Genomic DNA, 104,299 nt, shown 5'->3' on the forward strand with positions numbered 1-104,299 from the left:
ATTTTGGACCCCCTCAGGCTGAGGTGAGGGCAGGTGGGCACCGTGCTGGGGCACTGCCCCACGCTGGCATCACCACCACGGCCTCAACCTGCGGGTGAGCCCTCCTGCCTCGTCAGCAGAGCGTGCAGAGGGAGTGTTTCTAATTAAAAAACCCTCAGAATGCTGCTTCAGAAAGAAATAATTTAAAGAAAAAAAAATAATTAGGGAAAAAAAAAAAAAAAAAAACAACCATATCTCAATTGCAAAGTTCCTGCCTGAGCCTTTCATTTCCATTTTGCACCACAATAGGAAGAGAGCAAACAATGGCTGAGGGGAAGCAGCCTGATTGTGAGGAGGCAAAAAGTGCCACCACCACGCTCATTTTTCATCAAACATGGGTGAAGTCGATTTAAAAAAAAATTAAAATATAAATATATATATTAGAAATTAAATCTAAATAGATATTATAAATTATATCTAAATATATATTATAATTTTTATATATATATATATATATATATATAAATATCTATGTAATATATATAATATTTAAATATTTTCTCACTTCATTATCTCCCCCCTACCAAAAAAAAACCCCAGACCCTCAGGACAGCTCATTGCAGCTCCTTCCCAGCCCTGCTGCCCTCACCCACAGCCTCAGACCCGCTCAGGCTTCTTCTCTCCCACCTTCCTCCCCAGACTGGGAGATGTGGGGAGGAAAGGGCCATTCCAGGGCCACCATTCCCGGTGCCACCAAAGGGTCAGGCTGTGAGCCGGGGACACGAGCTCAGAGAGGAGGAGGAGAAGGAAGAAAATCCCGCCAGCATCACTTCCAGGAGGGCCGGGAGGCAGCAGGGCACCTGTCCGGGGTGACAGCTCCGGGTGACAGCGGTCCAGGGGTGCCACCACCGCCGCTTCCAGCGTTCCCATGGCGACGGCGCTCGGCGCAGCGTGTGAAACACTCCATTCGCTTATTGATTGAGCCGCCGTCAAATTCAATCACAAGTGAAAATGGATTTTTTAATGCGACTATTAGCTGCTTTTGAAAGGCAAATTGAGTTCAGTTATACCGAGTCAGCCATCAAAAAACAATTTGCCGTCAGCCAGACGGGCCGGAGAGGAGCCCGGCCGGGAGCAGCAGTCGGATCGGGAGATCCGACACGGGAGCAGTGGGGAAATCCGGCTTTTCCTCCTCAAAAATGCACTGGATGAGGAAGGTGAGGCGCAAGGCTGGGCTGTGAGGGGCTGGCACGGACACGGCTGCTTGTGGGATCCACGGCTGGAGAGCAGCAGGGGGTTCAAGGAGAAATTTTGGTGGGGTTCACCCCAAAAACCCAAGCAGGGCTTATGGGCAAGCACAATGGACGCTGTCCCCAAATTCTGGGGTGCACAAGGGGAGCCAAGAGAGAAGGACACACGAGCCACGGTGCTGTGGTGGAGCCCAGGCAGTGTCACCCCCTCCCTGTGCCACCCCACAGCCACCAGAACCCAACAAAGCTCATTTCCTTCCAGCCGCTGGAAAATAAGATTTTTCCCTCGCTGATTAGGGACGCAGATTCTCATTACTATGTTAAGTGAGGATCAATATCGCAGCCAAGTCTGAAATCAGCCCTGTCTGGCAAGGTGCTGAGCGCACCAGTTCCCCCAGTTTGGGGTTGAGCAGCATCTCTGGGGGGCTCTGGGATGGGGATGGAGGAAGGAGGTGGGACAGGACAGGGCGGTTTTGAACTGAATTTGAAGTTCAGATAAAACTCTGCCAGATGTAGGAGGACTTGCCTGTACACATATATTTATAAATAAAACCCTCTGTATGTTAAAAAATCCACATAAGAATAAATACATTTCCCCCCCATAGAGCTCAGGGATTGTAATAGAGCCCGTTAATTAAAAACCCATTGGTTTCAGCCCCCCTGAGAACCCTCCAATAAATAATTAAAAATCCAGCTTCACTTTGGGGTGCCACCCTTGCAGATCCTCCTCTCAATCCCACGAGTGAACTCACAGGCCTTATTAAACACTTGCAGGAGCAGTCCAGGAATTTCTATAGCAGCATAATCCAAAGATCTGCTTTCAAAGAGCCTCTGCTTCCCGCAAAGCTCCAGCCTTGGCTAATGAGAGCTTAACCACATGTTTGTGGTGGATGAAATAGTATCATTTTGCAATTATTATCATTCAAACATTATTTATTTAACCCGCAGCCACATTATATTGACTGCAGAATTGCTGTCATTTTTACTTTTGATGGCTCTCTCACTGAGCTGAGTGTGAGGAATTGTGTTCCGTGTTCCCGGTGTGGGGGAGGCTTTCCCTGCTCCCTCAGCCTCTCCTCAGCCAGGTCCAAGTCTCTGCCCCAGAGCTGGTGGCGTTTGGTACCAGAATCCCCAAAAATGGGCATTTTCCCATCTTTTCCTCTGCTTCACCTTCCCTCACTGGTCATATTTGGGGAATTAATCCGTTCTGACCATCAACACAAGGCCCTGTGCACCAAAGAGTTCCAGGTAAGGTCAGAAGTGGATTTGGTGTCACCCTTGTACCCCCCACAGCAGCTCTGAAAGCTCCTTTGTAAGAGCTGGAGGGTAAAGCAGCAGCTGAGGAGCTCGGTGCATCCCAGAAAGTCCAAATGTGGGGATAACAGAGAGCCTTGGGCTCAAAACCCTTCTCCAAGGAAGCAGCAGGATGAGCCCCAGCCAGCATCCCTGGGGTTTGCAGCAAAATCAATACCAAGAGATGCACGAAGATCTGAATGTCAGCAGGATAAAAAAAAAAAAAGCCTGGCCTGCCTCTCCCTCCTGGCCCTGGTTCTTCTCTCACACGTCACTCTCCCGAAGCCTTGCAAGATGTATTCACACAACAGGAAATCCAACATTCCCCTTCGCCTTCTTCTTTCTTCCTCTCCTTTAATTTTCCCCAAATGTAAATGAGGAAGTCATCTCTCCTCCGGTGATGAAACATCTGCCTGGAGAAGCTTGCAGTGCAATGCAACATATTTTGATCACTGCTCCATCTAATTACAGAGAAGAGAAGAGAAAAATCACAAAGCAGGGTTTGGGACTTTTTTTTTTTTTCCCCAAAACACAAGGCATCTGAAAAATAATAGAAAAACAGCAGCACTGACAATCAGAGCAGAGGCAGCTTCCCCATCAGCCTTGAAAAACAGCGCTGGAATACAGAACCTGCCTGGGAGGAGAGGGATCTCAGGGTGAGATAGGGAAAGATTAATTGCTGGCGCCAAGGACACGTGGGAATGCAATTGGAATCTCGGGATCCTCAAAGCCAGAGGCTGCTCCAGCCGGGCCACAGCGATCTGGCTGCACATCCATCCCCTGGGGCTCAGCAGCTCCCTCGCACCTACTGCAGAGCACAAGGGAAGGAGGGACTCGGGGGAAGAGCCTCAAAGAGCAGCTGACCGTCATCAAGACCCACCAAACCCTTGATGTTCAGGAGCCAAGATGCAGAGGGAGAAAGGCTGAAGCTCAAAACTGGGATGCAGTGGCTCACCCAAGACAGGAACAACAATTCTTCTCCAGGAGCAAGGCCAGGTTCTTCCAGGGAAGCTCGGCAGACACTCAGACACAGCTTCAACCTGGCACCAGCAGGGGCAGAGCCCTCGCGTTGGCCTCGGCTCCTGAAGTGACAACGGGAGAGGTCTCAAAGGCCCAGCAGGCAGCACCACCCACACCCTCGGCATTCCAGAGGGGCTGATTGCTTCCCTTGTTTATCTCAGAAAAAAATTCACCGTGAAGCACCGGTGGGGCCCAGCCTCCAGCCGCTCGAGGATGTTGTTCACCGCGGGGAAACGGAGCGTTCAGGAGTTCCAAATAAAACCCTAATCATAATCGTTGCTGTTTCCCTGTCTTGCTCTTCAAGCTCAAAGGGAGTCCATGGCTAAGCAGCAGCAAACAGCACCTCTAACGAGACCTTGCATGGCAAGGAACCAAGCCCAGCACCAGGGGAGCCTGTTCAGCAGCCTCACTGGAGGAACGCTGACAGGTTGTTTATAGCAGCTTACAGAAAAGCAGTGCAAAATAAACAGGAGGCTACCTGCCTTCCACCCCTCTCCCACCTGCATTTCCAAGGGAAAACTTGATTTCCTTTCTAAGTGTTTCAAATTTTCAGAAGGGGAAAACAAAACGCTGCCTGTGATGAATGGGGGTTGGCAGCTGGTGGGGACAGGTACGGCACTTCAAGCCGCGGGAAGCCAGCCCAAAACGTTCAGGCACCACAAGGAAACAAAAAAGCTGATGGGAAGGATGCCCACAGACAGGCAGGGGGGTCCCAAGCCCCCGTTTTTCTTCACAGAGGTTTGTCAGCAGCGTTCTGTTGGCAAACAGGCCCCCGTCCATCCTGCCTGCCAGCTCTGTTCCAAAACAAGGATTGTCCTCACCGTTTGTTATCCTGCCTGAGCAGGAAGACACACAAGTGAGCAGCAGGTGCCTGTCTGGAGCCAACGGAGCACAATGGTTTAATCCAAGTCCATCTGCACGTGGAGAACAGGGGGGAAGAGCTGGAGCTTACAGAGCTCGTCACTACCACGGGGAAAACAAATGGATCCACTTCAAAATCATGCCTGCCGCAGACACCCCGAGCTAGCTGCTCCTGAAAGGTCACATCTCTCCTCAGTGTGGGTTTAATCCAAGTCTTGGCTGTCAGGGAGAGAGAAAAACACAGGCCTGGGGCTCTCCAAGATGGAATTAGTCCTCAGAATTCTCCCCTGTGGGCACAAGCACGTGTGTGTGTGGAGGAAGTGCGTTGTCACCTTGGCGGAGCGCCGTGTGCTCCCTCCGCGGGTACAGCTGGTGCTGACAAGGTCAGCAGCAAGAAGAAAACTCACCCTGGGCTAACGGGAGGCAGAGAGTTGGAAGATTAGTCACCATCCAGAGATCCACGTTTCCTGGGAAATAAACCAGCTGACAAGGGGTGGAGGACAGGAGAGACGCAGGACGGTGTGGGATTCCACGCTGGAATTCAGCCCCTGGCTCTGCCCCAAATCCACACAGCCTCTGCTTCCCTCTCTGCATGTCCTGATTCACCTCCCGCTCCCCGGCTGCTCTCGGGGCACCCGAAGCTCTCTGGGCTTTGCCAAGGGCAAGTTCTTGCGAGCACAACCAAAATCCCCGAGTCCCCTCGGGGTCAAAGGCAGAAGTGGCCCTAACCCCAGCCAGGACAGACAGAGAGGGGCTCCTGCCCAGCTATTTCTGCTGTCTCGCAGGACACAGGAGTGTTCCCAAGCGGATCTGTCGGTCTATTTGGAGCACCAATGTTTGCCTAAGCAAATAGCTCGGAAAGCTCCACAAATAGCAGGAGGGCTGCTTAACTGGGGAGAAGGCAGAGAACCACAGAGCAAAACACATGCAGGCAGCACCAAAGGCAGGGAAGAGCACGGCTGAGGGGATCTGCCCACCCCAAGGGCACGTTTGCCCTCGATCCATTGTTTTCTCGGTCCCAGCACCACTGTCAACAACACTTTCTGCATATGCAAATAGGACCATACTCCCGCAATTACACGGCAATCAGAGGCAAATTACATTCTTGCTGTTTACTTTCAGTGTCCTTAATTAATCCGGTTATTAGACGATTAATGAAGCTTGTTTGGTGAAAAACTCATAGCATTTACAGCGTGAGCTCACGCGTGCAGCCGGCTGGCATCTCCAGCACGTGGGGCTGGGGGCAGCGCGTCCTGCGCCTGTCCCCAAGGCCAGCAGAGCAGGGTGACACTGACACCGGCCCCGCAGGGCTCGGGCTGGGGTGGGGGGCTCAGGGCTTGGCTTTTCCAGCTGTGCCTCCTCTCCAGGAGCTCAGTCCTGCAGCTCGAGCCAAGCTGCACTTTCCCAGCTCCCTGTCTGGAGACTCAGCCCCCGCCTGCCTGCTCCTCTCCAAAGGCAGCAGGACCCACACCGGCGGCTCCCACCGGTCTGGAAGCTGCTGGAGAAGGTTCCCAGGCCCGTGCAGCCGCCGGGCCCCGTCATCCCTCTCCTCAGCCGGCTCCCGAGGCACCCTGCCCTCCCCAAAGGTCACCCCAGCTCGTGTTTGGTTAAGCTGCCGATAATGAAGTGGCATGTTCATCTAATGATCAAATTGCTGCACCACGAGCATGAAAGGCTGAGGAGAACTAATTAAGAAGCTCATTTGCATACTCCAGCGTTTCCGGTGCACGTATGGGGTTCCCATAGCAACCGGTACAAAAGCTGGCGATGGTGTGTGGATTTTAGGGGGGTTTAAGCGCTGTTCCATCCCTTTGTCATCCCCTGCAGATCACAAAGCCTCTGCGAGGAAGGTGCGGTGACAGCGAGCTGGGGAGGGACATTTCTGCACAGCAAGGGTGGGGGACAAACGAGCTGCGAGCGTGGCAGGGGGCTGAGCCTGCTCCCAATGCCACCAACTCAGGTGTCCGAGAGGGGATCAGGGATTTGGGGGCTGAGGACGCACTTGAACAGAAATCCCTGGCCTGGTACTGCTCTATCCAAAACTTTCCTGGGTGACTTTGGCCTCAGCTCCGTGAGGAGGCGGCAGCTCCCGAGGGAAGTTTTGCAGGGGACTGCAGCAAATCCCGCAGCACCCCAGAGCCCTGAGCGGGACTGGCTGCAGGGAGCTCGGGGTGACACCGGCAGCACCCGGGACGTGGGGACACTGGAGGATGGGACCCTAAACGCCGCACCCCAGTGTGGGAAGGAGGAATCCAGGACTGGCCAGGGGAGGGTGTCAGCTCAAGTCCCAGCAGGTTCCCGCAGTGCGGCGCAGTCCAGCCCCGGCTCCTTCCATCATGTCACTTTTCCTAAGCACCAAGATTTCTTTTCTGCTTTGTATTTCTGGCAAGAAACCTTTGCATTTAGATAAGGAATAAAGCCTGGAATCAGATCTGAACTCTGCAGCAGAGATCAACATTTTAATGAATTAAATATATTCCAAACTAAATGTAACCTCTTAGCGCTCACATTTTTGAGTGAGTCTAACTTAAAGAAAAAGCCAACAATCCAACTCATTTCAGCTCTCCCCGGCTGTGAACTGGCCACAGGCCAATCAATTATCTCGAATTTATTCGCTATTCAACTTCCTTCCAACAGCCAGTTTCCAGGCTGTGAATTGCAGGTGAGCGGCTCCTGCGGCCGCGGCTGCGCTCTCTTTCCAGACCAGTTCGAGGCACTGGTTTCACTGGGCTGCCCAGGAGCAGCGCCTGGCCCGGGGCCACCAGCGAGGCGGGACACTCGGGCTGGCACGTTCGGCGTCACACAGCCCCGGGGGGACTGGAGGGACAGCGGCTGTTTGACATCCACAGCAGCGTTTAGAGATTCAAATGGAGCCCGAGCATCCCCCGAGGGCTGCGCAGCGCTGTCAGGCCTGGGAAGAGACTTTTAATTCCTCGCTGTTCATTCGTGGCTGCGCAGGGAGGGCAGTGCTGCTCCAGCATCGCGCGTTCGGTCGCTGCGGGAAGATGCTGCAGCTGCAGAAAGCCCTGCAGGTGTTTGCTGGGCTGGGAAAAGCAATTTTGGGACTGGGGAGGGCAGGGATGAGACCTCGGGCAGTTTTGGGACTGGGGAGGGCAGGGATGAGACCTCGGGCAGTTTTGGGACTGGGGAGGGCAGGGATGAGACCTCGGGCAGTTTTGGGACTGGGGAGGGCAGGGATGAGACCTCGGGCAGGTTTGGGACTGGGGAGGGCAGGGATGAGACCTCGTCTGTGCTGCCCCAGGCTCAGCCAACCCCAGTTGCAGAGCCTGGCGTTTGGGGGGCAGGTGAGGAAGCCCAGCTGGCCCTTCCTGCAGCCCCCACCACACTCAGGGCTTGGGGAGCCCCAGAGCTCTCAGCCCTCCACTTCAAACACCTCATCTCACTGTTTCCCACTCCAGCCAGGGGCTTCTCCTCTGTCCCCAGCCTACCCATCCTGGAACGAGCTCCAAACCCGTCAGGCTGGAAGAAGTCCCCTTGCCCATCCAAAGCTTTCTCCTCCCCTAACATTGTTTTCGTTTCCCCCTCCCCCCCCCTCTCGTTTTTTATTCTCAATAAAAACATAATTACAGGCTTTTAAAAAAAGCAAATTATAGTGACATACTTTAATTATCTCCAAGCAATGGAGGACTAAATTACACAGTCAGGGAATCGGAGGTTACCTAAAAATAAAAGCAAGAAGCTTCATTAAATGCTAATTGCAGCTTTCACCACCGAAGTGAGATTTCAACACAGACCACCATTGACTCACTGGGCCCTACAAGAGAACACTGGGGCAGGGGAGAAGCCCTCGGATCCACAGCTCATGCCTCCATCCGTGGCTCCAGCCACAGGGATTGCTCCAAAGGGAGCTCCAAGGGCTCCGCTGCTGCTGGGCCTTCCCCAGCCACAGGGCTGGGTGCTGCCACCTCCCTCCAGGGCACCCACTGTCCCCTCGACCCATCTCAGAGGCACTGCCCACCTTCCCAGCAGCACTGAGGGGCTCATCGCAGCTCCTCCAATGCTTTTCTCAGAGCTCCAGTTTTTCCCAGAGCTGCTCCTGCACCATGGATGGAAGCACAGCAGCCACCTCAGCTTTGCTGCCCCCTGCTCTGACCTTGAGTCCCACCTTGCTCTGAGCACCCCTCGGCTCTCCTGGGCTGAAAATGGGGGCTCTCCTCGTGGGAGAGGAGCTGCACGGAGCCCTGCCCTCCTGTCCTGCCCAAACTAAGCTCTGCTCCAGCCCTGTTCTTCCCATTCCCTTCCTCCAGATTTCCTCCCCAAGGAGGAACCAGAGATCTCCAACCCCACAGGGGCTGATTTCCCCCAAGACACGGGAAGGGAGGCACGAGGTGGCAGGCAGGCTGGAAAATTCGCAGGGAAATTATCTTGTTTTTCCATTTCCCATCGAGTTGGCCTAATTATGCCACCGAAGTCTGTAATTTGCCTCTCACAGAAGAGAGTTAATGACTGGTTCCAGGCTGCTGCTGCTCCAGGCGGGGGCACAGCTCCCACTCCAGCCCCCAGCTGTGCCCTGGGACCCCGAAAGTCCTGCTTGTCCCCGGAGAAGGGAGCTCAGGAGAGGAGCTGGCGATGGGCAACAGCAGCCAAGGACAACAGAAAGTTCCAGGAGGCAGGAAGATACGAGCAGGGCATGGAGGGAGCTGGCACCAGCCCAGGATTTTTCCTCATCACTTCTCAAAGTCCCAGAAAAAGTGAAAAATCTGCAGGTCAAGCACTCGGGGAACTCAGGCAATTATCATTGTTTAAATTCAACAGCCCTTCACAGAAATAAGAGGAAAATCAGACAAGTGCTTTCAAAGCTCTAAGGGAGGCGAGGAGGAGAAACAATGGCAACGATTCCCAGCTACCTCATTAAAAGAAAAAAAATACCCAAAATACCCAAAACTAGGAGTCTGATATCCAGGAATCGGTATCCACTCTGCTCTTCTCCCCAGCCACAGGCAGAGCTACCCTCAAAAACACTAAGCAAAGCAGAAAAGCAGAATCTGGATGCTCATAAGGTCCCTGCTGCAACATCCAGAGCAGAGCCTGGCTGGATCCCCGTCCACCTCAGAGGCTCACAGGCTGCTCCCTTTTAATCATCAAAGAGGTGGTTAGAATTAAACAGCACTGTAGCATGAGGTGCTGGATAAAACCCACCAGCTGTGCTCGGAGGTCACTGCATCCACCACTGGAATGGGTGGGGAGGGACAGGGCTCCTCCAGCAGCTCAGGTTTGGGGGTGACAAAAATGGGGCATTTCTGCAGGGCTTGGAACACCCCCTCACAGGCACGGCGAGGGGAGGCAGGCGGAGGCTGTAATTAAGTCAGAGTCAGCCTTTCCAGTCGTTATCGGGCAGAATTCAGGGTGAAAGCTGCTCGTGACACCATGAGAGCAGAATCCCCGAGCCAGAAGCTGCACCAGAGACATCGACTCGGGTTTTCTCGGGGCCCTCTGAACCAGGCAGGGCCTCACTGAACCGACAGTGATGGATGCGCTGGGAACGGAGCAGTTTCTTCTCCTGAGAAGCTCTTTTGACAAGTATGATCTTATCAAAGTTTCCAGCTTTTCATTACGCTGCTTTTTTCCCCCTTTTTTAACTCCTGCCTTCAAGGCAGGCTCTGTCCTCTGTGCACAGGCAGCGAGCAGCTGCATTTCCCTCTGGCACCAATTCCTGGCTGAGGCTGCCGTGGGGCTCAGGGCATCCAGGTGCCCCCCACACACCCCAGGGGGAGAGCAGAGCTGTGATTAACACACAAACAGCTCTAGAAATGTGCAAAATACAGGGGTGACACCACACAGGCTCAGAGAGAGGGAAATAGCAGCATTTTGGGGTTGGGGGAACAGGCACAAAGGGACAGGGAGCCATCCCAGCACCCCCTCCCAGGCCAGGTCACCACCAGCTCCAGCATTTTATTGGGCTTTTGATTGAAACAAAGCTTGTCCAGAAGCTGGAGGTGCCCAGCACCTCTCTGCCCCATTTCCCAAAAAAGAGCCAGGTTTGGACCCTCCTCTCCTGATCCAGCAGCCAACAAGCACAGCCAGCCCCAATCCAAGAGGGAAACACTTGGAATGCCCGGGCCAGAGACAGAAACAGCAGCAGCCAATGCACCAAAGTGCCCCAAAAAGGCACAGCCCAGGCTCTGGGCACAGCCACGTCCCTCACCCACGGCTGTGCCATCCCAAGGACAGGCTGGAGCCTGAGGAGGAGCCCTCCCCACGAGGCAGAGCTGCTTTTGTTGCTCTCTGTTAACCCAGGATCTTTTAGGTTGGAAAAGCCCTCTGAGGTCCTCCAGTCCACCCCTTTACCCAGCAATGCCACCATGTCCCCAAGGGCCACAGCTGCACACTTTTTAAACAGATCCCTCCAGGCATGGGGACTCCAGCGCTTCCCTGGCAGCCTGAAGGTGTGGGAAGCCCTGGGAAATCTCCTCCCCTCTGCTCCATCCTCTCACAGCTCAGGGAAGAGAAAACAAGGAGGAATCAGCCCTTTCCACCCCAAAGCTGCCCCAGTGCCCCGTGCCAGGGACGTGCCAAGCTCCCCTCTCCCTGTGTCATCCTCTCTCGCATGGTTTGCAGCTGCCTGGAATCTCCAGGAATGCCTGCAGAGGAAGGACAGCAAGCTGAGCTCTCCCAGAGGGTTTGCCCACCCAAAACCTTCCCCGGCACCTCCTGAAACCAAGTCACCAAGAGACAGCAAACGCCGAGTGCAAAACCAGGGTCTTTTATTAGAAATCGCCTCGTATAAAAATGATCATGCTCTACACAGTCATCGAATAATTCATAAACATCCAGGCACTGAACTTTGTTTTTTTGTGTGTTTTTGTTTTTTGACTGGTCAGTACATAAAGCAGACATATTTCAATCCATATGGTCATCACATACATTAAGGAACCACCTATAGAAATCAGCACTTTGAACACAGTCTAGGTTTTATTTTATTTTATTTTATTTTATTTTATTTTGCTGTCTGTTTTTTTTTTTAATGTAAATTTTAAGTATTTTTATTTATTATTCCTTTTTGCAACATATAGAATTTGGTAGGATATGGGGTAGAGAGTGAAGAGGGACGGAGGAAGACAGGAACAAAAGAAAACGGAGGATTAAAAAAAATAAAAAGAGAAAACAGAAGGTTCTGCACAACCACAAACAATCTCACAAATTCCAGAAAAGGGAAAATGTTTGGGCTCCTATTTTTTTTTTTTTTACTCTTTTTTTTTTTATTTTTTGCCAAAATACAGGAAAAAAAAAAAACCCAAAGACTTGCTGAAGTCCGTGCCCTCTTGCCCGTGCTCCGTCCCCGCGCTCCGGCGTCCCTCCGTGGGAGCCATGCATCGCCGCCGTGGGCGCTGGAAGAGTTTTAGTGTTTCTTTATGGATTTTTTTGCTGCTGTTGATGGCATTTTCCCCCAGGATTCTGCCCTGGGGCGTGTCCCCCAGCTGCCACCTGCCTGTCCTGTGCCGCTGTCCCTGCGAGGAGTTCGGCTCCCTCCCGGTCCCCGCTCCTGGAGCTAAATGGCGTGGTTGCTGTAGCTGACGTAGGTCTGCTTGGTGGCCAGCGCTGGAAGGAGACACAGAGCTCACGTGGGTCATTAGCAGAGGCCACCTTCCCCTCCTGGCTCCTGTCCCATCCCCCTGACCCGGCCATCGTGCCAGGAGGTGCCGGCAGGGATGTGGCAGGGTTTGCTCAGGGATCTGGGCAGTGCTGGCACCTGGGGTCCTGCCCTGAGCCCCGCAGCAGCTGTGGGTGCTCCCGAAGGACACTGCACCCCGAAGAGAGCCCCAGGATGTGCCATGAGCAGCGGGAATGTGGTCTCAGGCTCCCGTCCACTCCCCTCAGCAACCTCCTACAGACAGACCCAGAGGTGCTGCACCTTCCCAAAGCTCAGCCTGTTCCAGCCAGCCCTGCCTGGGACAAATCGTGGGGTCCCAGGGGGTTTTGGGATCCCAGCTGGGTGTCCCACACAGCTGGTCACCACTCCATAGCAGCTGGGAGTGGAGCAGCAGGGCACAAAATCAACCACCCTGGCTGTCCCCTCATCCAGAGGGTGCCACAGGGACACAACCCTGCTGCCACCCCCAGCTTCCCCTGCCCTCAGACGCACCAGGAGAGGAGGCAGCGATGGCTCCAAAGCCACCACACGTCCCAGGGTGGCACTGGGGGGCACAGCAAAAGCCACAGAGCAATGAAGCCTCCCACCCCCTGCAGCGCTGTGCCACTGCCCTGGGTGGGGACAACGCTCTGCCGAGACCCAGGAGGTCCCCAGGCACCACGGGGTCAGCAGGCACAGCAACACCCTGCAGCCAAGGGCACGGGCAGGTGCTGGCACAGATGGCACAGCCTGGGACACCCTGAGGAGCACAAAGGTGTCCCCACAGGGAGGGGACACCAGCAGCTCGCAGTGCCTGGCTGGCAGTGGAACCTTGCTGCAGGTTTCCAGCTGGTGTTCCCAGATAACAATTAGATAGAGCAGAAGGAATTGGAGCTGACAGAGCTATTTGTTAGCTGCGATGTTTTCGTAGCTGATCTGCCCGTATCAAAGCCCTGTGAATTATTTATTCTGTTGTTTATTTAAGGATACGTGACCCGGCGGTGACAGAGTGAAAAATGTCCCCTCGGTGCTGCGCTGACGTCCCCCTGCGCCTCCCGCCCCCAGCGCTGCTGCCGTGCCCGTTCCCTCCTGGGCACCACAGGAGCTGCCAGCCCTGCTCACTGTGAGCTCCCCCAGCCCTGCGTGACTCCTGCTGGACTCAGGGATGTGCAGATGGAGCTCGGCTCTCCCCGTTCCCGTTTATGATCCTCAGAGGATCCCGCTGCGAGCCCCCGCGGGAGCCGCCTCACCTTGCGTTTCCAGGTTCTCGCAGAGCTCCGACTTGGCCTCTCCGTTGGGGCGGAACCCTCCCTTCTGAGAGAACTTGTTGGACATGGTGGCTGCTGTCACCACCGCCTTGAGGCTCCGCTTGCGCTTGGGGACGTTCTGCTCCGGGTGGAAGAGGATGATGTACACCTTGGGCATGTAGAGCATGCCCAGGGACACCGAGGCACTCAGACTCACCGAGATGGTGAGCGTCGTGGTCTGGATGTACATCTGCAAGACACAAGGCCACCAGCTGAGAGCCCAAGCCCCTGTGGGATCCAAAAGGGAAAGGAGGAAACGGGGAAACGAGGGAAAGTTGGGGTTGAATGAAAGGAGTGGGGAGGCAGCGCTGCAATGTTGGCAGTGCTGGGTGTTCAAGGGGAGCTTTGATGCTCCGCCAGCCTCAGGGCAGGAGCTGCAAGGCTGGTGCTGGGCACAGCAAGGGCCCCCAATGCCAGGGCACGCCCCACTGCCCTTCTCCCTTCAACAGGTAATTCCCATTCCCCAGCTGACTCCTGGGCTCTTGTCATGTAAGTCACATATTACACACCGACGCTGCCTTTTTGCAGTCAAAACTAATTTCACGCTCACTGTCCAGGACTAACAGTGACAGATGTTTTCCAAAATGAAAGCCCATTAATCTGACTGTAGAATAATCCATTTTTCTATGGAGAGCAGTTGGCAGGCTCCTCTCAAGCCGGGGCATCTGAAGCAGGTGGCAACTGGAAGCAGAGACCCCCTCCTCTGCCCATCCCACCTCTCAGGGAGGCCAGGAGGACAAGTCCCTGCTCCATGGGCATCCCTGCTCTGCCAGCATCTGGCTCCTTCCTCTCCAGCATCCCCTTCTCCACCAGGCAGTTCTGAGGCTCTGGGGAGGAGCAGGGAGGGGGCTCTGGGTCTCCAGATGCCTTTGCACACACCTGTGTGCAGGTAACCCACGAGGCTTTAGAAGGAGCCTTAAAGCAATTCCTGAACTTCACCCGATTCCATGTCCAGGGGTTCACAGGTGGGATTTCACACCCTCTGAGGAGGCAGCACCTGGAGGAGCCAGGGAAGCCTGGGGGCCACAGCAGCAGCCAGAGCAGGGGTCCCCATGTGCCCAGGGGCACACATTTCACCTGAGGGTTTCTGAAGTGAAGAGGTGCTGGAGAGCACACGCGAGGCAGAGACTCTGCACAGCTCCTGAGAGCGAGAGCTGGTGGGACACATCTGCTCCAGGAGCCCCCCAGGACCCACAGGTCCCACCTGTGACCCTGCAAAGCCAACCAGCACCTGGCCCCGAGCGTTCCAACTCAGCCCCAGAGGGAAAATGCCACCAAGCTGGTTCTGAGTCAACTGAAAAACTTTGGTTTGTCCCCAGAATAAAACCTCCTGCTGTCACACGCGCCGGTTTGTTTGTTCCACCTTCTCTCTCTAGGCAGTTTTTGGAAATAAAAATGTCATTTCATCAAGCAAAGTCAAAACATATCTCTGTGCCAGAATATGTGCACTTTTTTATTTCTTCCTTTTTTTTTTTATCCACTCCAACTCTCCAAATTCTGCCACGGGTGTCCTGGACTGGCCAGGAATGAGGGAAACACTGAGACCCCCAACTCCAGGCACCCCAAGCCCTGCCTGGGAACCAGCACAGCGTGACCCTGCTGGGGCACGGCTCAGCTCAGCACCCCTCATCTCCCTGGCTCCCTGCCTTCCCTTGCCAATCCAGCAATTTCTGTATTTTGTGCCTCTGCAGAGAGTCCCCCCTCCCTGTGCCTTGGGGCTTGGAGGCGTTTCAGCACGGAGGGAGAGAGCAGCTGAGCTGAGCTGAGCCGAGCTGAGCTGAGCTCAGACATCTCCCCCCTCGCTCCTGGGCCAGTTCTCCCAGTGCTGCCGGGGACTCCCCTGTGCTGGGACCCCGCTGGCCCCAGCCCCATCTCCCCACCCCGCTCTCTGCCTCCTGCAGCACTTTTGGGGTCTCCCAGAGCCACTGTGGCAACCTTCCCCCCACGATGTGTTTGCAGGAAGCGTTTTCCTGCCCGCTCCAGCCTCCGCAGCCGTGCCTCGCCGCAGCAAACCCCTCACCAGCTCAGACAGGAATATTTTTAGCCTGGAGCCTCCACACAGCCGTGCAACTCTGCTCAGTTAACCTTTTGCCACTGCAAAAAATGACCATTTCTCACAGTTTCACTTCCCACTCTCTTAATTGGCTTCCAGCCCAGGACCTCGCTTTGCCCCTCCGTTAACAACACTGGAGCTTCCTCCGGAGCCCTGGGAGGTGTGAGCTGTGCTTATTGAGCAAGTTCCAGCTCCTGCTGCCTCGTGGGCTGGATCAAAGGGCCCAGGCAGCCCCGGCTCAGGGCGATGACGCTGAGGGACAGCAGTAACCCAAAATGACCCCACAGCAGCCCCCAAACCCTTTGCTGTGCTCAGCTTTGCCCAGGGCTGAGCTGAGCTCAGTCCTGCCCGAGGAAGCAGCCCAGGCTTGAGGCACAGCCCAGGCTTGTGCCTGTCCCACAGCAAATCTCTGCATTAATGGGAAGCTGCCCCCACACTAAATCCACGCCTGGCCCCACTACAAGGGGTTTTGCACCGTGGTGGGTGCTGGGGAAGGGCAAACCTGCTCAGCACTCCGAACACCACGGGACAGTCCCTCTCACTCCTTCCCTTCTCTCTTTTCCCTGGCTAAAAGCGAATGTGATAAACAGGGAAGCAGACAATGACTCCACTGTTCTGCTGCCACCTTATCAGCACAGGAAATTGTCTCTTTCTTTAGATGCTCTGTTACTGCTATTTCTGTAATCCGCCGGGATCGGCGGGGATGAGAGCTTCTTTTCAGAAAAGGCTTGGGGGACTTGTTACAATAATGTGCCACCTCCATGCAAAGTTGTGGGCACGAGGTAAAGCAAATAAAAGTAAAACTGGGGATTGTAATCCAACTCCTCCAGACCACGAGGAAGGCTTTGCTGCAGCCCTGCAGCCTCAGCTGGGGTCAGGGCAGGAGTCCCAGGGGTTCACGGGTGAGGGTTTGCCCTGTGACATCCTCAGGACTTCAGCCATGAGAGGACAGCCCAGACAATACTCCTGGATTTCCTGTTCTCAAGGGTGCAGACACTCCACGGAGCCCAGGAGGCCCTCAGTCCCAGCAGCAGTGGGGTGAAGGGGATGGGATCCCTCCCCACGAGCTGGGGGTGCCCCGTGGAGCATCCCCAGAGCACCACGTGGGTGATGCCAATGCCAGTGCCCCCAGCTGTCACCCCAAGGACACGTCAGAGCCACACCCTCCGTGCAGGCTGTGCAACAGCTCCTTTTCCACCTTTTTCTCCCCAAGAGGGCAAACCAACAACTAAAGCACTGAGGGAGCCCCAATCACCTGCTGCTCTCTCCAGCCTCATTTGAGCACATCCATCATCCCTCAGCTGTGGCCCAGGGACACTCAGAGCTCATTCCCATGGCCTGGAGATACTCAGAGCCCATTCCCACATCGGCAGAGCAGAACTCCAACCTGGAATCCCAAAGCCCCTCGAGGATTGGCTCAGCAGGCTCGAGGCAGGGCCGGGCTGTGAGACAGAGCTCCACTTCCGAGGGGAGTTGGGAACATCACTTTTTCCACCTCTAATCAGCTTGTTAGCAGCCTAATAACAGAGCAGGCCTGTGCATTACAACCCCCAACGAGAGGCACAGCCTATTGTGGAGCTGCTGCCTGACAGGCAGCGTTCAGCAGCCCTAAATTATCCCGTGACAAGCTGCAGTGAAGAGGTGAGCAACCTTGCGCATAATCTACAATCATTATCATTTCCATCTTTATTACCCACAGTATGCCAAGCACATTAAGGAGGCTTTCAGGGAGCTTTTGTTTTGCAATAATTTCTTTAAAAACCTGCTTTCTTGTTAGTATCTCCCCTGCCATCTCATCAAAATGGAAATGGCGCAAAAGGCTCCATTTATTTCCCCTAATTCTCCTTCACACTTCCAGCCAGAGAAGGCCTGGTGGGACCTTCTGGTTGAGCCAAGGTCAGAGGTGGCCGGGCAGACTCAGCCTCCTCGAGGGAGGGATGCTCTGAGAAAAGATGCTCCAGGACACAACAAACTCAGGTGTCCACAGCAAAAGCTCCCTCAGCAAACCTTGGCAACAGGTGTGTCCTAAAGCCACGGTGTCAGCAGCATGGGGACACACTCGGGGGATCCAGAGAGGGATCTGGGTGCTGGGACACCCCAGGGATTTCCAGGGAACAGCAGCTCCAAGGTTTGTTCATCAGAGCAGCGCTGGGCTGGCAGGCGGGAGCTGTTTGCGTTTGACAGAAACGCGATGATTCCTGTTTTGGCTGGCAGGCAAAGGGATTTGGGTCTCATTCATGAGATTTTTATTCTTTGTTCTTAATCCCTCGCACTTCAGCACGGAGCCTCATCCAGGCTGGCCTCGGTCCCATGGGAACTCAGCACTGGGAACAGGGGCCAGCTGGGCAGCACCGGGTCCCTTTCTGTGCAGAAACTGTGCCCATGATAGCTGGGACCTGCCCCGGGGGCTCATCCTCCCCCAGCCCACGCAGCAGCAGCCTGTGCTGCCCACTGCCCCCACCCACGAGGGGCAGTGGGGCCAACAGAGCACGGAAAACTTCCCACCCTAATTCCCAAGCTGACCAAGCTGCAGGGAAGGTCTCCTCTTGCTCAAAACACCACAGCCTCTCCCAGCCCTGCAAACCCACACCAGCCAGGCCTCTCCCCTCCTCCCTTACCTTTTCCGCCGACTGCGACGTCCCAAAAAATATCGGGATGAAGGCTAACCACACAATGCAAGTCGTGTACATGGTGAACCCAATGGGCTTGGCTTCGTTAAAGGTCTCCGGGACCCCGCGGGTCTTAATGGCGTACACAGTGCAGGTGACCATGAGGAGCATGCTGTACCCGAGCAAACAGATGAGGGACAGGTCCGAAATGTCACATTTGAGGATGCCCCGGGCAAAGTGGGGGTTTGTAGTCCGCTGGTCCTCGTAGTCAATGACAGAGTGGGACGGGTCCACGATGAACCAGATGCAGACGCCGACGAGCTGCAGGGAGATGAGGCTGAAGGTGATGACCAGCTGCGACGCGGGGCTGATGAAGCGCGGGGCGCTCACCGACTTCTTGCCCTGCTCGAAGATGCGGTAGATGCGGTTGGTCTTGGTGAGCAGCGCGGCGTAGCTGATGCTCATGCCCAGCCCCAGGAAGATGCGCCGCAGGGAGCAGGTGCTGAGGTCGGGCTCGGCGATCATCAGGAAGGTGGTGGCGTAGCAGAGGAAGATGCCCGTGAGCAGGACGTAGCTGAGCTCCCGCCCCGACGCCTTGACGATGGGCGTGTCGTTGTAGCGCACGAAGGTGATCACCACGAACAGGGTGGCGATGATGCCCACGATGGCGATGAACACGGGCACCACGGCCCAGGGCGAGCTCCACTCCAGCTTGATGATGGGGATGGGCGTGCAGCTGGTGTGGTTCTCGTTGGGCCGCTCGTTGAAGTGGCAGCGCTTGCAGTGGAACTCGTCCAGCTGGTACTGGTAGCCGTCGCAGCGCTCGCAGTGCCAGCAGCAGGGGATGCCCTTCACCAGCTTCTTCCTCTCGCCCGGCTTGCAGGGCAGGCTGCAGATGGAGCTGGGCTGCTGGCTCCCGCCCCCCGGCCACAGCATGTTCTCCACCTGCGGGGCAGATGGCACCAGCCATGCTGAGGGCACAGCGGGCACCTGCCGGGCACACCTGGGCACAGGGGATGCCCTGCCCTGCTTGGATCTGGACCCTCAACCCGTCAGCACATCCCACAAAGGGTCAGTCCCAGCCCAGCCTGGCATGGGTGAAGCCTTTTGGGAAGATTCAACAACAGGAACCCAAAATGAAGCCCCTCCTTCCCTGAGGAAATCCCATCTGCTCTGGTCTGGCTCTGTCTCCTGTCCCATAGCCAGAGTCCCTAGGGTGTGGTCACACGTGCTGAAGCACCAGTGTGTACCTGGGGGACACCTTCCCCTCTGTCCCCACCACCTTTGGCTGCCTGGCTTTGCACCCAGGGGCTCCCAGACTCTTCGTGGTGAGAAGAGAAACCTGCAGGACCTTCCCCTTGGACCACACCCTTACCTTGAGGTGCAGGTGATCTGTCCACTGCCCGATGACTTTGTACTCAGGGGTGGAGTTCCTGATCTGGTACTGGTAGATGTCGTAACGCCCCGGAGCATCTCCGTTCTCATTGAATGTCACAGGAGTCCCGGCAATGCCTGTGGGAAAGGGGGGGGCTCAGCACCCACAGCACCCCCAGCAACCCCCACCCTGCTGATGGGCTCCAAGGGGGCTCTGGCCCCCTCGCTGCTTCTTCTAAGACAGGGGGAAAAGCAGCTTTAAAAGTTAAATCAAGTGAATTTTGGAGATAAACACTAATGAAAGGGAGGAAGAGAAGAATCAAGTGAGAGAGGAAAATAAATAAAAGAGACACTGTGGAGGAGATCAGAGGGTGGAGATAAATAGAAATAATAAGGGGACCAGACAGAAAATGTTTATTAAGGAGAAAGGGCAAAGATGTGCTTCCAGAGATCTGAGACAGACAAGGGCAGAGCAGCGGGAGGCAGTGGGACCTCTGCCAGCCGGGAGGGAGGAGCTGGCAGGGGGAGAGGCTGGGCAGGACAGCAGGTGAGGGCAGGGCAGCAGGTGAGGGCAGGATTGCTGCCAGATTTAACCTCCAAAGGCTCTCAGGAGATGTGGAAGCTCAGACCCGCTGCCCCCCCCTTCACGCTGCATTCGCAGTGCAGCCGCTGCCAAATGGTACCACAAATTAACTGTGGGTGCTGCTGCGTGACCCACACTGGGGACAAGCAGAGACCCCCCGGGTCCCAGGGCTGCTCCTGCCACCGCCCCAGGGCACAGCAGACCTGAGAAGTTGACGTTGCGGATGTACTTGAGCAGCTCCACGCCGTCCACCGGGTCCATGCGGGGGCACAGCCCCACCTTGCCGGGGCACAGGTTCTTGTGCATGTTGTGCAGGGCGTGTCCCATGGCGTAGACGGCGTCGATGACGAACTGCACCTTCCCCTCCTGCTCGTACGAGGAGTCCTGGCCGATCCTCTCCCGGTCTGCGGGGACAGGGGAAGGGGGTTCCACCTCCTGTGCCCCAGCCGTGCCCCCCAGGATGTGTCTGCTGCACCCCAAACCCTTGGCAACGAGCCCACCCTGGACTGGAGCAGCTGGAAATTCCAACCCCGCTCCCAAACCTGCACAGCCAGGGGACACGCAGCCAAGGAACATTCCCTGGGGAATACCCAGCCAACCTCCTCGTTGGGAGGCTCTGAAAATGTGGGTGCTGCACCCTGCTGTGCTTCCAAGAGCCCTCGGGATGTCAGGATGTCACGTCCCCGTGCCGTGGGACAGCCCTGAACTCCCAACAGGATGCAGGCTGGGCTGTGACCGGCATCCCACCCTCACCCCTGCATGCTTCATCCCTCCTTCATCTCCCAGGGGTTTCCACCAACTCAGGCTCCACCAGCGGTGTCAAGGACTGCCCAGGAAGCATCCATCACTGCCTGCCGGTCCCCCGCTCACTCCCAAAGCCTCCGGCCACGCCACTCCCCTTGTCACCCCCTGTCACCCCCCCTGCCTTGCTGACCCCACAGCCTCCCCGGCTGGCAGGATCCTGCAAGGATCTGGCAATTACCAGTGACAGCTGCCTTCCCCCCTGTCATAACCGCCCTTAATGGGCCCACAAACATGTTAATCACTTAGCAGAAGACACCGATTAACGCAGCACGCCGTTAATTACAGCTAAGAGAGCATCTCCCAAGGGACACCACGGCTATGGAGAGCTCCGGCCTCTGCCCCTCCATGCCTGCCCCGAGGCACGGCCGGGCATCCTGCCAGGCCTCCAGTGGGAAGGAGGGCTTGTCAGGGAGCCGAGGGCACGAAAGCCACGCCAGGGTGCTCAAAATTAACTCCAGCTCCACCACGCAGGGACCCACCCAATGCGAGGTGGCATTCACGGGGACGGCAGGGGACCAAGCACCAGGTGCTGACCCCTTCCTTCCCTGCTGTGGGGGAGTGGGATGAAGCTCCAGCAAGAGGGGACAGTCCCGTGAGCCCTGCTGGAGGTCCCTGTGCCGGGACCTGTGCCACTGATGTGACACTAAAGCAAACTGATAACAAACTGACCGACAGGAAAAGATGATATCACGGAGGTGAATTCATAGCCCATCCTTCAAAGTTATAAAAACGCTTTTGGAATGTGGAGATTACTCATGCAAAGCCCGGCAGGTGATCCCTCCTTCCACATTATTGACAGGAGTCATTAATCTTCTCCCTCAACTTCAGGCCCTTCCCCATATTCATCTCCGAAGGCGCAGACAGGCCACTCTGTCTTGTCAAGATAATTACCCATTAAAAGAGGAGCTGTAATAGACTGTCCAGGGAGCTGAGCCCATGGGGATGTCACAGCCCTGCCACCATCCACAGCACCGTCCTGCCCAGGGCACACACAGGGCCCGGGGCCGGTCCCTTACAGCTTCTCAGCTTCCCTCAGTCACCTCATCCCAAAATCCAACCCACTGCAATAGCACAGGCTGTGGAGGCTGCCTTTTCATCCCTGTGCCAAGGCTGAGCAGTGCAGATAAGGACACATCCCTGGGGCTGTCCCTCTGTCTGTCAGCACCTTGCCCCCGGCCCCAGCTGCTTTTTTCCAGACGGGAATTAGGCCGGTGCACAGAGGGGCAATGAGGAGCAGACAGCCGAGGCTTGTTCCCAACCTGGAGACAATAAATCTCTGCCACGCTCCAATAGATGAGGGCCACGGAAGGGAGGTGACCTGCTGATTATAATAGCAGGGTCGTGCATCATTCTACAGGGCTGGTAATTAATTTTCAAGAGCGTGACGAGGCTCGGCGGCCCCCTCGGAGGAGGGACGCAGCTCTTCCCCGGCGGCAGATGAGACGGGATTAGAATCAATTCCCAGCACACCACTGGTCCTGCCTTTTGGCAGGAGTTAATCAAAATCACTCCCAGCACATCTGTGGGGAGCTGGGGATGGAGAATCTCCAAATCTTGTGGGTGCTGGCGGCAGCACCCAGCACCCCTTGCCTCGTTTTTGGGCTGGGTGAGCCCATCCAGGAGCAGGGACTGTCCCTCCACGTGGGAGGCTTGTGGCAAACATGTGATGGGTGCTAGGGCTGGTCTCAGGGGTAACACAGGCAGCTGCCATCAGGAATTCCATCAGCTCAGCCCTCACCTTCCTCCCAGCCCTCCCATCCAGGAACGGGAGCCAGGAGCTGTCTGGTTCAGAGTGGGATCCTTTGGTTTGGTTTTTGGGGTGGAATAAACTAACCAAGCTGGCATTTCTTGGCCACGTTGGGCTCTACCCAAACCTGAGAGAAACAGCCCCAAACCGGGTGTTTGCATCAGCCCTGCAAGGAAGGAGCTCGTGGATCTGCAGGGGCAGGTGATTTGCTTCAGCAGGCGTTAGTTCCCTGCTCTATCTGCCAAGCAATCACTCGGGAGATGGTTTATTTGCTGACAAATTCCGATGATTTACAGACAGCTCCTAGGACATTTGCCACATCGTAGTTTCAGCTGCTTCCACTGACACCTTGGCTCTGAAATATCACCTGTTTAAAAGCTGCATCACGGTGGAGATGAGGAGATCAGCACTCGCAGGGCCTGCTCATGCATCTCCTGGTGCCGAGGGTTCCGTGATGCTCTGGAGAAGGATGAGGAGCTCTTGGCTACCCAAGGCCATGGCCACGGGCCAGTTTCCTGGCGTGCTCTTGCTGCTTGCTCAGCTCCCACCCACCCAGATCACCAGATGAACCCTTGGGGAATGCCTGCAAGGACAAGGATGTGGAAGCACCATCTCACCCATCCTCAGTGGTGAAAGCAGGGGGAAAACAAAACCTTCACCATCCAACTTCGCAGGCACAGCCAGGTCTCTCTGTCTGACGGCACACGATGGCTTCCAAAGACATCCCTCCCAAGGGGACGAAGGGACGCGCCAATGTCCCCAAGTCCTGCCACGTCGCAGCCCGCGAGCCACGGCGCCGTCATCTGTCTTCAGGCGGTGCCAGGCAGGCAGTAAATCTCTCCCATCTCTCAGTAAACATGTCACCTCCCCAAGCCTCCAACCATCACCTGACAGCAGCGCTGTCAGCAAGACAGATCCCCGGCTGCCTTGTTTACTGCACTCGTCCCTAAAGCCTCTTTTGGCTGGAAATGACTCAAAATGCACAGAGGGGCTTGGGGAAGGAGCTGGGAACCTCGAATCGGGATCCCCACCAGGATCAGAAAAACTCCATGCTCACAAGCAGAACCACACCCCCCATGAGCCGCCACCTCCCACAGCAGCCCCCCAAGCTCTTACTGGTGCATTTCTTGATGCTGCTGCCCTTCCTGAGCGCATGCCGGCTCAGCTTGCAGTGGAAATTCTCCTCCCAGAACTCGGCAAACCAGATGTTCCTGCGGTTGTTGTCCAGGGTCCTGCTGGAGAAGTAGCGGTCGAAACCTGCCCGGGGAGAAAGCGGATGGAGGGGATAAATCCCGAGGATGACTGAGGGATGCATCACTCATTGCCAAGTTCCCCAGGCAGAGGGGAAGGGAGCTGTTGTGAGCGATGGGGACACACCAGAGTGTGGTGGGATTGTGTCCGAAGTGTCCCTTGTGCAGAGATGCGAGTGGAAAATCCACTCAGGGAAGATCCTCTGCAAAGCAGAGACTTTCTGGGACTTTGAGAGCAACAGGAAATGCCTCCCTAGGAACATTGGTGACAGAGGGCGAGCAGGGAAAACATGGCACGTGGGAAATAAGGAGGCGATTGGTGGGCAAACCAGGAGGTCTTTAAAGTCCCTTCCAACCCAAATGATGGTGATTCCACGGCGGTGTCACAGCCAAAACCTGCGGTTAAGGAGGGCAATCTCAGGGGACACAGGGAGCACAGCCCATACCTCTGACCGAGACCCGCTTGGGCAGGATGGTGACAGAGCCCTCGGCCACCTCCTCCAGGTGCAGGACCGGGGCAATTTTGGAGCCCCAGCTGTCCGAGCCCATCCAGATGAAGTGCCCCGTCTGGTTCGCCCTCTTGGCCGCCTCCAGCACCCTTCTGTGGAAAGAAGCAGCAGAGGCTTGGCCACCAACTCCTTTGTCTGACCCCAGGGCAGTGGGGACGCTGGCACAGTGCTGGTGGCATCTCCTGCTCCAGGCACAAGTTTAGCACCAGGCACAACCCGGTGTACATGGACACACAAAATCCAGCGGTGCCACTCAGCTCCTGCACCCTCTGTCCTCCCAGCCTGGGCACACAGGCTGCTTCTCCCACTTCATTTGCATATTTGCTGACTGGTAATTGAAATTCCCCTTAATTACCCAACATTAAGAAGGAAAAAAAATAAAGAATCAGGTTATGCCGCAGCAGGCAGGGAAAGCAGCAGCGTGGAGAGCGCGTACTCCAGCATGGCCAGCCCTGGGAGAGGAGCAGCCAGTGCTGCCAGCGCCCAGAATGGAGCTAAACTGGGCTGTGATGGGCCCAACTGGGCTGTGCTGGGCTCAGCTGGGCTGTGCTGGGCCCAACTGGGCTGTGCTGGGCCCAACTGGGCTGTGCTGGGCTCAACTGGGCAGCTGAGCAGCAGCTGGGAGCGGAGATGCCATCGGCCCTGCTGAGCATCCCTCCTGGTGCAGACACTCAGACGTGCCTGCGCACTCCTCCAGCGCCAGCCAGGCCAGAAAGTCAGTGGGAGGATGGGAGCAGAGCGTTCCTGGATCTGACCCTGCGGGCTCTGTCTCCCGGGGCTCACTGTCCCCTCGGGGGCTCCTGTGGGTCCCCAGCCATGTGGGAGCGGGGCCCAGGGCAGCTCCATCTCCCCGTGCAGAGCCAAGGCAGGTTGTGACTCAGCCCCCGCGTCGGAGCGGATCATTTCAAGTCCAGATGGTGTTTGAAACGTGTAATAAGGAAAAAAAAAAAAAACCCACAGAAATGCAGCAGAGTGCAAACGAGATGGGAAGAGGCAGGCGTGCAGTGGGAGCCGTGCAGGCTGCTCCGAGCTCAGCCCAGGCTGCCCTGGGCTCCGGGCTCATCCCTCCCCAGGACAGTCACAGCCCGTGTCCCACTCTGAGACAGCAGCACCTCCAGCTGCCCCTGCTCCCTGTGCGGGGCAGGATCTCCCCAGGGCAAGCCCAGGAAATTCCGTGGGATCAGTGATTGACACCCGAACTGAGCTAGGCAAGAATTCCAGCTACAACCTTCCCATTCTGTCCTTCCCATCTTCCAGGCTCCACAATGCAGGATCAGGATCATGGAGAACCCCACTCCTGGGCTAAAGCAGGCTGCAGAACCCCCTGCCCAGAGCTGCAATTCCATTTGGATGTTTCCAGAGCCCTGATAACAGGACCTGCCATTTATCCTGCAAGGTAAATCCCTTTTCCCTCTCACCCCCACCCGATGTCAGCTCCGCAGACATTTCTATTAAGGATGGAAAAAAGAAACTGGGAGAGTTTGCACATCTGATGTAAACTGATTTAAACTTGCAGTTTACCCACATTTACATAATGTTTGCTGATTAATAAATTAGACACTTAGGAAATCAGGGGTAGCTCCATGTGAATCATTCTGCTCCATAAACAACGGAGCCTCAGCCGCCGCTTCGCCTGCAGAGCAGCTCATCACCCTCGAGTGCGGCCACATCCCCGGCCCTGCTGGGCACAGAGTGCTGGGAAGGTCCCCAAAATGTCCCTGAAAGGTCCCCTAGATCTGTTCCTCTGCCACGCTGGGGCTGGGGCTGCTCTGCAAAGCAGAACCAGTGCCTGGGTCCTGCCCTGGCCAGCTGGGAGCAGCCCCTGCGTGGTGTGAAGCAGCAGCTCATGATATCCAGGGCTGCCAAAACCGATGGGAAGTGGGATTTTCCTCCGTGGGCTCTGTGTGGCTGTGGTTGGATGGCAGCCACTTGCCAGGTGGCCGCTCTGAGTGGGTCCCCAGTGCAGACATTCCCTGCCACGCCACACAGTGCATCCTCTCCCCACTGCAGACACGTCCCAGTGCATCCCAGTGCATCCCAGTGCATCCCAGTGCATCCCTGCCCAGACCCCCCTCCACACCTGATGTCGTCCTCGTTGGCAAAGATGATGACGGCGCGGGCGTGGGAGGTCTCCAGGAGCCGGCGGATGATCTTGTCAAACTCCCCTGGCTTGGGCTCCCTCGGGATCTTCACGGACTGGGCCACGCAGACCCCGCCTGCAGCAGAGAGAGCCCTGGCACTGAGACACCCCACGAGTCCCTGTCCCCTGGGGATGGCCCCTCTCGCAGGACAGGCCAAGCTGGGTCTCTCCAGCAGTCCCACCAAGGGGCTGAGCACTTCACCATCTCCTCAGACCAGACCTCGTGGCCACCACCCAACCCCTGGGACAGGCCCCCAGCTCTCCCCTTACCCCTCTTCTCCCAGGTCACTGCCTTCACCCCTCCTCTTCCCCCAGCTCAGCCCTTCTGCACCACATTCCCTCCCACCCTGTATCTCCACAGCTTCTCTCTGCCTCCCACCCACTCCTCTGGTACCTGTCACCTTCAACCACCACCACATCACACTCCAGATGTCCCCAGGACAGACACACAGTCCATCCCAGCGGCTCAGTGAGGATTTCCCAGCCAGTTCCAAGCAGCAGCCCCTCCCCAGCCCAGGATTTGGAAAGGGTTCTGCACACAGAATGGTCAAACTCCAGCAGAACCATCCCATGGGAAGAGCAGACAAGCCCTTCAGTGCCGAGCAGCCAGGCCCTGCAGAGGGGTTTGTTCCCATCCCAATGGCACTGGCCAAGTTCCAGACCAGCTTTCCGAGGAGCCATTGCAAAAAGCAGGCAATGAAAATTAGAGACAATTGGAAGAGCCCCCACACTTCACTGCTGGGCTCCCACCTCCAGCTCCAAAAAAACCACAGCCCTCCTGCTCCTGCATTTCTGCAGATGTCAATAAAGAGAGAGATGGGAGAGAGAATTAAACATTGCGGGACCTTCTGGATGTAATTGATGGTCTCAATTTGCATAGTAAATGACATGCCTGATGCCTCCTGCCACTAACAGAGCACAGCTTAAGCAAAGGTCAGCGTAATTACCACCCAGGGCTGGGAGAGACTCCCAGAGCACGGCCCTGGAGAGGAGCAGGACAGGACAGGCTCCAGGAGACTTTGCTCCCTACTGGGGCTGCAGGAAAACTGGGAAAATTTGGCCCCTTGCAGCCAAAACCCAAGAGGAGAGCGATGCGCTGGGTGCCGAGCAGGCAGGGAGAGCTGCAGGGATGGGGCACAGCGTGCCCACCCTGGACCCACTGGTCAGGGCTTTCCAGGGACTTTCTGGGGGTTTGTTTTCCTGTGGTAAGAAATTGGGCCAATTTGCTGCTTGTTCCCCATATGGGGAGCCAGATGGATGGAGAGGAGGGAGTTGGATAAACAGACAGATCAGCCAGGCGAGGCGGGCAGCAGCTGGCAGCGCCAGCAGCACAGGAATGTCCCAGCCTGGGGACACTCACCCTGGCCACCACAGAGCCCCCGGCCAGGCCAGGGTGTCACAGCACACTGCCAGGGGCCACCGTGCAGTTTAATTACAGTTTCCATGGCAATCAATGGAGAAAATCCAACAAAAGCAGCAGTTTGCAAACACTGAGAGCCTTCCAAAAGCCCTGGCACGGCCAGGCGGGAGCTCACACACACGAGTGGCAGCTGGGGGCTGGCACGGGCACACACCTGCGTGCCACCAGCCACTCGTGCTAGGGAACATCTCCCTGCACACGTGGCAGAGGAGATGGGCCCATAATAAACGAGGCTAAATCGATGGCAGCTCAGAAATGACCATGACGTGACTCGGCTGCTTCGTTAAATCAAACTAACGAGGAACACAGCTCCTCCAGGTGACAGCCTGCAGGGCCAGGGAGCCCCTGCTTCCCACAGCAGATGCTGACAATGTTTTGATCCTCTTAATTAATGAAAACGTAATCACCAACAGCAAGAAGTCCAGGGTGTCAGAGGGGCAGTGGCTGTGTGGTTTGGGAAGGGGATTTGCCAAGTGATGCTCCCACTGTCTTCGCACAAAAATCCATTTAGTCAAAACACTCCTCTAAAGCCAGAAATCAAAGTGAGGAGGTGGCAGTGATGGCGAGGAGGTGACCACTCTCCCTACACCAGTAGGATGGCACAGCACTGCTGCCTGACTTGGGACGAGGTGTGACTCTGGGAGAAGGCAGCAGGTGAGGCATGGGGACCCCTGTCCTCCTCCCCCAGCTTGGGAAAGGAACAAAGAGGAGCAGGGATGGGGGGAACAGGCCCACACTTCCCACGGGCAGCTGCTGGAGGCAGCTTGGGGCCAGGCAGTCGGAGGAGATCCCACGAGTCACTGGTGCCACAGGACTCGGGGCACTCGCCGCAACAAACAGCCTGGAAAACCCAGCCTGAGCCACATCCAAACCTCCCCTTCCAACGCTGCCTGCGCCATCCTCAGGCACGCGGCCGAATCCCTCGGTCCCGGTGGGATCCCGCCTCCCCCGGCACCGCCGGGGCCGCGGGGACTCTGCTGGTGCCGCTGGGGGTAGCGCCTGTTGTCAAACACGGGTCAGGGTTTAATCTCCACCATTACGGCTCCGTGGGAGCGCAGCCACTCCGGCTTCCCCTCTTGATTGCCGGTGCTTAATTAGCTCCTGGCTCAGGGGGCTCAGCCAGCGCTCCCGCAGAGCCCGCCGAGCTTGCAGCAAGCAGGGAGCTGCCTGAGGGGGTAAAGCAGGGACCGGCTCAGCCCTGCTGGAGCAGCCACGTGGATGTTCCCCCCCACCCCGGGCAGTCCTGGTCACCCCGGGGAGGGATCAGGCTCTGCACAGCCCGGCAGCGATGGCATTCCCACTCCCAGCTCCCCTCCTAACTCCAGCCTTCCCAGGAGATTCCCGAGCCCAGAGCCTTCACTGGGAGCGCTGCGCTGCTCCCCTGCCCCGCGACTCATTGTTTGTGTCGCTCCAAAGCCTCCAGGAAGCAAATGATTACAGAAAAAGCCCTCAGGGACAGAGATCTGCCCCCTGTCCTGCACGTGGTGAGAGCGAAAGGCTGCGGTCAGAGCTCCTGCCTCAAGATTTGGGAGTGGCTTTTTGGGGGCGATCTCCTGGTGCAGCCACCGCGAGTAATGAACCCGGCTGGAACCAGAGAGAGACAGCCAGGGATGTCACATGGGGATGAGCAAACGCATCACAGTTATACATCAGGCTCCTAACTAAAAAACTTAGTGAAGGATGAAACAATACAGGGGGGGAACGGCAGCAAGATTGATCCAGGTACGTGACTAAGGGGTTGGGCTGGGAATATTCCCCTCTTCACAGACCCAAGGTGTGGCACACACCTGCTCCAGCACACAAACATCCATCCCAGCCCTCATCTCCAAGAGCTTGGAGAGAGAGCAGAGACCTCAACGACGCAGAGCCAGAGGGTCCTGGGTGGGTCTGCCCGACCACCAAAGTGATGCCACAGGTCAGGGGCATGGGGAAATGCTGGACAGAGGGGCTGGAGGTGAGGACACCAGGGACACCCCGATGCTGGCCCTGCCATGCAGTGGAAATCCAGCTGGCAGCCACTGCCAGTGCAGGATGCTCTGGGGGAGCAGGAGGGATGTTGGGAGCAGAATGCACTTAAAACACTTTAAAATGGCTGAAGAAAACACATCCCTTGCAGACTGAACATCTCTGCAGTGCTAAAACCCAAAAAGCAGAGCTCTAGTGAACAAGGACTCTCCAGCCACCAGTGCAGCCACCAGCAACCACCAGGGGCCAACAGCATCATCGCCAGAGCCACCGCAAACACGGATAAAGAGAAAAAGATAAATGAATAAAGATGTAACAGCCACCCAGGTCAGCCTGTTGTGGTAGCCCAGGGCCAGCCCCAGCTGCAAGAATAACCCATCTCCAGGGCGAGTTTCCTCCCTGCATGGCTGTCGGAGGTCGCTTTGTGCCTCAAGCAGAACCGTTTTCCACTGCGCTGCGAAGCTTCAGCGTGAGGCTCTGCTAAAAATTGAAACTGAAGGTCAAGTTGATAATGCATCAGAAAGCAAACAGCTTGAGTGCGAGCTGCTAACGACAGCAATGAGCATTATTGCCTGATGGAAATAAAACCCGACTCTGAAGGCTCAGGCTTGGCATGAGAAATGAAGCAGAGCGCTGTGGGGAGGAGAGCGGGAGCTGCTCACCCTGAGCCGGGTGGGTGAGGAACCCCCAGGCAGAGCCAGCACGGGGGGATGGGGATGGGGCTGGGGTTGTTCCCCTGGCATAAACACCCCCACGGGGAATCTCCACTTGACTAACAGCCAGCCAGAGCCTGGCACAGGCCAGATCCTCACTCAGCTGGCAGCGCTGTCCGTCCCTCTGACAGGCTGCAGGCCCCTGCAAGCAGTGACAAATCACAGGGTCCTTTAGGCTGCTGGAGAAATGCAACTGAGAGCCAGGAATATCCCAGAGATCCTTCACCCCTTCCCAATGGATCTGTGCTTGTGTTTGGTGCCAGCAGAGCCCTTCGCACAGGGGAAGACAGAGAGGTGAAGTGGGCAGAGCCTGGCTCTTCCTCCAGCCTGGCATTGCCACCACAGATGGCACGGCTGGGGGGGTTTAAATACATAAAATAAAGGGAAAAAAAATAAAAGAAAAAGCACGTTTTTGGTCCAGCCTCACCATTATTCATGGGCAAGCAGTGTGGCTGACACCCCACATCGCTCCCAAGGGAGATGCTCCAGGGAGCAGCTCAGAGCCCACCCCATGCCCCACGGACAGCTCCCACAAATCTCCACGTTCCTGCAGTGTGTCAGGGCCGCAGCGTCACTGCTGGCACCACACGGGCTGCCCTCACGCTGCAGGCACCGTGGAAATCTGCTTTTTGATAACTAAATTATCACTAATGCACATAATCGCCAGGTTATGTGGATCCCCAAATTACAGGACTGCCACAGCCCCGGATTAACACGTGGCTGCTCTGGCTCTGCGTGCACTCCTTTACTCTGCAATTACGCCGTCGGATCGTTAACATCTGGTCAGAGGAGCTCGTGGTAACCACAGGTATCTCAAAGGAGAAGAGCTCACGCCGCAGCAGGACCACCAGTCACAACCACCACTCCTTACTGGTGCTTAGTGGAGGAGGAGCGTGGGTTTGAATCGTGCCTGTGCAGACCCTCGGCTGCCCCACAGATCCCCCCATGGATGGGGCAGCAGAACATCCCCCAAACCTGCCAGGCACTGTCACACACAGCCAGCACAGCCCCTTTGCACCTGCAGCTCCACACGTCCCCTGCAGCCACCGCTCCGCAGCATCCCCACACGCTGCTCCTCCAGAAGGCACAGCCCCGTGAAAAATATTCCACTTTTCAAGTGAAAATCCTGAAGAGCAGCTCCCAAGTTGGATCCCCAGATGGGTTCCTCTGCATACTAAAAGCACAGCCGGCTGCGGTGCCAGGGATGGAATTAACGCTGCTCCTATTTATAGGGCTTTGATTAGGAGCTCGTCACCTCGAAGTTTTTATTCCCTTTATCCATTTATAAGGCCATAACGCAGTTTGACTGGCTCCAGATAGGCCGGTGTCCCACTGACTTTGCCAGAACCTAATGTGCCATTCAGACACACTTAAGCCTGTAATAAGCAGCAGCCTGTGCCCTGCAGGGGTTTAACTGGCTCAAAGAACATCCTTCAGCTCCTGTCCCACCCCGTGCTGGGGGGCTGAGGTGATGCCAGAGCCAGGAGGGACCCCAGTGCTGTGCCAGCCCCTCCCTGGGGTCCTGGGACAGCTCCGCGTTTGTGGTAGCAGCACCCACAGCAGCGATTCCCAGGGCTCCTCACCCATCCTGGGGTTGGTGTTCAGGTCCCCACAAGCTCCTGCGCTGCTCCCAAGGCTGCTAATCCCCTCTAAGCATCCCAGAGCTCCTGTCAGCAAAACGCTTTCTGCCTCCAGACAAATCCTCCCAAAGAGTTTTGCTGAGCACGGACTTTCCGCCCGTCCAAAGCCCATAGACAAATTAAAGCACCTGCCCTGGGGGATAATTCCACTAAAATTGGGTGCAGCTCATGGTGGTGCCAACTTGATTTCCTGTTAAAACCTGGGAGTATTTGTAAAAGTCTTGTCTTCTGGAAGGCGCTCAGCGCCGTGGCTCAGGCGCAGAGGGAGGGGTGAGAGCAGCTCAGTGGAGCTGGGGAGCAAGGAGTGGGATCCCAAAAGCAGCCTGCCCTGCAGCGTGGAGGCAGCCCAGGATTGCTGGTCCCAAGCCTTGCTGGAAAACCTGGATCCTTGTTTGGGCAGCCCCAAAACCCACACTGCTCCAGGGCCATCCCCCAAAACACACCACCCATGCCAGCTCAGCCCGAAGAGTCCAACCAGACACATCCCTCCATCCCATCCTTTTCTCCTCCTGTCTCAGCTGCTCCCATCCCAGGAGAGATCCACTCACCATCCTCCCTGGACTTCTGGATGAAGGCCTCCACGCCGCTTTCACCGTAGCTGCCCTCGGAGGCCAAGGTGGAGACATAATTCCACTTGAGGGCTTTGACAATGTCCACCATGGCCTGGGCCTGGTAGGTGTCCGAGGGGACGACGCGGGAGAAGAAGTCGTAGCGGCTGTTGTCGCTCAGGTCTGGCGCCGTGGAGGCATAGCTGATCTGGGGGATCTGGGATGCAGGAGGGAAAGGCACAGAATCAGGGGAAGGAGGTGATGATCTCCACCCCACAGCCATGCCCGTGGTCCCAAAGCCTTGCTCTGGAGCAGAGGGAGGTGGGAACTGAGGATGAGCATGGGGTAGGTGCCACCATCGGGTGCTCCAGGGGACATCAGGGCTTGAGGACCACCTGCAGCTCAGGAACACCCAGCAGGACCCCAAAAGGGTTTCTGGAAAATCCAGTGTGGGAAAGACCAAAGGAAAAAAAACATAATTCTGCCCTGGCCAGCACTGCCAGGGTCTCCCTTTGGCTTCTTCCCCAGGAAGAACAGATCCAACCCATCCTGCATTCCCCAGCCCTAAAAAAACCCTTTAAATTAACCAGAGCCACCGCACCTCTCCTGGCACACTGGAATGATTTAGCACCGTGGGACCAGGCAATGTTTAACACTAACACAGCACTTTCCATCTCCAAAATACACCACACATCCTCGTTTATCTTAAAGATGGAAAAGGCTTATTAAATCATCAAGCCCAGGTTCTCCCCACCAGCTGTGGGAATCCGAGCTGGTGTAATAAGTCCCAGCCACCTCGCTGGGAGCCCAGCTGGGAGCTGCAGCCCAGGGATGAGATGTGCACCAGGGCTGGGTGTCCCAACCCTCCTGGCCCCACTCCATTCTCCTCCAGTCCTGCATTTCCCAGTTCCTCCTTTGTTTCTCTGTGATTTCCCCTCTCCCACTCCTGCCTCTCTCTATTAAATGCGATTCTGGTGTTATAAACCCACGACTCCACCTGAATGCTAAAAGGCCCCTGGAAAGGAGCAGCCACCCTTCTACCTGCCTGCGAAACAGGAGATGAAAAAAGGGAGAGATGGAGCAGGGGTGGGAGAGGGAGAGGAAGGAATCTTTATCAAGGCACAAATAGGATTACTCCCCGTGACAATCTGCTTTGTGCTCCGTTCCGAGGGGCTCTGATCTGCTCGTTGGGGATCTCTGACTGGAGCCGGTGCATGAGACTCCATTAAAATTCTGCTCAGCAGGTGAGGCGCTCGCCTGGCAATCGCTCATCCCGGGGGGAGCAGGGGCCCTGCTCCCAGCACAACCCCTCCCCTTCCCTGCAGGATGGACACGGGCTCAGGATGGAGGCAGTGCCCACAGCGTGCCCACGAGGGCACAGGCAGCAGCAATGCCCACGTCAAAGGCGATCTGGGGGCAGGGATGCACCCCTGCCCTTCCAGAGGGTCCTTTCCCAGTGATTTTTCCCCTGCCAAGCGTTTTGGTTTCACCTCTTCCACCAGGCACTGGAGATGGAGACGTCCCACCTACTCCCCGTGCCACGGCCATCCCACCCAAGCTCCAACAGCCTGGGATTAACCCCTGGCCTGCCCATCCTGCTCCAGCCTCAGCTGGAAAACAAAGCCCAGAAAATACCTGTTGATCCACGGGCTATGGACTGGAAGCTGTATTTTAATAAACAAAAGGAAAGGGCTTTTTTCCTCTCGCTCCTCTGCCTTGGATGAAAGTGAAAATAAAATACCGGTTCCCAAATGACCATTTCATAGATTTCTTCTGCCTTTTTCCCCCCTCTGCCTTTTTGATAGCCCAACTCCTGGCACCAGCTATTTTCTCAGATAAAAGACAAAAGTCCTTTTAGATACATAAAAGCAAAATGCAGGCAGGGAATTCAAGGTTCTTAGAAAGAAGGATGCAGTGGGAAGAGGGAGCTGGAAACATCTCTCAGCTGCAAATTTGCTGCACTGGTGGTCCCTTGTCTGGCTCATCTCCAGCCTGGGACAAACATTGTGTTGAGGAAATTAACAGGACCAGCTCTCCTGCACCCCAAGAACTCCTTGGGGTTCTTCTTAGGGTTCTTCTCCCACCAAGAGTAGAGGGTAAAACCTCCTTCCTTCTCTTGTTTTGAATCAAAAATCATCACCCAGAAGCACGCTGAGCCTGGAGAAACACCCCTTGGGGTAAGAAGGATAGCAGGAACCGGGGCTGGAGATGTCATCCTGCTCCTCCAGGGTCAATGGTCTGGTGTGACTGACCTCAAATGCACTGGGAAAGCTGCATTTGGTACCCTCCTTTATCACCCATCATTAACGTGGCTCAGGAGCTGCTGTGGCGTTTTCTCCACCAGCAGGAGACAGAATCCCCCCAGGTTGGGGAGAATTAGGCAAAGGTGGCAATTTCAGCACATCCCAGCTCAGGCTTAAACAACTGATGCCAATATCACCCTGAGCAGGCAGGAAGGAAGAACCAAAAACCAACCAAAAACCAACCAAAAACCAACCAAAAACCAACCAAAAACCAACCAAAAACCAACCAAAAACCAACCAAAAACCAACCAAAACCACTGCAGAGCCAGAGCTGAGCACACTGGTCAGGAGCACCCCACAAGCAGAGGCTCCTGCACCAACCCCCCCATGCCAGATCCAGGGTCAGGAGCAGCTAATTCCCTCCCCATAATTATTAATTTCATGCATATCTTATGCAAAGCCCTGGTTTGCCGACAAGATGGAATTGATTTAATTAGAATTTCCATCATCGAGCCATTTGGATGGCAGCTTTTAATTAGGGAGAGCGTAAAGCACCGCAGGGGCTGGGGCAGGGAGGGGCTGAGCGGGGCTGCTCGGAACTCAGTGCCGGCATGGAATGAGCTGCAGCCCCATCCTGCTGCCCCTCCCCTGGGCACGGGGTCAGGCCCAGGATGCAGCCCTTGGCATCTCCCTGGAGAAGGAAACGGCAGAACTAAAACTGCAGCAAGCACAGCAGGCACAGGAGGATGCCGTCCCTGATCCCTGCCAGACCTGTACCACTCCTCCTCAACAAGCCATGCCCAGGGACCCCTCAGGGCTGGGGGCAGCCCAGGGGAGCCAGGCAGCTGCAATTTGTTTCAATAAGCCCAGTGAAGAGCAAGGAAATGAAGTGGCAGCAGCGGGTGATTAATCAGAGCGTCCCTGGCCGCTGCCACCTTCCCGGTGAAGGTTGTTTACCCGCTAAGTGGGGAAGCGTGTCCTGAATCGCTCCAGCCCTCTGCCCCCACAGCCTCGGGGCACCCTGACCCGAGCCAGGGGGCTCAGCACTGCCAGGAGGGGCTCAGAGCCAGGGGCTGGCCCAGCTCTGCACCTGCCAGCCCCAGGCAGCGCAGCCCGGTGGGGCTGCAGGTGCCGAGTGCCCGGCTGCAGCGCGGGCAGCGCCGTCCTCAGGTGAATTATTCATGCTGTACAACAGCCCAGCGCTGCAGAGAGCGCCTGCACCCGCTGCCACGGAGAGGAAACAGCCACCTCAAAGTGCCTGGCACGTGTCAAACCCGTCCTCTGGCTGCTCACCCCACGCTGGGCGCTTGGGCTCCACCTTGTCACAGCTCTTTCTGGACAGGGACGAAAAATGCACCTCAGATCCCTTTCAGGGGATCCCAGCTGCAGGAGAAGGGCCTGGTTTCCTTGACACCATCACCGCTGTGGTGGTTCAGGAGCCTGTGGGTAGAGCTGGGGCTGGAGAGGCAGCAGCAAGGGGTGGGAAGGAGCTGGAAGGTGCCAGAGCGCTCTGGCAGTGACGCCAGGGAGATGCCATCACACGGAGCCCAGAGCACAGATTTGGGGAAAGGGTTTTCTGCAGGCAGAGCGACGAGGAGTGATGAAACCAGCTTGGACAGAGGATGCCACATCTGCAAGTTGTTCCACTGATGTACAGCTTTAATTAGGAGGCGGCAGCTAACGAAGGACCCGTTATTTATTTATGTAGTGCAGGAGCGACAAAAGCCCTGGCAGGGAGGAGCAAGGCCGGCCTAGCAGGGAGGGCTGGGGGCTGTGCAGGGATGGAGCAGGGAGAGGTGCACAGGAGGGAGTGTGGGATGGGACAAGGGGACCACAGCAGGGAGAGCATCATTTCGAGACAGGAACAGCCACCTGCAGGGTGCTCATGGCTACAGGAGAGAAGGGGGAAAGCTGGGGGGGCTGCTGCGCTGGACTGGTGTGGACTCCTCACCTTGGTGGACTCTGATTCACTCTCTGCTGCTTGCTGGATATCCTGGAGCCCTCCCAGATGTGTTGGAGCCCTCCCAGATGTGCTGGAGCCCTCCCCAAGAACCACTTGAGCACTCCAGAAACCGGAGCGCTCAGGGGGCACTTGGAACACCCTGCAGGGAGGGTCCCCTTGTGCCACCCCCCAGCACTTTCTGCCAACGTCCCCATGCTGGGGGAGCACTGAGGGCGACAGGAGGGACACAGCAACACGGGGCCAAGCGGGAGCAGAGCTCCAGCAAGTGCCATGCCCCAGGGAATGGGCAGAGGCAGCTGCCTGTGCCCGAGGCAGCCAGCGCTTTGCTGAACCTCGGAGCAGAGTCACCCACGCTTAAAGGTCAGCGGCGGCGTGAAATGGAAGTCGCCTTATTCTCATTTTAAGCATGTCCCCGCCATAAAAGCAGTGTTTGAATAACAAAAGAGCAGCAGCAGCACTCGGGTCATGGCGGGGGGAAGAGCCGCCAGAGCCCCCAAACCCCCAGCCCCTGCCTGCTGCAGGAATGGCTGTGCCCAGACACGACCCCAATCCCGTGGGAATGGTGTCCCTCTGCTGGGACCACTGAGGAGGGCACCAACCCCCACACTGGGATTCACTGCTGTCTAGGAAAGGCTGAGATTTTCCTTATTCTCCTCTCCCAAGAGGTTTTGAGGTCTTCATCCTCTACCTGCTCATTCCCCCATTTGCATTTCTTCCCTGCCCCACTGGGCTGGGATCAGCTCTGGATTAAAGTTCCTGGGGCTCAGGATGCAGCAGCAGCAGCACCAGCGCCTGGCTGCTCAGCTGGGGCAGGGCTGCACCTGAGCTCAGTGACGTCCTTCTGAACAGGTCACAGCTCTTTGCCAAGGACCAAAACTGGAGGAGAAGGGTGAGGGGAAAAAAACAAAAGAACCTAGAAAGACTTCAGTTGCCTCAGAGTATTCTGACTGTCACTCTCCTGCCTCCTTCCCCACTGCCATCCTCCCTCCTCCTCTCCAGAGCAAGTATTCAATCTTTTTTGTCTTGGCAAATAGCTTTTAAGTTCCTCCCACTCTCTCTAATTTATATTATTTTAATTATTGAATAGCCCTCTCACTCGTCGCCTGGAACATTAACACGTTTTTAAAAAAAAAGAGACCCAGAAAAATCAAACTCCATCAGCGATCTGGTTCTTCCGTCCTCACTAACAGCTTCCAGCCCTCCCAGGAGGGGACCCGGCTCAGCACGCTGGGCTGGCAGAGGAAGAGGAGGGGAAAGACAGAGGGGGAAACAGCACCAACCCTGCAGAACACAGGGGTTTCAGGGTGCTGGGAGAAGGCCAAGATGGGATGGGGCCCCCATTGCCACTGGAGGTGCAGAATATTTACTTTTCTCCCTCATTTCTGCAGAGGGATTCTTGTTCACACACGCTGCAGCCCAGGGACGTGGTTGTGGATAAATAAGTGTACATCAAGGGGGAAAGGAATTATCAACTCCTCGGCATTCCTGCGGCTGGCACAGAGCAGGAGGAAGAGCCCTACTCACCCCACCACAGCCTGAGCACCTCTGGGGCTGGTGGCACAGGACAAGCGTCCCCAGCCTGGCTGATGTCCCCTTGGACTGGAGCAGAGCAGCCCCAGCTGTCCCCTGCCATCGGCCATCGCTGCCTGCAGCCCTCTGGCTCAGGTGGGATTTCCATTTTGGGGTATAACCCACACCCCTGAAGGAGCATCCCCCAGAACCAAACCCACCCTCAGCCCACCTCCCATCCAGCCCCCGCCACGGGGCGGGAGCACCAGCGCCACAAAGCCGGGGGAGATGAGACAAAGATCCTCCTGCTCCAAGTGTCGTCACCGGAGAGGGAAGGAGGAAGGGATCCCCGGGGACCTGGGGGAGGCAGGAGAAGCATTTTAACAGCACCATCTCTGCCTCCCCCCAGCTGTGGAGGAAGAGACACACAGGAGAAACACCGCCAGAGCGCCCGCGGGGGTTTTGCCGAGGAGTTCTCTTCACCTGGCCAAGCCCTACCTTGAAGAGCCGCAGGATGTTGGCCACCATGATGGACACGGAGCTGCCCGAGGCGCCGATGACGCCGACCACCCGCTCCGGCTTGGTGATGATGGGGGGCCCCCCGCTGACACAGCGCACCTCGGTGCTGTCCTTCTCGATGAGGGCCTGCACGAAGGTCAGCGACTGCTCCAGGGCGTGCGTGTCCCGCGAGCACGTGTCCAGGATGCGCGCGCCCAGCGTGATGTTGGGCAGCAGGTCGGGGTCGTTGTTGATGCGGTCCAGGGCGAAGAGCATGGCCTCCAGGCGATGGATGCCCTTCTCCTTCTTCAGCTCCCCGCAGGCTTTGCCCTCGGCGCCCCGGCCGTGCACGGGGAAGAGCCCCCCGAGCGTGATGTCCCCGTCGATGCGGATGGAGTTCATGTGCGGGTAGCCCTGGCCTTTGGGCTTGGCAGCACCCCCGGGCGCCCACCCCCAGCTCCAGGCACTCAGGAGGAGGCAGAAGGACAAACGCTCCATGCAAAAGTGACCCCCGCTCATCGCCAAGGCCGTGCTGGGGCAGAGCTCGGGCCGGGAACGCGGCGCTCAGGGGGCCGGGCCGGGCCGGGCGGGCGGCATGGCTCCAGAGGGATCCCGCTGCGGCTCCGTCAGCGGCTCCCGACGGTGCTGCCGGCCCCGGGGGAGCAGCGGGAGGTCGGGATGCAGGAGGGCGCCGGGGTCTGCATGGCTACACCAGAGAGGAGAGACAGCGGCAGAGACACGAGCCCACGCAAAGCTTCGGGTCCTTCCTCCAGGGACCTTGGAGGGACGGAGAAAAGGGGAGAGAGAAAATTAGGCAGGAGCAGGAAGAGGACATTGGCTATTCTGGGATTTCATCAGGGAGATGGTGGAAATAAGCACCGGGGGTTATTGCAAAAAATAGATTCGGGATTCACTGGGTCTTTGATTCATGCCAGGGGTTTTGGCTCAGCCAAACTGCATCCGGGCAGAGGGGCTGGTCAGGGCCTCGGGGACACTGCGCCACAGAGCAGCACAGGTCAGCGACCAGCTCAGAGGGGGCCCTGAGACCCTGTCCCAGCCTGTCCCTTCTTAAGGGAACTGAGAGGGTGGGACAAGTCCCAAGACAGTGTCGGAGTGGGCAAACCCCACACACACTCCCAGCCTGGTCCCTGCCTATCCTAAAACACCCCTACTTTTTCCCAGCGGGTTTTTCAGTCCCCTTCCACAAGCTCACTTGTCTTAAGCCCCACAAACTGAGGTCTGCATCCTCAGCTAGAGCCAGGCACTGGCAAAACCCAGCGTTCCGGATCCGAGTCACAACCCAGAGCACTGCGCTCCTGCTGCTCTCCCTTCAGGCCACTGATTCCTGAGCCAGCAGCTGCTTCCGTTATCAACGGCTTCCAGCAGCTGATATCGACAGCACCTGAGCTGCCCCCACCCCAGCAGCACAGCCCCTGCCTCAGTTTCCCCCCCAGGCAGGCTCGCCCTCATGCCCATCCCCGCCGTGGTCTCCCAGCAGCCGCTGATGGATGCTGAGGGCAGTGCATGATTAATGCAGGCACCAAAAGCAGCGAGGAGCCGAGCAGGCAAATGCATTCCCCAGGCAGGACGAGCAGCAGCAGTGAGACCAAGGAAACAGCTTAAATTAATCTCAGCTCGAGCCCAGAGCCGGCACCCAAGCCCATGGCTGCTGGACAGAGTCTCACCAGCCCCAAGGGTGCTCCTGCTCCGCAGCCATCCCAGCCAGGAGGACCCTGGCTTCAACTCACCTCCATAAATTATGCACCTCCCCGCCCGCCGCAGCCTTGCTTGAAGGCCCATCTCCAAAGCGATTCTGACAGCCGGGGCTTTTAAGGAACCAGAATTACCCGCTGCCCAGCGCTGTGCTTCCAAAGGCAGGAGGTTGGGAATGCTGCAGCAAAACCCCCGCCCCAACCTGCCAGGAGAGCCCCTGGGAGCGCAGCCCCGCTCGGATGGGGGTCAGGGACAGGGATCAGGCCCCTGCATGGTGCTGGCCCCTCTGCAAGGACCACCCCACGCATCACCAGTGGGCACGGAGCAGGGGAATGTGGCTCCTGCACAGCCTGGGAGCAGGTCAGGCTCTGCCCGTGCTGGGGAGGAGGAGGATGGGGAGATGAAGGATGCTCAGACACCACAGCCAGCTTCAGAGTCCCGCACCAGCCAAAAGCAGGTCACCTCTCCCACCCTCATCCCCGGAGCTGCAACATTTCTGCCCATCAAAGGTGGGATGCTCACACCATGGACTGGCTCCCAGGGAAACCCTCAGAGCCCACGGCAGCTCCCGCAGAGCTGGCAGTGCCCCCAGAGCCCACTGCCTTTCCCTTTCTTCTTTTAAGCTTTTTCCCTCTCTGTTCTCTCCCCTTTGTGGCTCCTTTGATCATATAATCTGAACGAACTGAAGGTAAAAATATCACGGCAGGCAAGAAGAAAGCACAAATAATGGGGAGAGGAGGAGGGAGCTGGTTCGGATCCCTCACGGAATCATCGGGGGAGATGGAACCCGTGCTGCAAACGGCCCAGGAAGGGGTGACAGATGAGCACCCCTGTCCCCTCCACCTGCCCCCAGCAGCTCCTCAGCCACACACAGGTCACTGCTTCCACACAGCCCAGACCTTGGTTCCACCATGCCTGAGCCTCTCCAAAGCAGCTGCTCCACCAGGGGCACATCTGGAGGGAGGTGCACATCTGGAAGAAGACACCTGCCTACAGCAGGTGCTCACGGAGCAGGGAACAGCCTTACCCACACACACCAGGCAGTGAGGGGCCACACCTGCCCTCCTGCCCCACCTGCACAGCTCCACAGGGGCACCCCGAGGGTGGCAGTAACAGGGTGGGATCATCACTCAGCATGGTGCTTAACCCAGCCCCGAAGGAAGGAACAATTCTGCTTTCTCCTACTTCCACCAGCACAGCATCGGTGAGGACAGAGCCTTCCCATCGCCCTCATCCCGGCTGTGCCGCAGCCCGACCCGCATCTGGGAGGTGGCACAAGCACCAGCCAAACCGGGATCTCCAGAGCCCGGGCGTGGGTCATGCCCTGCCCGAGCCAGGGTGGGCTGAGCAGCGCCCGGGCAGAGGGAGCTGCTGCCCCGGGACAGGCAGAGCCCTGCGGGTGCCGGCACCCCGGACATGGGGCCGGGCAGCACGGTGGCATCCTGCCCCCCTCTAGTGGTGGCCAGCGGGCCACCGGCATCGCCAGCCACCGAGGGCCCTGGAAGGAACAGGAGAGGGCTCAGCTGGGCAGGCGAGCCCCTCTTGGGGCGACCTGGTCTAGTGAGAAGTGTCCCTGCCCATTTCAAGGGCTGGAACTGGATGAGCGTTAAGGTCCCTTCCAACCCGAACCATTCTGTGATTCAATTAAATCAAACTCTGATTAAAAATTCCCCCACATCTCCTGCTGCAAAACCCTCTCCAGTGCCCGGAGGAGCAACCGGCCACCCCAGGCATCACCTCTGTGGCTCCTTCCCGCAGCTCCTCCTGCACGTCCCCGCAAGCACTGCCCGAGCTGGACTGTGGTGGACACACTCCGGACAGACCCCTCTCCCCAGAGCTCTGCCTGCAGCAGAATCCATCATCTCCCAGTTCAAAGCCAGAGGGTTTTCTGGGGCTTATCAAACCCAGGTTACAGCCCGGGAGATGCAGCAATAATCAGCCAAGAGCACCCAGCACTCACCTGCACCCATCCCCAGCTGCCAGAGCCCAGTTCCACCAGCACCAGAGACTCCAGCCCAGCCCTGGCACTGGGAGGGCTGTGCCAGCTTAAGCCACACTGGTTCCTACCAGCTCCACAGCATCTTTTTGAAAATCAAGGCTATTTCTTTCCCCACCTGCTCTTCTTCCAGCAAGCAGGGCCAGCCAGCAGGCAGCACAATATCCCAATTAGTGTACACTCACTCTTCCCGCTTGCAAGCAGCCACAGGGTACTTCGCTTGGCTCCTGGTCTTTTTAATTGCAAAAGCTCCATGAAGTAGAGCAGAATTGAGACGTGGACAGAGGGAGGGGACGCCAGGTTAAGTTCTCTCCTGACAGACAAAACCTTAAGCATTCAGGTCCAGTACCCCGGCGTTCGCTCGGAGAAGCAAGGCCACGGCTCAGCAGGCAGCAGTGAGCAGAGACCCCGGATTGTGCCATCCAAACCCCCCCAGCGAGCTCCAAAACACAGCCCCTGCCCAGCAACCTCTCGAATGATGCATGAACCGATAGCACAACGCTCGCACAAGCCCAAGCCCATCACCAAGGGGCCAACTCGTCCTCTCTGCAACCAGGTCCTGCCAGCAGCCGGCTCAGAGCCCCACGGTGGGGAAAAGCTGGGTATGACCACCCACCTCAGTGCCCCGGAGCATCTCCTGAAGGACGCTGAAGTCCAGCCAAAAGTGCTCCCGTAGGGCGCAGATGAGATCCAGGGAATATTTATCACACCATATTTATATATGTCCTTAACTGCAGCAAGCCCTCTCCTTCCGCCTCCTTCCTGCTGCCAAGCAGGTCAGGGCTAATCCCTCACTTTGAAGGATGGGATGGCGCGGCAGGGGGGGAAGGCGAGCAGGATCCAGCCCCGGAGCAAGCGGAGAGAGAACAGCAGCTCACCTTGCGGGCAGGCGGCGCGAGGTGTCCGCGGGCAGCCAGCGCAGAGCTCCAGCGGCAGCGGCTGGAAGGGAGGGAGGGAAGGAGCCGCCGCTGGTCCCCGCTCCTGCCACGTGCAGCAGAATCCCGCAATTAATTTTTTATCGCCATCTGCAATTTGGGACGGCGCTGGCTCCGAGCGAGAGCGCGGCCTGACTGCCGGTGCCCGGCAGCGCCCGCGGCAGCGCGCGGTGTCCCCGCTCCCCATCACACCCACGCCCCGACACTGCGGTCTGGCAGTGCCAGCCCCTGCCCACACCCCCCCGGCGGTGACTCCAGAGACCCCCATCCTGAGCCAGGCTCGGTGCGGGGCCATCCAGGGAACTGCAGGGAGGAAAACCCTCCGTGAGACGCAGCGCCCGGGAGGAAGAGCCGGTGCCCGCAGCGGGCGCGAAGCCGGGGAGGGCGACGGGCGCAGGTTCACGTATGTTATAATTAGGACCTGCCACTTCTTCAAGCCGTTGCCTTTCTGGGAAGAGCTGGAAGGGGGTGGCTGAGCTGACAAATCCATCCTCCTCCTGCCTGATGCCAAAGTTGAAGCACGTGATGCTCTTTTTCGGGGAGCCGTTAGGCTCCTCCGCAGGGCGATGGTGGCCCCTGGGATGTGGGGCCAGAACATGGCTCCGCTCGAGCTTGGATTCCCATGGGAAAATCCCCTTGATGCTGCTCCGACACCCCGGGGTGCAGCTCAGCACACCTAAGCCAGTGCCTGATGCCATCCTCAGGAGTGTTTTGCCTGTAGCCCCCCAGCCTGGGGCAGCTGGAGCCATCACTGCCCGTGGGGACCCTCTGCTGTCACAGAGAGGGACCACCCCCACCAGCAGCACTGCCCCTCCAGCCCGGCCAGGCTGGCCACAATCAGGCGGGATCTCTGCACATCGCATCGGATGATGCGAGCTCCCGGCGCAGAGGTGGCAGGTCCCAGGGAAAAGGGTCTTGTCCCAGCTCTCCCCCTGCCACAGCCTTGCCCGGCTCATCCCCGAGCGCATCCCCCGCTGCCTGGTGGCGGATAGCGCTGCTTACAGGGCACAACCGCGGGGAAGGAAACCTGCTTTTTCTTTCGGCAGTTGTCGTGGTGTTTTCCCGAGCTCCTCGCTGCATTCAACAGATCAGCTCTGCTCCTTCTCTTCGTCCTTCCATCCCTCCCCTCCTCCCCGAGCCCTGCCCGGGGCACACGGCCACTGCCGGTGGGCTCCTGCGGTGACCGCCAGCCCTGCCTCGTGCCACCCCCGCCGAGCCCCGAGCCACAGGTCACCTGCAGCGCGATGGCGATGGCAAAGGCGGTGACTCACCCGCAGCCTCTCCGTCGCAGCCGCCGCCGAAGGCAGCGGGCATCCCCCAGCGCCGGAGCAGCCCACGGAAAATCACCCGGCTGGCAGAGCACGGCAAACTCATCACACCGCGGGGAGGAGGGGGAGGAGGAGGAGGAGGAGGAGGGCTGGCGGGGCTGCACCCGGGCAGGCAGTGGGAGAGTTCTCCGTTTTTTTCTCACGGTTGCCAACTTCCCCAGCGGCTCCCGACGCCTCAGATCCGCTCGCCCGGAGAGCGCCAAGGAGCGGGAGAACGCTCGGGAGAGGAACCCGACCCCGCGCCGGAGCGGGGCTCTGCCCGGCCCAGGGGTGCCTCCGAGGGGTCGCTCCGGCGCCGGGGAAGGGTCGTACCCCCCATAGCCCCTCCGAGCTGACAAGGGAAGCGCCTTCAGCCCTTCGCCGCTCTCCTGTCCCCCCTGCCCTGCCCTGCGGCGGCTCTGCGGGCGCTGCCCGCTGCGGCGAGGCGAGGGCAGCCCCCGCCGGCGGCTCGGCCGCGGTCACGGCCACCCGCCCCTGCCCGCTGCCTCCTGCCCCAACCCCTGCCAGCCCCCTCCGTCCGGACGAGCCCCCCAGCTCCCCTCCCGGAGCCCTCGCCGGGCAGTGGTCACCTCTGGGGACAAAGGTGGCAGGTTGGGGACCGGGGCAAGGGGTGCCCTCCGTGCCCCCCTCGCGGAGGGGAGCAGCGGGGCGAGGAGGGGGCAGCGCTCCGCAGTCCCCACCAATGAATAATGCGATGAGTGGGAGAGGGGGGAGCGCTGGGGGTTCCGGGCTGCAGCCCCCGCTGTCGCAGCCCCCCCAACCCAAAAATAGAAGGAAAGGCGGAAAATTCGCCGGAGCGTTGTGGTGGGGGGGAGCGGCGAGGCTGCAGGGAGGGGGAGCTGGGGGCACTCCATCCCCGGGGGAAGGTGCGGGGGCACCGGGAGTCCCGGGGATGCTCCCCCCGCGCCGCCCGCACTTACCCGCGGGCAGTGCCAAGTTGGCGGCGCCGCCGGCCCCGTCTCCGCCCGGTGCCCGGCGCCGCGATCCGCCCCCGGCCCGGGGGCGCGGGCAGCCCGGGGGGGGCCCTGCGGCGTGCGGCGGGGGCGGCCCCGGCCCCCCCAGCCCCGGCCCGGCCCGGGAGCCGAGCGAGCCGCAGCCGGGCGGGACCCGCCGCGCTCCGCGCACCGCAGCCGCGGCGAGGAGGAGGAGGAGGAGGAGGAAGAGGTGGAGAAGGGGGAGGAGGAGGGGGAAAAGGAGGAGGAGGAGGAGAGCCGGGGCCGGGGAAGTTTTGCATGAAGAGGAGCTGGGAAGCCCGCCGCCGGCTTTGCCAGCCTCTTAAAGCACTAGCGCAGCGCGGGGACCCCCGCCCCGGCGGACCCCCGGCTCCTGGAGGAAGGGTCTCCCCGCCAGGCTGCTGAGCGTCTCCGGCTCCCTGCAGCCACAGCCATCCTCATATTCCCTTTTCCAGGTGGGAGCAGCTCCCGCAAGCAGCGACGAGGGAGGATGCTGTCACCCCAAGCCCTTCTCTTCTCCCTCCCGTAAAACGCTGCCAAGCCCCCCCGCCCCGCGGAGCTCGGCTCCTGCCTCGCCTGCTTTCCCCATCAATCCCCCCCGCCGGTCCCCGCGGCTCCGAGGAGCCCGGCGTGCGGTGTCGATTCATTAATCCAGAGAAAACACAACCCCCTGGTAATGGCCATTGACACATTAACTGCTGCGATCCATCACGGTAATGACACGGTGGTGATTGCTCGGTCACCGGAGCAATTAGGGCACACCCTGGCGCTCACCTGCGGGCACGCGGGGCTGCCGGAGCTCCCAGCTCCTCCTGGGGGGACCCATCCGCGCACACGAAGCGGGGTCCGGCTGTGGGCACCAAAGAACCAAGCACGGACCACAAACCCACAATTCCGGCCTCATCTTCCCTCAGGGGCGACTGGTAACAGCGAAATCCCAGCCCTGGTGAGGGTCAGCCAGGGCCCAGGCGGGCTGGTTGCCCTCGGAAAAGGCTCCTTTTCACCCAAATCCTGGTTAGGAGGGTGGAGAGGAGCCGGTTTTGCCGAAGCACTCGGGATTGCCCAGCTCCAGTGCTGGGATTTGAAAGAGCCCTGGCCTCCCCAGTGAGATGCAGCTCCTGAAAAGCTGCCCAGCCGCCCTCCTGCCACTGGAATGTTCCCGTGGATCCAGGTGCCCAGAGCTGCAGAGCCACCAGGCTGTTGCAGTGGTTTTGTTTACAGCAAGAGCAAGAGTGGTTGTTTGTTGTTACTCTGCTCTAGAGGGACGGGGGGGGCACAGCCCCACCACCCCACCCCGTGTGAGCATCCTCAGCCGTGGCAGCGCTGATGCCAGGAGTCGAAGCAAAAGGAAATCTGCACTGTGCTCGATGGGGAGGGGACACAGAGACCAAGCCCCTGGGAGGACAGGACCCCCTGCCTGCCCCAAGCCAGGGCTGAGGGGGCTCCTGACACCACAGGATAAGCCAGGCACAAATCCCTTGCCAAAAGTAGCTTTTAGAGGCATCCTAAGGTCAAGGTCCCTGCTCCAAATCGGAAACCCTCAGCTCCTGGGGATTTCTTTGCCTTCAAGGAGAAACAAGGGTGCTCTCCTCACAGCCTGGGGTCATGAGGACTCCAGGCCACCCTGCTCTGATCTTCCCAGGTCCCAAAGAATCCCTGGGGGAAGTTGTTTGGGATAAATTGTGGAGAATTTTGGCCGAAGCACCACCTGAGCTGCTCTGGCAGCTGGCTCATTCAGGAGTGCCTCACTGCTGCCCTGACTGCAGTGGAAAATCATAACCCAACCCTCCCAAAATCTTGAGAACCTGAATCCCTGGGATTGCAGGATGCTCTTCCCACCATGGCTGAGCTGGCAGTGCCTCTCTTCTCCTCTCCGAGCCTCACGGCCTGCACGTCTCCCCTGCTCACAGCCCTCTGCCAGCCAGAACCCAAAATACCAGCACAGCACTCGAGTCACCACCGGGAACGTCAGAACCCAATTAACATTTGGAAATCCAGCCGAGGCCAATGATTCCCCAGCACAACGGGAAAGGCCACGGCGTGGGGCTGAGAGGATGGGAGACACCCCGGTGATTCCAGGGGTGCAGCTCTGCAAACCCCACAAAGGTCTCTGCGAGGGCTCCTGCTCAGTGCCGGGGTCAGAGCTGATCAAATCCTCCAGGAGAGTTCGATGCCATCAGCAAATGGACACGGAGAAGTCGGCCAGGATCGATATCTGCTCTGCAGGCACGGAGCCAGAGGAGCTGAGCGAGTTCCTCGTCCCGAGGGCAGGGCTGGGGCCCGAGCCGGTTCCCAGCTCCGTGCTCCTGTCCATCCAGGCTGCCCCAGCACCTCCAGCAGCCTTTCCCTGAACTCCCAGGCTCACAGGATCCATGCAGGAGGCTCTGGGTGCCCTCACCCCACTCATCCCATGGCTGTCCCCAGGCAGGCACAGCTCTGGGTGCCCTGACCCCGCTCATCCCACGGCTGTCCCCAGGCAGGCACAGCTCTGGGTGCCCTCACCCCACTCATCCCACGGCTGTCCCCAGGCAGGCACAGCTCTGGGTGCCCTCACCCTGCTCATCCCACGGCTGTCCCCAGGCAGGCACAGCTCTGGGTGCCCTCACCCCGCTCATCCCACGGCTGTCCCCAGGCAGGCACAGCTCTGGGTGCCCTCACCCCACTCATCCCATGGCTGTCCCCAGGCAGGCACAGCTCTGGGCTCGCAGCTTCCCGCTGCCCTGGCCCCCAGCCAGCCAGGAAGGTCACCATGTCCACTGCTGAGGCCACCAAGCGCCATCCAGGAGACACAACTGCTTGCAATTTGATTTTTTTTTTTTTTTTTTTTTTTTTTTTAATATAGGAAAACTTGAAACCGCATCTTATGGACTGGACATTCCGGCTTAGCTCTGCAAAAGGGCTTTGAATAATTTATGGCCGAGCCACCACCTCCTCCTTCCTCCTCATGGGTCACTCCTGTCAAAGAGATGGAGGCTCAGGAATCACACCCTGCCCTTTTCATCTGGGGGCTGCATTGCCAGTGCCTGCAATTGCTTTGGGTGTGAATTCCCTCCTGGTTAGAAGGGTGCGGAAAATAAATCTTTAATTCAAAGTGAAATATTAATAGAACTGTAATTAGCTGTAATATCTACACAATTAAAAAGCAGGAGGCCTGGCAAGAGCTATTTTCATGTGTATTTAAAGAAAAATAAGTTTGCAGGGTAAGGGGTGGGGGTGGCTGGGGATGATTTTCCGGTGTCCCAGTTGAGGGAGAAACGTGGCCAGGAGGAGCAGCAGCACAGGGACACAGGTCCTGCAGTGCTGGTGGAACAGGAAGAGGTAAAATGAGAGGTCAGAAGAAAAGAAAAGAGCAGAAGAGGGATTTGAGGGGGAAAAGAAAGAAAGAAGAGACACGATGACACTTTTGTCCTGCTCCTCGGGGATTTTGTAGCGAAGGGAAGATTTTCACTGACGTCAGGCAGGGCCGAGCTGTAGCAAGAGGCAGGGATGGGCAAAGTCTCTGTGGAAGCTGGCAGGGAATGAGTGGGGTGACCCTGGCTTAGCCCCCACAGATGTTTTCCAGCAGGAATTGCATGAGCTGCTTGCAAAAAGCCATCAGCTCACCCTGAGCTGGGCACTCACCAAAGGGACCAACAAAACTGCAAAACAAAACAGAATAACTCAGCTCAGCCCCTCCAAAACCACCTAAATAATAGCCCAAGGAGGGAAAAAAAAAAAGCAGCTTTGGATTTCTTTCCTGAAGAAAGAGACTCCCACACAGCCCCAGCACATGAATGTGGGTAACAGATCTGGATCTTTCGAGAGCAGGAACGGCACTGCCTGTGCTCGCACGGGCTTGACATTCACACATCGGGTCCGTGCCTCTCTCGAGGAGTGGGGATAATGGGATGCCGAATGTCAGACCACTTAAATATATATAAAACTCATTATACGCCTCATGACTAACAGATCTTGATGGGAAAAGTTGCATTTTGAAGAAATGCGGGGAAAAAAAAAAAAAAGAAAAAGAAAAAAAAGCCCATCCGGGCTTGCGGGGAGGAATTAGCAATGAACGAGGGATGATTCGGCTGCAGGCTGGGAGTGATGACAACTCCTCCTCCTCCTGCTCGTGAGGAAGGCTCCTGTACCTGTGCCAGCTCCCTGGCAGCTCGCTGGCAGCCTTTCACCTGCTTTGGGGGCTGTCAGCTCCCACCAGAGGCTTTCCTGCAGCCCAGGGTCTTGCCAGGCACCAGAGAAACCCCAGGTGACACCAAGGAACCAGCCCTGCCTCTCAGAGGCCACCAAGGGGACATTTCCTGGGCTTCTGGGCTTTTCCCCCGAGGGGATGGAGCGCACTGGGGAGCTGCCATCGAGGCAATGCCTCTCTCTTGCCAAAATTCCTCTTGCTGCAGCCTCAGAGCCTCTTCTCGGAGGGTTATTCCTCTTTCTTGGGTGCACCCAGCCTAAAAATCTCGCTCTGTACCTCCCTGCTGCCGTGACACGAGGACAAAGGGCCCGTGCCTGGCGAAGGGAGCCCGAGGTCGGGCAGCACCATCGCTCTTCTCCTCTCCAACACTTCCACCTAATGGCGAGAGAGCCGCTGAGGAGACAGCCAGCCCAGGCCAGGCCACACGGGGACACCCCCAGGAGCAGAGCAGAGGCCAGCACAGCTCAGCACAGCCGTGGACCCTGCCAGCCTCAGCCCCCAGTAAAGAAAAGCTGCTGCTTCGCCCCTGGAATGACCCCGTGAGGTGGTTCCAGCATCCCCAAAAATGGGGAGTTTTGTCAGCTCCAGGCTCTGGGCCGTGTCCTGCCTCCCCCCTGCAGCTGCTGCTCCAGCATGGCAGCACTGGGAAGGAGCAGGGGATTTGGGAGCCCTGGAGCCCAGCCCTGCACCCCACTCTGCTGCTCACGGGAAAACACGAGGGCTGCTGCTGGATGTGCCCTCCAGTCTGATCCACTCTGTGCCACTGGTGAACTGCTCCCATCCCAGGTAGAAGCTGTTGCTTTAGAGCAGAGGAGGGAAGGGCTCAGGCCCAGGGACGTGCTGAGTGGCCAGAGGTCATTTTGGGCAGCGATTACTCCAAATTTGGGATTTAAACAATGCAGAAACACGAAAAGCTGAGGCGTAATGTTCTCCTGGAAATCCCTCGTCCTGCACCATCAGCAGCTTTTTGTGCTGATGCTTCAGAGAGAACAGGACCTGCCCCCAAACCAGCATCGGGGTCCCAGTGGTGCCAACCTGCTCCCATGGACCTTCCTGTTCTGCCACCAATTTTGTTTTTAAAGCCAGAGATGTCCCCCTGTCCCCAGTGCAAAGGCACAACCCCGTCCCTCAAACCCGGCACTGGGAAAGGAAAGAGGGACAGACAGCTCTGTCTGTGTTTTCATCCGGGTGCAGGAGGGGATTTTTATCCACCCATAGGGATCATGAGCAGCTGGAAATGTTTTCTTTAAATCTAAAAAAAAAAAAAAATAAAAAAAAATAAAAAAAATAAAAGGGAGAATAGGGAAGGAGAGAGAACATTTGCTGGCAAAATTAACTGTGACAGCCAGGCAGCACACACTCCTCCTGCACCCACAGGACAATTAGAGGAAAATCTTTACACATTAACTAACACGGAAGGCAGGGATGGCATGGAAGACAACCCCCTCGTTTTTCCCAACCAGCCATGCTGGAGCAAGGTGGCAGCAGCACCTGGGGTGCTGGACATGGGCAGGGGACAGGGCAGAAGGGAGAGGAGAGCAGCAGTCTGGTGAGGGACTGGGACTGGAAAGCCACGGGATGCTGGGTGGGCCCAGCGCCAAGCACCAGCAACTCCAGCACCCATCCAGGCATAAGGAGATGGGGGAAAGCAGGCAAGGGCTCCATTCCTTGCTTGTCCCCTCCAGGTGTCCAGGGAAGCTGCTGTACCCCCCTCACACACGTCCAGGCTGGCAGCTGAGCACCCATCCCACACCCAACCCGTGCCAAACCTGCCCCGTTCACTCTGCGTGCACCAACCTGCTCTGCCGGAGAACAAACTGCCCCAAACTGGGATGGATTTGCAGCAGTGGCTCCTCCAGCACGCCCTGACTGCTGCTGTGGTGGGAAGCGAGGGGCACACCTTGCCCAGCAGCCAGGGAAAGGAACCCGAGGTAAAGCCCCGCGGTGCCAGCGCAGCCTCCAGCCCGGAGCCGACCCCGGCGAGCAGCACCCGTCTTCTCCTCCCAACTTCTCCATAATTCATGCAACAACCTCCTGAAAGAAATATCCTCCTCGGACATAAAATATTCATGGCCTCATCCTTGCAAGGAAACACTGTCTTCCTTGGAGTGCTACCAAGCAGCCGAGGCCAGCACGGATTTGCCTTTGCAGGAGTAATTATGTTGGTCATCGATCGGTGCCGCAGTGAGGGGCTGTGCTGGGAGGGGCCCCCAGAGCCTGTGTGACCCCCCTCACCCCGCTTCCCGTGCCAGAAAGTGGCTTTTGGGAAAGTCACAAGAGGGTTTCGGGAGAGGGAGGAGGGATCCCACACTGTGCAGCAGCATCCCAGGAGGTTCCCCGTGCTCGTGGCCGCATCTTTGCGCCAGCAAAGTCGTCCCAGGAGGGAGCAGCTCCGCCAGCACTGCCCTGGATCCCATCCAGATCCATCCCAGTCACATCCACCACCCCTCACACACCACAGGCTCCTGCACCTGCCAGCAGCCACCCCCCAAACCCCTCCAGTCCCCCCCAGCTCCTTTCTGCTCCCAGTTTGGATGCTGTCAATCCTTCGGAGCTCCTTCCTATTTCCCTGCTTTTGCAGAGCTCAGCCCCACTTCACTGCACAGTATTCAAAACCTTTATTATTGCAATTGGGTTTTTTTTGTTGCCTTTTCTCTCTCCCACAGCTCCCCGAGCCCCAGGCAAAGGGCTCCAGAGGTTCTCCTGTGCACTGGAGACAGCACAGTCCAACAGACCCCTGTCCCTTGGGACAAGGGGAGATGGAAGTGAATGCATCACTCAGCTTCAAGGGGGCTCAGCGGTGAGGAAGAAGAGGAAGGGGCTGTGGGTGCCAGGGGCAGACAGCACCCCAGCAGTGCTCTGGGAGATGATGTTTGGGGGGAGGGGGACGCAGCACGGGGTGGTGGTGAAACACAATCTGGAGCAAGCTGTGCAGCCGGGATCGGAGCCAGCCTCGGCCAGGGCCGGGTCCCGCAGGAGCTGCCAGCCCCGGGGACCCCCGGCTGCCGCAGACCCCAGCCCACGCTCCCGCGCGGGCGCTCGGGTCCCAGAGCTGGGCTCAGCATCTCCAGCGAAGGCCAGCAGTGCCTTCCCGTGGAAGCCGCACTCACTGCAGCCCTGCAGCAGAAAGGACCCGGCACGGGGCGCCCCTCCGGCCCGGGGGATGTGGAAAAGGTGTCTGGAGCAATCGTTGTCCTAAATCCACACACGCACGGCTGCGGTGAGAATGTCCCCTCCAGCCCCCAGGTGTGGCACAGCCCCAGCAAGCAGCTCCTGTGCATCGGCCTCCCATCACCTCGTGCAGCAGGTGAAGCACAGGTTACACCTCCACAGCCCCCTCAGGACCCTTCCCTAAATCTCCAGGGCAGATCCCTGCTCCAGCCGATGCTCCCCAAGCCTCTTCCAGGGGTGCTGGGGAGCAGGGACCCTCCAAGGAGCCACATCCTTCTATTTAAGGGCGGCGTGGGAGCTGGGGTGGGCTCGTTCGGGGGTGTTCTCTCCCACCCCGCAGGGACTCTGGGACCGCTCGTCAGGAATGGGAACAGCGCTGTCCTCCCCCAGCTCCGAGTCACGGGGAGCCGCCCCCCAGCCCGCAGCCGCCGTGTCGTGACGCTCCCCTCGAGGGGAGCCACGCGTGCGGCTCCGCTCCCACGCACGGAGGAGCAGTTGCCAAGGGAGCCGTTCCCCTGGCCCGGAGCCGGCTGGGAAGGTGGGTGACAGCCTGGCAAAGCCCCACCCGGCTGCTCTCATGCTGGATGGGGGGGTACCAGGGCACGGCAGCACGTGAGGAGCACCCTGCCCCTCAGTGAAGCCTTGAAGGTGGGGAAGGTGATTTTCCTGGGCAGGGGCCGTGGGGATAACCACAGCCTGCTCCCCATCCCGCGTGGGTTTGGGGGCACGGAGGGCTGGGGTGCTCAGCCCCATGGTGCCTTCCAGCCTCACCGACCCCCCCCCCGCCTCCCAGCCCCTGAGCCCCTTGGTGCCCCCGCAGCCCCCCTGCCAGCCTGTCCCTGCCATTTGAAAGATGAGCCCCTGGCAGAGCCGGGCCAGGCACGGAGTAACCGGAGCCGGGAAGGAGCGGTGACCCCCGGCCCATCCCGTTATAGCCGGCCCTAATCCCGGCCCGGCTGGGTGTCACATTCCCCCGGGAACGGGAGAGCTGCAGCGACACGCCTTGTGCCTGGGGGTCCCCTGACAGGGACAAACACGCTGTCCCTGAGCTCCGGGGACAAAGCGAGGGGCACGTGGAGGGCTCAGCCCTGCAGCCGGGTCACCAGCACCCCCCGAATGTCCCTCCCCAGGGGACCAAACACCTCCCCGCGGGCACTACCGGAGGAGAGACGGGAACGCGCTTCAGCCCTGCCCGGCCCCACTTTGCCCCCAGCCCACGCCAGCACCGTGCTGCTGCCGGTGAGGGATGCTGGGACTCATCCAGGGGCGGCGGGGGGAGGATGCGGAGCCCTCCCTCCATCCCGCTGCACAACGGGAGCCTCTCCCCGTTAGGTGGCAGCAGGAAACCGCAGCGTTGGTTTTTCCGACCTAAATTATTCCATAATTCTGTGATTCTGGCTGCGCGGGAGCGCGTCCCCCGCAGGAAAACCTGCCGGGTCCATGCGAGGACGCTCCATCCCGCCCTGCCCTGCCGCCTCGGGTCATTCACTGACCATTAGGTGACCCTCTGCCCGCCCTGACCCATCTCCTCCCAAAGCCCTTTGGTCAAACCCCCAGGCCGTGGAGGGGACACGAGCGGGGCTGCTCGGCTCCCGCTCCCTCCCTTTCACCAGCTTGGCCCCATTCCCCGTCCCGTCACCTCCGGCATCGCCTCCCGTTCCCATTCCCCCGCCTCTGTGTCACCGCGGGCCCCCAGTGCCTCCGGAGCCGGGACTCTGCCAGCAGCTGAGTCACCCCGGTGACCAGCACCTGAGTCACCGGGACCAGGGAAGTCCCCCCCCCCGGTCCTCGATGCTTTTCCAACCGGAGCTGAGTAAACGGGAAAGTGTCAAGGAATTTGGCTGGGAAAAGTGTTTTCTTGGAGCCCCTGGTGCGTCCCCTTTGCCAGAGTGGACTCAGAGCTGGCCAGGGAGTGGGGGGGCTCCTTCCCTATCATACGGAGAGATTCCAGGGCATGGAGGAGCGAGGAAAGGCTGGGAAAAGCAGGAAAAACATCCCTGTCCTCCAGCCCCCTGCAAGCGCCTCGCAGTGCATCCCCCCACCCCTCCTTGGATGCTGCCGGCAGCCACCACCTCCTTCGCTGCCCTGGTCAGATTTGATGTGCAATAAAATACCTTGATTAAAAAAAATACCAGGCGGCCAGACCCCACTGCGAGCCCGCCAGAGAGCCCTCGATTAATGACCCCTCGCATTCCCCTCCACCGCGTCCCCGTTAATGATTTACAGCGGCTCCTCCCCGGCCTGTCCCCTCCCTCCCTCCCTCCCTCCCTCCCTCCCTTCTCCCCCCGCCATCGGCACCCCCAGGCCACAGCAGAGGGGAAGGGGCTCCAGGGAGCGCCCGCAGGGATTTTCTCACCCCTGGCACATTCCCTGCGTGGGGACACCAGAGTTGCCACCACCCCCCAGCGTGGCTCAGCCGCATCCTCGCACGGGGGGACGGCACAAGGCTCCATTCCTGGCGCTTCCCTGATTCCTGCCACCTCCTTCCTGCCACGCGGGACCCCGGCGGGGCCGGCAGCCTCCCCGCACCCACCTGAGCCCCAGCACGCTCGGTGCACATGTGCCGGAGTGTGGGGGGAGCCGGGAGCGGGGCCAGGGCTGCCCCCCGCAGCAGCCCCAGGCTTTGTGCTCCCGGCAGGCAGCCCCGAGGAGGTTTCATGTTACTGGGAAACTGGGATGGCGGGATGTTCCCGGGGCAGCCCCGCAGACAAAAGGCCATTGTGCAGCCGCGCGGCGATGGCTGCAGCCCCGGAGCATCCCGCTCCCTGCCAGAGCCAGCAGCCGCCCCAGGCCCGGGAGGTGGCACAGCCGGTGCTGGAGGAGCACAGGGGACCGAGCAGCTCCCCAAAACTCATGGGATGCTCCAGCATGGAGTGCCCAAGCCGGAGCACCCCACAAACGGCCCCTTGCCCATCCCCATCCCACCAGCAGCAGCAGCCAAAATGCATCCTCTCCATCCCGCGGGACAGGAGTGGCACTAAACCAGACCCTGCCGGCACCGAGTAGGGGTGACGGGCACGGACATGTCCCCACAGGTCAGGACGTGCAGGTGAGGGGTGGCTGAGCCTGAGCCGCTTTCCAGCCCCACCGGCTGATCCTGCTCGCCCTGCGGCCGCCATGGATCAGCCTGTGCTGTCTCAGGATCGTCAGGGTACAGGGAGTTATTTGTGTGCATTTCCCTGTGTGGGGGCTGTGCTTATTGCAGCCCCAAGCACCCCGGAGCAGGCAGCACCTCCAAGTCCTTCTCCTGCTCCCAGCGCCACCAAATTCTCCTCTGAACCCCCAGCTCCCGCCGCGCCCCATTAACGGCTGCTCCAGAGGCTCTGCAGGTGACAAACACACCCGCTCGTAATTAGCCAGGTGGCCTTTCTAATCACCCAACAACCTGAGCTGACTCAGAGGATCGGCTTTCCCCTTTCCCAGGGAAATTAGCAGGAATTAGGCGCCCAAATCCCAAGCGCAGCTTTGCGGGGCTCGGTGGCAGTGCCAGGACGCAGGGCAGGGCAGGATAAGATGTGTGCCACTCAGGGCCACCCTCTGGTCCCCCATGTCCCCCCTGGGTGCTTTTTGGGACACCCGATCAGCACCTGGGTTCTGAGGAGCCCAGGGAGCCGGGGGTGATTTCAAGCACCTTTTTTTTTCAGGGCATTTTCCAGAGGTGCAGCTTTTCCCAAGCACTGGGCGCCCGTTTCACCATCAGCTCTCCTCCCGGGCCTGAAATATTGGCTAAACGAATCGAGATACGAAATAATTCATGTGTGCACCCCCCATTTGCAGCTCGTGCACCCCACGGCGCTGGCCTGGGGCTGCGTCCTGCAAACCCCGGGCTCAAATCGGCGGTTTAAGCCTGTAAAGTTATCAGGTGATTTAGGAATTTGTCCCCAGAATGGGGCTGCAGGAAAACGCTGCCCTGGTGAGAGCCTTATCTGCTCCAGGGGTGAGAAGGAGGAAGGAGACATTTAATCAAATTAACAGGCCTGTTTTGGGGTGGGTCCGGGGCTCTTTGGCCACATGGGGCTTCCTCAATGGGGCCATCGGGGAAACAAAGCCGGGAGGGGAAACAAAGGCCACGTCCCTGTCCCTGTCCTCCCGCGCCATGGCCGGCCAGCCCTGTGAGCACCGGGACCGGGACATCCCTGCTCGCATCCCGGAGGGGCTCCCGGCGTGTTCGGCCCGCCGGGACACCGGGGCTGCACGGCTCCGTGCGGTGGCACCCCGGCACGGCACAGGCTGCTCCGCCGTGCCCCGCGCTGGGCTCGGCTGCGATGGGGCGGGGGGGGATAATAAATCATTTGTTTCCCTGTTTCCAGCCATTTTCAGCTTCTTCTCTGGCTGCAGAACTCAACCGCGGGATGGGGGAGCTTGCCCAGTCCTGCTCCCAAACCCACTCAGCCGCGAGCTGTAAATCAGGAACCCAACTGCAGAAACAAAAGTGAAAATGTTCTTCTCGGACTGCAGCCCTGGGCTCTGCTCCAGCCCATTTTTTTCGCTGTTTCGCCCTCCTTGCACGTGGCTGTGTGCCTGTACCTGGCTGCTAGGCCATCTCCCCACCTCTCTCTAGTTCTGGGGCTCTGTTTTTCTGCTCTGTTTTTCTTTAAAGGCCAAGTGGTCACCCCACGCGTGAACCCGGTGTGGGGAGGCTCCAGCGTGGGCTCAGAGAGTGAGGAGCTGCTGAAACTTTGAGGGATTAGAGCAGAGCAGCCCCAGTAGTTTGCAGAGCTCGGGCTGCTGCCATTCACTGGCGCTGCACGGTAAATAACGAGGGATATTAATAACAACGAGCCTCTGCCAGCACACAAACCAAGTTCCTCATTGGGCTCACGGCAAAGGGGGAAGCCTGAGCAGCAGCGCTGGGGTAAAAGGCACCCTGGCACACCCAAACCCAGGCAGGGCTGCCTGCAGCTGGGGAAACGCTAATTTTAGCCAAAAAAAAAAAGGGTACTTGGGGTCTGCAAACAGACCCTGGCTGGACACAAGGCCCTGGGATGGGGGAAACCCACCAGAGCTTGGATCAGGAGCTGCACGGGGTGCAGGCAGGGTGTGCCTGCTCTTCCTGCAGGTGTTTGGGAACGGGAACCCTCTTGCAGGAGGGTTCTCCCCCATCTTTGCTTTCATTTTTTAATTGTCAGTAAGGGTCACTGCTCCGATTGTGTTTTAGGCAGAGGAATTTGCAGGGGATTTGAAAAATCCAAATAACAATTAGCAGAAACAAGTGCCCCAAGCCTAGCTGGGTTTGGTTTGTTTTTTTTCACAGACATTCCCTGCCAGAGAAGTTTTGCACAGGCAGATACTGACACTTTCACATTTTGTCTTCTTAAGGGTCTTCTTTTTTTTCATCTTTTAATAAATTTTTTTCTGAAACTTAAGTCCAGCAGTCCGAAGTTCAGATCCTCACTTCAGAGTTCAACCCTTAGAGTCAGGATGGTCAAAAGCACCTAAATCAGAGTTTCCATAAGACTTGTGATTGTTGTTTGCACAGGAGTTTGCAGAAATTTCACACAACGGGATGCTGAGCTCTGGATTTCCCGGTATCCCACCAAGGAAAAGCACCACAAGACCCCAAATGCTCAACTTGTGTTAGAAACTGCCCTGACACAGCGGGGACCTGGGTTTTGGGGTACCTCACCGGAGAGCTGATCTCAGCTGACTCCACACTGACCCAAACCACTTCCAAACCCACCAGAGGAATTCCGAACAAAGCTCCTCACTGCAGACTGAGCCCAGCACGTTTCTAAAGCCCAGGAGAGCCTCGGGGCCCCCCAGGTGCCCCCAAACCCCACTGTGCACCGAGCAGAACCTGCTCCCACACCAGCCTCCCCTTTCAGCTGCAGTAACACATTAAATTAAAATCACGGCACCGCGCCGGCGGCCCTGGGAGCCCCGGGGAGGGAGCCCCCACTGCTGGTGCCTCCACATGGGGACCAGAAGCTTTTGTGGGGGTTGACCTGGGTGAGGAGGCAGCAAACAGAAGCAGCATCGTGCTCTGGCGATCGGCACGTGGTGATTGCCCCCACGGGGACACCAAACCCCCCACGCCAGCCAAAAATACGGAGAGGGGAGAGCCACGGGTGCTCCCATGGAGGGGGGGGGGGGGTCACCCAGCCGGGGGTAGCCGCCACCACCCCCACGGCCCCAGCCGGGAGCATTCCCAGAGCGGGAAGACGAGTGTGTCTCAATCCTCTGCGGCCTCCCAGGGGACCCTCGGCCAGGCAGGGCCAGGGGCGCAGCCGCCGCCGCCGCAGCCCTTTGAACGGCCCTATCGCTCCCGGCCGCGCCGCCCCGCGCCGCCCCCGCCGTGATGCGGCCCCGGCTCCGCCTCCCCCGCTCCGCCGGCGCTGGGAGCTCCCTTCGCCTGTTTGCCCTTATTTAATTTCGAGTGTGATTTTGCTATTTTTAGCAGCTGGATCCCCTCCAGTAAGGCTAGGAGCTCGCTCCGGTTTTTTTTCCCCCCCCCTCTCCCCCCTTTCCCCCCCCTCTTTTTTTTTTTTTTTTCCCCTCGTTCCCTGCAAATGATTTTGACCCAGCTTCCTTCCTCCTGGAGCAATTTTTTTCTCTCGCTCTCTTTATTATTTATATAAATACGCGGGGCCTGGCGGGGCCGGGGATGCGGGGCTGAGCCGCAGCCTCTCTCTTCTCCTTGCAGATCCGCAGTCGCCGCGGGCGGGGGGTCCCTTCGCTCCGCAACACAGACCCGCCGGGAAAAACAAAACCATCAAACCGGCCCTAAAACCCACCGCGAACGCCCGGCTCCGGGATCAAGCTGACTGTGAGTGCCACCTTCCTCTTCCTTCTGCTGCGGGGGGCGCGGGGGGCCGGGGCTTTGCTTCCCCTCGCCGCATGCGGGGCACGATCGGCCCCGGCGTGTCGGGGTTTTGCAGGGACGCGGCTGCGTGCTGCTCGCCGAGCTTCGCTTTATTATTATTGGTATTAATTATTGTTAATAGCAGCGTGATGCACCTGGCGGGCCGCGGCGGAGCGGAGGGGGGGGTGGGGGACGACGGGCGGGGGTCCCCGGAGCCGCTGCTCCCACCGCCGAGCGACTTTGCTCCACTTACTCGGGTGCGGGTGATGCAAACGCCCCGCACCGCGCTCGGGGGCCCGCACGGCCCCGGGACAGCCCCGGGACAGCCCGCGGGGCCGGCACCGCGCAAGGTGCGTGGGGCCGCGGCCGCTGCACGGGCGTGCGAGCGGGGCCCGGCCGTGGCGCCGGGGCGGCGTGAGGTGCGTGGGGCCGGTGCGAGGCCGGGCCCGGCTCTCGGGGAACGCGCACACGCGGCTCGGGGCGAAGTTGCGGTGCCCCCCCCCCCCCGGATGGTGCCCCCGCACCCCGCCAGCCCCGCACCCCGCCTGCAGCGCCGGCTCCACGAGGGGTTTTATTACACCCCCCCCCCCCCCCAGGACAGGGGCTTCACAAAGCCCTGATGGTGCCCTTCCTGCCTCTTTTCTTTCTCCTCCACCTCCCTCCTTCCTTTCCTTTATCACTTCCTTTTATTATGCATCCCAGGAAGGAAGGGGGGGACTTTCCTCAATGGCAGCCCCGGGGTGGGGTTCAGAGCAGCCCCACGGCGGGTCTGTGCTAAGGAGGAGCCCGCACATCCCTCCCGGCCCGCACCCCTGCCCAACAGGCTCTTCAACTTCTGCTCCACGATTCCTTCCCCTCCTCCTTCCCCATCCCTCTGCCAGGAGGTGCGGCTGGGATCCTTCTCCAGCTGCCATCAGGCTGGATTTTCTGGGCGTGAAGAGCTTTTATTTTTTTTTTATTTTTTTTTATTTTTTTAGATTTTTTTTTTTTAAGATTTTTTTTTTTTTTTTTTAAAAAAGATCTAAGCCCCCGCCCGTCTCCCCGCTTCTCCTGGGCCGGTTTGTTTAATCTAAGAGTAGGTGGCAGGAGCGAGGGATTTATGGGGTTATCAGCACAGAGCAGCATAAGCCAGCGCAGGCGGCTGGGAAGGCAGGACCAGGCCCAAGAGCAGCCGGGAGCATCGCTCCGAGGGGACAGGTTGGCCCTTGTGCAGCCCGGAGGTGGCTGCTGGGGACAGCCCAGCTCACGCCGTGGAGCAGAGGGAGCAACGAGGCTGGGGGAGGAGGGCCCGGCGGCTCAGCATCCATAGGGACGGAGAGGGGAGGAGGTTTCCTTCCCCCAGCTCCCTCAGTCGAGAGGCAGATGTGGCCCCTCCACCTCCAAACCGTGCAGAGATGTTCCCCCCGCCCCCGGCCGCGGGGAGCCCGGCAGCCCCTGCCCGCGTCCCCCACTGATTCCTCCCTGCCTGGAAAGGTTTCTCCCTCAGCTGCTTCCTCTCCTCCATGGCAACCCAGCTGCTCCCTCCCTCCCTCCCTCCATGGCTCTGATGCGTGTGAGCAGGGCCGGAGCTGCTCCCGCCATGTGCCCGGCGTGGTCCCACGGGCCCGGAGCTCACCCGGGGCCGGGCAGGGGCTGCCGAGCCGGGGGCATTGCGGGGAGCCGGGGCTGCTCTCGGGAGCAGGGCTCGGCTGGGAAGGTGCTGGCACGGGAGAGAAGCATCCCCCATTTCCAGCTTCGTCCTTCCCAGCCCCCTCTGCCAGAGCCCCCTGAGTCCCCTCAGCTCTGGAGCCCCCGCGGAGAGCTCTGAGGTGCTGGAGGAGAAGGGGTGGGATGAGGAGGAGTTGGGATGAGGAGGGATGGGTGGGTGGGAGGTGCACGTGCTCTCCCCAGCACCAACAACTTTGCAGCAGCAGCAGCAGCAGCAGCTTTGGGGGGGAGGGGGGGCAGACCCAGCGGCACCCCCATCCCATGGAGGGTCCCCTTGGCGTTCCCAGCTGGAGCTGCTGTGGGGTCTGGTCCCCCCTCCAGGGGAGGAGAGCCCAGCAGGGTGGGGGCCATGCTGGGCCCATCTGTTTCCAGCTGCAGGAGGGGGCACGGAGCAGCTCGAGGCTGTGCTGCCTCTGACAGAGATTGACTTAAAAAAGAGACAAAACCCCGTCCCAGCCCGACCAGCAGCCGGCCTTTTGCTGGCCTAAATCTAAACCATACTTCTTTTTTTTTTTTTCCCCTAAGAGACTCCTTGAAGGGCTCTGGGATGCTGTGAGTAATATTTTCGGGGTGTTTACACTACGGCATGGTTTCTGTCTCCCAAAAAAAAAAAAAAAAAAGACTCCGAGGGTGGTTTTTGTTGTTGTTGTTCTGCACTCATGAGTCACTTCCAGAGGGGAGCAGGAGCTGACGCCTGTTTTTTGAAAAGGCTCAGAGGTCTGAGAGTGGCTCCTCAGGCTGCATGTCCTGCCCACACCCTCCCCAGTGAGGCTCAGTGTCCCAGGGGGCTCAGCACCTTCTTCCCCCACAGCCCTGCTATCCCAGCTGCTCCAACACCATCAAACTGGGACCAGTTCCTCAAAACTGAGCATTATTATCCCAGAGGTAGGAAGGTGCCTCCATCAGCACGCACAGACTGGGCACACGGCCTCGGAGCTGTCTCTGTTCCTGCTGGGCAGCCCCACATGCCCACCCTGGGCAGGTGTCCCCAGCATGGCCACGGTCACCCCACCTGTGGGGCCACAGTGAGCACCAGGGCTGTGGCAGCAATCCTGCTCCTTCCCAGCCCGAGCCCATCCTGGCTCCTGGGCTGGCAGCCGGGCACGGAGCCACCCCCATGGCTCTGGAAAAGCAGGTTTTCCCTGTGCCCCTGGGAAGCAGCGAGGTGGAGAGGGGAAGATGGAGCCTTTTCCTCGGTGGAATTGCTCCAAGAGCAAGGGAGAGCTGCCCAGTCCTTTGGGACTGCACAGGGGAGGTGACAACCCAGTGTCCTCAGGGCTGTCCCTAACCCCAGCTAGGCAGCAGGGGCAGGGGAGCAGCAGTGCTGAGGGTGGGGTGAGGAGCAGGGCTGTGGGACCCTGAGCCCCACTGCAGGGCCCTGGCACCCCCCTGGGGACGCCCAGGGTGCCACCACTCACCCTGCCTCAACTCGCCGGTGCCAGCGGCACGTCTGGGATTTCAGATTAAACCTGGAGCCACTCTCCTCTCCTTGAGGAAAGGGGCTGGGCTCTGCAGGATGGGCTGGCCAAGCTGCTGCTCCCCAAACGCCTGAGGGGACCCCAGGAGCTGGCTGCTCCTGCAGGGTGGCCGTGCCATGGGCTCGGGGCACGGCCCTGCAGCCAGCGCATTTTGCTCCCCAGGAGCACGCAGGGGGCATCTCTCCTGCCCCAGGGTGAGGGCTGGGGGATGTCACCGCTGGCACGGCGAGCCAGAGCCGTGCCTGACTGACCTTCCTCCCTCCCACTCCTCCTCACCCTGCTGGGACAGACGATGAGTGAATCCAGCGCCAAATCCAGCCAGCCCCTGGCCTCCAAAGGGGAGAAAGACGTGTCGGAGAAGAGGGGCCGAGGGCGGCCTAGGAAGAAGCCGCAGGTACGTGGGGTCCCCTCTGAGAAAAGGGGGGGCTGAGCGCCCCCAGGGTATGGGGCAGCAGGAAATCCCCCCACACCTGGGACACCCCCAGCGCAGCCCCGTTACCCCTTTGGGCAGCACCTCCCCGGGGCTCACCAGCAGCAAGACCTTCCTGGGGGTCTCCAGAGCCCCCCCCCAGAGCTCCTGGCCCTGGCTGGGGGCTCTCCTGCCCCTCCCCAGGCCCTGCTGAACCTGCCTTTGCAGACAGGCTAATTAAAGCCCCATTAGCAAAAGCTGCTCAGAGAGATAAGATGCTGCTGAAGCCTTTATAGTACCAAACCCCGCTCAGCCCCCCCCGAGGCAGGTGGGGTTTGTGCACATGGTTTTCCTGCAGAAAAGGTGATTTGTGGCTTCCCCGACACTTGCTCGGCTGCAGCACCAGCAGCGAGCAGGGTCTGGGCTGAGGAGCCGTGGGGACCATCCAGCTGGGCCCAGTGGGTGATGCTGGGGGTGGAAAAGGTCACGTATGCCCAGCTGAAGGACACACAGGAGCCTGTGCCTGGCGTCTGATCGCCAATCCCAGTGTGACCAGTGCTCCCAGTACCACATGGGAGCATCCCGGCCCTGGCAGGGTCTGCTGGGGACAATGGCACTCCCGGGCTGCACTGGAAGCCACTCTGGGCATGCAAACCCCCTGTGCTCTCCCTCCAGCAGGAGCCCAGCGAGGCCCCGACCCCCAAGAGACCCCGTGGACGGCCAAAGGGCAGTAAAAACAAGGCCACCCCAAAGGGCAGGGTAGGTACCCGGGACGGGGCTGCTCCAGCTGGGTGCTGGTACCACAGGCCTGGTTTGAGCTCAGTAACGGACAATTGAGGGCAGATCTGCCTCAGAGGTGGGGATGGGGGGAGGAATCTGGCCCAGGGAGGGTGGGAGAGCTGGGGGCCGTGTGTCAGCAGCAGGACACCCGAGATAAACCTGTTTGCAAAGCACGCGACTCACATCCTGCACCCACCTCGTGACTCACGGGGCATCCCGGGGCCGGGGGGGCCGGGGGGGCTGGGGGGGCTGGGGGGGCTGGCAGCAGCACCCCAGGAGATGCCACTGGGGTGATGAATCCGGCAGTCACGGTGGGAGGAAGGGGAACACCGCCCACCCCCGCCAGCATCCTGGGGACAGCCTGACCAAAATGCCTTTTTTTTGTTGTCCTGGCTCAGAAAGCTGCAGTCACGCCAGGGAGGAAACCTCGAGGGCGACCCAAAAAATCGGTAAGAGGGCTTTTCCCTTCCCCTTCCACCTTGGGAGGGTGCTGGGCACTTTGGGGGCACAGCAGCTCCCCCGAGAGCCCCGTGAGTGCGGGGTGGAGGCTGTCGGGTTGGAGGAGCTCAGAGCAGTTGAGCGAGTAGGACACGGCACTTGGTGGGCTCTGAAAGCTCTGGAGGTGGGGGTTTGTGGAATCCTGCCCACCCCACCTCCCCATGGGCTCAAGAGCAGCTTGGCTGGCTGGTCCTGCCCTGGGGACATGCTGGCACACGCCAGCCCACGGCATTCCTGCAGCCCCAGGGTGCAGCCTCCCCTTCCTTCCCTGAGCTTCCCCTCCTCCATTCCATTTTTCCTCCTTTCCCCCTCTGTTGGCAGCTCAGGCGGGTGCCAGGCACCCGGACAGTTTCATCTCCCTTCCCTGCCCGTCCCAGATTTTTCCCACTGAAACTCCTTGCAGAGCCGAGGGGTTGGGACCAGCCAGGGCTGCAAACCCGAGGTGCCATCCTGGGGTTTGCCGTGCCGGTGTCACAGTGCCAGGGGCTGTCTGGGGACCCCAGGGCTGGCAGCCAGAGCAGGGGGGGTGTGGGAGGCGCCTGTCCCGTGCCAGCGGGGCCGTGCCGGGACACGATGTCCCGCCCGGGGAGGCGCGGTGGCGTTTTTGTGAATGAAGCGGGAGGAAGCGGGGGCCGGTGTGACTCAGGCTCACTCAGCCCTGAGTCACCGCCGCGTGCGGGGTCACGGCCGCCCACCCCGGCCTGGGGGCTGGACGGGGACACCCGGGGCTGGACACGGACAGCCGCGGCTGCCACCACCCCCCCTCCCGGTGGCCACTGGCGACCCGGCTCCAGAGGTGTTGGCGGGGGTGTGGTCTCCCCTCCTCACTGTGAGCCCACCCGGGGGCTTCTCACCTGGGATTTCACCTCCAAGCTGGAGCCAGGGCCGCTCCTTGACCCCAGGTCGGGGCTGTAGCTCAGTTTCCCTCGCTGCACGAGGGGTGTGACGTGCCCGGCCAGCCCTTCGTGCGGGGGCAGTGGAGTGGGGCTGCGCTCCCTGACACCCCCCCCCCCGGCCACGCTCCCTTGCCTTGCAGCAGCAGGACGAGGAGGAGGTGAACATTTCCCAGGAGTCATCCGAGGAGGAGCAGTGACACCTCCCGAACCGGCGCTACCTCATCGCCCGACGGCCCCGCAGCGGCCGGGGGAGAGGGGCGGGGAGAGACCCACTGTGCCGCCCTGGCTTCCTCCTCCTCCTCCCCCCTCCTCCGCTCCCTCCTCACCCTCAGACATCGGCAGCACTGGAAAATGGCCCAACCCGGGCGGCCCCCGCAGCCCCCGCCCGGGGGGGGGCACCTGCCCCAGCTCCCCCTCCCCAGCCCCGGGCTTCGGGGCAGCCCCACTGGAAAGGGGGATCACGGCAGAGAGCCGGGGCTGGCACCCCCCCACCTTCGCTGCCCCCCCGTGCAGTGATCTCACCCCGCCAAAGTGGGTGCTGGCTGCCCCCCAGCACTGGGCTCTGCCCTGGGGCCTCTGCAGGGAAGAGATGGGGGGGGCAGTGAAGGTGAGACCCCCCCCCCCAAAATGCATTAGACCTTTGCTCTGGCCTGCTGCTACCCTGGGCAACCCCCCTTGGCCCCCCCAGTCCTGGGTGACTGCACTGTGTGCGGGAGCAGCTCCCGCGGCGCTGCCGGGGCCCGGTGCCCACCCCCGGGGTGCCCACCCCCAGGGGTGCCAGTCCCCAGGGGTGCCCGAGCACGGCTGGCTCCGGGCAGCCCTCTCCTCATAGGTTCTGGTATATATATATATTTTTTTGTTTAGTACTTTTTTTTTTTTTTTTTTTTCCTTTCATTCACAACTACCTCTGGATATTTAAGTTCCACTCTCTGAACTCACAGACGTGCTGCTGCGCTGCCGGGGCACCGTGGGCTCGGTGGTTCCTGTTTTCGGGGTGTTGCTGGGGGCTGTGGGGTATTTTTTTTTTTTTTTCCCTCCTTTTTTTTGGGCTTCATTTTTCTTTTTTTTTTTTTTTTTTAATTGTTATTTTGAGGTCTAGTTTGCTCTGCTGCTTCAAGGGATCGAGGCTGGCAGGGCAGAGGTGTGGGGGGACTACGGGATGCTCCCCTGCCCCTCTGCCCCGGCACGACGGCTGCAGCGGGACCGGAGGTCGGTGCCGGGCGGCCCCGGCGGGAGAGAATCGGGGTTTGGTTTGGGTTTTTTTTTGGTTCACTGTTAACGACCTTTTGGGTTCCTATTTGCAGTTACTTGAATAAAACATTTTATGGATGTTTGTGACCCCCCTCTGTCCCGGGCCCCGGCTGGGTGGGGCAGGGCTGGCTCCTCCCGGGGCATCTCCTCCACAGGGACATCCAGCCATCCACGGGGATGAGCTGCCGATGGAAACACAAACAGACAAAGCCCTGCTGCCCCCCCAAACTCCCACCCAAGGCCGGGAACCCCCAGCCCCACTCGGAGCCTCGGGGCCAAGGCAGAGACACATTTATTTACCCCATCTTCCCCCAGGCATCCCGTGCCAGCAGAGCCTGCTGCTCCCTGCCAGCCCCAGTGGACCCTCCTGGGCTTTCCAAGGGGCTGCTGGAGCAGTTCAAGCAAAACAAAAAAATAAAAAGAAAAAGGCAAAACCAGGCACTGAGGTAGGAGATGTCCCATCCCAGTGGTGGCACCACCGTGGGCACGTCCTGCCCGTTCTGGCTGATGGAACCAGTGCTGCCCCTGTCCTCTCTTCCCTCACACGGCCAGGATCCTGTCCTGGAGCTCCAGGCAGAGTCAGGCCCTCCAGTCCCTGCGCGGGGGCCAAGGGGGTGAGGAACCCCCCCAGCTGGGCACCACCTGCAACACAAAGGGACACACCTGCAGCCCAGGGCATCGTGGGGAAGGCACTGCCCACGCAGCCCAACCCTCCCAAAAACCTCTGGAGTACACCCAAAGCCCGACTCCCTCGAGGTCGGACTCAACTTTCTTGGAGGTCTTTCCCAAACTTAATGACTCCATGACTCCCAGAGCTCCCCTCGGGACAGGCACCTCAGCTGCTGCTTCAATTTTTTCATGGAAAAACTGGATAACCTCAGCACAGCGACCCACCTGAGCCTCCTCAGCCTCCACCAGCAGCTCCTGCTCCGACTCGGGCGGCTCCTCAGCCGGGTCGTAGCTGTACATGGGCAGCAGCCGGTGCCGCAGCCGGTCGGACCTGCCGGGGGTCGCTGGTGAGCGCTGACCCCGCAGCCCCCCGCGGCCCCCCAGCCCCGCGGCCCCGCTCACCTGCGCTTCTTCTTGACGTACATCACCTGCGGGGAAAGGCATTCAGCGGCGCGGGGGCTCCGCGCTGGGCTCGGTGCCCCCCGGTGCCCCCCGCCCGCTCACTCACCGCGGCCAGGAGGGCGCCGAGGAGGGTGAGGAGGAGGAAGGGCCCCAGCACGGAGCCCACCAGCGAGTCCCCCGCCGCGCCCGGGGCCGTGGGGGCCGTGGCGTTGCTCATGGCCCAGCGCCGGCTCCTGCCCGCATGGGGGGGGGACGCGCCTGTCCGGCCCCACGGACGGGAGCTCTGCAACCACAGGCGGCCTTGGCAATGACCCCCACCCCGGGAATGACCCCCCACCCCGGGAATTCACCGCCCAGGAATGACCCCCACCCCGGGAATGACCCCCCACCCCGGGAATTCACCGCCGGGGAATGACCCCCCTCCCGGGAATTCACTGCCCGGGAATGACCCCCACCCCGGGAATGACCCCCCCACCCCGGGAATTCACCGCCCAGGAATGACCCCCCACCCCAGGAATGACCCACCGCCCGGGAATGACCAGCGCACAGGTAATAACCCACCTCCCGCCCGGTAATAACCAGCTACCCGGTAATGATCCCCCGCCCGGTATCACCCCGTGGCGGGGGCGGGGGGGTTCTCACCCCGCACCCCCCGCCCTGCAGAGCTGGGGCTGGGGGGGGGCGATCCGCCTCCACCAGCGGGAGGACGGGAGGGACCCCCGCCCTGGGCTGTGCCCGGGACACCCTCGGACCCCCCGACCCCCACCCCAATTCCCCCCCTTTCCTCCTTGTCCGGTCCGGGATGTCCCGGGGGTCCCCCCTTCCCTCCCCCCCCCCAACTCCGGGGATCCCCGCGCGCCACGCCCCGCCCCGCCCCGCCCACCTGCGCGCGCCGCCCGCGCCCGGAACCCGCGCGGCGCGTGACGGGCGCGGGGCGGGGCCGAGCGCGCGCGCGCGCGCGGCAGGGGGCGGGGGCAAGGGGCGGATGGGCGGGGCTTGGGGGCGGGGCGGTGGCGGCGCGCGGCCGGCAGGGGGCAGCAAAGACCGGGCGGGGGGGGGGCGGGGGCGGGAAAACGCGTGAGGGGAGGAAAGGAACCGGGCGGAGAAACGCAGGGAAAATGGAAAAACGGGAACCGCGAGGGCGAGGAAGGGAAAAAAACAGGGAGAAACATCGGGAGGAAGGAAGAAAAGGCCCCTGCGGGGGGGCACAAGGAAAGGCGAGTGGAGGAGTGGGCGGGTAGATGGAGGGAGGGATGGGGGAATTGCACACCTGGCCAAGGTGAGCGCCCAGCTGGGGGTGTGGGTGATGGATGGATGGATGGATGGATGGATGGATGGATGGATGGATGGATGGATGGATGGATGGATGGATGGATGGATGGATGGATGGATGGATGGATGGATGGATGGAACCATGGATGGATGGATGGATGGATGGATGGATGGATGGATGGATGATGGATGGAGGGATGGATGTGTGGGTGTGGTGGGACACAACCATCCCACAGGGCCAGGGATGGATGGCCGGGTTTCAGGGCTGCCAGGAGCACGGGCAGGGTCACCCACACTGGGGGCTGCTGTGGGTCCCTGGCCAGGGGCTCCTGCTGTGGCCACTCTCCGCCAGGCTGGACCCACGGGGACTTTGGCTGGGGCTGTGACGGTGCCAGCAGTGTCACCCACGGTGGTGGCAGCGCCCCAGCCCTGATCCCGGCCGCAGGGCTAATCCGCTTTGCCCGCGGGGACCAGATGGTCCCGCTAAGTGGGTCAGGCAGGAGCGGGGGACACCAGGGAGCACCGCGCCCCACTGCGCTTCCCAACAGCTACAGAAAGGAATCATCAAGCGGATTGAGGTGAAAGAGGAGCCTGGACGAGGCCGGGCTGGGGGGACACAGCCCCTGTGCAGGGCTCAGCCACTGCGGAGCACCCAGAGCCTCCTGAGCTGGTAAGGGGAGAGCAGCAACTGGTCTGCAGCCTCTGGGATGAAGCTGCCCATGGCACAGCCAGTTGTACCCTGCCTGCACCACTGCCCTGCCTGCACCTCTGCCTGTACCAGTCCCCACACTGCTGCCCTCACCTCCTGCCCAGCCCACGCAGGGTTATTTTCCCCTCTCCAGACCAGAAAAGGGCACCAGCTGTCCCAAGAGTGGCCATCAGCTGTTGTTCCCAGTGTCCCATTGCCCCCAGGGGTCCCGCTGGCCCCACCAGCCCACACTTACCCCACTCTCCCCAGCAGTGGCACTGGTCTCCTTTGTGTTGATGCCCCCTGCCCCAGAGACCCTTCCCAAACCAGCCCCAGCCCCTGTTCACCACTGCAACGGGAGAGCCACAGAGTGGGGCAGGACCCCCAGCCCCCCCAGCCCAGCGCTGACACCTCGGGAGAGCCCTCGCTGCCGCCATCCACCGCTGCCCGTCCCCTCCCAGCTGAACCCTGCTGTGCCAGGGCTAAAAATAAATCCATCCATTTCTAGGAAAGCTCCTTGGAGAGCATGAGCGAGTGGGAGCACATGGCCAGGAGGAGCATGCGTGGTCCAGGGGAAGCAGCATCCTTGGGAGGAGACCGGGGGCCACCAGGCCCCTCCACACGGCCAGAGCCATCCCAGGACACCTGCAGCATCCCCAGATCCCACGTGGACTTATTTTTTAACCAATCCACTGCTTCCCAGAGCACCCAGATGAGGGAAAAAGGGGCAGCACAGGACCTGCTCATCTCTGGAGAAATCTCCCCCTTGATAACCTTGGGGTGGGGAAGGATGTCAGGGGGGCTGAGGGCAGCATCACCACCCATCCTGGGGACAAGGCACCTTCGTGACCGGGGTGTACGGGGCTGTCATCCAGGGGGACAAAGCTGGAATAGCGACACAGGGTATTTATTTCTGCCCCAAACCCCGCTGTGAGACATCGGCCCCCTCCGCTGCGCTCCTCGGCCCCCAGCACATAATTGGGGACAGCTTTGCTGAGCCGCTAAGCTCCCGTTTAAGCAGCTGAGCGCAAGTGGCCGGATTTCCAGCCAGCGCATCCCTCCGGCTGCTCATCCGCCCAGAAATGCCGGGGCTGGGGGGCCGGGTGCCGCCGTCCCCGGCTCTGCCCGCTCAGGCATTAACGCGGCCGTCAGCACAGATTAATTCTGCCCTGGGCTCCGCGCCGCAGCTGCAGCGCGAGGCCGTGTGCTCCGCAGGAGGAGCCTGGTCACATCCAGATCCCAAAGGGAATTTGCAAAGGCTCGCGTAGGGATGGGTCTCCACACCAGGACACGTTTGCTTCGCAGGGAAATGCGGGAGCTGACCTTTCTGCGGCCAGGCAGGCAGCCCCAGCAGCACCATGCACGGCCAGGGGTGCTGGTGCTCTCAGTACAGGCTCCACCCGGCCTTTTCCACAGCTATTCCCTTGGGAAGGATTTTGGGAAACAGGTGGGAGCACATCCAGAGGCTCCTCGAGGCTCTCCCCTTAAAATGCCCCTTTTTATTGCAGGGTGCGTGCCCCATCAGCGAGCCCATCTCAACACCAGGCTGTTGGTGACATCCCTCCAGTTCCTCTTCCAGGCTGTGACTGTCCCAAGCCCCTGCAGGGAGAGATTTCTGCTTGGGTGACACCTTTGCCCAATCTCCGAGTTCACCTAGGACGGAGAGACCAGGCAGGAGGCAGAGCCATGTGAAATACTGCCGTGTTTATTGGTTGGCACTAGATTACAGCCCACAGTCTCAGCAAACTGGCACCCACCAATTTTATTTTTTCAATTTTTCGCTCTTTCAAAGACAGTGATGGCCTCCCTCTCACACTCAACAGAGGAAACCCCTCGTGACAGGACTACCCAGCTTCACACACAGAGAGCCCTCCAGCCTTTCTGGAGACACTGTAGATGAGAGGTCAGAATCACGTAGGGATGTCCTGCACCTGCCAGCCAGGACTGAGCAGGAGCAGGAGAACACCTGCAGGAGATCAAAGGTACAGCTCGGACACAAACCAGAGACAGTCAAACCCCCCCAGCTCTGACCAGCCACGGAGAGTGCTTGTTTTGGGGAGGAATGGAGAAGTCTCAGGCAAACACACCTGTGGACAGGAGGCTGGACAATGGACCCTGGTCGTTCGTCCCTCAGCTGGGGTCTGGGGTCCCGTTCTCCTGATTTGGGGGGACTGCCAGGAGCCCCCCAGGTACACAGAGCTCATGGAAGGACTGAGCAGCAAATGCAAAGTGATCATTCCAGATTTTCTGATTTAATAAATATAAAATAGGACACACAGGAAATTCAACAAACACTCTCAGACCTCCCCAGGTTTCTGAGGCAATTCTAGAGCAAATTCATCAAGTATAACATCAAAATTCCCACCTTCCCACCAAAAAAAAAACAAACAACCCAACAAAACAACACAAAAAACCCCAACCTCTATGGACTAGCACCAAAGAGAGATTTATAAATCTCCTAAATACAACTTCAGTCCAGTTCAGTTTCTTTTTCACCAGCTACACTTTAGTTCTGTACAGACCCCTGACACTACCCCAGCACAGCACTCCAGGATCTCTGCAGCCCAGAGCAGCTGGATTAGTTCATTGCAAGGTTAGGAAAATGAGGATCACACCCTGTGTGTGCTCCTCAGGGAGCAGCTGAGGGACACCCCAGCCATGAGGTCACCACGTCCCTGAAGGGCTGCAGCCACCAGATGATGCCGTTATTGAGGAGAATGGAGCCAGGAGGGAAAACCCAGCCTGGGAGCAAGACCAGAGCAGGCACTGGGTCAGCCAGAGGGAAAAGCTCCTCACACTGCAACAGTCACTGCTTGGGGCAGGTTTGGCTGAGGATGCAGCTCCATCCCCACCCCAGCACCAGCCACAGGCTCCACTTGGGAGGGTCAAACCCCAAACCAACCCCTCACCAAGCCCCAGTGCTTCCTGAATGCTCTGCACAGGGATGGATGCTGCATCTGGCTGTGTGAAAACACAAAACACGTTAATTTGGGATAAAACAGAGAGAACGGGCAGGCAAACCTACAGCTCTGGTCCAAGGGGTACTCGCTGGACCTGTGCAGCCTCTGGGATTTTGATCCCTGCTCGCTGTGGAATGCTGAACACAGCTTCTGCATGGAAAAGCTGAGGCAAAGGCCCAAAGCCCCTGCTAGGAAGGGAACTGAGGATTCCTGACATTCCCTACCCACATTTTTAGCCACTGAATACTTTGTGGCCACACAAGGGAAAAGCAACACTTGCAGATTCCAACCCCTTTTCATTTTTCCCTTTACAGAGTTTGCTTTAAGGCACATTCCAGCTCAGGCTGAACGAGCTGCCCCAGTGCTCCACAGGAGAGCAGGGAAGAGCTCACAGCATCCACCTACACAGGAACAGAGCTGGTGGGAATGCTGATACTGCTGCTCCTTCCAGCCCCAAACCCTGCTCCCACCTTCCCCCCAGCACCAGGGCAGACAGCAGCAGGTTTGGGTGCTGCCTCCCCAGCACCCACGGGTGAGGGACCCTGACGTGCAGCCCTCAGGCTTTGCCCCCTTCCTCAGCTGCACCCTGCTCACAGCCCAAACCAGCATTCAAGGCCTGCCAGGACGGGGGGAGCAGATGACTGCTGCACCTCGCTGCCTGTCTGGGGACACTCTCTGTCATAGCCAGCTCCCAGCAGTGCCCAGAGCACAGCCAGGCTGAGAGCCAGCTGAGAACTGCTCCCACGGGATGCTGAGACACAGACTGACACCCCACATACGGGTCAGGCCAGCTGAGGTAAGAATCCCACCACCCAACACTCCCAGCTCGGAACAGCACCAGTTTTAGCACAGCTGGGAGCCCCAGGCTCATCCCCTGGGACTCGGTGGCCCCAGCAGTGAGACCGAGCAGCACTGTCCGGGCTGTGGAACCAGAGCCACCCTCCCACAGCTCCCCTGGGCCTCACACAGACAGGGCAACGCTCAGTCCCAAACCAATTAACACCAGTTTAGATAAAACCACTCCAACTGCTGGGGCTGCAGCTGTATGAGCTCCAGAGAGAACCTCAGATGCTGAGGAAGACAGGAACTGTGTGGTGCAGGGAGAGGTTCAGGGAGCACAGAGCTCAGGCCTTTTCTGAAATCTGCATCTCTTCCATCAAGGCTATTCCTGCCCCAGGAGCCGTTTCCAGTTACGAGGCATAACATCAGCCACTCCGTGGTAACAGCATCAATCCATGCCACATTAAAACACTTTCTTGGCACAATTTATTTTTTCTGACCCAAACAAATAAGCCATTAGCAAGTCATTAACAATATTCTACCCTAAATTGTCAGTTTAACAGCCCTGTAAAAACATTTTTAGTTTAAAAACAAAAGTGTGCATGCTGCTGATATTAAAACTGCAGTTACTCTTTCAGGAGTACCAGCTGTTTTGTTGCAAAGCATTTCCAACATACTAATCTGTACAGTAGAGACCAAGACTCGTTGAAGGCAGTAGATGGCTGTGTCAGGTGCCTCGCAGGGCACGGGGACAGCCCCTCTGGGAATTTCTTGGACACTTCCAGATAGAATATTCAAGCCCTTTTGAGAGTTTGGTTCAGGCTGACCAGCACATAGTGAGAAAGGATTGTACATTCGTCTCTAAGTTGAAGTGAGCTGAACTGGTGTAATTTAGGCTCAATTCCAGACGCTTGGGTTTGAGCTACTCCTCGAATAATGGGCTGTTCCTTACGCGTGGTTTTCCATGTCAGCGATCACTGGCACTGCTTTTGGCCTGGCTACTCCACACCGATGAAAGCAGGGAGAACAAGGAAAGGAACAGAAGAGGATCTTAAAATGAACAGCTTCTTGCCAAACCAGCAAGGATACCATTCCCCCTTGTCCCAGGCTCCATGGATATTTCTATCAGATTTTTATATTGTAAGCGCTTCTCAGGAAGAGAGAAAACTCCAGAACAGTGAGTGTTTATTAGAATATTTTTTGTTAAATAAAGAGCAAGAAAAAAAAAAAACGGAAAAAAAAAAAAAAGTACTGCAGATTTAATTTCACATCTTGGCTCTGCTCTGACAAAGGAGAAGTTACTGAACTCAGCAACCACTTCTTGTCCCAAGCCAGGGATTAATTAATGCCCCTCCCAAAACTTGTACCTGTCCCAACCCACCCCCCCCAAACCCCAACCCTTCCCGTTTTATTTCCCAACTAGACAACACTGTTGGCAAATCAAGACAGCATGAAACTTACAGCAATAAAACAACAAACCCCCCAAGAGAAGTGTGCCAACGCACCGGGGAGCTCTCCTGTGCTGCTCCCCCGGGAATGCTGCCTGCAGGAGGCAGCTGTACCTTTCACGGAGGGCACACTTCAAACACGCTCCACGGTGCGACCGTAAGTGCTGCAGAACCACAGGACAAGAGACCGAACACCTGAATTTTCCCCCCGGGACTTCTCTTCAGGGACACGCGCGCGGTTCTCCGAGCGCGGCAGCGCCGCTCGGGGAGCACGGCCCGATGCTTCAGCACAAACCCCAAGTGTCCAGTTCAGCACGGCGTAAGGCATGTGGACGAGAGAGACACGAGCAGGACGCAGCGGGAGCAGGGCACAGCGCTGGGGAGCCTCACTGCAGTTTGTCCGTCCGACCCCCCCTGCATCCCCGATCCCACCGCGGCCGGCGCGACCCGGGCGCTGTCGCAGCGCTGCTGAGGCTGTTTGGTTTTGGCCAGCGGCTCCAGACCAGCTCCGTGCGGTTTCCCTCGGATGGAAACGCAGAAACGTTGGCGGAAGCTGTCGGAGAAGCCGCAGGGATGTCTGCAGGGACGTCTGCAGGTGATCCGAACTCTGCCCTCAACTTCAAGTGTCACTGCACTAAATCGGGAGATACTGGTTGGGGAGTAAACTGGCCCAGCCACTAGCACTGTCACAGAATGTGTGTTTTTAAAAAAACAGAACAAAAGGCAAACAGATTAATTATGAACCCTTCTTTTCAGAAGCAGACCAGGATTAAAAAAAAAAAAAAAAATAAACTCCCGCAAAATTAAAATGTTAGATCCTCCATCTAAAAAAAAGTTTATACAGATGTGCAGCGAGTAATCCCAACACGGGTCTGAGCAGCACCTTACAGTACAGACTAAGACTTGAAGAGCTGATCTCACACTGGAAGTCTTTTAATTAAAAAAAAAAAAAAAAAAAAAAAAAAAAAAGTGGCTCTGGCTGGGGTGACACGAAGGGGACACTTGGGACACTTCAGAGCACAAGGCAGATGCGGGGCTGGCAGCCTCCAGGCCGTGGAGCGGAGTACCAGGAAAGGGGCACTTCATGCACAAAATGTATTTTACAAAATACAGATCCAAAAAAAAAAAAAAAAAAAAAAAAAGCCAAAAAAAGCCAACAACAACAAAAAAAAAAAATCATCCCACCTTGCACTAAATCGCAGCACTCTGAACACTTGCTCTGCCCCAGGCGGCTGCCCATGCCTGGTGTGAGGGAGGAGGCATGGAAACGGGGAGGGGAGGGAAATCCAGGTCTCAGTCTGCTTTTGGGAATTGCTCTCGCAGGGACGTCGTCAGTCATCTGATGTCGGACACGGAGCTCTCGGAGTACGGCGTGGTCATGACCGGGGTGCCGTTGTTGGCCAGACAGCCTTGCCTCAAGGTCTCAAAATACGAGGCCTGCACTGGTTTATGATACTGCAGAACTTTTATGGCATCCTCTATCTTAAACCATTCCCTTTTCCTTCCTGGGGGCAAAGAGAGAAATCAGTAGATGCAACAGAACGATGTTCTCTGATCTCAAGGGCCTCCCCCTGCAACCCCACACTGACAGCTCCCCATCCCCAGGGACAGGTGTTTGTTCAGGGCACTACATCCCCTGTCTTGCATTTCTTAATTAAAAAACCATTATTTTGCTATTTCTGCAATTTCTATTTAAGCCAGATGCTCATTTTATGACAACTCACAACACACACACCAAGCACTACCCAATTTCCATCCGTTTGCAAGCGGACTTCAGTTTCCTGTGGACAGCTCTCAGTTCTTACTCTTTCCAGAAAGAGCCTGAGGGGAGTCATGTTCCATTTGCTGCAGTGCAGTCACAAACCTTGTGGCAACAACAGGTTCAGTTCCACTTGGGAATCCAATTCAAACTCAAAGGTTTCAAAGGTAACAGGGAATGATTAACCCACACTGCTCACATGTATTTCCTCTAGTCTCAGGACAGTTCTTCATCTTTCTCTGGTACCATCCAGTGCAAGAATTAAACACAAAATTGCTGCAGAGGCAGCTGGACACTCACTTGGCTTCTCCTGGGCCACAGAGGTGACAAATCATCAATTTCACCACAATTTTTTTTTTCCCAAGCAACCAAAGGACACACCACTGCAACTTTTCCCAACGACACTCACACAGACTCCAGGTCCCAGAGGGATGCTGAGCTGACCTGTGGTTTGTTTCCATCAGTTAATGCAGCATGCACCAGGCTTACCAATATTGACAGAGTCCTCCCAGTCCTCCAACACTTCGGTGACGATGAGTACGTAAACATAAGTCCTGTGCTTCCTGTCCCGGTTCTGGAAGGCAAAGGGGACAGAGTAACAACCAACCAACCTCAACAACAAACCTTTTTAGGCAGGAGGGCACTGGGCTACTGCAAGATGCAAACTGCCCACCTTGGGTGCAGCTCCTCCCACAGCACAACTCATTCTTAACTACTAAAAACTGTTGTGTTTTAAATCAGAGAGGTCTGAAAGTGTTAACAGGGACACCCAGAAGTGTAGTTCCTGATCTGTGGAGCAGTGCTTTGTGGACTGATGTGCTTACAGATTAGTTCTTCAGCTGGGAAGGTTTTGACCTATTTCACATGAGTTTGAAGGAGTCAGTGCCAGAACAGCAGCAGAAGAGCCGTGTCCGGTACCTGCCGACTGTGCCAGGCGTGGCTGTGAGTGCTACAAATGAAGGGGGGACCCCAGTCCCCTGCTTTTGGCAGCACCAAGAATATTCAGCCACACCAGTTATCACCAGTGATTTCACTGAAGTGCCCACTGCAAAGATCAGAATTGCTGAGCAGGTGTGTTTTTATTTAACAGTGACTTTGAGGTTTGCACCCGCTCACTCCACAAACCTGCAGAGCCCTTGTTACTCCAAGATGATTTTTTGCAACAAAATTTCACAGCGCCCACATCTGAAACTTACCTCAAAAATTCCCACTAATCTTCCTAACGTCCCTTTCACTCCAGCCTAGGGAAGTTCAAAGAGAAAAGAAACATGCTTTAACAACAGCTCAGTACGTGTTTCCTCCTTGTTGTGCAGGACCAGTTCCCTTAGGAGAGGAAGCAAACGCTCTAAAATTCTGCTTGTCTTAAACCAACAGTCACAAGGCAAAAAACAGAAATGTATCCCGAGTGCTCAACATCCAAGCATTCCCAGGGTTTTTTTTTTCTTGTTTTCCTACATTCAAACAATTTTGAATTCAATCTGGAGGAAGAAGAAATATTTGAGGAGTTACTCCTTGCATACCAATACAGTCCTCGTGACCAGAATCTCCTCTGCAGGTTATTACAGCCTGAGCAAGGGGAACACTGGCTTTGGGTTTTGGCAGTTTTACCCCTTCAAAATCAGAGTTTAAGGAAATAATGTGTAAGACATTCACCTACACCCCAAGAGTGATGTGACAGCTCCCAGGTATTTCAGGGGTGTCCTGCACACACATGAAACAAGCCAATATAAACACAAAATGCCATGACGTGGCCCTGGCAGCAGGAACTAGAGAGGTTTGGATGTAACACAAAGGGCAGATGCACACTGAAATAAAGCTCTTGAATCAAGCAGAGGCACAAATCAAGAGATCTAAGCAACAGTTTTTGTCTGTTTGAATACTACTGAGGATGTACTACTCCATCACTTTGGTGTCCCTTTTGGCACCTCTCTGCTGGCTCCCTCCCCACCCTCCTCAGCTCTCTGTGCAAAATCCCAGCCCACTCTTCTGCCCTTGCTTTATATTCCCTCTGTTTTATGACTGTAAATGGTTGGAACTCAAGTGCTACAGACAAGATGAGATCTTGCTCCATGATTTAACAGGTCTGAACCAACCCACACAGCTTGGCACACAACCCAGCCACAATTGGGAGGTAGAGTCGGCTCTATCTCCAGCAGCTGGAAGACATCCCATGAACAGCCCAGGGAAATTGTGCCTCTTGCAGATGAGATATAGAGATCTGATTATGCCAGGCTTCTCTTTTTTTTTTTTTTTTTTAAAGTTGTTTAAGTCACATTAATGATAAAACAAATTCTCTGTCCTATTGACCAGCTGCCGCACAGTCTCGTGCTGTCAGAAAGGAAGAACTTTCTTTAATGAGATCATTTTCCTGGTCAGGTACTAGAGAATCCAGCCAGAGAACACCTCACTCCTGCTGCCAACAGCTGCTGATGTGGAACTGCCCCAGGAGCAAAGGGTTTGGAGCTCCCTCACTACCAGCGTTCACAGAAATCTATAAATCCTTTTGGTAACGCCCTCACTGAGCTCCACTTCTAGGAAGTGAATCAACTGAATCTCCCATTTCATTTTTGGACACAAGCTTTATTGTCTCAGCAGTACTTGTGACATCCTGCTCGGCCCAGAGGTGCCCCACTGCCTGTGACTCCGGGGCTATTTCTGGAGCGAGCAGCAGCTCCATGAAGCAGCAGCAATTCCGTGCGGGTCGGTGCCCGCGTGCGCAGGACGGGCCGGGCAGAGCCCTCTGACCTTTCCACCTCCTGTGCCAACCCTGCTGACCTGGCCTCAGCCCCTCTCCCAAGGCATCTGGAATGTAAATGCTTCAAATGCATTTCCCTCAAGGAACTCCTTCAGCACTGGGGTTTATTTTTAGCTAAGCCATGCTCAACAGGCAGCAGAAACACAGGGAGGAACTGGAGGCTTCCACCTTCACAACATACGGACATGAATGCATTAAAAGGTGAAGCACAATCAAATATTTCTGGAAAATAACTGTCTTAAGCCAATGCTTCACTGGTTCCTGGAAAAGGTTGTTGAATTTCTGCTCTCCCTACCTGTAGGCACTGAATCAGAAGCCAGGGATTTTGTTGTGATGGTTTAGTGAACTCTCAAGTCTGACTAGAAATAAATTTATCTCCAGGCAACTGGCCAGCCTGGAGACGAAGGATGAATTCTGCTCAAGCAGCCTCCCAGGCAGTTCATCCCAGCTCTAGAACTGTGCTGGAAGTAGCAGAGGGAGGTGAGGAGCCCTTCCTTCTGTGCTGGTAAAGAGAGACAATGGAAACAATGCTGTTTGCAAAGCAGGATGCTCCTGCTCTGTCCTGCCTGGTCTTATTTGCCCAAAAAGGCACAAAAAAAACGATGCCAAGACAAACACATCTTGTAGAAAAATCCTGTTGAGCTATCATCACACAACTGGAGAAAGCTCTAAGCTTTGCTTCACACACAAACTTCTCATGTGCAGTTGTAAATGGTGACATAAAAGAATGGTTTGGTTAAAAAAAAAAAAAAAAAAACAAAACATTGGGCTGATTTTATAAAGCAAGTTCTTACCAAAGCCTGCAAAAAACATCAGCCACTGCTCCTGGGGAACCAATGCCTCTCTCAGCCTGTTTTCCAGGTACAGTGGATTTTAAAGACAACATACAGGACACCCAACACCAACAGGATTGTCATACACCCGTTTTTGATAGAGCACTAAATTCCCACACCAGCAGGAGAGGTTGCCCAAGGTACCTGAGAAAATAACTTACAGCTGTTATCACTAACTGGTCAAGCTTGGTAACCAGCAAGAGAACTGCCAGGCTCCTCTCTGGGCAAGCTCCCCATCTCCTCCTTTCATTTGGGCAAGAAAATTTTCTTGAAGAGTTAAAGCACAGTCTCAGGCTCACCCAGGCCTGCAGCAGAGTCTAAATCTTAATTTGCAGCAGATGACTCAGGAATTTTCTCCTCGATAGTAAATTAATGGCCCTCGTGGGCCAGACCAGTGAGTGAGGCAGAGCAGCACAATTGATTTTGTGCCCCTCTAAGCACTGAAGTGCTGCAATCCTCCAAGCACATGAAGAATCCCAGGAGGATGCTCCTGAACCCATCAGCAGGGGCAGGAGAGCACCAGTACCAACTGTTCCAGCTGTAGGTGTAAAAACAAAACAAGGCAATCACACAACAGGATTCCCTGGGAGAGGCACACTCAGGTACAAGAGGGCACACAGAGCTGGCAAAATGAGCTTTTTCCTTGCTCTGCTGATCTAAATCAGTGTTCAGGGTAGGAGGAAAAGGCAGCTCTGGCAAGAGCACATCAGCCACAGACACTGCCAGAGCCAGCTGCCTGCCCAGCACACACTTCAAACCCCCAGTGCACCCAGAGGAGCTCAGGACAAGGAACAAAAACCTGGAGGAAATGAAGCTTTACTAGTTCTGCTGCTCATGGAACAACTTGTTTTAATAAAGAAAAATTTCTGAAGCCATCCAAGAACAGCAGGTTCAGGTTTCAAAGCTGAAAATAAGTTGGGGTCAGATGCAAAAAGCAGCCTGCAGCAACACCATCTGTTCCTCGGGACAGCTTTTATTTCCTTCCATCTGAGCTAAGGAAAATGTGGGTTGGAATTTCAGCTATTTTACTTTGCTCTATTAGGCTCAAAGCCTGCATCTACTACAGATTACTGCTGGGCAATGGAACTGTGGTGGAACACCCAAATCCTTGCTCTAAGACCTGCACTACTGAAGGTGCAAATCCCACCCAGGAGGGCTGGGGACACGTCTGGAGGATGCTGATTCCAGGCCAGCTGGGGCTGTCTCTGAGAGGGTCAGACTCCTTCATCTAATTCAGCACTGCATGACACCTTTATTTGCTTCTACACTTGTGAAATAGAAATGAAATTCCTTATCAGAATGAAGAACTTTCAGACATTGCAATAGTTTTTGTGAAGTCTGAGTACACAGGGTAAGGGACAGTGACTTTGAGCCACCACTTGCACTGGGTATGACCAGCTAGGAGGGGTTCAAAGGCCATCATCTCATCATTCAGTGCTTAAAAAAAATCTTCCTATTTTAGCACCGAAAGATATCAATATCTGTGTTCTAAATCACTATCAAAATACATGAAACAGGAAAGATTATCTATAAAGCATGTTTAGAAGACAGAAAAAAAAAAGTTCCAGCAATCAGATCAAAGTACTGCCGTGATGGACTATTCTTGATATTGGCACCAATTGCCTGTTTGATCACAGATCAAGCACAGATTATCTGGCTTTTGACTCCCATGAAGAAAGAACAACCAACACTCCTGCAGCATTACAAAATTTGACATTTACTAAGTATTTAAAGGTCAGGATGTGAAGAATGCTCTAAGTGAAAAAGGAACTGGTGCTGAGTGTCACAGATGAGTGTGGAGGCTTTTTTCAAAGTCACTCTATAATAAGTTTAAGACATCTATTTCTAAACCATGATGTTCACCAGTTGCTCACACCCATAAAAACCCCTTATTCCTAAGCAAAGAACACACTCCATGAGCACCACGACCTGTTTGAAAAGGGCACACACCTTCCACAAGGTGAACTTTAGAACACACGTGGAGTTCCCAGCACTTCTCAGCAACCTGTCAAAAATAAGAGGTTTCTTCTGAAGAGGCTGCTCTGACCCAGAGCTGCTGTGTGTCTGCTGCCACTCTGCACAAACAATGCCCAACAGCTCCAGTCACTTCCAATTTCATGCAGACAACAGGGAGCATGACAAGTGTTGGTACCTGTCTACTTTAATACTTGTGCTGGTACAGACTAATATAGATAAGGACTACCTCAAACTAGGACAAGGATTTGAACTCAAACTGGGACAGAGGGATCACAGCCTTCACTCAGAATCAATATTTCATTTTTGGAACAGAAAGAGGGAAAAGTTAGGTAACTTTAGATGGCAATTATTTCTGCAATGACAGATACACAGTAAAATTAAAACAGTGAATGCAGAAGTTAAAATGTTCGTTTATGGAAGCATGTTTTGGAAAAAAAAAAAGCATACCATGCAAAAGAGAATGAATTGGGAAGAGACAGTCTATTGTCATCCTCAAAAGCCACAAGAAACAGGAAGTGTCACAAGTTCTTACAGCTCTTCCAACCAGCTCTTATTAAAAATTGGAAAAGGCATACCAAAGTCAAAGAAAGAAACCCCATACATTTCTCCCACAGCTTTGAGCAGCATTGCTCATTGCCATGGGGGAAACTGGATTTTCCCTCTCCCACCTCGAGCAACAAACTGGAACTGCTCAGCTAACCTGTGTCCCCATGAATGGCTGTCCCAGGAGAGAAGCAAAGACCTCAAACCTACTCAGAAATCAGCCTCAGCTTCAAACAACCCCAGAACACCTGGATTCACAAGGAAGGGAGAGCAAGGGCTCCCAGTTGGGAAGGTGGGTGCTCCTGTCTTTTCCAACACTCCTGCCATGCTCCAAAAACATCCCCCTACACCCAGCAAACAGCTCGAGGCTGGGGATGTGGGGGATAATTCTGTGTGCAGACCCTCAGTGGCAGCACATGAGCACAGCCCAAACGAGGAAGGCCTCCCACCCCTAAAGCTCTGCCAGCACCACTGGGTGCTCATGTCAGACTGCTCCGTGTCAGCTCCTCCACCTGCACCACCTGAGGCTGGGGATGCCCAGGGGAGCCAGGGGTGAACCAGGGGTGAGCCAGGGGTGAGCCAGGGGTGAGCCGGGGTGCCCAGGTGAGACGGGGCTGCCCAGCTGAGCCAAGGGTGCCCAGGTGAGCCAGGGGTGAGCCAGGGGTGAGCCAGGGGTGCCCAGGTGAGACGGGGCTGCCCAGCTGAGCCAAGGGTGCCCAGGTGAGCCAGGGGTGAGGCAGGGGTGCCCAGGTGAGCCAGGGGTGAGGCAGGGGTGAGGCAGGGGTGCCCAGGTGAGCCAGGGGTGAGCCAGGGGTGAGGCAGGGGTGCCCAGGTGAGCCAGGGGTGCCCAGGTGATTCCCAGCTGCTCCCGGTGCTCCAAGCTGCTGCCGTTCCGCGTTGGGAGCAGCCGGGCAGAGGTGCCTCGCTGGGCAGAGCTCACCCCTGCCAGGCTGCCAGGGCTTGAGTTACACTGGCAGCAGGCAGGGCTCCACGTGAGCAGGGAACACCAGCCGAGGAGAGGAGCGGGATTATCTCAGCCAGCCCAAACCAGTTCCTGCGCGGCCGGAGCCGAGCCAGGGCTCCCTTCCAGGCAGCGCTGTCATGGAAAGAGCGCGGCTCTCCCGGGGCGCCGCTGCCCGCGCAGGGACTGCCCCTGCACATTTATTTTAAGGGTTGAGAGGCAAAGCTCTGCACCTCCTGAATCAACCCTGCACTTCTGTATCAAATCGCCTCATTATTAATAATGCTTGGGCTGAAAAGCAGGAGTCTGCAGCTAAAAATATTTCTATTGTTCTGGTTACATTCACTTTGGCCTGTAAAGCAGTTGAAAGGCTGCCGAGTTACTGGAAAAACAGAAGCTGGGTTACAAGCTGGAAATAAAATTTGCAAGCAGCAATTCCCAGTATTAGAGGGACCTAAAGACACTTTAAAAAAATAAACTTTGACTGTATAATCTCTCTCTAATAAACTGCTAGATTATAAAAATCTCCAAAGAGAAACATGCAACACGAGATCTGCCACATTTGGTTAGTCCAACAGTCCAAATATTCAGAGTTTTGTTAGACAGCAGCACGTACTTCCAAATAATTCAGGAAAAAACCTGCATAGACCAGACAATTCAAAAAAGCAGCTACAGGAGAAGCTTCTTCCCAAGTCCCATCAATTACCTCTTGCTTTCTGTTCTGCACAGAGCCCAAAGATTTATAACCCTCTCGAAAGCATTTTTAATCCTGCCTTATGTAACTGTGAACCTACTTGGCCATTCCATCTATCTATAATCATGCAGTCATTTCTGAACCTAAGCATCTCCCCATTTGGTTAATATTCAGAAGCAAATTCTAAAGACATGTTTTACATACACTGCAGTCAACTGCCATTTACTGCCTTTACACTTCTTATGAAGAAAAAAAATGTTCTTCCAGCAGCTTTAAGAGAAAAATGTGCCTTCTCCCTACTGGCCATTGATCTGTGTTTGATCTGCTGTTTGATCTCCTTCCTGAAAGAGCTTCAAGCAAAAAAGAGAAAAGAAACCAAGCAACCCATGCACACTTTAGGAATTGCTGCTGGTAACTTATGGCCAATTTCACTTATTCACATAAACCTCACTATGTATTCTAAACCAAAAACATACTTAGGTCCCTATATTTGGATTGCTTTTAGTGCCTCCTAAGGCTTTATTTCTACCTTCTACCCAAGTACTAGACAGGTCCACAAAGGCACAGCTGAATTTTGAAGCTCTCTTACAGAGAAAATGAAGCAGAGACTATATATACATTGAAGTGACTAGAGCTGAACTTTATTTTCAGTTAAAGGTATCGGACAAGGACAAGTTCATTCCAACTGAGAGGTTTAATTACATTCCCATGCTCTCTTATTTAGGACTCCGTTTTCCTCCCACGTGGGATGGGGATATCACCAGTGACCCTGTCTCCCTGTCCACCTCAAGGAGAAGAAGGAAGAGTGATGAAAACAAACCCACAGAACCCGGGCTAGCAGGGCAGGGTGAAGCCACTCACCTCTTCACAGACCTCGCGCACGGCGGCCACGCCGGGCTCCTCCTCGGGCTCCATGCCACCCCCGGGGACAATCCATCGGTCCGGATGGCGACTACTGCTCACCAGCAGCACCTGTGGAGAGCAGAGACAGCTGATGGGGCACCCCCAGCGCTCCCCTTCAGAGCCCAGCTGAAGGGCAGAGATTGTCTTTGTGCCTCACACACCCCCAGACACCACCCACCCAAGGCAGGTTCTTGCTCGCGTCTCCCTCAGCCCCATGCACACAGCCGTGGAAATTCCATCAGCAGTGACACCGAGGAACTCCCACACTCCGTGTTCCTTCAGCCACTGCTTCTCCCTGCTCTGATGCATTGCAGGAAAAACTGTCCTTGCACACCAAAACACTCATTAGCACTGGGCACAGCAGCACCCACAGTGTGAGTTCACTGCAGAGTCCTCACAGCTCAGGATACACCTCAGGCAATAACACAAAGGCACAGATGCTGCTCAGCACCTCCACCCTTTGCAGAAGTACCTTGATTTAATTCTCCTGGTGCCTTTGGCCTTGCCTGTCCCTGCAGTTCTGTCACTAACAACACATACATGTCCAGGAACTCCCACTGCACTATTTATGTGCAATTATCTGAGCACAGATTCTCAGCCCCACTGTTTGTCACTTCTTTTGCAGTAGGCACTGAGGATTCAGCTCTGGAGCCAGCACTTGGCTACTTTTGGTTTAGAGGAGGTTGTTTAATGAGGTAAAAGCAAAATAAAAGGCTATATTAAACCTATTAAACTTAAACCCCCCCTAGGAAAGGACTGCATGGAAGGACAGACTTTTGTGAATGATAAAAATGGTTCAATCCTCTTCCCAGGAGGGATTTGCCATACACATGCTTTGTGGCAGGTTTTCTTGAAGCAGTATTTTTTATTCCAGGGTAATTCTGCTCTGTAGAAGTTCAGGTTCTGATTTGCCACCTCCCAGCAAGACAAACTCTAACTAACACTCTCAACTGGCTACAGACTGTCCCAAAGAACAGCGAGACGCTGTGCTTATTAAATCTATTTGCAATACATCCATGAGCAGAGATGGAAACTTAAAACAACACTAATACTGTTGTCCAGCTCTCTAAACAAAGCTCGTTCATTAGAGTCATCCTGCTGTAGTTCATCATTTCACGGGCACAAAGCTCGGAGCCAAAGCGACTTGCTCCAGAAACTTTCCAACATACCAGTCCAATTAGGTTCCAGGCCAGCTGTAACAGTGTCAGACATTTGGGAGTTACACTGTGGGAGTTACACTGAAATCCCAGGCTTTACTGGGGAAACAGTGACTTGCCAGTAGGATATGAAAAGATTTGCACTAATTACCTAAAGGAATCTACCTACAGAACTCAAAATTAAACTTCCAAAACAAAAACAAGCACAAGATTTCCAGGATTTTTCAGTTGGTTTATCTTGAAAATTCTCTGACCAAACTCATATTGGAAACAAATGAAGCTGCATGAGCCATCTCAGTTCCACAATTCCAAGTGGGATGGTGCCTGCCCCGTCCTCTGGCCAGGCTGTGCCAGAACAGCGTTTGCTTTACAGTGACATCCCAAGTGTTTGGCCCTCTCCAAGAGGAAGGCAGAATTCCTTTCCTCCAGGCATCCAGTCCATGTAAAACGCCACCAGAAAGCCATGCCTAAATAGGGAATGTAAACTTCATTCATCCTCAGAGCCCTTGGGACAGCAGCCAGTCCCTGCCAGGCTCCCCAGCCACCTCAGTTTGCCACTGTGCCTCTTCCTAGCACAGTACTTGACTTCCACTCCATCCTCGCTCATCATCCAAAAGAGTTTGGACTCAAATTCCTGACTCCAGGTGAGTTGGTGATTCTGAGGACAAAGCTAAAAGAGCAGGAACAGCCATTTCAGGTGCACCTTTGCTGCCAGGTAAGGAAGCACCAGCTCTGCCACTTCCCGTTGCAATTCAGAGCTCCAGCTCGAGGGGAAAAAAAAAAAGCAGAAAAATATAAAAAACCCTGCAGAACCAGATCTTTGGAACTCAGCACAGCACATCTCACAGCCCTGAACTCCTGCCACCTTCCAGGCGTGAGAACAAGGATCTGCTACAGAACCCTGGACACAGACTGCTCCAGGAAACCTGCTCGGCCTGAGACAATGCCTCAGCAACACACCAGGAGGAACTTCTGGGTGCAAACAATGGTTTGAGGCAAAGTAAATTAACTTCAGCTGCTCTGGCAGTTGAGCATTTTCTGAATAGAATTAACATGAACAACCCTTGCTGGGAAGGAAAAACCTGTCATTCTCACACTTTTATGTAATCAGACGATTTCCTGTTTAATAAAAAGGAAATCCCATCAAGAGAGTGCAGGAAACAAGCCCTACAAGGTCATTCTTTTAAAACAACTTCAAACAGGATATTGCTACCAATGAGCTCTCCCAAGACAAAGGGGCTGAGTTCCAAACAAGGGGGAGACATTGCTGTGCTGGAAAAAACCCCACACTTCCAACACCAGTCCTGGATCCCGATACATGCAATGCATTCAGAGGGATCAAGGAAAAAGTTGTCATCATCCAAATCCCAAAAAGGTTTGGGTTGGAAGGGACCTTGAAGCCCATCTCATTCCACCCCCTACCACCTTCCAGTAGACCAGCCCAGGGTACAGCTGGCTTTTTAGCTCACTAACTTCTTTATTACATAAACAATTTTTATTTTAATACATTCTAAAGTAGTTAATTTAATCTAAACAGCCATCAAAAAATAAACCAAAATTTAGTTATGTTTTTAAATCAGGCTAGAACGCGTAGGAAGGTCAGACATTTCCATTTTATCCTTGCCAGGCAACTGTGTTTAAAATGGCTACTGAGACTCTTGGCCTGCCAGGAATTTTGGAGTTAGATTTTGAAGCCACGTCCTGCAGACCTTTTAGAAAAGCATTTGCAGGTAACACACATGTCACATGGCCAAGTTGTATTTTCCAGGATTTCAAAGACAATGATGTCATTTCAAAGCAGGGAAATGAGCAACACCAGCCTCTCTCTGGCAAGGCAGGAGGTGGCCCTGCTGAAACTCTCCCACACAATCCCCCACAAAAGAGAAAGTTTAGAAAAATAAGCCAAGTTTGAAGTGTGCAGCAGGGGCTCGAAGCAGAGCCTCATGGCAAGAACCTTCAAAGCTGCACACAACAAACAAACCCAAACAAACCTGAGCAGTACCAACCCTGCCTGGAGGAGACAGGAAACACACCAAGACATCTAAGGCTGCCCAGACAGCCACATGGAATAAGGAGCTCCATGGGAAAATGGGTAAAGAGTTTGTCCCTGGGATAAATCTGGGCACCCCCCATACATAACGCTGACTTTACAACAACCGACGCAAACCTGCTGTATCCACATGGAGGGGTTTTTCTGTCTTCTTTTCACAGGAATAATGGGGCTCTGCAAAGCAAGAACTGGGCAACCAGGATCAGGCAGAGAATTAACTCCCCATTTGTGGAACAGAGGAGAAGACATTCCCAGGTTCTCCCACGCTATGGTGGATTTAAACAACATCCACCACCCATAAATAAAGTAAGAGCAGCTACACCATAAGGAACACAATTCCTCAAAAGAGGCTCCACAGCAGCATTTGAGCAGACAGAAAGGGACCTCAGCCCTGCGAGGAGCTGGGCCACAGCATGAGTAGAAAATGAGCTGAGAACCTTTCAGACTTCCAGGAAAAGCCAGTGCTACCCACCTGTGCCAGCCAGGGCCTGGCAAGCTGGCAGCCAGCACAGGGAACAGCAGGCAAGATGTTAAATCCAGGGTCTGGCCCAGCAGCCTCCTGCTGCCAGGAGCTGATCCATAGCTGCTGGCTCCTCACACAGCCTCTGCACTGCCTTACAAGCTTCCCCTCAATATTTTCAGGATTTCCCTCAATATTGACATGCTTTCTATCAATACTGTCATGCTTTGTATCAACATTAAGCCATAAATCACATTGTTTGCACAGCGAGTGAAGCACAAACCTCCCAGCATTGCACCTCATTTCCCACTCCAGCATCATTTATCAGAGCACAGCCTGCAAGGAAACTCTGCTGCCGCAGAGGCTGCAGGAGCTGGGAGGAGAAGATGGCTGACTGCAAGGCTTTTGCTGTTCAATCTGCCTTTGTCTCAAAGTTTCAGTTTAAAACGAGTGTGTTCTCAGGAGCTGAGCTGTGCTCCCATGTGTCCCATGGCCAGGCAGATCCCAGAGCTGGTGCTGTGTCCAGCATAACAAACACCTTGGGTGCTTCACTCAAAATTAACCAACTTCTCCCAGTCTCCAAGTATCAGTCCTGTAATGCTTTTCTACCTGACAAAAGTGGGATGTTCCTTTGACCACACCAAATCACCTTTAAGCCCTACGACCAGCAAAGGGTGAGAACTGGAGGAGCAGGGGAAGAAGAGGGACACTGCTGTCACCAAAGCTGTGCAAAATTAATCTCATTTCCCCGGCAGCAACACAGCCTCGATGACTCCCCAGCAAATCACGTGTTTTGCCAAACTGCAAAGGCAGCTTGCCCCAGGGTGCACGCCAGGGCTTACGGGAGGGCTTCTCCCACCCTCTTGCTATTCCAGGCACGTTCTGGAGCTCGCACATGGTAGGAGGGAATCCAGCCGGCGGTCAGCAGGGCTACAGCCGGCCCTGCACCTGCCAGGGTCAGCAGCTGGGACCACAACACACACTCTCACCAGCCACAGAAATCCCTCCCTTGCCCAAAACAGCCTGTCCTGCCAGGAGCATTCCAGTTCCTCAACAGGATACGTTTCCTTAGACAAGTGTTATTTTTGCACAGGCACCTGCACCAGGCTCCGTGGGATAATGGGATTTAACTGACAACGTGGGATCCAGGAGCTGGAGGTGGGAAATTCACGGCAGGACGCGCAAAAGGGAAGGGATTCGCACTAGGGAACTTGACAAAAGTAAAGCACTAGTTTTGGAACGGGAGCAAGAGGTGAACTGGAAGAAGTTCAAGTCATTTCAAGTGCTTGGATTGCACCTACAGTCCTATAACCAGAGAGGAAAAAATACAGCAGATTCTGTTGGTTTTTAGGCTGCTGGTTAGAATAACAATAATAAATCACCGTGCTGCTGCTCTGGCTCCAGAACTCCACAGGTCCTGTTACTGCTACTGCAGTGCTCCTGCGACTCCAGAGCCACTGCCTGCTCCTACCAGGGAGGAACACAATCCCAAGTCCTCCCCCTCCAGCGAAATTATGGTTTAGATAACCACAGAAATTATCTGCAACATGCCTTCCCATGCTTCAGCAGCAGCTGAACCGCCTGCAGCAGCAGCCGCTGCTTTCAGAAGCCGAGGGCTGATAAGGGGCACTCCCAGAGAGAGACCCCAAACCCCAGAACCGATTTCCACCTGTCAAAACCAGTTTGGTGACCACTCAGTGCTTACACAACTTGTCCAGGTGCACCTTTTCCAGGAGAAATGCTGGCTTGTAAAGTGTCTTTTTGAGTAAGGGAGGAAAAAAAGCAATGAAGAGGTATTTGGGCTTTTTAGAGAGCCCAAATGATTCTGGCTGTCAGCAGCTGCACACTGTTCTGATTAACCACCCTACTCAGGACATACAGCACGCACAAACTCTTGGGAAGCTGCTCAAATAGAAGTAGTTAATTCTACACACAGCATCAATATATGTCACCTGCAGGAGGAGAAGTAACCCCTGAAACATGTGACAAAAATCTACCCAGCAGGTAATCGTACCCCTCCGAATTTCACAGGTTAACGTGAAATTTCTGAGAACAAAGAGTCAGTGTGCAACGTCCAGTGGCAGAGACAGGAATTCTGAAACAAACACACACAAAATTTGAGAGATCTTTTGCCTGGCCTGTGCAGTCAGTCCTTCAGCTGGGTTGAAAAATAACAAGTGTTTAAAGTAACAGAGGCCCTGCTTCCCAGCCACTGGATGTCACCTACAGCACTCCCACATGGATGTTTGCTATTTGTAAGGCAGAACTGAGTTTGTTAATTTTGCTCTATCCAAGCAAACCAGGAGAGCTCTCCTTTATTTTAAAAGAATGTAAAAGTCCACACACATGGGTGGGTTTTTTAAGGGAGAGAGTTGTTTTTCCGGATTGTGAGAGACCATCCATGGAAAGATAAGGTCCCCTGGCAGCAGTCCCTGCTGGGTGCACCCCCAAATGCTGGTACCTGTCTCCACACTGCAAGACTTTATCTGAAGGGTGCTGAGATGAACCAAGTCACACAACTGGGCGTGGGTTGTTTTTTTTTTCTTCAAGAGGGGGTACAGAACACACAGAGTGAGGAGAAAAAGGTAGGAAAAGCAGCTCCTAGTCAAGAAATAAATGGATCTGAATTGGAAGAGATTCCAAAGCAGTGTTCTGTAGAGAACAGACACAGCCACACTGTTGGGTCCTTCTCCACAGACCCAGGGTGGAGCACACCCTCTTTCCATAGTCATCACTTTTCCCTCAGTTGCAGCAGAACAAAACTGACTCAGTTCTCCAGTTTCACAACAGCTCACTGAGCTTCCAGTAAATTAAGTGAAAATTTAACAATTTTCATCCTTTTGTTGTCTGGGAAAGTACAAGAGACCATGGAATTGCTTGTAAAACTGTTTAGTGACAGCTGCTTTTGTGGGAAGGCAAAACACTTTTTAAGATGAAAGCCAGGTTTTGCAGAGGTTTATCCAGGCTCCTGCTCACAGAGAACACAACCTACAGATTCTACACAATCTACCGGGCTGAGAGGGACAGGAGAAGCACAGGATCCATTTCCAAGCTGGCCTTTACACCCCTGGAGATGTGGTAACAGGTTAGCAGCAGACCAGGAGAACTTCACTTGGGTTCAACCACAGCCCTTTTATGCAGCAGATGGGAGCACACAGCCAAGCTCAGCCACCAGAACAGGGATTCTGAGACTATTCCACAGAAAGCAGGATGATCATATGATGCTGGGCTCACTTACATCCCAGCAGTGAAGCACTCGGAGTGCTTTTAGCTGTTACTGGTTTACACTGGAGCCAAGGACAGCCCAGGAGCACCTCGTGATCCCCACCACACTCGGCGGGTTCCAATCCCAGTTCTGCTGTGTTACATCACAGCTGGAGTAAAACCGGCCCGGGAGAGGAGAGGCCAGAAGGCAAAGAAAAAAGGTTCGTTTGCATTCCAATGGCCTTCCCAGGGGCCACCCGGCCCAGCTCTCCCCGTGACCACCGTGACCACCGAGGGCTCAGCGCGTGCCAGGGCACCGGCCCCTGGGTGAAACCTCTCTTCTCCCAGCTCCATTCAGGCCTCATTCACCGCTCAGAAAAGATTCTTCCCGAGGCATTTTCTCAAAAAAAAAAAAAAGTCTTTACAAACACCCGTGGTTAAGGAGCAGCCTGTCCTTTCACAGGCACAACGTGGGCATGTTCAAACCCGCCGCTGCCCCAGCGCGGACCCACGGCCCAGAGGTGCCTCTTTATCCTGTCAAACATCACCGGAGCAGGGCTGCAGCTGCTGGGGCACACCGAGCCACGAGGGGCATTTTCTGAGGTGTTTCCTCATGGAACAGCTGGTCCACACGAAAAACCACACGTGTGTTACGTAAAAATAACAGCCCAGTGTGTTGGGGTGGCAATGCTGAGGGGCAGGGACACCCCAAGCAATGAAGTGACTCCAGAGGTACCACAGGATTTGGGAGCTCTCCCCTCCACACTCCTTCCACAGTTCTGCAAATATCCCGGGAGTTCAGCCCATGTGAAAAGATGGGAATAGCAAAGTCTTGGTGTTTGGCTGCTGGAAGGTCCTTTGAAGTCTGTTCCCACTCTCTGAATGAATCCCGTTGCTGCCTCGGCTCTCTCCGCTGCCCAAGGAGGTGGAATCGTGGTTTGGGAAACCACACACAATTTGGGGGGTTTCCACAGTGCCCAAAAAAATGTAAATTTTTTTTCTCCATTTGAGATTCACGCTGAAATGAATTCTCCCTGTGCTGCTTTTTAAAGGAATATGTAACAAAGGCATCTTTTCAGCCAATGTTTGGTCTTCCAAAAACGTTCCAGAGCTTTTTTCATGCCCAAAAGTAGCGGCCTCCAAATGCAATGCAGAGACAATGTGCGACCTCCAGCAGCATAAGGAAAAAATAAATCACTTAAAAACTAAAAAAGAACAAAGTATTTTTCTGTTAAGACTCTTTATTTGCAAATGTAACACCAAACCAAGGACACGGCGTTTTATCAATCTCCAGGGATTGCAAAGATTTCAATGAAAAATATATCAGTGAACTGAAGAGCCAGGGGGAAACACCTAACTAAGAAAGCAGCCTCCTCTGTAAGAGTAAACAGAATTCTCTTATTTCTTCTTGTCCATTGACAAACTTTTTTAATTCAAGAACTAATGAGAGGTTAAAAACAGGAAAAAAATGGGATTTTTGAATTCATAGCAGGAAATGAAGAAGAAAGGCAAGACCAAAGTTCTATTTCTTAAGCACTTAAAAGGAACAGTAATGAGAAACAGCCAGTCCTAGGAAAAATCCTACTTTAATATAGAAAGTTTAATTTATTTATCAAAACATTCTTATTTTCTTCTCTCTTCTTTTCAAACATTAAGCTTTTAATAGCTCTTTAATGTACATACTTTGGCTCTGGCTCTTTCTTCCCTCCCTGGAGAGACCTTTTAAAGAGATCTCAATTTCTACTTAAATAGAAGCAATCAATAATAAAATACGTCAGTAACATTAAAAAGTATTACTGTCCAAGAGCAAACCAAGAAATCTTTCACAGCCATTTTATATTCTGTGCTTAAATATGTACAGGTAACACCTTCCTTGCTATCAAAAAAGTGCAAGTAGCAATGAGTGGACGCCAGGCAGCTTCTTTCAAAGTTTATTTAAAAGAATATTATTAAACAAATGAGAATTAACCCAAGAAATTAGAAAGGAAAATTAATAAGGTGTCCTGCTTGCTGATTTCACTCATTGACACAAGTTTAACTTCAGCGCCTTTTGGCCAAGGCCAAGTGCAGGATCTGGGCACAGAGTCCATCCCAGTGGGGTTAATTCTGTGGGATTGGTAAGAACTTCCCCAGATGTATTTGTGACAAGCCCCCTTCCTGGGCAGCTCCCACAGCAGGGCTGTAACAAGTGGGAACACAGGAGGCAGTTTCAGCTCAGGGTTCAACTCACAGGTACCACACACAGCCCTTCAAAGGCTCTGAGATCAGAACCCTCCTTCCCTGCCTGGTTCCTCAGCAGCAGCACACAGAGCACATCCTGAGGAAACCACCCCAGCCCGGAGTGCAGCCCTTCCACAGCAGCCACTGCGCCCTCCCCGAGCTGTCCCAGGGCAGCAGAGCCACTGCCAGCTGTCACTGGGACAAGGGGACGAGGCCACCAACACAACGCTCACCCAGACCTTCCCCTGCCCTGCACACAGAAACCTCCCACGGACCCCCAGGAATGACCCGGCACAACCAGCACAGGCAGCCAGCTCCCTCAAGCCCTGCCTGAAAGCAGAAACAGATCCTTCTACTCCAGCTCCTACCTAGAAACTAGAGCCTGAAGGAGTTTAAATTCAATCCACTGCAGGTGGAGACCACAGCAGAGATACAAAAGGGGTTTTGAATCTCAGCCTTACACCAACCTGACAGCTGAGCCTGCTGGAAGCATCCATCCCACGCCAGCGTGCCTCGGGAACGAGTTCACTTTCCTCCTTGGACCTCTGAGCACTGTGGCACTGCCACACAGCCTGGTGTCCCCGCACAGGGAGGGCTCTGTCACCTGTCATTAACACACCTCGGTGTCCCTGCACAGGGAGGGCTCTGTCACCTGTCATTAACACACTTGGGTGTCCCCAGCACCACGAGGGCTCTGTCACCAGCTGCCACGGGCCGGAGGGATCAGCTGGAGCCTGGGCAACACAGCAGCCTGAGGTGTGTTAAAATAAAACTCACAACCGGTCACATGCTGATTGCCTCAGGCACCTGTTAAAAGTACTTTTCTACCCTAAACCTAAACTGTAGCCACACATGGCCAAGCCTGCAACTCTCGAGAAGAGCCTGCGAACTGCCCCACTAATTGTGTCCACTTCATCAGGGCACTCCAACGCCCTCACCCACCCGTGCTGAGCACCCCCAGCATCATCACACAGAACAATGATGGTCTTCTTCACGGTCAGTCCATAAATTTCCTGAAGTCCGTGGGAAGGATCAGCTACACTGAACGCCACACCAAACACACTGCTGTCATTTCAGACCATTTCTGCTGAAATGCTGACACTCCTCATCACGCCAGCAGAGCTACAAAGGCCTTGTGCAGTCTCCTTCACGTTAAATAATAACTGGATGTATGCTAATTGCCTTTCCTCCAGTGAACTGTCTGCATTCCCTCCCGATTTCCTGTAGCTACAAATATGATAATCAGGAGAACAAAGACTTTAGCACAGCCACTCGGGCACAGCAAATGCAGTGGAGTGTGTACGCCTGACTCCAGCAGCAGCAGCAGCAGAAGGCAGACCTGCAGCCCTGCTGCTCTGAGCACCCCGAGCCCACCTTCAGGAGGTGTCAACAAAGACTCGTGTAAAAACGCACACGGGAGCGAAGTTTCTCACCGTAACTTCCCGGACAATGCAGCCCCTTAGCAACGCGGCCGCTCTCAAACCAACCAATCCACCTTGAATTCCCACTTCCTCCCAAACTCTCCGGACAGCAACTTCTGGCACTCCATCAGTCCCCTTTTATCCCAGTTTCTTTTTATAAATCCAAGGTCAGGTTTCCTCTGCCATCTCATGTGATGTGCTGGACTGAAGTTCTGCCAGCGTGGTCGGTCCCCACGCTGCCAAACCCCCTCCCGCGCTCCCCTCAGCCTGTCCTGCCGCCCACCGGGCATCTCCCCGGCTCCAGCGGACAGCAGTAACCAAGTGGGAAGCACCAACTCTCCCAGCGACGCGGAATGACGCCTATTAAAAATAAAAACCCGCTGGGACCGAGTCCCCCCAACCCCGGGCGGCTCGGGGGTCCCGGGCCCGGCCTCGCCCCTCACCTCCTCCTCGCTCTCGCTGCGGAAGCACAGGCAGGCCGCCCGCTTCTTGTAGCCGTCCCCGTCGTAGGTGCGCGTCTGGTTGGACTTGAGCTTCATCATCCTCCGCTCCGGGGGCGGCGGGGCCGGAGGACGCGCGGCCCGGAGGGCGGGGGCGGGCGGGACCCACCGGGCGGCGAAGGACGGGGGGGCGCGGGGGGACCGCCTGCCCGCGACAGTCTCTCTCTGCGTCTCGCTTCGTGGGTCTCGCTACGCGCTGCCGCCCTTCGCCCGCCTCACCCCTGCCCTCGCTCCCGGCCGCGCCGCCGCCACCGCCCGCGCTCCGGCCACCGCCGACGACGACCGCGCCGCCATCTTGGGGCTCGCTACGCAAACGGCGTAGCGCCGCCGGGCGGGGAGGCGGCGCTGCCCCTGCGGCCTCACGGCGCGCCCGCTACGCGAAGTGCGCAGCGCGGCTTCCAGAATCGCTCCCCCCCCCCCCCCGGCGCTGGCGGCGCCGCCACGCCCCCGCCCCGGCTCGCGCGCTCTGCGCCATTGGCGCACGCCGCGTTGGGGAATACGGCGGGCGGCGTAGAGCGGCGGCGGCGGGCGCTCGGCCTTACGCGAGCGGCGCAGGGGCCGCGCACGTGGCCCCGCCGTGACAGCGGCTCCGCGGGGACAGCGGCGCCCGCCCTGCCAGTCCCCACCCCCGGTGACACCGCGGGGCCGTGTCCACCCCCCCGGTGACATTCCGTGTGTGTGTGTGTGTGTGTGTGTGTGTGTGTGTTCATCCCCCCCGCCCTGACACTGCGGGTCGCTGTCCATTCCCCCTGCGGTGACACCCGGCTGGGTGTCCATTCCCCTGGCGGTGACGCGGCGGGTCGGTGTCCGTGTGTCCGCTCCCCCCGCCGGTGACACCGCGGCCATGCCGGGTCCGTTACCGATTACAGCCACCGGCTGCCGAGCGACACCTGGCGGCGGGCGGCGGCCACTGCTGCCGCCAACCCCGCCCCGGGTCCCCCACGGGTGACAGCCCAGGTGACAGCGCAGGGTGCAGGACACGCGGACCCGCCCACGCGGGCCGTGTCCCCATCAGAGGGACACGGGCTGGCACAGCTGAGTTCTCCACCTGCAGAACAGCTCAGCCCCAGCCCAGCCCTGCTGCATCGCCCTGGGCAAAGGGGAAATGCTCCTGCATTCCTCCAGGACTCACTTCCACACCCCCTAAACTCGGAGAGTTCCTTCAGTAGAACCTGCATTTAGTCACTCCCAAAGTGCTGTCCCAGATGCCAAAGCTCTGAGTCACGCTGTGCTTCGTGAGCTCTGTTTGTGCACTTCAGACAGACACAGGCATGAACCCAGTGGCATTTTCACCTCTTTTATTATACACAAAACATGAGCACGAAGTTCTACTGCGGGGGCTGACCACGTCCACGACCGAATCCACCTCTCTGCAACAGCAAAAGGAGAGCGTTAGAAATCATTGTGTCAAGCAATGACAGCAAGAACAAACATCATCAAAGCTCTCTGATGGCACAGGTCAGCGCCACCAACATCAACCCATTCCAGCCAGCTCTGTGGATCACACCTAAAGTACTTTTATTTTTGAAGTATAAAACCATGGATCTCCAAAGAGCTCAGCTTGCTCTCACACTTGTCACTGGCCTCTGTCCCACCACATCCTTTCCCCATGGCGAGCAAGCTGCGTGTGAAGGGTGACAGTTTCCAGCCCCTCTGACACCCTCAGAATCCCACAGGCAGGACCTTCCAGCTTCTCCCATCAAAGCCTTCAAAAAAGGAAGCAAAGTTCAAATGCAAACACTCACAAACTGGAATTCCGTGGCTGCTCCAGCACCAGCCTCAGCCTTCTTGTCAGCACCAGCTGCAGAAAGAGAAGCAGTCAGTGCCCACAGAACCCCCTGCCTGGGAGCAAAGTTTTAACCATCCCACAGAACTAAAACTGGGGCTAAACACAGCAAAGCAACAGCTGTAAATGAGCATGTTTGAGAATTACTGAACCAACCCCAGGGAAAACCCCACAGCTCAGCCGGACAAAACTCCAGCACACCTCCCATCCACCCTCACATACAGACCCTAAGCTATGCCAGGAGTCTCATCTTCCCCTTTTCTCCTTGAGAGGAGCCCTAGGGCTGGAGAGTTGTCCCCGAGAGGGCAGGGGGGCACGGGGGGCACACTCACGTGGCACGGCGCTGCGGCGGTACGTGTCCCGGTCAGCCTCGCCCCGCGTGAGCCGCGCCGGGCGCTCGCCCTCCAGACCTGCAACACAGAGCACAGCCTCAAACACTGCTCAGCCAGGGCACAAACACAAACTTCCTGCACCCCAAGGTGCAGAACAGCACTGGGTCTGCCAGCAGTGCTGCAGCTCGGGCAGCTCTGGGAGGATAAACCTAAGGAAAACCTTGATTTCGTAAGGGAAACTTCAAGGGTGAAATCCGCTCAAGTATCCCAGCTTGGGGCAGGGTGGAAGCTAAATAATGTGAGAAGTGGGTTTACAGCATCATCTCAAAAGTCTTCTGGTCATCAAACTAGTACTGAATGTTACTGTTGGTAAAAATCCCAGAAATACTGGGAGTCTGCCATGGCCAACACATCAGTGCACAGCTGAGTCCCAAAGTGCAGGACAGAATTCTGACCCCAAGCTGAGCCAGCCACACTGTCAGTCCCCAAATCCCCCCACAGAACACGTTCGTGTCACTAAAAGCAGATTATCTGTAGACTCTCACTTAGATTAATAGCAGACAAAAGTGCTGCAGGAACAGCCAGGCGTGGTGGGACCACCACTGCTCAGGGACTGGGATGTGTGCCTGGAGCCCAGGCTGGGGTCTGCCCACCCAGGCAGGACCCACCGAGGGGCCTGGCACACCCCAGTGCCCTCCTGCACATCCCCATGCATTGGTTTGGCCACAAAAAAACCCAGTTCTTTTAATAATTCTTTTACTACACTGCCTCTGTGGCTCTCACACTGCTGCTGCCTCAAGCAGGGCATCCACAGCAAAAAAGAGCACCCAAGTGCAGCCCTTCCAAATATCCCTGCCCAGAGGGGGCTGAGGAGGGTTCCAGCACCAGGACAATCCTGTGACACCACACACAGCTCCTCCTGCACAAATCCCAGCCAGAAGCTGCCACTCCTCCCTCCCTCCCAGCAGGGATGCAGCTCCTTTAAGCTCACTGGATAAACACAGCATCTAAAGAACAAATCTTGGAACATCCAAGCAACTCAAGAGATCAAAGAAAGCAGCGTCTTCCCAGTTTCTCTGCAATTCCTTCCTTTGAAGCAGGTGATGCTCCCGTTTTGTTTGGCTCAGACATAAATTGCAGCAGCTGGGGGTGAACTCCCAGAGCCCCCTGGCCCCCAAAAGTGGCTCAAAAGCAAAAAAAGCACAACCCATGTGATCCCCCAGAGCCAGAGCACGTCTGGCTGCACCCCCTGCACTCGGGGGTGTGAAAACCCACAAGGGAAAAATCGACCTGCAAGTCCAACACACAGAATCACAGAGCAGCTGGGGTTGATCTGGAGATCAGCCACTTCAACCCCTCTCAAGGCAGGGTCACTCGGAGCAGGTGACACAAGAACGTGTCCAGGTGGGTTTGGGATGTGCCCAGAGAGGGAGACCCCCACACCCTCCCTGGGCAGCTGTTCCAGTGCTCTGCCACCCACGTGGAAAACTCTTCCTCCTGTTGAGGTGGAACTTGTTGTATTTTAGTTTCTGGTCACTGCTCCTTGTCCTGTCACTGGGCACCACTGAACGGAGTCTGGCAGCATCCCCTGGGCTCATCCGTGGGGATTTGTCTCCTCTCCTCCAGACCAACCAGGCCCAGCTCCCTCAGTCTCTCCTCACAAGAGAGGTGCTCCAAACCCCTCAGCATTTTTGTGGGCTCTGCTGCTCCTCCACCACGAATTTGCTGTTCACCTTGAAGAACAAGCCCTGTTCCAGGAGCACGTTCAGTGTCCCTGGGGACGGCAGAGTGGGACACCCAACACAGGTGACACCCAGCACAGGCCACAGGTGATCCCCAGCTGGGGCTCCAGTATCTCCTCCACACCCCCATCCCAGCAATCCCAGTCCCTGGGGAAGGCCAATCCCCACTCAGAGCATCTCCCTGGTGACACCAGTGCACCGCCAGCTGAGAAAGCCACAAACCCCAACCACATTTCCTTGCTCTGCTCACAATTTTACACCCAATCCCCCACAGATCTGGGACTGTCCTGGCTGCCCAGGCCCCCTGTGCCCACCCGTGGCTGCCCAGCCCCGCCGTGCCCAGCCCAGCTGACCTTTGGGCCGGGGTCTGCCGGTCTCGGGGCGGCTCCGGCGCAGCGTGGCCGGGACGATCTCGGGGGGCAGGTGCAGATAATCCCGCAGGTACTGGATGCCCTCGTTGGTCAGGTACCAGTAGAAGTGTCTCCAGGCAAACTGCTCCTTCACGTACCCTCGGGACTTGAGGGACTGCAGGGGAGAGAGCTCCCAGTTACTCCCAGTTCCTCCCAGTTCCAGCCTCTCACAGACAGCGGGGGTCAGCAGGGAGCGGGGACAGGGGACCAGGAGCAGTCACACGCAGGGGACAGAAGGCAGCAGCAGCCCAGGGAGCAGCAGCGCCGTGCCCCCCCAGCCCTCCCACCTGCATGGCTTTCATGACGTGCAGGTTGGGCACGTTCTTGTCCACCAGCTCGGGGTGCTTGGGCATGTGCACGTCCTTCTTGGCCACCATCACGCCCTCCTTGAACAGCAGCTCGTAGATGGCGATTCGGTTCTTCTTGGGCATCAACATCTGCAGGGGGCACGGCAAACAGGGCTCGGTGACATTCGGGCACCGGGGACGGCGAGCCCTGCTGCGCGACCCCGGTGCCCCCCGGCGACGCTCTTCCCACCGCTTCCCGGGAGGGAAAACCGGGCACCGCCAAGTTTTGCTCCGTAAATCATCCCGCGCGCTCCGGGCGGCCCCGCCCGGTGTCGGTGACACCGGGCACAGCTGGGGCAGGGCCGCGGCCCGGGGGGAGCCTGGCCCGGCCCCGCCACGGACGCCGTTGGTGCTGCCGTTAAGTCAAACTGAACTCGGGAACCGGGAGCCGTGGGAGCCTCTCGCCCCCCCGGGAGCCGGAACCAACCCCGGCAGCGCCCCCAGCACGGGAAATCGGCTACGGGCGGCGCTCCCGGGGCTCTCCGTGCTCGGGCACGACCGAACGCCCCCCGCGGATCACGGACCACCCCCGCGGCAGCGCCCGGGCCGGGAGGCCCCGGTGCCAGCGCTGGACATCCAGTCCCACCCCGCGGCCTGGCGCCCCCAATCCCTTCCTCCCCGGCACAGCCGGGCCTGGAGCCCCGATGGCGGAGATGCCCCGCGGGGGGCTCCAGGCCCCGGGATGGCGGCGATGCGCGGCCGATGGCCCGAGCGCGGCCTCACCGTGGCGGCGGCGGCGGGGCCCGACCGGAAAGGGCTGCGCGTGCGCCGGAGCGCCGCTTCCGCCGCGCCGAAGTCCCCCGGCGGCGGGGATGGCCGCGGCGCTGCCTGCGCGGAGGGCAGGCCCCCTCCCGCCGGGGAACGGGCGGCCCGCCGCGGTGCCTGACTCCCGTGCCACCCCCGGCCGTGCCACCCCCGGCCGTGCCACCCCGCTCGTCCCCAGCCGTGCCACCCGCAGCTCCCCGCTGCCCCCCGCCCTAAAGCGCTGGCCGTGATCCCGGAGAGCCGCGGGTCGCGCCCCTCGGGGCTCCCGGAGGCACCGGAGCGCTCTGCTCCCCACACACCGGCCCGGGAGCCGCGATTCCCCCCACCCCCGTCCGGTGGGGGTGTGACTGAGGCCGTGTCCCCTTGGGCACACCCCGCGTCCCCCCAGCCCGGGGCCGCCCCGCTCCCTTTGGGGGTTCGAACCCCCGGGAGCCACAGGAGCGGGGCCGGGGGGAGCGGACACGTCCTGAACACCGCGGGCACCCGGAGCACCGGAGCAGGGCCCGGGGACGGCAAGAGGGACGTGGGGAGGCGCGGGGACCGCCGGCGGCCCGGGGCTTATCGCCATCCGCTCCGCGGGCGCGTTGTCACCTTGCGCGGCCGAGGAGCCGCCGCGCCGGGCCGGGGATTGGTCGGCTAAAAATGCCGCCCTAATCTCCGAGCTGATCTTTACCCCCTCCCTCCGCCCCATCTGCCGCGACCTGCCCGCGATGCGCAGCGCCGGCCCCGGGAGAGGCTCCGCCGCTGTCCCCGCGGCGCCGAGGTACGGCCGGCGGGGCGGGCGGGGGGCGCGGGGCTGTACCCGGGGAGGGGGCAGAGGGGATGCCGGGGACCGGGCCGCTGTGACAGCGCTGTCCCCGCCGGTGTTTGAACCGGCTCCGCGCCCTGCGCTGGGAAACGAACCCGCGCCCGACCCGTTCGAAGTGATTTCCAAGTCGTGCCGCACCGTGCCGGGCGGGGAACGGGAGGGATCGAGGGATGCGCCGCGTTCCTGGAGCTGCCCGGTGCCGTCCTCGGGCTTTGCTGGGTGTCATCCCCTCCTTTCCTCCTTTCGGGGGCAGCGGGGACGCAGCCGGGGCGAAGCTCCCACAGGGTGACCCCCAGGATGCTGCGGCAACCGCGGCATCGCCCCGGCCCGTCCCGCGGGGCAGGAGCTGTCCCTGCTGGCCCGGACACGCTGCCCGCGGGCGCTGTCGCTGTCGCTGCCTCTGCACAGCTCCTGCCTTGGAAATGGCAAAGCGAGTGCTTTGCTAAACGGATTAGAGCTCTCCCGGCAGCCTCCCCGGCTGCTCCCGCATCCCTCGGCCCCCGCGTCGCCTTCCCCGGGCAAACCCCATCCCTAAGCCAAAAGGCCGTGGCTGCAGCGCGGCAGAGATCAGGCACTGCGGCTCCCAGCGCGCCTGACCCCGAAACCCTGGCTGAAGCCCTGAGAGTCCTTTCACCTCCCGGGGTTTTGTGTTCCCTTTGCAGGAGCGTAGAGAAAAAAATCGGGGAATTCACCAGGCAGCGGCTGGGGCGGTGCTGGAGGTGCTGCCCTGCCCCGGGGTCCGCACTGATCTGTGCCCCCCTGGCCGCTTTCTCTCCCTCCCCTCCCTCCTCTCCCTCCTCTCCCGGGGTTTGCGGCCGCCGGAGGGGCTGCGGCAGGACGGGAGCGGGATTTAACCGTGAAAGGATTGAGGGAAGGGAGCCCAGGCACAGGCAGGGAGCGACAGTGACGTGCACAGGGCAGGGCGACGAGGGAAGGGACATCAGCAAAGCGTGTCAGCACCAAGCGGGGCCACGTCCTGAGCCCAGAGCCTGGGCTGGGCTCTGTGTGGGATCCCCCTCGCTGGGAATGCCCTGTCCCCAGCTGTGCCAGGGCACGGGGATGGAGCCAGGCTGCTCCAGCACAGCGCGTGGCACGGCTCTGCCCAGGGACAGACTTTGTCCCGGGGGTGCCAGCCTGGCCGGCGTTTGTGCAACACCTTCAAGGCAAACTCCGGACCTGCCGAGCTCCTGCGGATGGTCCTGGAGGAGGAGAGGCCGCCTCCAGCCGGCAGCTTGCAGGGGCGGCCACGCCGGTGTGTCGGGCTGTCCCCGGCGTGGCACAGCAGGCGGGGCCGGAGGCAGCGAGCCCCAGCACCGCTGTGGCCGTGGCTGGAATGTACGGGCTCCTCAGGCAGCTGCCTGCAGCCAGCCCCACGCTGCTTCCCAGGAAAAATGGAGCCTTTATGTCCCGGCCCCAGCCCCTTCCCCGGAAGGGCTCGGAGGATGGCCCGGCCGGTCCGAGGCAGACAAGAAGGGGATTGT

The 104,299-nt window shown here is 57.2% G+C and overlaps 5 protein-coding genes and 1 long non-coding RNA gene across 15 annotated transcripts; 2 read left to right on the forward strand and 4 right to left on the reverse strand.

The window, feature by feature from the left end:
- Nucleotides 1-6,200: 6,200 nt before the first annotated feature.
- LOC128818790 (uncharacterized) lies at nt 6,201-6,840 on the forward strand. The gene is made up of 2 exons (XR_008440549.1): nt 6,201-6,253; nt 6,471-6,840. It is a non-coding gene; the product is annotated as an uncharacterized LOC128818790 (long non-coding RNA).
- A 4,266-nt stretch (nt 6,841-11,106) lies between these two features.
- Nucleotides 11,107-45,835, reverse strand: GRM4 (glutamate metabotropic receptor 4). The gene is made up of 11 exons (XM_053998362.1): nt 45,762-45,835; nt 38,870-39,646; nt 32,657-32,873; nt 26,311-26,446; nt 24,168-24,322; nt 23,588-23,728; nt 20,124-20,324; nt 19,339-19,475; nt 17,973-18,908; nt 13,245-13,491; nt 11,107-11,963 (listed from the first exon to the last, which is right to left on the reverse strand). Exons 2-11 carry the CDS (start codon nt 39,386-39,388, stop codon nt 11,914-11,916), a joined length of 2,739 nt encoding a protein of 912 aa, XP_053854337.1. The 5' UTR covers nt 39,389-39,646; nt 45,762-45,835; the 3' UTR covers nt 11,107-11,913.
- Nucleotides 45,836-59,476: 13,641 nt separating this feature from the next.
- HMGA1 (high mobility group AT-hook 1) lies at nt 59,477-67,050 on the forward strand. Of its 5 annotated transcripts, none has more exons than XM_053998405.1 (6): nt 59,477-59,565; nt 59,795-59,917; nt 63,428-63,532; nt 64,223-64,306; nt 64,726-64,776; nt 65,862-67,050. In XM_053998405.1, exons 3-6 carry the CDS (start codon nt 63,431-63,433, stop codon nt 65,916-65,918), a joined length of 294 nt encoding a protein of 97 aa, XP_053854380.1. In that variant the 5' UTR covers nt 59,477-59,565; nt 59,795-59,917; nt 63,428-63,430; the 3' UTR covers nt 65,919-67,050. The 5 variants fall into 5 exon arrangements, with proteins under 5 accessions (XP_053854380.1, XP_053854382.1, XP_053854384.1 ...); XM_053998407.1 differs by having other exon boundaries at nt 65,865-67,050; XM_053998409.1 differs by having other exon boundaries at nt 66,815-67,050.
- SMIM29 (small integral membrane protein 29) lies at nt 66,776-68,974 on the reverse strand. Of its 3 annotated transcripts, none has more exons than XM_053998403.1 (5): nt 68,927-68,974; nt 68,150-68,326; nt 68,044-68,069; nt 67,867-67,972; nt 66,776-67,614 (listed from the first exon to the last, which is right to left on the reverse strand). In XM_053998403.1, the coding sequence occupies exons 2-5, from the start codon at nt 68,258-68,260 to the stop codon at nt 67,552-67,554; spliced, it is 306 nt and encodes a 101-aa protein (XP_053854378.1). In that variant the 5' UTR covers nt 68,261-68,326; nt 68,927-68,974; the 3' UTR covers nt 66,776-67,551. The 3 variants fall into 3 exon arrangements, with proteins under 3 accessions (XP_053854378.1, XP_053854376.1, XP_053854379.1); XM_053998401.1 differs by lacking the exon at nt 68,927-68,974 and adding an exon at nt 68,605-68,777; XM_053998404.1 differs by lacking the exon at nt 68,927-68,974 and adding an exon at nt 68,686-68,701.
- Nucleotides 68,975-74,212: 5,238 nt separating this feature from the next.
- On the reverse strand, nt 74,213-96,928 carry NUDT3 (nudix hydrolase 3). 4 transcript variants are annotated; one of them, XR_008440560.1, is made up of 6 exons: nt 96,572-96,928; nt 85,575-85,685; nt 78,147-78,191; nt 77,440-77,524; nt 76,377-76,696; nt 74,213-75,874 (listed from the first exon to the last, which is right to left on the reverse strand). XR_008440560.1 is itself a non-coding variant. In XM_053998464.1 (5 exons), exons 1-5 carry the CDS (start codon nt 96,668-96,670, stop codon nt 76,527-76,529), a joined length of 510 nt encoding a protein of 169 aa, XP_053854439.1. In that variant the 5' UTR covers nt 96,671-96,928; the 3' UTR covers nt 74,213-76,526. The 4 variants fall into 4 exon arrangements, 1 of the variants encoding a protein (XP_053854439.1); XR_008440561.1 differs by having other exon boundaries at nt 74,213-74,741; nt 75,249-76,696; XR_008440562.1 differs by lacking the exon at nt 74,213-75,874 and adding an exon at nt 76,997-77,260 and having other exon boundaries at nt 76,660-76,696.
- A 972-nt stretch (nt 96,929-97,900) lies between these two features.
- Nucleotides 97,901-102,071, reverse strand: RPS10 (ribosomal protein S10). The gene is made up of 6 exons (XM_053998468.1): nt 101,969-102,071; nt 101,186-101,335; nt 100,842-101,013; nt 98,747-98,824; nt 98,374-98,429; nt 97,901-97,998 (listed from the first exon to the last, which is right to left on the reverse strand). Exons 2-6 carry the CDS (start codon nt 101,333-101,335, stop codon nt 97,957-97,959), a joined length of 498 nt encoding a protein of 165 aa, XP_053854443.1. The 5' UTR covers nt 101,969-102,071; the 3' UTR covers nt 97,901-97,956.
- Nucleotides 102,072-104,299: the final 2,228 nt, after the last annotated feature.

The sequence above is a fragment of the Vidua macroura genome, chromosome 24 (assembly GCF_024509145.1).
Source record: "Vidua macroura isolate BioBank_ID:100142 chromosome 24, ASM2450914v1, whole genome shotgun sequence".
NCBI lineage: Eukaryota > Metazoa > Chordata > Aves > Passeriformes > Viduidae > Vidua > Vidua macroura.

Coding starts and splice junctions, on each gene's coding strand:
- GRM4 (XM_053998362.1), bottom strand. CDS start 39,388: ATGAGCGGGGGTCACTTTTGCATGGAGCGTTTGTCCTTCTGCCTCCTC. Junction 18,909..19,338: donor CAGATCACCTGCACCTCAAG/GTAAGGGTGTGG, acceptor TCTGCCCCGCAG/GTGGAGAACATGCTGTGGCC. Junction 11,964..13,244: donor CGAGAACCTGGAAACGCAAG/GTGAGGCGGCTC, acceptor GTCTCCTTCCAG/CGCTGGCCACCAAGCAGACC.
- HMGA1 (XM_053998405.1), top strand. CDS start 63,431: ATGAGTGAATCCAGCGCCAAATCCAGCCAGCCCCTGGCCTCCAAAGGG. Junction 63,533..64,222: donor GGCCTAGGAAGAAGCCGCAG/GTACGTGGGGTC, acceptor CTCTCCCTCCAG/CAGGAGCCCAGCGAGGCCCC. Junction 64,307..64,725: donor AGGCCACCCCAAAGGGCAGG/GTAGGTACCCGG, acceptor GTCCTGGCTCAG/AAAGCTGCAGTCACGCCAGG.
- SMIM29 (XM_053998403.1), bottom strand. CDS start 68,260: ATGAGCAACGCCACGGCCCCCACGGCCCCGGGCGCGGCGGGGGACTCG. Junction 68,070..68,149: donor TCGGCGCCCTCCTGGCCGCG/GTGAGTGAGCGG, acceptor CTTTCCCCGCAG/GTGATGTACGTCAAGAAGAA. Junction 67,973..68,043: donor TACGTCAAGAAGAAGCGCAG/GTGAGCGGGGCC, acceptor GACCCCCGGCAG/GTCCGACCGGCTGCGGCACC.
- NUDT3 (XM_053998464.1), bottom strand. CDS start 96,670: ATGATGAAGCTCAAGTCCAACCAGACGCGCACCTACGACGGGGACGGC. Junction 77,525..78,146: donor GATTAGTGGGAATTTTTGAG/GTAAGTTTCAGA, acceptor TTTGCCTTCCAG/AACCGGGACAGGAAGCACAG. Junction 76,697..77,439: donor GGAGGACTCTGTCAATATTG/GTAAGCCTGGTG, acceptor CTTTGCCCCCAG/GAAGGAAAAGGGAATGGTTT.
- RPS10 (XM_053998468.1), bottom strand. CDS start 101,335: ATGTTGATGCCCAAGAAGAACCGAATCGCCATCTACGAGCTGCTGTTC. Junction 101,014..101,185: donor ACGTCATGAAAGCCATGCAG/GTGGGAGGGCTG, acceptor TCTCCCCTGCAG/TCCCTCAAGTCCCGAGGGTA. Junction 97,999..98,373: donor CAGCCACGGAATTCCAGTTT/GTGAGTGTTTGC, acceptor TTGCTGTTGCAG/AGAGGTGGATTCGGTCGTGG.